General features: G+C 36.7%; 3 protein-coding genes and 1 pseudogene across 3 annotated transcripts; 2 read left to right on the top strand and 2 right to left on the bottom strand.

The window, feature by feature from the left end:
• The first annotated feature begins 27793 nt into the window (after positions 1-27793).
• LOC122359153 (leucine-rich repeat-containing protein 7-like) lies at positions 27794-79757 on the top strand. Its single transcript, XM_043259373.1, is given in 29 exon segments — positions 27794-28385; positions 49472-49674; positions 50724-50841; positions 50958-51036; positions 52085-52174; positions 52837-52893; positions 53690-53753; positions 56558-56632; positions 56947-57091; positions 57192-57264; positions 58388-58405; positions 60047-60176; positions 61146-61261; positions 61798-61867; positions 62374-62458; positions 62461-62472; positions 62559-62683; positions 62875-63063; positions 65144-65266; positions 66366-66452; positions 68288-68399; positions 68599-68779; positions 70344-71391; positions 71394-72053; positions 73180-73329; positions 74444-74568; positions 76445-76709; positions 78766-78858; positions 79720-79757. Coding segments are annotated over 29 exon segments (4530 nt in total). The 5' UTR covers positions 27794-28360; the 3' UTR covers positions 79732-79757.
• Positions 79758-83438: 3681 nt separating this feature from the next.
• LOC122359282 lies at positions 83439-100632 on the bottom strand (annotated as a pseudogene).
• Positions 94511-115149, top strand: LOC122358932 (transcription regulator protein BACH2-like). Its single transcript, XM_043258917.1, is given in 6 exon segments — positions 94511-94773; positions 105968-106224; positions 108923-109466; positions 109469-110394; positions 113988-114194; positions 114292-115149. Coding segments are annotated over 5 exon segments (2367 nt in total). The 5' UTR covers positions 94511-94773; positions 105968-105981; the 3' UTR covers positions 114739-115149.
• Positions 115150-116973: 1824 nt separating this feature from the next.
• Positions 116974-118981, bottom strand: LOC122358933 (gap junction alpha-10 protein-like). Its single transcript, XM_043258918.1, is given in 3 exon segments — positions 116974-117390; positions 117585-118891; positions 118894-118981. Coding segments are annotated over 3 exon segments (1434 nt in total). The 3' UTR covers positions 116974-117351.
• Between the last annotated feature and the right edge of the window lie 270 nt (positions 118982-119251).

Below are 119251 nucleotides of genomic sequence, written 5' to 3'. Positions count from 1 at the left end.
AGTTGCTCAGTTTAGCCAGGAGGGTAGATCTAGGTTGTCCAGGTTGTTTCAAACTTCTTTATTAAGGTTAACGGAGACTACATGCTTCTGTGACCTTTCAGTGAAGTAGATTTTTTTAAACTCTTCCACAGATGTGTGGCTTGGGGCAAACCTGTTTCTCACCTCTTCAGTTTGTTTTGACCTCAATGCATGGATTTTGCTCTGATATGCATTATTAGCTGTTTATTTTGTGCCTCTCCCATTCAATTGAATTTGCCACAGGTTCACTTCACCGAGTGTAGTAACATCTAGCAAATCGAATGCTAAATTTCAACTGTCTCAGAAAAGGGTATGAATACTTATGCAATGGAATTAATTTAGATTTTTTAATCAATTTGCAAAGATGTTAAAAACATGTTTTTCTTCTGTTTAAATTTAAATCAGTTTAAAATAAGGCAGCAGTATAACAAAATGTTAAAAAAAAGGGGTATGAATACTTAAGCAAGACACTGTATATGCAAATGTTTTTTAGCAAAAGAAATCAGATTTTCAATCTTCAACCTTATTTTCCCAACAGTGCATTTTATTGGCAGCATATTTTCAAAGCTGTGACCAGTTACAAAGCCTATCAGTAACATTAATACATCCAGCAGCAGAAACATCAAGCAATCAACCGTAGCAATAAAACTGCTGTCAACGTGAACGAGACTTAAGCATATTGTAATAGCCATCTGGCATATAAGACGTTTTTGTGACCATGCTGAAAATAGGTTGATCTATTATGGTCCCATAAGGCAGACACACATCCTGTGTTGGCTCAACTCTCAGAGAAGCTAAATAAACTGGGCCACAATCTCTGACACTTTAGTGCTGGTCATGCAGTGTCACAAGTTTAGCCTCTGCCCAGGTGGTGGAAATGTGCAATCATTTACAGTTGGGTTTCTTTGTATGTTTGGAAAGACATTTAGACATATTTTGTGCTTATTTCCCTGTATGTGAATCCAAACTATTTGACTGCATGCTCCATCAGGTGATATTACAGGTAATGGCTATCCTCTGTGTTGAGGTATTCATCTGAGCTATCTGGTACAGTGTAAAATATGTTTAATTATGTTAAAATGTTACAGTAAAATAATGCTGAAAGGTTAACGTATCTTTATATATTTTGAAAAATTGTAAATCATAAGTCATAAGTCAATTTTTCTAAATTTGGAGGTTGAATAAAGCTTTCCACTGATGTATGTTTTGTTAAGATAGGACAGTATTTTGGCCGAGATACAGCTTTTGAAAAATGAAAATACTATGAAAATCATCTTTAATGTTGTCCAAATTAAGTTATTAGGCATGCACATTACTATATAAATATATTTTAATATACTTATGATAGGACATTAAAAACATTTTAATTTCTTAATGGTACATGATCTTTACTTAATATCCTAATGATTTTTGGAATAAAAGAAAAATCGATAGTTTTGACCCATACAATGAATTTTTGGCTATTGCTACAAATATACCCCAGTGACTGCTTTGTGGTCTGGTTTTGGTCACAAATGGTTTAACACATATTGTATGTAATTTCACCGTAAAATACAAACATACCTATGGCTTTTGGCGCAGACAAACTATAAAGTTTTAAACATTCTGGTATCATGTGTCGCGGTAATGCTAGCAACATTTTTACCATGTTTACTTTTTTTTATAATTTTGCCATTTTGCAACCGCTGTAAAATGACTGGATATTGTTTACTGTATAGAAAAGGAAAGTAAAAAGCGGGTTGAAAGGCCATGAGAGTGGGTGTAAGAGAGGTTTTGGCAAACTATCACTTTAAATAATGAGAGATGGGTGTTTGGCAGAGAACTGAATGAGATTGATGGTACTCTGCCCTCGGATGAGCATATAAATTGTATTTTGTGTCCTTGTGCAGTTTTGTTTTTTCTCCTGTTTCCTACCTGAGTTGTCTGGAAAGAAAGAGAGTGCTTTTACACGGTACTACTCTTTGCAATTAATGCACAAATAGAAAAAATGTGAAACTTGGGAATAATGTGGTATGGAAAGGATTTGTGATGCTTTTGGATTTGGCTTACAATAACAAGATTTTATAATATGCTGCTAAAAAACAGGAGACAATAAAAAAATTACAGCCACATTATTTTATTTTTTTATCATAAACATATTTTTATCTTTTCTTTCTTTGTTCTAGGAGCTCTAAGAACTTGAGGATCTTCTAAATTGGTATTTTTTTCATGATTGGTCCTTATTCTGCTACAGGGCAAATAAGGAATTACTTTCTGCTGAACCTAAAAACTGTTCAAATAAGCTGAACTTCAGGCGAATGAGAATGAAACTGGGCAAAACATAATGTACTGGACCCATATACTAAGTGATCTCTTGCTACAGTATCTATTTTGAGCAGATTTGCTTTGGTTTAATTACACATTACATGGCAAACATTTCTGAAATAATTTTCTATTCATTCTCTGTTTTAATAAGACAGGCCTGGAGTGAAGTGTATCAATCTGTCTCTGACCAGCAGATGGAGCCATGGTTGCATTTTGAAGCGTTTCAATCAGATATGAGATAATGCTATTTAGAAAGCTAAGCAAGCTATTTATATAATCTCAATTAAAAGACATGTCGCTCCAAAGCTGTATGACTTTTTAATCTGTGGAAGACAAAGGATATTTTAAAATGAGAAAATGTCTCAATGGACAACATTGTTTTGGATGTCATCGCTTAGCATTATATGGACAGATATCTTCTTTATGCTACTCAGAAGAAGAAAAAAAAAAAGCCATACAGGTTTGTATTATTGACATGAAGGTGATTAAATATACAAGAATTAAAATTTTCGGTAGAATTGCTGATATTTTTATGAATAGTCATGTCAAGTAATAATAATAATAATATTATAGCTATATATGCTTCATTACATTCCATTTGATACAGGCTCTGGTTTATAGGGTAGTGAGTATCCCATAATCTTAAAAATAGAAAGTGCTTGATGCTTTGAAGTGTATGATATTGTTGACAGTGGCTAGCTGAAGTACAGTCGAAATAGCAAGTCTTATCTAGAAGATTAGCAAGCACTAAGTATGTTTGCTTTAGTATCTCGTTACCATTTCTATGACGCACATTATCTGTAGTCAACAGTAGATGATAAAATGACAGAACTTAATTCATATCCTCTGTCTTGCACTTTCTCCTCCGTAGCCTGCAGTTTCCATGGCAACTCTAACTGTAGCATGAGCGCTTGTCAGCCCACTCAGGCAGGCTTCGCTGTGTGAAGTCACAAATAAAACATTCTTCTGTTCATCTCACCATCCCCACTGCAGTACAAACTCCAAGCGCTTCCTCCTGACTTTACCAGTTCTAGCGATTCACACAGGAATCATACCAGTCCACTCAATTTGTCCTCCTTTGTGGAACGGAGGAAGAGTTAAAAATCGCTTCTGTGATAATGTCAAGCCTTGCAGGGCTTTAATCTGCCATCATGTACAGTAGGTTTATGTGTATATGCAGAAGTAAACAGAAGTTTTCAGTCACTGGCAAGGTACGATTTATGTCAGGCATGTCTACTTTTATTTAATGAAGTCTAGGGGCTGTCATGCTGTCTTATATTTAATACTAAGAACTTCATAGTCAAGAAATGAAACAAGATTAAAACAAGATTGCTCCATTATTTGATCAAACTCTTTTAAAGATAACAGATTATTGTGCTGTTGCCTTGATATCTGCATAGCTATTCTGTGCCTTAGTAGCTAAAGCATCTTAGTAGTTATTTATATTAAGGCTTTCAGAAAATAGGCAACACAGTGTGTATATCTGGTTGTGCTGTGGTGGAGCTCTTGCAAGGATTCTTTAAGTATTAATTTTAAATATCTTAATACATTTAATCTTGCAATTTAAATACATTATAGATATGTGCTTTGTGCACAGATAACTTAATTTTAATTGTATATCAGTAAGCCTCTGAGTGAAATATTTTAATAGATTCAGTCATAAGGGTATTTTTTTTTTTTAAATTGAGATTTCTACATCATCTGAAAGCTAAATAAGTATCTATGGTTTGTTATAGGACAACTGTTTCAAAATCTAAATTTTAGGTATAAAAAGAAAATCAAACATTTTGACCCATACAATGTTTTGCTGGCTATTGCTACAAATATACCTACGCTACTTAAGGTTTTGTGGTCCAGGGTCACATATATTATTTTTTACTTGGGAAATTATATGAAGAACAAACCAAATTTAGGTCACAGCTGATTCATAATCTTTTCCTCCATTGAGGTGATGGCTTGAAAACTATTACAAAAAGGATTCTTAATTCAGTCATTTGAAAACCTGTTCTATAGCTTCATTGAAAAGATTCAGCTCAGAATTTACAGATTCACTGATCTGTCCAGTTCATACAATAAAAATAAGTTAATGGGTGTAAAACACAGTTTTTTACAATATGGACAATAGACAGAATTTTCATTTTTGGATTATCGCTTAAACAGGTGAAAGTCATTTAAGGACAAATATTATATTGTCTGGCTCACTGGGTTTGCAGCATTTTGTGTGAATGACTACACCTGACGGTGTCTGACAGTACCTGCTGGGTCATTTCCTAACCCTGGAGGATGTGATTTGTAGTTATAGTGTTTCATTCTGGCTGACGTTCATTTTGTCCTCTGCAACTGGACCTGAGGGAGAAACACAAATAAAAAACACAAGAAACACAAATGTCTATCAGTAAAAAGAATTTGCTTTGTGTTTTTTCATTATCTAGTGTTATGGGCTGAAAGCTTGAATGTTTAAACAGGTCTTTCCTTAATTCAGAGTATAATTTTTCACCATGTGCTGACAAAATGCAGGGGCACCAGAAATAACAAAGTAGGCCAGAGCAAGGCATTCTGGGATGCCTAGACACCCTTTGGGTGCCATCAAGAGACTTTTGTCTAATATTACTCTCTTGCATGGCTGGCTGTTTCAGAGTTTTGTGACATTGAGGGTTTTGCAGCATCTTATAATCTTCGATCCCTCTGGTTAATATCTAACGAGGAGTTTTTGAACTAATGATCTGTTTATTTAGTGTTGAGTTGGTAATAACTGTCAGTCTATGTACATGTGGAGTATTAAAGATAGGAAACTTTAAAAGCTCATATCACTGTAGTCAATGAGTAGAAAAACATGAAATAATTTTTGGGAAAATTGGCACATTTTCCAACTCCCTGGAGATGAACAGTTGGGTTTTACAGTTTTTGAATCCATCTCCGGGTCTGAGGTAGCATTAGCTGTTAGCATAGATCATTGAACCTTATTAGACCATTAGCATCACAGACTGAGAGTATAGTTTCTATTTATATAAACCTAGAAAATCACAACTTTTCATTTTCACTACAGGGTGTAACTATAGAAGAGTCAAGTTATAAATACGAAAAATACGAAACTCTTTGGTCTTTTTGAGCGTGATGCTAACGGTCTAATCAGATTCAATGATCTATGCTAAGCTAAAAGTGCTATGGCCAGACTCGAGTTTGGCTGAATGGATGCAAATATGGTAATACTCGACTCTATAAAAGTTGAGGGAAAAAAAAACCTGTCATGTTCCTTTATTGTTGCAGAGGATGCACTGAAAATCACTTGTTATGCATTATAGACGGTAAAAAGCATAGCATATTGGTTCCGTTTAATATACAGCTCTTCTTAAAACACAAAAATGCTACAGGCAGGTGCAGGGGATGAAACTCTTTGCTCTGGCGAGAGGCCATATGGGCTGTGTTAGTGCCTGGAGGTGCTCTCCTTCAAGTGACTCAGTGATCTCGTCTCCCTCACGTGGCAACTCCACTTATCCTCAACTCTCTCGCCATGGCCGTCAGCATTAGAGGCAGGAATGATTGTGTGCGCGCTCTGCTGTGCTTTATAATAAACATTCATGATGTGTTTTAGCGCTTGTACTATCTCGCTAATGTGAAGCAATGTTGATGGTACGTCCCAGAAAAGAGAGGACCTTGGGGACGATTGCTCCATTTTTCCCTTCCTTCTGTTTATTAATTTATCTGTTTTATTTGTGCCATGCCTGACCTGAGGACAGCTTAGCTGTCTTTAAATGAGCGCAAAGGTGCTTCGTGAACATTTGCTTTTGAAGGACGTATTTGCATTTAAAAATTTCACACTTTTCCCAGTCTGTTCAAATCATGTCAGGTGGTTTTTCTTCAACTTTTGACCCTTAAAGTCGCTTAACAATCGGTAGTTTATTTTATTTGTCTGCTAACAGTAAACTATAAAACATCAACCATACATACATTACAGGAGTATTCTGGAGTTTTGTTCTCCTGAACTGAGGCGAAGAAATGTCATTTTACTCCTATTGTTGTAAAAATTAAAAACTAAAACCATAACAATGGTTTACTTGAAATAAAAGAGTAACTGTATAGTAATTATAGTAAATTCATATTTTCACATTTTTAAAATAATTTGACAAAAGGAAATGCATGTAAATAATTTAGAGTTTACTTATTTATTTTAGTTTTTTACATTTTTGATATATATATATATATATATATATATATATATATATATATATATATATATATATATATATATATATTTATTTATTTATTTTTCAAAATTGGTTCATAGATGCATGGACTTCTATTGCATAATTTTTTTCACCACTTTGTATTAACAAAGTAACTGTAATGACTGGATCTAAAATGAATTAAACGTCCATGTGGAGAATGGAGGTTGGATTTCACTTGGTATTCTGCTTCAGTCAGACGGTCCCGTGACGCTATACATCATCATTTACAGGATGAAGACTGGGCCCCATCTCCTCTGCCTCACTGGGACAATGACCTTAAACGTTTCGCTTCCATTAAACAGAGCGATTGAACCTGAGCTTGGCATGTTTAAATGCCGCTGTTTGCCATACTGTGCGAACTACAATTCTTTTCCCAACATTGATCGCTGGCTGTGGGCTCCCCTCAGGAGATGTGATTTAATTACACTCCGTCCTCTTGGTTAAGGCTTTTTATCAGAATGCTCCCGCGTGCGCCGTGGGAATCCGTATGCGTGAGGTCATTGGCTTTACTTCCTGCTGAGCAGATCTGGACCTCAGGTGTCAGAAGCTAGTTGGCATTCGCAAACGACACCAAGCGTACACCGAGCTGTGATTTGCTATCATGATGACCATGTGATTGCCATTCCCGTTCAACAAATTCCCATCCGTCTTAATTATTTATTTTGCCACTGAGTTCTTAAAGGAATAGTTTACCTACTAATTCTAGTTCAATATTCAAAAATGCGAAGATACATGGTCTATTGATGCATCAAGTCTCATTTTACAAATGTTATTTTAATTTTTGTAGTTTTGAGATCAAATCCTTAATTGATTTACCCAAAACAAAATAAAACACAAATTATTTATTGACCCACTCTCATGCTATTAATGCTATTTTCGTATTAAACACAAAAAATATAAACATTTTTGCAGATCCTTCACTGCACTCTTTTCCACATATCTTTTCATATTGATTGTTGAATTGCGAACACGGCATAAAAGAAAAAGAACCAATAAAAGTCATCTGTGTGATTCGTGCGCTATATTTCGAGCTTTTTGAAGCCTTAAGTCATGATACATATTGATGTTTTCTCCCTTCGCTGAGCTGTTAACTCAAGAAGTGCTGCAACTGAATCGTGAGAGTATCGAGAACCAAATAAGTGAATGAATAACTGTTATGAGCTGGATCAGGTTCTACAAATCATATACTGGATGATTCGTTCTCTACTCATTGCGCCAAACGCACCTCTTATGGATCACGCTCAACTCACAGACACAGTTGTCAATCGTCAGAAGAGTTGAAACTGGTAAAGTGTCAGTTTTGGAGCGGCGATCAGTACATAACGACTTAAAATTGGTTTCTTCATCATAAATATGAGCTTTAAAAGACATAGAATATAACGTAAGAGTCGCATGGACCACTTTCAAATTTTTGTTTCAGGAACCACACGAGTGCAAGTAAATAATAACTTTTCAATTTTGGGCGAACTGGTCTTTTAAACGATAAGCCAAATATTGCTACAATCATTCTACGACAGTACTACATGCTTCTAAATTTAACATCTACTCACTTTTTTTTTCCCACCAAACATAAATAGTAGACTCTTTTGTGTTTGTTTTTATTTTTGAGGGCATCTTTATAAATAGTTTCACCACCATGGCAGGGTGTTGCTGGCATCACTCACATAATCCCCTTTATCTTTGTGCTGAGGTTGGCAAACCATTTTCCTAACTCCATCTCTAATGCCTATGAGTCATGCTCCCTCATTTTGAAGGTATGTTTAGCTCCATTGACTAGTTTATATTGAGAAATGCTCTTGAGCCGTCTTTTTCCTGTTATATCTATAGTTGTTGTTTTTAGCTGTGCTCCCAAGGACCAAAGGCACACGGCTGGAGGAATGATATTGTTGGAGTTCTAGAGGGATTTTGTGATGTCCCTGAGTTGTGAAATTTGACTAGTGTTAACAATTACATGTACTTCAAAAAGAACACGAAGCGTTGAGGAGAATTGAGATCGGTTTGTTCTCTGGCACCCAGTGAGTCATATCTGTTTAACACAACACCCCCTCTGCTTTCTGCTTCATGATTGTATGGACAGTACTTTGATTGGCTGCAGTTGAAATCATGTGTATCGAAGAGGCAGAAATGCATTGTAAAACTCATGCAAGCGCGCATATTGCGAAGCACGGTTATATCTGTGATTACAAATGAAAGGGACACATCCCTAAATTCTGTAAACTTGCTTTAGATTAAACATTATGTTTTTATTTAATTAAGGATATAGGGATATATTTTTATCTTTTTAATTAAGGATATATTTTTATCAAAACCTCAAAAGTCAGATTTATAGCTTTAGCACATTGCAGGGAAAAACATGGTTCATTCAGGAAAGAGCAGCCTAAATATATTTAACACGTTCAGCAAGTAGTACAGTAAATTACAGACAATAAATAAGTACAATAAACATTACATGTGTTCGAAGAAATGCACTGTTCAACGCATGTAGCCCCTCTGTTTTTATAGCGTTAGCGTTAGTATCTTTTTTGTAAGCTCCAGATATTAAATGTTTTAGGTGCACTCGCTCATGCAGTTCCTTAGATGTGATTTACTGCTCATCATCTTGTATCTCCGAGAGCAGTCTTGCCCTGCAGCCATAAATCTGTTTACTTTAATAGTGAGCTGTTTTCACATGCTGATCTTAAAAGCTGTGCTGTTTGCCACCAAAAGTATGTTTGCAGCAGTGCCAGATCACACGGAAATGATATATTGTGCTTTATCTCCTAAACTTATTTAGAAAATAAATGCGCTGGGATTATTTCTTGGATCTCGACCCATATTATCCTCACACCCAGTACCTTTCAGTCAACATGACTCAAAATGACTTCAAAATGGAATCTGGTGTGCAATCTTGAAGGCATGCTTCACCCCAAAATGAAAATTCTGTCATCATTTACTTGGCCTCAGGCTTTCCTGTACGAATTACTTTTCTCTGCTGAGCACAAAAGAAGATATTTTGAAAAATGCGTATAACCCAAATGACTACCATAGTATGGAAAAAAAATACAATGGAAGTCAGTCGCTGCTGTTTGGTGGCCAACATTTTTTTAAAGTCTTGTTTCTCCTTCAGCAGAAGAAATAAACGTGTGCAGGAACAACTTGAGGTTGAGTCATTTTTCAACTCTATAAAAACACTTCTGTTGATGCAGCTGTGCCATTTCAATGTCCTTTTACACAGATTTGAACTGTTTTGTTAAAAACCTAGTTTCAACAACGAGTTCCTTGCCTCTCAAGTATGTCTCTGTACTCCGTGAGCTACTGAACAAACCATGAAACAGTCTATGAAAACCCATAGATATGAAGCTGGATATGTGTGATGCTAACGTTCAAAAGCGTCAGTTATATATTAAGCATAATTTTTTTTTGAAGTCATAACATGATATTCTTCAAGTAATTGCGTGGAAATGATGCTTTATTAATCAAAACTCTGTAAGTTTGTGTGAAAAGTTCTAAAAGGTATCAGAGCTTTCCTAGCATTCATTTCATTTGGAAACTGCAGTGAAAATTAGAAATTGGTACATATTTCATGTCTCGCTTAAAAATGCAGCAAGGTATGCCATGAGACCAGGTGACAAAAATCATATGTAATTTGTATGAATTAGCCACCTCATAAAATATGTAAGAATTTCCATGAGATCGGGTTGTATTTTTTTTGGGTAACATATCCATTAATATATATTTTTCAGTCCAATTGTGCACAATTCATCAACTTAATCAGAAATAAATAAATTGCTCCACTCTTAAATGTCTGTGACTGAAATTGTGATGGTTAAAATATTAAAAGCATTAAATCTGACCTTCGGGTTTGCCAAGTTCCTATTAGATCAAATGTTTCCCTCTTTATTTTTTTTTTCTTTAATATCCTGTTATTACAATAAATGTAAAATGGGTTACTTAAAAACCCTAAATTTTAAAAGAGACAAGTATTATGTAATAATAATTTACAAGTTATACAGAATGTGTTTATTAGGGGTGTTTTCTACTTGCAGCGTAAATGACTTTATTTTGACAGAAAGGGTGTAAAGAAGACAAAAAGACACTCTCCTGACTCTTTTTTGCATGTTAAGGTTAAAGTTATTTGCCAAGACGAATAACAAAGCCTTTTTTTTTTATCTGTTTTGCAGGTGTATCTGGAATACAAGAGGCAGCATCTTTCGGTCAGTGCATCAGTACTGAGAGTGTAGCATGGGCAATATAACAGGATATGCCATCAGAGTCTATTGGCTGGCAGGATTTGGAAAGGAGGCTGAAGATGAGGAAAACATGAGTGTTTGCACACAAATGAACTGGGTGGCTGTCTATTCCCACCAGTGATAATCTACACAAGTCCTGCCTGCTCTGGGAGTCTCTGCAGAGAGTGGCCAATACAATCTACAAAAGGTCATCCCATTTCTACTTTGGTAAGTGTGTGAAAACGGCGGAATAAAAAAGCAATATATCGATAAAGGCCCCGCCGCGCTTTTCCTTTTTTATAAATATAATGTTCTTTGTTCAGTGTTTGGGTTTGTATGCTTGAAAAAAAAAAAAAGGAATATGAGGTTTGAAGGAAATAGTACATTAAAAGTGCTGTTGCAGAGCTGGCCTTTGTTCTGTGTTCATCTTTGTTCTCTGTTCCTGTACAAGTTAGGGCTTCTGTCATGACAATCCAAATGGCTCCATAATTTCCTGTGGTCATAGAGGTCTATTGAAAGGTTGAGTGGACTTTTGTAATGGGTTCACTGAGCTTTATTGCAGTCTGGATGGGAGACAAATAATGTCATCATTTAACTTCTGGCCTTGCCCTGCGATCGAGATTAGGAACAGCTGGACACAATTGTCCCGTGCTTTCGATTTGGGGGCTATAGACTGTTGAGTTTTGTAGCTGGACTCCACTGAATACAACAGATGGATGAGGATAGGAATGATCACATTGGAAAATTGCGGATTTTTTTATTTCTTTTTTAAAATTTATTTCTTTTTTATTTATATTGTTAAAGCTGCTCTTATTGAAAAAGTGTGTGATTTTGTAGTAAAGATTTTGATCCAAGAGGAGGATCAAACCGAACAAGTTATGTAATATTGCTAATGTTGTGAGGCCATAATTCTTTTAGGTTGATCATTTAACTATATCAAGTATCTATAATTAAAAAAATTAACCTTTTTTACTAAAAATAAAAATAAAAATTGTATACTAAAAATAAATAACTCGCTTCACTGATTGTTCTAAAATGATATCAGAGACACCAGGACACAATGCATATTGTTTAATATTTAGTAATATCAGATGAAAATTACTACCAATCAGTGTTAATGTAGAAAAAATATGGCAATAACAGCAAATAACAATGACAGCAAATTATAATAATATTTAAAAATTAAATTAACTCTAACTTAAAAATTTATATCAGGATGTTTTTGGTGGCAAACTTGATTAAGGTTAATCAATTCCTGGTGGATAGACTATTGTACTCTCTAGAATAACTTACAAATGGCTAATATTCTTTAATAAAAATATTTTGTATCATACAATTATATAAAAATATATGTAATAAAAATCTGTATTGGTTTTTTTTTCCAAAATAAAAATAATAATATCAACTATTTAAAATGCTGCAGGGAATTTTATGATGTAAAGTAAAGCATATAATGCAATGGATTATATTTAACAGTGTTATTAAAGTCTTAATAAATAAAATACATTTTTTTCTTAATTATTAACTTGAAGTAAGCTGTAAATGATGGCAGAGTCATCTACATGTAAGAATAGGGGAAATTATTATATACAGTAAAATATCCTTCAGCTAAGAATACAGAACAGACATTACCATGACCTTGTGCATCCCTAATCTTTTGCCATTCCCATTAGTTTGGGCCATGCTATCCATCAAACCCTGACTGCTTGGTAAAAATTCCTCAATGTATTTTTGTGGGTGAGTCTCAGTCTACTCATATGGACCAAATTGGGTCTGAGTGATTTACACGGGTACGTGTCACTGTGAGAGACCTAATGAATGGCTTCAGGAACACTTCTCGCTCTCAGCTATTCAGCCAGGTGTTCTCATTAGCACCTTCTCTTCTGTTGGCTTTGGTGAAGAGAAGAGAGATGTCAGGTTAGAATGAAATCAGGCTGAATTCACCATGCTTTCATTTTTGACACACATTCTCCTAAATCCTTCCGAGACTATACTCTTAATGTTTTGTTGAGTCATGCACGCTCTGACAGACTATTCATTTTGCATTTGCACGCGCGGTCATGCATCAATTATGCCTTTTTAAAGATAATAATGGTCTAAAATGCATTTTTTTTCACTGACTTTGTTTTGCTTATAAACACCATCGTCCTGCCTTTTTTCAGAGTGTTTTGCACGTATTTGCACTCACGTGTGTTATGTTACATGTTGCTAATGCGATATTTGGCGCAAGTGCAAATTTGTATCTATTTATTCCTCACAGCGGGTGTCCGGGGCAAATTGGTTTCATTTCTAATTATTAAGGTGGATAACACAGAACATTTGTATTTCATTTTATTGTTTTTTTATTTCAGATATTGACTGTTTCCCCGGGGGAAAAACAAACAGGAGTGTAGAAGGTTTATCCCTACCAGATGGGGATTTCCTGGCTCTTGTCCTATTGGCTATTGTACTGATGGGAAACTACATTATAGGAGATCCAGAGTGTAGATTAATGGCAGGGTAACTGGGTGAAAGTAGTGAGTTTTAGAAGGAACAGCTCTCTGGAGATTGAAATCTGAAGAAAAAATGTAATGCAATCGGTCAAACTCCCACCCACTCTGAATCTTCGTTATAATCCAGTGGATTTTCACAGCATAAGGTTAGGAGCTGTGTCACTATTAGCTGCACAATCATCCTACGGTAGTTACATCTTGCGTTAATAGTGATGCTGAAATGAATGTGATGTACTTTACGTAATATTTTTGCACAGATTTGCCATTTGGTAGAAGCTGGCCAAATCAAGTAGATGCCAACAAAGACACTCTCTCAGTCTCATCATTTAAAAAATATAAATATTATTTAACCTACAATACATACGGTTTCCTTTGTAAGAACTATGAACGGTTTACCCCACTGCAGTGAGTTTTATATGATGAATTGTTGGCTGCTCAAAACATAAAACCTGTGGTAACATTTTATTTTACTGTTACACCTATTAGTTGCTTATTAGCATGCATATTTATTAATGCTAATTAAGCACATGTTAATGCTTTATTCTACGTGACTGTTCTACATCCCTAATCCTACCCAATATGTAAACTTAACAACTACCTTACTAACTGTTAAGCAGCAAATGAAGAATTTATACAGGGAAAATCGTAGTTAAAAGTTAACTAGTGTTACCATAATAAACCTATTGTACTATTTTCCTTTTCAGTCTAGTTCATGCTGTTCAATTTATATGGTGTAGTGGTTCTTTAAAAAATAATTGCACCCAAAAATTCTGAAAATGTGCTTATACTCTCAGGCCGTCCAAGATGTAGATTAGTTTGTTTGTTCATCGCATCAATTAGCGTCTTGTGAAGTGAAAAATTGACTGTTTTGTAATAAACTAATCCATCAAGACGTATTTAACTTCAAATTGTTGCTTCCAGCAAGCACAGTTTACAAGCCAACTAACAAAGTCCAAGAAAGTTTTGAATCAATATGCAAATAAGTTGGTGGATTTTGATTTGAGAGGACAAACAAGGCATGGACTTTTTAATTTGAAGAACTGTTATTATGGTATTTTGGTCAGAAGTCATGGTTTAAAGTTAAAATGTCTTAATGTCTTTAGTTAGATCATTTTGGACCAGAACAAAACAATTAGCTTCAAATTTCAGAAATAAAGTATTATGCAGTATTTATACAAAAATTCCAAGATTTCAAGATATATTCCAAGATATATCATGCAGCTGTTACATTGTTTCTTTTCTGTAGCCAATTCAGAAATAACAGTTGATCTAGTTAAATCGTTTGAGGTCTGCATGTACTTGTACTGGAGATCAGAGAGTGTTGTAACCGTAACGGGGCAGACGAGCCGAGAGACGTTAGAAAACCAGAGAGCGGGCAGAAAAAACAAGCAAGGGTCAGTTCATGGCAAACTTAATCCAAGAGGGCAAAGACAAAGAGAGGCAATCCAGGTACAAGAGCGATAATCCAAACAGAGGCAAGCAGGGTCTAAAATGACAACATGGGAAATCAAAGAAGAAAAACTAGGGAACTAGTAGCTATCGCCTAAACAGTGATAAGTGCTATATAATACTCGACATGGAACTGCTATTTATCAATACTTGGCGTGAAACTGCGATTTAAGATGTGTGAGCGATTTAATGCAGGTGAGCAATGAGTGCAGTCAGTGTGTGTGTGTGTGTGTGTGTGAGTCGTCAGTGCAGTGGTGTGGTGCAAGAGTCAATGTGGACAGATTTGTGACAGCAGCACATTTTATTTTCAGTGTCAATTGTTCATAGTTTGTGTGCTGTGGGTCTCAAACTTTGATATCATTTTTTTGTTTTATTAATAAGCAGGAAATGAAGGGTTTGAGACAAAACTCATAGTTAACGGTTTGCTAAAAATGTGAATTTTTGTATAAAATGTAATTTTTTTGTATAAAATATATCATTTGTTATGTTTTATATTTGTTAATATATTTGTTCAAATTTGTTATATTTTATACAAAATTGTACCGTGGCGGTCAGGATCATCCTCTCTAGCTCTTTTCTAATTATTTTTATACTTACATTGTTACACTAAACTTCTACATGCTACAGTTATAGACAATACATTAAGATTTCAGGTTTGTAGTGAGAAAATTTTAAAACTATTATTAATCAAACCTATTTCTTTGCAAAAATTACACAGAGCCGTGGCTAAATATGCTTTAGGTTTTATTTTTAGACTCCTTATGTGTGGGCCTAATTCTATTGCCTGGAGTATTGCAATGTGCTATGTATCAAATTATGCAATTATAATGATTCTATATACTTATTTTATACACTACTTATGAGAATGGCAGCACCCTGCAAGTAGTTAGCCTGCAACTTATGTGCAATTTGTTACAGATATGTTTTAACACTGTCACATTTTGAAGAACTCCGAGAATAGTTCCCATAAATAAAAATTCCCATTTTAATGGCATATCAGTTATGAAAAAGACAATTTGATTTAGATGTAATGAAATAATCAACCTGTAGCAAGTATATGCAGTTGGGTGAGTATGGTTTAATAATCTTAATATATTTTCAATCTTTCAATTTCAATTAAAACCAGAACTCAACCACTGTAATATGCATTTAAAAAGCCAGAATAATTATATATATATAAATGTGTATATATATAAATATATATATATATATATATATATATATATATATATATATATATATATATATATATATATTTGGATAATTATACAACTTTTTTTACTTTTTACAATTTTAAAATGTTTTACATATATTTTACATATACCATTATAATAACTTAAACAGAACCAACCTTTTTCTAATCGTTTTTACAGTCTTCTACTGTTAGCATTTATCATCTAGTTCTTGACTGCTGTTAGAAACTGTGACTTCATTCGAAAACTGCTTCACAACATACTTGACCGAAACCTTCGCTTGAGCACCATGACTCTGAACAACACATTTCAGTTAAAGAAAGCGAAAAACTTGATTGTATATTGAAAGAAAATGCTGTTCTACTTTCACGCCGAGGTCAGCCTAATTACATTCAGTCATATTTCCAAAATGACTGGCTTGAGGGCTGGCAAAGATGAAGATGCCGTTGAGTCATGCTAATAGATCAGACGAACAGATCTCCCTCCGTGGTCTTATGTAGATCAGTGGGACTTGTTGCCATGGCAACTGCGGCAGATGGAGCATAGCTACACCTCAGCATCAGCGTGGATAGGAGAGAAAGCCTGGAGTCCCTGAAGAGGCAGTGTGGTAGGTGGTGTAACACTAGTTCCTGCAGTCAGCCCCCCTTCTTCCTCTCAGACACCCACTCTCAAGACTTACCAGTCTCTGCGTCCGTTAGTAAGGTCTCACGATCGCTCTTCTGCTATTGAATGACACATTATTCTGATGTCGGCATTTAGATTCAAGTCTAAAGAGATTCATAAATAAAGGAAGAATACATAAAGCTTACATTCCATGCATGTTGTGAATCGAGCTGCTCACTGTATCTCAGCGTAATCTCTATTTGTTGCAGGCATGTATTTTCTTATCATGGCAAAAAAAAATTGGAGGGCCGTGCAATGCAATCGCAGTAGGGTAATAAAAACAATATTGGGGCCGTGCAATAAAATATTCTGTGCAGAACTCAAGCTTTTGGAACGGCATAGATAAAAGAAAATGCGTTTTCAACATTGCATAATACTCATATCTACGGCTAGATGAGATTTGTATGGTTCAATCCTGTTCTCCTTCATAATGTTTCCATGACATTTCACTTGGATTGTCTCCATGACATCCCACAATGTTTCCATGGCACCATGAATACCTAAACCTGTCTGCCAGGTTCAGATATGTAAACCAGATTCATAAATAATCATAAAGTGCACAAGATAAAAAAACACAAAACAAAACATTTAATGTACTTAAGCATTTTACAAGGGGTTGCTTTTTTAAATTAGATTTGTATTTATTTTAGATAAACTAATTTAGTAAACAATTTCAGCAGTCACACACTGGGTTTCCATTCAATTTGTATTGTATTTAAACGGAAAAATTTGAATATTAATGCATAAAGCATTTGTGAATAAACACAATTTCCATCCAACGAGTTGAAGAGAACAAAAATGTTACGTCTTGATGAACTGGCACTAAATATCACTATGAAAATAGGAAAAATTACTAAATAGATATTTTTTTAAATGCATTTTTTCCCTCTTGAAATTTGGTGTATCCATCTCGTTTCAATTTATTTTTTTTACCACGTGTGCAAGTTATGTGTGCAAGTTACGACTGACCCTCAATAGTGTAATTTTGCCTCTAGAAAGGCTTTATCAAAAGTAAATATAAAATATTAAAGCCTGATAAAAAAACAAAAAACATTGATGACTTTTTTCCTCACAAATCAAATATTTTTTAAAGCCAATTTTATTAACTTATCTCACAAAACATCTCACAATTTTTCTCAGAATTGCCAGTTAAAAATATAAAGTGAAATTTGTGAGAATTTGTGAGAAGCTCGCGCAGTTTCGGTCTCAGCAAAAGTCTCTCTGTTTGATTGTCTCTTCATCTGTATGATTACGTGAGAGTTAATTGAGAGTTTTCCTGGCTGAGGTGTCTCGCTTCCCTCTCTCTCTCTCTCTCGCTGAGGCTGGCACAATCTCAGGTCTGCTGGTGAGGCCTGTGGCTCGCTTGTCGTCAAACCTTCATTATACCAGCATGGCAGCACATATCCAGTCTGTCACAACGAGGCGATCCCCTGTGCTTATCTGAGTGGATATAACATCAAGTTGAGGATGTCAGGACCTGAGCGGTGTTGATATTTCAGTGTGTGTTTACAAGCATTTCATTTAGTCAGCTGACATCTCTGTAGGTTTTTACGTTTTACAGAAAGAAAAATCATTCAAATATATCATATAAATACATTCAAAGCTTGTTCATTATTAAACCTATGAATTTGAAAGAGATTTCATCAACAAAGGACTATGCTTCTGTTTGGAAAAGATAACGCTCCCGTAGCGCCCCGTGTTCTGTTGAATATGGCTTGAGAGCCGATCCAAAGAAATATCTTAAATGATTTATTGCTTCTTGGTGCAATGGTCTTTGTAAAGCTCTAGATACTCTCTGTTGCTTATCATAACACTAAGCATATTACTATTTCATGACACCAAATGTGCTTCTGCTGAGTGTGGTAGGGATAGCGAGTCAACACGTGACTTGTGATGTATGAAAGAAAGCAAGGGGTGTTCTATATTGGTTTTTCACACGGTGTTTTGCCTGTATTTGGAATGACACATTAAATCGTGTTTTAGGGTTTAAGGAGTTGTCTGTAAATGTGACAGATAATGTCCTAATGGCAGAAACTTTCTTGGCTTGTAAAAGTGTCATTTTATATCAAATGTTTTGAATTAAAATTTTATTTTTTCCCTGCTAAGCTAATAGCAGATGCGCCATGGCCATTATTGAGCTATATGGATTTCTAATGCAACACAATTTATAAAAATGTCATTTTGTCACAAGTGGTGTTTGTCTAAAACGCAGTGGTAGAACTCAGGTAAAGCTTCCTATGTGGTTGACTTTTAACTTTCAATATTTTTTCAACTTTTTCAATAGATTTAATGTCTAAAAATGTGTTTTTACTTAGCTTTAAAATATATATATTTTTTTAGCAAATACGCCTTGTAACATGTTCCCGTCATTGTTAAAGCCAATGTAATCTATGCTAATGAAATGCTGCTTAAAGTGCCTCTATTATGGATTTTTAAAAAGTACCTTTCATGCATGTAACACAGTTCCAAGCGAATGAAAACATTCAACAAAATGTTAAATCTGAAAGTGCCTCCTTGTATAAAGGTATTGTCTCTAATAAAAGAGTCAACTCTGAATTATTGAAACTGCTCATTGAGTCAAATTGTTGAAGTCAAAATGAAATATTAGCATATTGCCGCCCACTTGTTGTTGTTTTTTAGCGTCTGAATGAAAATGCTAATTCAAATAGGGTAAAAAATACCTTGCATACATGTCAACCTTTTGTTTGGGAATCCCAAAACCAGAATATGAACTTTTTATAACCCATTATAGGGGCAACTCTGTGATGCTTTGTGCCACAATTCTGTAAGTGACTTGAATCATTAATTTGGCCAGTTTTTAAAAATAGTCTTAATTGAGTCGTTCATGACTGAAACAGGTTTTAATACTTAAAAGCCTAGACAAAATCTTCTAAGACACTCAAGAAAGATGATTAGGTTTGAGCCACATAAGCATATTATTGAATATTATATCTTGCTTAAAAGATTTAAAAGATTATTATCTAAAAAGTGTAAAAATAATAAAAATCATGATTTGATTTACTGTCATACTTTTCGGGCACCATTAAAGTACATTGCAATGGGGCCCACCAATTTAAACGTATTATTTAAATATTTACAGAGTTTATTATTGCTTTATTCTCGTGCTTAAAAAAGAGTCTGATTTTCTTCTATTCCGGAAAATGTTCCTTTATTTTTATATCATTATTCATGCCTTTCAAAAGGCTTCTGTTACATCCTTAACTCTCATCCGAACAAATCAGATCAGATGTTTAGTTTGACAGGCAGTGGGTTTGAAAGGCTAATCCTATTGCCTGACTGGAATGAATTCTGCCTAATAATTAAACAATAACAAAGGAGAAGGGAAGACAGTGACTTGGAGCACCCCAGAGACGGTTCTTGGAATACTTTAAGCATAGATTTGCCAAATAGAATTGCCCTGCCAGGCAGACGAGTGATTAACCAGTCTGCTTCAGACAGCTGAGATTAGCAGAGATATGTGGTGTGCACAAAACGTTTGTTTGCATTCAAATCCGTTTGGCCCGTGCAGTTGTCCAAATCAGTTCTGTAAAGGTGAATTCTATCACTGTGTAACTCTTGCTTTGGGCCTCAGGATTCCATGTTATATTCATGCCATCTGTTACACAAGCTGATCTGACATAAATATGCATCTGTTCAACTAGTATGTTAACATTATGCCAGAAACTAGCCCCACCTGGAGGGACAAATCACAATGTTAGCTTCAAAGTGCGTCTGCGTAATATAGGGATGTCCCTGAAATGGGATATAATATTAAGATGTGACAGATGATGATATCTTGGGTGAACTTTACAGTTAATGTGACACTTACACACTCTATGTGTAATATTAGGCATTAATCCAGGAATACAACAACTAATATACATACATTGTGGGTCAAACATTTGGAATAATTCACATTTGTAATTTTTCTCAACAAGGACACATTTATTTGATAAACATAAATACTGCAAAAAATTATATTGTGAAATATTATTACAATATACATTTTTTTTCATTGAATACTTTATATATTTTAAATATAATTTACTCCTGTTTTGGCTGAGCTCCAGTCTTCAGCGCCACACGATCTTCGAAAAATTATGATTTGGTGCTCAATATTTCATATCATTCATTATCAATGTTAAAAACATTGGAAGCATCCCTTTCAGCATTGGAGAACTGCTACATATTTCTGCCCATCTGTCATGTTTAATCAGTTAATGCATTTTTTTTTTTTTTTTTTAAATCTTACTCTAAACGTTTGAATGGTAGTGTTATCTAGCAGCGCAATAATGTTTTCATTCATTTCTAATAAAAATGAATGTTTCTTGAGCACTAAATCGGCATCTTAGAATGATTTCTGAAGGATGATGTAACGCTGGAATAATGGCCGCTAATATTCACATTTACCATTACAAGAATAAATCATATTTTTAAATGCATACAAAAAGTGATTTTAAATTGCAATAATGTTCCACAATCTTTCTATTTTGTGTTTTGCTGAAATAAATGATATTTACAACCATGTTACACTGCGTACTGTAATATTGGTCAGTAGGCGCCTTTGTCCCTGTGGAAAATGTGCTTAGCTGACAAAAGTTGGCGCCCTTTTTTATCATTGTTTTGCTCTCTTTGAAGAATCTGGACCTAGTTCCTAATCCTGTTGTCCTACACTTCCTCTTCAGGCACTTTATCCATCTCCTCAGCTCTCACCCAGAAAGAATGGAGAGAAGGAGGTTGCTATGGCAACAGAGAGCCCACAGGGAAGCTAAGTACAAATAGTGTTGCAGGGATGAGATTCCTGCTTCAGATGAGGCACAGAATTGCGCTTCAGAAGCTTTATATAGACAGTATAAATATAATCTTTCTTTTCAATTAAATGAGATATATATTTGGCCGTTGATGTGTGACGCCATGCTGTCATCAAGCCTAAGTAATGGAGCATTAGATAGCGAGTGTATTTTGGAAAGACTGAGTCTGCACATTCACACCTGCATATAGGATGAATCGGCATGTCATCACAATGTATTCTCAGGTGTTGGCTAAAGGATCTATTTTAGGCACGAGACGCCCTTTCATCGTTAGACGCGCACACGTCTGCCACATGTTTATGTGAATAGAAAATATTGCTTTCAGTCAGAAAAATATTTTCCTTTTGAAATGCCCCGCTATCGAGCTAGTAGGCTAGCACTTCTTCCTTAGCAAAAAACAGCAGTCAAAAACATTTTCTTTGCAGAAATAAAGGCGAATTCCTATGGCAGATAAACAGCGATGCACCCTTGGCACAAAGACAGCAGATCAGTTTAGGCGAAATGACACTGCTGTTCCTACTGCTGGAATATTGCAAGAGGAAAAGTACAGCTCTGTTCCTAAAGCAGAATGAAAGCTTTGCGGCTTGAGTAGAACAACATTGTCTCACGGGCAGAAATACAGGACTCTACTGGTGTGGACGATTCATTACTAATTTGTAATCCGAATAAAGAGAAAGACTGACTACCAAAAGTTAGATGAGCTTTTTTCATTCAAATCAAAGCATGCATTACCTACATGTATTTGTGTTTTGAATTAAAACAGCACACCTCGTGTCGTGGATGTGTTTTTACTTGGCAGTCAATGGCAATCTAAATCCTCCCGATTTCATACAAAACTCATATAAAAACTTAAAACTACCTTGCTAACTATTAATAAGCGGCAGTTTGAGGCAAAAGTCGTTTTTGCCATCTGGTGTGATCAGGCTGAGGAATAAGCATAGAAAGCATGGCATAGAAAGTGTATTTGAATGAGCTGAAAAGTTTGGAAAATAAAAAAAATAAAGGATCATTTTAGTTTCACACTGAGTGCTGAGTGCATTTCTCCTACCTTCTATATTTTTCCTTTTTTTGTTCTGTATTGTGATGTTATGAGACAGCGAGGAAAGGTGAAATTGAGTTGTTATGACTGTAATGTCTCTTCACAAGCAATCTGTTTTATCTGATATTTTCGGAAAGGAAATGGTGGGCCATGAAGACAGCCATTTTGGAGTAGCAGTAAACAGCCTCAGGGGTCCTTTATTTTTGAACAAAAGTATGCTCACCTTAGTGAGTGGAAGAAGGAAGTAGTGCCCAGACACACCTGAAGGTCCAGAAAGTGCTGTAAAAGATATAGTGTGTGTGTGTGTGTGCAGGGAGAGAAGAAATGTGCTTTGTGCGCCGCAACAAGTTTCCGTCTTTTTTTCAGCCAAAAAGAAAGTAAAAATTATAGTCTTGTTTTAAGAAAAAGCAAGTAAAAATTAAGTAGGTTTTTGCTCGAAACAAGCTAAATAATGGGGTAAACAAAATAATCTTATTTTCAAACAGAATTATTATTTTTTTTGCTTGTTCTAAGCAAAAACGGACTCAATTTTGACTTTTTCTGAAGACAAGACAATACTTCTTCTTGATTCAAGAATTTTTAGATACGTTGGCTGGAAACAAGACAAAAATCTAATCTACAAAAGCATTTTTTCAGCAATGTGGTCATCATTAATGAAAAAAATGCTCATGTTTTACTGTTGAATTGATGTAGTTTAAGGGTCATGACCCCTACAATGTGTGTGCTCGTGTCTTTATTGAGGGAATAAGTCCTCTAACACACAAAGCAACTGACTGATATGTGTTTATGTTCATCAAACATTTGACTATACAATAAGGTCTCAGCTAAAATATTACTGAAATTAGATAGTAATCCTTTTCACCCACGTGTGTAGGTCTTTAACCTGACTAAGAACGAAAAAAGAGTGACTAGCAGAAGTTATTATGGTTTGAGTAGAAAGCTTTACGTAAGAAACTCTATTTTGACCCTAATTTCGGTTGGCTTTTTTCTGTACCTTCACACAAAAACATGATCATTCATGTCATTTCAACACCGTATTTTGTGTTTCCTTTAAGAAGCGAGGTCTTACGCTGTCTAATGCTAGACAAAGAGCAAAACACACCACAAAAATATTCTGAATTAAAACATTTTTACCTATATTTAATATGTTTTACCCATCAACCCCAATAGCAGGGTATTTTCCCACACTACATAGAGTATCGTAAAATCCGCCATGGACTTTTCAACGTAATTTTAATCAATAATGAAACAATAATGAATGATTATCCTCAAACATTGTCATGAGAACGCAAAACATCTTTTTGTTTTCTACACTGAATGTACAGTTTGCGTTATTTTACTTGTTTACTTAACATGAATGACATATAGGTGCATCCTCTCCCTCTACATCCCAATCTATTTCAGCAGTTAATCATAATCTTAATAAACACTAAATACTTTATTATGCAAAGAGCAGGAGGCTGGGCGTTTGAATGCAAAGTGAAGAGCATAGTGATAATAGCCATGTTGGGATTAATTATGATCAAATCCCTTAGAATCAATATATTATCATGGGTCTGAATTCTTTTAATCGCTTCTCTGAAAGAATTTCCCTTTCTTTTTCACCCCTGACAACCTGCTTGCTCGTAATTGAAGATTATTGGACATTACTGGAGGTGTATTCTGAGCGGGTTAACAAATAGCTTTGATAAAAGTACATACCACTGCTTTGGTTTTAATGAGTCTTCATGGAAATATTGTTCAAGATCAATATCACCAAAAGACACATTTAGTGCTTCATATATATATAGGAATTCCTAATATGAGGGATTTAGTTTATTTTAAATTATTCGATCAGTTAAATACTGGCAAAAATCACTTTTTTTTTTTGTTCAATTTTACAACCATTAGAACATTTCTGAACCTTGGAAGTCAGCAGGTATTTCAGCGACATACACTTTTTAGCCTTGATTCTGCTTTGATGAATTGAAAGTAATATAAATGAAATAATACGAATATGAAAGAAGATAAAAAAAGATCATTATCCCCTCTCCTGGTGGATAAATGAATACATTTATATTTCATGATTTCTCTTGTGTTTGACTAAACTTGAATATTTGGGGGCATTTTATTGATGTGGTGTGTTCTGCTGCATTCAGAGGAATGTCTGTCGGGTAAAATAAGGCGAAAGAATGAAGAGACAAATCTCTGGGTGTGTAATGTGTTTCAGTAGCAGGTACATTTCACTGTCACTTCAGAGCGTTCACTTCAGTTAGCTGATCTGACAGCCTTGTGAAACTGAGAAGACTCTGCGAGCAGCGTATTTAAAACACATAAAGCTTCTCGCTGAGGTGCTATGCCAAGATCCTGATCTAAGCACTAAAGGGCCCCAGTAGATAGAGATGGGCTGTTCAGATCTTTAATGAAGTAGTCACTACTTGAGTATCCTTGTGGGAATTTTTATGAAACCAAAAAATGCAAATGAGCCGTGTTGCTGCAGTGGTTGTCAGCATTGTACAATTTAAGCCTGGCTTACACAGACATATAAAGTTATTCACATCCGAGCGTTAGAAAGGTGTATGTAAGGTGCTTCATTTGCATAGTGGACGCCTAAAGCGTCTTCAAGACTTCGTTTGGAAGCTACATTTTCTTTCGATTTAAGATTTTCTTTTTATTTAGAAGCTACATTTTCTTTTTGTTTGAGTATTAAAGCATATTTTTCAATTCTTAGTGTAGTGAGATCAAAAAGAAAAAGAAAAGTTCTGTCATAATTTACACTCATATTGTTCCAAAAACTGTATGATTTACTGCATTCATTGTTCTGTGGAACATAAAAAAGTCAATGTATTCTGTGTATGTTCCACAGAACATATGGGTTAATGATGACAGAAATTATATTTATTTCCTTTTTGGGACCTGTACTCACTTTGAAATGGAAAGATGTTGATTCTGCAAACAAAAAAGACAGTCCAGCCGATGTTATGCTTCAAGTAAGTTAAGAAAAACTATTTATACGGTATACTTGAGCAATTCCCTGAACAGTCTTAGCAATGTCTTGACCTAGAACATGGAGGAAATAAAGGAACTTGCATTCCTAGTATGCATATATGAATTGCACTTTGCTACTTTTTTTACACAGAACATGTATATATAAAGCTACAAAGCAGTTGTCCATGTAATCCAAGAGTTGAACCTGCCTTTATGTACTGTATGTTGGAAATGTAACGGAAGTCCTTGAAATCATGAAGAGCAAACCAAATGAAAAGTCATCTTCGAAAAAAAAAAAATCCTTTTCTGGGAATCTTGCTATCGAAATCAGGCAGGCAACTCTCAAAAGCACTTTCTCATGTTCATAGTTGAAGACTCAAGGTACTGTACTATCAGGGTGTTTTTATCCAGTGAGATATTACATGGACAAATGTATAAAATATGTACACTTTTATATAGATTTTATGTCTGGAAGCTCAAAAACGAATTATCTGCTGAACATAATATATTATAATGTTGATTAATGGCATTATTGAAAGTTATCATTTGGGAAATCTTGGCTCCTTCTAAACATGTTTCAAGACCATAATTGATATGTTGCCCAAGACGGAAGGATTCATATGTTCAATGTCTCTACTTTCAAAGGTTTAGCAGAGTAAGAATAATAAAAAAAAATACAGACCTTTAAAAGTACATTTTTTAAAAAAATAATTTCTTTCCCTGTAGATAGTTTGGTGTTAGGTGTTCTCTAGGTATAACTGGGTGTTTTCACATTTTCTGCTAATTTCTCTCATTTTGTCTATTCATTTGTTCTTAGAGAGTGATATGCTGTTATTAGGCCGCTCTACTTTATTGCTCTAGTGTAGTATTGTGGTATCATTGATTTCAGCTTTGCCCAGCCCTAAACATCGCATTAAAACAATGGGTTTGTTGTTTTACAAGTTGGTAGATAGCCTCTCTGGTTTAAGTGGATGTTTCTGGGTTTAAATAAAGATGAAGAGTGGATTAGACTTTATGGTAATAGCCAAAATAGTCGTTTGCTGGTGGACTGGAAAGGAAGTAATGATCCTGAGGAAATTTGTTTCTTGGTTTTACCAGTTAATGACTGAAGTTGGTTGTAGTCAAACTCTAATCATCACAATGACAAGAAATGAGCTTTTTTCTTTGGATTAACGGATGTTATTGTCATTCTTAGAAATTAAAAGGATGTAAAATAATCCTATAACGTAACAAGGGAGAAGGTCATAACATTTTCAGCTAATAATAGTAGAAGAACTTTGTGTCAAACATACAATAATCTAAACAGCATAAAAATAAATACAATACAGATGGAAAAACAGTACTGTCTGTGCATGGGGACAGATACAGTGCAAGTTAGAAATACATTAACAGCTTTCCATCCTAAAGGTGAATTCAGTGTAACATAAATAAAATCATTTAGTTTTCTGAATTGAGGACTGGGGTGTCAGTCATAGTTTTATTTAGAGAGTCAGTGTATGGTGTGTATGGTTGTAAATAGATCTGATTATGATACATGGCTGTTGGCCTTAAAAACCAATTCATTCACACCTGGGCATGTTCGAAGTTAATGCTGGGTGATATTACAAACACGCAATTCACCATGAAATTCCAATCTGTAAAATTTCCAAAAAAAAAAAAAAAAAAAAAAAAAAAAAAAAAAAAACTGAATGAATGGACAAATAAATAAAAAATAAATAAATAAAAATGTACAAAAAAATAGTTTCACTTTGGTATGTCACAGTGTGGAAAACAAGACGATCACAACTTCTATTTCATGACTTTAAAATGGTCAGCATTTTGAAATGTGCCAGTCTGTGAACATAGGTATACTGTAAAGGAGTTGCTTACTTTGCTGTCCAAAATTGAGAAATTGCATATTGCTATGAGAATGGGTAAGTTGGGCAGTTTTTTTAATGGAAACGATCTTTCAAGTTCTCTGAAATAAGATATCACGCCAATCCTGAGTAAAATAAAAGTTGCAATGTTCTTTTCTTTACCACAACATGCAGTCCATCCCCTATACGGGCAGCTAGAAGCTGATCGACTTGAACAGGCAGCAAAACAGGTGCAAAGCGAACTAAAGAACAACTAGCACCACTTGCACTTCGTAGGCGCGCGTAAAAGCACATTTCAATGGCTTATTTAGTTTGTTATATATTTAGGCTTATTTAGTTTTCGTGGTAAAGTTTTGTAATAGCAGTACAGTAAGAGACACGTTCCTCCATCTTTAAAAGAGAAAACAAACAATGATCAGATGGGCGGGATAGTGTCGTTCCCGAGTACCGGAGTCACGTCATACCGGTTTTCCTCTCTCTCTCTCTCTCTCTCTCTCTCTCTCTCTCTCTCTCTCTCTCTCTCTCTCTCTCTCTCTCTCTCTCCGTCAGACCACTCCTCTCTCTTCTCCTCTCCTCTCCTCCGATCACCCCCACTGATGATCCTGCTCTCCGGTTCCGGGGACAGAGTCTCGCGCTGCGCTCGTGCGAGCCCGAGGAACTGGATCCGCTATTTCGCCGCGCGCCGGATTTTTAATCCATTCAGCAGAAATAAGGGACAAGATGGATAGAATGCAAGAAGACGCGCGCGGGCCGTAGCTACAGACTCCCGTCACGACATGTCACTTGTCATGACAGAGACGTCTATGGGCTTCATCGAATATGCGTAACGAGAGAAGCAGACACGATTTAATCGTTGGCAATGAACTTGAATTTCCATTCCTCCACATTAACGGGAGGGAATGGCTCAATACACAGATTCCTAAATGCTTTGGAACATAATTCTTTTTTCGCTTGATCTCAGTAAGACATCAGTAGAGCAGTCTGTCAGTGCTCAGCGCATTATGTCCGTTCAGTGCTGCATTGATGTAAGGGAAACGCTGGAGCGGAGGACAGACCGAAGCGTCGTGTGATGTGACTCGTGTCTCTGGGATTAGCCTACTGCTGGAGTACCAAACAATCTGTAGAAATAGTCTAATGGACAATTACTCAACGCTTCAGTGTAAGTAACCTGACCGAGTCTTTTTGATTCTAACGGGCTATTGCAAAGGTGGTTATCTGGTAATATTGAGATGCACGCGATGAAACATTTAGGGTGACGCTTTAAAGGCCCCCATATGCTCTGCTGCTTTCTGCTTAGGAAGATCGAAAATGTATTTTTATTTAATTTCGTCTTTTAAATTGATTACTAACAGAGCAACACAGTTAGTTTCTGTGCTGGTTATTATCGTTTATGTCCCTCAGCACTCTTTTTTAAATATGTAAATGAAATACGTAGAATTTAAAATATCTAAAATAATTGCAATGAATTAATTGGTTACTTTAAAACAGGTGGTGAGGCTCGGAGAGGCTGAAACTGTGTACTTTTGAGATAGCAAGATGCTTTCCCCCGAGGAACCTCGTAAACTGTACAACAAACGTCCTTTGTAACAAAGCTATTTTGCATTTTGCCAAATTGAGAGTTTTGCCATTGTATGCAGTGACCTCAGAAAGATATCAAACAGGTGTTTAAGAAAGTGCTGTGATGCCTGTTGGTTTTTAGCATTTTGAGAGAGAGCAAATTCAAAACTGCCTCTTACTTTGACTTTTCGATCAATATGCTCTTACAGTATAACCGCTTTAAAATGTTTTACAGATTCACTTTAGCTTTATTTGAACCGGTTAAGTTAGCCTTTTAAATATGATACATAACATTTAGTCAAGTGATTCAGAGCTTGACATTTAGTTAAGGGTTTTTCTTTTGTCTATTTTGGGATTTGTCTTTACATTTTATTACAGAAAAGTGCTGTGGAAACATGTGGCTATGACATTCTGCCATCGTTTTCTATATTGCACCTTCTGACACGGTACATAAAAATGTGAGGTCACATGCCAGAATTGCAAAATCACCTCTTCTTCACATATTACAGCATTAAATCATTATGCCGGGACCTCATTAAACCACCCAGTTCATCTGTAGTTTAAACAGGTACTAAAGGTTAACCCAACAAGTCCATTCATATTCATCAAATATCATTAATAGAATAGAATATGTACCATTTTGCATGTAATTTCCATTATTGCCATAATTTACACTCTGGATGAGACTTTCTGAGAATATCTTAGAGGCCAAGTGTTAAAAATGCTGTGAGTTTTGTCAAAATATCTTTTGAAAAGCTCCAGAAGTTTTAAAGTAAATGTTCTTAAGGTACACTGCTGCCCAATTTTGACATATTTATTTGCAATACATCACAACACTCGATTATTTGATTAGTTACCCATGGCAATAATGCTACAGTATGTCCGTCATCCTGCAGTTCCTGAAACATTTAAGAAGATATTTCCTAACGTAGCTGCTGCTGTGTTACTTTCTCGGTCTGCTCAGAAAGACAACGCTATTACCCTTACATGCAAAGCTGCCATATTCTGAGAAGGTATGCGTGCCGCAGATAAGTTGCTGGACAGGTGTAAGCAGATTAGGGGTGGCAGTGCCTCATTCTGCCAGAGAAATAGGACCGTAGCCGATGTGACGGCTGAACAAAAGCTGAGTGGCATGGCCGGTGGAGAGATGTTTGTATGATGGGCCTTGTGGCTGTCAGGAGATAAATAGCCCTCCGCTGGAAGGGGAGGGAGTTGGAAGGCCTGCTGGATCTGTTCCAGGAGCTTGGAGAGAGCAGGGGGGAACGGAGGCTGTCACCAAGGGCGCTGATATGGACTGTCCTGCTGCCAAATGCCAACCACTGTCCGCGTATTTGTATAAAAAAGATTATTTCTAGGTTTTTCAGGCCTTCAGTGCAGCTATCTTCTAAAGACAAATAGTCCAATCAGCAGAGTAGGACCGGCTCGCGCTGCAGCTGGGTTTACGTGTCTGGATTGGGCCTTGTACCTGCTGAGCGCGGTCTGTCTCGTGAATAGATCTCATCAGTTGCTACTGTGACAGGAATTTGCAAAAAGAAGGCGATTTCACACATTCTCTTAGTTGTTGTAAAGATTCTGCCAAGCTGTGTTGTCATTAAAAAAACAATCAAGCAGTAACTTTTATTTGACATGTCCAAGTCACGTTTTAGATGAACTCAAATTTGGATTCAGAATCCATGAAATTAGAATTTTAAGTGCTAATAACTTACAAAATTGAGGCTGGGGGGGAATACTCACGAGCCCCTGTGCTTGAATCATTTAATTATGTATGCTTGATCAAAGCATGGCAGCTTATGGGGACATGCAGAAGTTGTTATTAAAAATTAAAATAGGTTTTAGCTCTTCTGAGTATTGTTGGTGGTTCACTTGGGCCATGTTGAATTCAGTCCATTTCTCTCGTGCATATTTTTTTATAAAGGTGCAGTTGTATAAAGGTGCATTAAAATGTATTTGGGCACAATCAAGTTTTTAAAAAAATAGGAAAAAAAACTAAACTTTTAATGAAATGATAAACTAAACGTTTAGAGTAACCTAAATGTTGTGAGTAAATTGTACTCATTAAGAGTTCGCAGCAGAGTTATATAAGTATCTTTAAGACACTAAATATGATGGTTTGCAGTGAGTGTATAACCTTTTTTCTGTCTCAAGCAGCATGATTCTGTCTGTATTTCTGGAAGATGTCATGATAACTGAAGTGTGATGTCTGATTTTGAAAGAATGCCAGTCTCAAAATGTTATGTAATGTTACTAACCTTAGAAGTTTTTCTCTTTGTGTGTTAGTGCAACACAAGCAAGACTAATGCTTTCCTTCATGTTGCCCAGAGTTTTGCCCAGTGGTCTGCGGCTCACTGCTTCCATTTGCTATTAAGGTACATTACAGTACATTGGTCTGTACGCAGTTGTGTCCTGTTCTGTTTTCTGAAGGTTTCTTACAATGAAGACTATTTTCCCAGCCTTAGGCTGCCATTACATCAAGCATAGAAGTGGCTTTATAAGATAAATTCAGTCCATGCAGGTCCATTTTTTTTAATGCAGTGTCCATGTACGCAAGAGCTAGATGACCTTAGAAAACTCAAATTGTAATTTCCTTTTATTATATTCCTCAAATTGACCCTGTCACTTCTTCCATAATAGTAAATCTTTATGGTAATAGACTTAATTAGCTAAATGAGCTTTATATTTGCCCCTATTGAGTCAGTTCTTTGAATCTTTTATGTTTTGTTTGAGGTTTCATGCAACATTGTCAGAAGCCATTCATGGGCCTGTAGGCATTGACAATAAAGAAACAGTTCACTCCATTACCAGTATGTCTAAGGACATGACGCAACTCTTTTCCCCCTCACATTTTAATTATACAAGTCTGCTGAGGTTTAGATTAAAGACTGCGTTTGGTGTTTAATATAATTTGTATTTAGGCATGTTTGACCCCCCAGAGCCACACACAGTATTTTTTATGATGGATGGATGCACTTCTTTGGGCTTCAGAATCTCAACACCTATTCACTGCCATTTACAATTTGTCTGATTGTATTCGTCCGAAATAAGAAAGTCATACATGGCTTGAGGATGAGTTTATTCAACCAAAAAACGTAAAAGTAGAAGAGCACAGCTGCAAACTCAAACCGAGGTAATGTTTTACCCCTGCACTCTTCTGAAAGCTGATTTGTACGGTTACGCGTTTAAAAACAGTTCATGTAAAACCATCGGATAGCTGTTCAAGCTGTATTGCATTGCAGAGCATATATGTGTAAATGTTGTCATTTATTAGCTGTTTCCATTAGCAGCAGTAAGGTGAAATCAGGTAAATGTAACAAATGTTTTAAAAAAAAGCTGTATATCAGCAGTGTTAATTATTTAAGAGTCACAATATAATACAGAGGTTTAGTTATGTACACTTTGCCATGCAGCATGTGCTGAATTTGCAGTTTGACATTCTTACAGCGTAACATTCTCTGAGATTAGAGAAACCCGGCAGTCTCTCATACAGAAAAGAAAGCCCATAGGGCCTCATCAGAATCATAATGTCATGTTAGGTACAGAGTAAACAGTGTGCTGATACACATAAAAAAAGCATTATTTAAGCGCATAAAGATATGTGAATTTATTACTTTTGCCTGAAACCTCTTTGGATTGGAAGGATGTCGTAACTCAATTGTAATAATCAAATTTGACTTGTATAAAGATGATTGATTCCCTCTGCTTTGATCAGTGCATTAGCTTTTGCAACTTGACAGAGCTCTTATAAAAGAAGCATTCAAAGATGGCTTCTGTTAGTTTTTAAGTATGAATGGATGGTGCTGAGCTATCTCTGTGCTGAATTCAGGCTGCACCTGAGGGCTTTTATTCAATTTCTGTTAGGAGATGTGGATATTGCTGCAAGCACTCTTTTTATTCATTTTTACTCATTCCATTATGACTTCTCTAGATCAGCTTCTCTTTAAATTAAAACTGTTCAAATGTTATTTTTTTTCTGATAATCACAAACAACATTGCTCTGAAACACATTTGCATTGACTCCACGTCACAATTTCAGCAGTTGCAATTGAATGCATTGCATGCTTTATTTCTGTTTTAAGTTTTTCGTTGTACTGGAAAACTATTAGAACTGAATTTTTTTTTTTTTACGTGAATTCGGTGTTTTGGATTTTTATGCATGCTGTTCTACTCATGGATCCCTTTTTAATAAGCTTGCTGTGAAAATGTGCTTTCCTGCTTAGTATTTTCATCTTCATTCTTTACTGCAAGCATTAAAGTTAGATATTTTGGTAACGCACAGCTTGAGTGAAGTGGGCCTTTGCTTCAGTAGCGTTGTAAAGCATTTTATCTCTTTGCAGGTGTGTGTGTAGCTTGTTAAATGAAGCTCCACTTGAAGCAGCCTTGTACTTTTTCTCTTCTCTAATACTGAAGCAATCAGAAATAAGTAGGTCAGTGTTAAATGTGCCTAAGAAATAATATATGATGTGATAAATCCATGCATGGGCTGCTGCCGCCTGTGGACTTTAATGATATAATGCATTTAATTTGAACACCTTTTAATTCAACCATTTAAACTTTCAGATGAAGTACCTGGTCTTCATGTGGCAGGATGTGGTTATGCTTAAGATTATCTCCATCTGTGCTAGCTGGTTGAATTCTTGCTGACACATATGTTCATGCTCACACAGCAGTGCTGATAGCTGATATAATCTGTTCAATTTGTATTTACTTTTTATGAGCATTATTTTATGTTTCCAAACCAACCAAATTTTAATTTAATTTAATTTAATTTAATTTATTTTATTTTTAATATTATATATATAATATTTATTTATTTATTATTATTATTTTATATATTAGAAATTCGACTTAACTTCCTGAAAAGGATATTTGATATTTTCTAAAAGTTCAGAACCTATTACCATCAAACTTTTGAAAAGTAATTAGTCTTATTATGTCTTATTAGATTATATCATATATTATAATACTTATATTTGTCCTCTATGTGGTGTTTTTGGCTGTGTACTGCTGCATTTACACGGAAGCTTTCATTTTCTTTTCTGCTACCTTAAGATGAGAGGTTCTCCTTTGGCATTGCCCTCTTGTATCAGCCTCCCATGTGTAGGCCTGTGACCACATGAATCTGTACTGTCTAAGTCAGTTTAATGCGGAGAGTCAGAAGGGATTACTCTTTCTTGTATAAGACCCTACAAATGGAGATTTCACATGCAGTGCATCGTTCTTTAATCCGTTACTTGGGTCGTAGTCTTATGGCTCACTGTGTCACACGTGGGATCCTAATTAGACTGTCTTTGATTGCTGGCCAGTACTTCGCTTACTGTAAGGTTTGATGTTCAGCTTGGTGTACATTTTTATTTTTTTTGTGTTATGGAGAAAGTATTTCAGAAGTGAAAAAACAAACAAACATTAGAAATATGGCATACATTTTAGATTCCAGATTTATTTTAGAATCTTGGTTGCTTCACTACATAATTATAAGCCATATTTTTTAGTCTAAACCTTAAAAGAATGCAGAAAAATGCTGAATTGCGGAGATGATCTTAAAGGGATAGTTTACCCAAAAATGAAAATTCTGTCATTAATTATTCACCCTCATGTTTTTCAAAACCTGCTTCAGAACACAAATTAAGATGAAATGCAGTGTCTTTCTGACCCTGCATAGGCAGCAACACAACTGACACATTTATGGCCAAGAAACTTAGAAAGAAATGAGTCCATGTGACATTAGTGGTTCAACCATATTAAGCTACAAGAATAGATTTTTTTTGCATCAAGGTACTATTGTGAACGCAGGTTGAAGACTGAAAGGGAAGAGAAAAAAATGTTAATTAAAATCTTTGTGCACAAAAAGCATTCTGGTAGTAGATTTAATTAAAAAAAAATCTTAATTTGTGTTCTGAAGATGCATTTTTATTTTTGGTTGAGCTATCCCTTTAAGGGGATGAGACAGACCATACGGATATATTTGAATGAGGATAAGTGTAACTAAATAAAAAAAAAAAACATTAAATTTATCACTATGAGACAATCTCACACTATTATTTTATGAGCATCACTAAGAGACAAAATATTATACTAACAGTGCAGCATTAGATAACATTAACATCATAACAAGCTGAAGCGGCAAACACTCGATTGCATTACGCCATGAAGTAACATAGTACCTTGCACAGACAGCTAGAATAAATGTAATAATAAATGAGAGTTGACATAATATCGGCAGCTAGAGAGGAATTCATGAATTGTGATGAACAAATTTCTAGCTTGAAATGCAAGACATATTTGCTGATAGTTCTTATTCAATCTAATGTATCAACTAGAATTTTATGTTATTTTAATTTTAATCATGACACGATTGAGAAAATGAACAGTATCAGGTTTGATTTCATGTTGCCCTTAAGATCCACGTTCTACCTCAAAATAATCTTAAGAAAACGTTTGAGGTTATCTTTATGTTATTTTTCAGATTGTAATTTTACAAATGGTGGGAGGTGCTGCCTGTTGGATGTTTTCCAGCTGAAGCATTTTAAAATTTGACTGCTTTCCATTATCTCCAGCGTGTGCTTGCACAGAGGGCTCATGGAATCTCTCAATTCACTGCCAGAGCACATGGTCCATTAACTCGGCACAAGAAAGTCATTGCAATCAGCTTACCATTTAATTAGTTTTTACTGGGGTGTTTAGGAACTTGTTTTTCTTTTGAATTTCATGAATACTGCACAAAGTGGGAAATTAATAGTTGTCACCCTCTATCAGCTTGCGAACGACTTCCAATATCACTGGTAGGCCCAGTCGCAGTGTTTTATAATGCTAGTGAGATTACTGTACTTGTAAACAGACTTACAGTGCTGGGTTGATGGCTTATAAGCCACCAGCGTGGATGTTGTTTGCTTATCAGGTCTGAGCCTGTGGCACTCTGATTCTTTCCCGTATCAAGGCCATTGTAGTTTAACATGGATGCTGCTGCCTGAATGAGATTATGCTATTTCTGCTTCTGTCTCTGCATCCACACAATGGCATGTCACACTGCATTTCCCTCTCATTGTATTAGAGGGAGCAGTTATTATAAAAATAACTTTGTCTTAAAGGAATAGTTTCTCAGAATAAAGATTCTAGTATTATTTACTCGCCATCACTCCATTCCAAACGTCTTGTTTTTCAATGAAGCATGAAAGACGCCATCCTCAGACTCTTGAGGAAAGTGAAAAGTTGCAGGATTCCAAGGGTGAGCTACCTGTTCTATTTCCTTTCTGTCTTGTCTAAAAAAAGCTCCTTCTCTTCTGCCTTGTGTCCTGGATCTGTCTCCATTAGCGCAACTGTCCCCGGGCCCCAAGATCCACATAGGCAGCTAGGACTCCCTTCCATCAAGGTGACCTAAAATACCCATATCTACAATGCTTAGCCTAAACTTTGAGTTTTGAGCATATTCTCTTGGTGTTTGGCAGAAAGATTGGCTTCTTTGTCATTGTCATTGTGTCTAATGCATCTTTAGGAAAGTTACGCAAGACGTTAACTTTATGGGACAAAGCTTCTCTGTTTTGGGTCCAAAAATTTTACTTTGGACTGTTGAAGGAACTATATTCTTGTGACAGTTCATCACCTTGCCATGTCGTTTCTGCTTCTTCCCAACGTTCACAGACATTTAAAGTGATAGTTCAACCCCAAAATGAAATTTTACAGCAAAAAATGCCTTCTGCTTGGTATGCAACGTGTTAGGCTTGGCATCATGACATGAATGCACTTTTTGTCGTTGGTTGCCAGGTATATTTGTGTATATTGATTATGTTTATATAAATACACACATGCACGTATATGTTTCAGAAAAATGTTATGTTTATATATGAAATATATTTAATTATAATATAAATTATATGAATATATAGACATGTAAATACATGTAAATATTTTAAAAATATACATACTGTATGTATGTGCATTTATATATACATGAAGACACAGAACATACACATATATTATGCAAACAAAAACTTGTCACGAATGAACGGTCTGAGGCGTATGGATCCATGTGCAGACTTTTATTAAACGAAGGCATGGTCATAACAGGCAGGCGTCGAACAGGGCTAACAGATATATAGGAGGCGAGGCAATTACAAAATCCAGAGACAGGCGGAGGTCAGGTCAGGCGGCAAACGATCAGAGAATCAGAATACAGACAGGGTCAAAACCAGAAACAATAATCCACGAACGATATAACTACAATACAACAGGCGAAACAATGCAACCTGCAGATGAGTGGCTTGCTGCAGTATTTATAGTCCTGGGACAGGAAGTTGTCGCAGAGGGAGTGGATGCAGATCACCCAGAGGTCAGGGCTCCCTCTGCTGGCTTGGTGACATAGCCCCCCTCCTAGGAGCGACTCCTGGCGCTCCACAACACAAAACATAACTGTGAGCTTGGGAGGGGGTTCGGGAGGAGTCAGCACACTGAGACCAGGGAGGAAGAGGCGGTGGGAGGAGCCAGGGTGAAGGCGGAGGAGTCCGGGCGGAGGCGATCCAGAGCCCAGCCATGATGGTCAGTGGTGGAGCCGACGGAGGGAGGAGCCATGGGAGAGGTAACGGTCATCAACACCATGGAGCTGACCGGCGGCGGCGGAGCAGGTGGTCGGGGAGACTGAGGCGGAGGCGGAGAGCCAAGAGCCAGGGCGACACAGCGGCGCTGGAGGTCTAGGCGATACCGCAGACTTCGGCGACTGATGCGGAGACGGGGGGACGAAGGGCGCTGCGGAGCCAGAGCGACAGAGGACTGAGGTGGAGCGGGGAAGGAGGAGCCTGACAGAGCCGGAGGATGGAGGGACGAGGCGGCTGGAGGAGTGGAATCCTGAGGCGACGGATGGTCGACGACCGGCCAAGGCGTAGCCGAGAGGCGATGGAGCCTGGTGAAGCTGGTGGATTGACGGAGCACGGTAGAGAGGAGGGAGCTAGGAGCCTAAGGAAGCCGGCGGGTCTACAAGCCGAGGTGGAGTCTGGGACTCGGAGGCGGGACGGTGAAGCGAGGATCCTTCACCCACGGCGGCGATGGAGACTGGCAGACCCGTGGCGAGCTCCAGGTGGAGGGTGGAGGATGAGTGCAGGGGCTGCTGGGATCCTTTGACGACGTGTAGTTAGGGTGGGAGGGTGGGTTAACTTGAGGCTTTGCACGAGGCGCGGGCACTGGAGGCTTTGCGCGAGGCGCGGGCACTGGAGGCTTTGCACGCAGGCGCGGGCACTGGAGGCTTTTTACGCAGGCGCGGGCACTGGAGGCTTTGCACGAGGCGCGGGCACTGGAGGCTTGCACGGAGGCGGGCACTGGAGGCTTTGCAGGCGCGGGCACTGGAGGCTTTGCACGCAGGCGCGGGCACTGGAGGCTTTGCACGAGGCGCGGGCACTGGAGGCTTTGCACGCAGGCGGCATCCATCTTGGGAAGCGGCTCTGGGCAGGCGGCATCCATCTTGGGAAGCGGCTCTGGGCAGGCGGCATCCATCTTGGGAAGCGGCTCTGGGCAGGCGGCATCCATCTTGGGAAGCGGCTCTGGGCAGGCGGCATCCATCTTGGGAAGCGGCTCTGGGCAGGCGGCATCCATCTTGGGAAGCGGCTCTGGGCAGGCGGCATCCATCTTGGGAAGCGGCTCTGGGCAGGCGGCCATCTTGGGAAGCGGCTCTGGGCAGGCGGCATCCATCTTGGGAAGCGGCTCTGGGCAGGCGGCATCCATCTTGGGAAGCGGCTCTGGGCAGGCGGCATCCATCTTGGGAAGCGGCTCTGGGCAGGCGGCATCCATCTTGGGAAGCGGCTCTGGGCAGGCGGCATCCATCTTGGGAAGCGGCTCTGGGCAGGCGGCATCCATCTTGGGAAGCGGCTCGGGAAGGCGGCCATCTTGGGCAGCGGCTCGGGAAGGCGGCCATCTTGGGCAGCGGCTCGGGAAGGCGGCCATCTTGGGCAGCGGCTCGGGAAGGCGGCCATCTTGGGCAGCGGCTCGGGAAGGCGGCCATCTTGGGCAGCGGCTCGGGAAGGCGGCCATCTTGGGCAGCTTCGGGGAAGGCGGCGGCCATCTTGGGCAGCGGCTCTGGGAAGGCGGCGGCCATCTTGGGCAGCGGCTCGGGGAAGGCGGCGGCCATCTTGGGCAGCGGCTCGGGAAGGCGGCGCCATCTTGGGCAGCGGCTCGGGAAGGCGGCGGCCATCTTGGGCAGCGGCTCGGGAAGGCGGCCATCTTGGGCAGCGGCTCGGGAAGGCGGCCATCTTGGGCAGCGGCTCGGGAAAGCGGCCATTACTGGAGTCGATGTGTTGTCCTTCTCCTCCTCAACACCCAACGTAAAAGCTGACCCCACAGTCACTAAACCAAACTCAATAAACTGAGCAAGCGACTCACGTGGACCCTCGCGAACAAGTTTAGATTTGAGCGGCTGATGTACTCCCTCATGATACAACTCAATCAATAAACAGTCCGGTATGTCAGAGAGGTAAGCCATGTCCAAAAACTCTTGAGTATAATCCTCAATCGATCGGGTACCTTGCTTGAGGGCCAATAAACGTCTAGCGAGGGTCCTACCTGGCCATGGATCAGGTGAAAAGCCGCTGGATCCTGGTGTGAGGTTGCATTCTGTCACGAATGAACGGTCTGAGGCGTGCGGATCCATGTGCAGACTTTTATTAAACGAAGGCATGGTCATAACAGGCAGGCGTCGAACAGGGCTAACAGATATATAGGAGGCGAGGCAATTACAAAATCCAGAGACAGGCGGAGGTCAGGTCAGGCGGCAAACGATCAGAGAATCAGAATACAGACAGGGTCAAAACCAGAAACAATAATCCACGAACGATATAACTACAATACAACAGGCGAAACAATGCAACCTGCAGATGAGTGGCTTGCTGCAGTATTTATAGTCCTGGGACAGGAAGTTGTCGCAGAGGGAGTGGATGCAGATCACCCAGAGGTCAGGGCTCCCTCTGCTGGCTTGGTGACAAAACTATGCGATTAATGTTAGTGTTAATTTCATTTTTGTGTATTTTAAAATGTCCTCCAAATAGATGTTCTTTTGAAATTAATAAAAATCTGATGTATTACATTTACCTGATGTATAACTGTTTCCTCAAAAATATTAAGTAGCATAATTGTTTTTAACATGCATACTAATAATAACAGTTTCTAAGTACCAAATCATCATATTTTGGTTTCTGAAAGATTAAGTGAATCTTAAATTACATTTAGTACATTTATCACATTATATAATTACATAAATTATATATATATATATATATATATATATATATATATATATATATATATATATATATATATATATATATATATATTTGGATTTAATAATTATGCCCTTGCTGAGCATAAGAGATTTTTTTTTTCAAAAACATAATACCCACCTTCTCATGTATTGGAAAAGTGCAGTATTTTCTTCATTATTTCCCTTTTTGTGTTCCACAAAAGTCATATGGGTTTGGACCAGCATGAGGTTGAGTAAATAATGACAGTAAAAATTGCTCATGTCTGAAATGGCAACTGTGCCACGGATTATTGACTGAGGTTTCAAAAAGTGAACATTCAGAGATCTCATGATCTCAAAAAGAGCAAGCACGTATTGGTAAATACAAGAACGCTGTTAACCAACTCATTCACGGTAAAAGCCCCGGAGATGTACGGTATGCGTACATTTACGCTGTTTGAAATGTAGCCCTGTAGAAGTACATTCAGTTCAAAAGAGTTTGCTTTACCGTTATCGATTTCGCTTTGTAGTGAAAAAAGAAAATCCAAGAAAATGATGCCTTGCCAGCGGATCATTAATTGATCCTGAATTTAAAGCCGTGGCTCTCTATTTGCTCTGCCTAGGAAAGGATAGCTTTGAAAATCCCAGGGGCATATTTGTTTTCCTGCATGTCTTCTGCCTCTGATTATTGGAGAAAGCTGCAGTGTCTGCCAAATAACCGTGCCTCATGCTGAGGCAGCAGTGAGGCTGCTCTTGAGCAGTCATGGTCATTGAGAAGGAGAAATGGGGCAGAGCCAAATGGACGGAAAGCAGGTTGCCTGGTCATCACAGCAGTTATGTCCAAACAGACGACTCCTTTTTTGGAGCGGTTCAACAATTGTTCAGTGAACCTTACAGAATGTCTGTGACAGCGCACGGAGAGGTTATAAGCATTTGAGGCGTCCTTTTGCTTGACTAATAATGTCTTCCATCAGACACAGAAGATTCCCGTTTCGTCAGTCGTGAGCGTTTCTGACAGATGTCTCTACAGGATACTGTTTTTAAAATCAATCCGTTTTCCGTGATTTGCTTTGCTGTGCTTTGTTAAAGCCTTTGATTGACCTTCAGCTTTTCAAAAACAGCCGAGTGTTTTCGCAGCAAGCCTCTCCAGGACAAATCCGAATCCGGTTCTGTTACCTGCTGTTCCACTGAAAACTGACCCTTTGTCTCATCATTTTAATGCAAGTCATGAGACAGTGACACTTTGTGTGCATTGCTGGCGAATGATCATTTTAACGCTAACATTGTGTGCCCTCTTAAATTCCACAGTCCACCGATCATCAGTCAAATCTGAATGGCAAAATTCTTTAATAGACATAATCTGTCAAAAAAATATATTCGTTTTTTGTGCTGTTGTTTTGTTAGACATCTATGCCAGACATTTCTTACACATGAATGCTATTGCTCTGTAATTTCATCACAATGTTATATGAAGATCAATAAAAATAGAAGTATCCTGTTATAATGTGCAGATGAAATTGCAGCAGTATAGGACAATATAACATTCTTGCCGTGCTTTTATTAAAACAATAAAACCTAATTCCTAATACCTTGACATACTGAAGATCTACATTAGTGGAGATCTTGTGGAGTAGTTATCCTGTGCTGATGTGCAGATGTGCTCATATAATCCTCTGTTTCCCCCTTGAGCTTAGCTGACCCGAGGCAGGACTCCCAGGAGATCAATGTCAGACTCACCTACGATAACAGAACCCACAGACTCACACACACAGCACTGGAAGAGAGCAGAAGATCGGCTTTTTAATTCGAAATAATGATCGCTTTAAGAAGTACACTGTAAAAATAAATCCAGCATTGTACTTTGTTTTAAAATGTACATTTTTAGATTTTCAGATTGTGAAATCCGTGCATTAAATAGTTTGATTTCAAAAATAACAAGTGTTTTAATAGTGTTTGTAAATTGTGTTTTTAGTCACTATTTATTTTAAGCTCAAATGTAAAACACATAAAATACGGAACATTTAGGTCAAGCAAAATTCTTGTCTTGTAATAAATATAAACTGATACAGTATCACGGATAACAAAAGTGTTAATTTTTCAAATTAAAATGTATATCGTTATCTGAAATCTGTATAAATAAGCTTTCGGACAATATTTGGCAGAGATACAACTTTCTGGAATCTAGTTCTTAGCAATGGAAATTAATAATAAAATATAAAGTTTTTATATATTTATGGTAGGAAATTTATTGAATATCTTCATGGAACATGGTCTTTACCTAATATGATTTCTGGCAAAAAAGAAAAATCTATCGTTTTGCTACAAATAAACCCTAGTGAAGATTCCTCTCTCTATATATACAAACAAACACACACACACACAACCATCATATTTTTTTTATATATTGAAAGCGATAACTTTGACCTTTTTGTGTGGTTCACATTACCGACAGTGAGATGAATGTTTAAAATTATCGTAAAGAAATACATTTCAGCATCAAGAAATGGTTTCCTAGGAAACAGTTTTCAGCTATTATGAACAATATGTGTCAGGCTGGCTGCATGTGGCCCTGAGATTGCAGTTGTTAGATATACATGCATTTTTAATGGCCATATACGATATTCTGCTTTTATTCCCTTTTAGAGCGTCTTTACTTCTTGCTTCAGTCAAATGAATAACCTTTATGAAACAGAAGAGATGTTGAAGTCTGTTTTGCAGAATAAATATAACCTCATTCACCAGCTAAAGAGCTCCACTGATAGCATTTCATCTTGTGGCGCCTCCACTCTCTGTAGATCTCGTATAATGCGGCCTGGCTTCGCCAAAGTCATTAGAGCTATCCTCTACGGGAATGGCAGTGAATTATTGGAGATGTCTTTATGTGAGGTGACTGAAAGACAGAAATTAAGCCATTTTTGCTCGAGCGGAGCTGGGAACTTGTGAATGTGTCCTCTCGCCTTTGCAGAAGCAGCTCTTGCGTCATGCAGTTTCCATAGCACCCTGGGCAGATCTGGCTACTCCGTGTAATCGCTCAAGACTTTGCTTGTGTGTGTGTACTCTGCTGCTGGTTTTCTTATTGGATACTAATGTTGCTCTGCGTTGGATTTAAAGTCATTAAATGGTTCTGAACGCTGACTGGTCAGTACAGCGAAGCAGCTGTATTATATTTCACAATTCAACAGCTTAGGCCTGTTTACCAGATCACCGCGCAGCTCTCATGGTGGATCATTATTTTATCTTGCATAGCAATGCGCCGCTATGTCAGAGACTGTTTCTTGTGTAACAATAGCAGGTAAAAAAAATTGCATTTATATGAATGTTCGTGTCCTTGATATTGTTATCAGCTGGCAACTGTTGTGTAAAAGCAACAAGGCCTTGGTGCCATATTTTGAATATAATCACAATATAGCTCGGCCTCTTTACAGCTTATTGCCGTAATGTTAGGTTTATGTGAATTTATTATTTGACTGTGCAGAGGTTATCTCGTTTTATTTATTCTGTATTTTTTATGAGGTTATGTTGTTGAGTAATGGATAGTTGATACGAAATTATTTTGGAAAGTTGCCATTTCCTGTTAACAAAACCAAAACCTAGACATTTTAGGCAATCCTGACCTGACCGAATTCATACAAACTGTGCAACTCGTAAAATGCATAAGATTTAGCACGAGATTACAAAGCGTATGAATTTATATGACGTCGTAACAATTAGCCACCTCTTAAATTTTAACAAAATTGCCGTGAGGTTGGGCTGGATATCCTGCATGGTCAATCAAATACAATAACGATAGTCAGAATCTCTCATGTAACATCCTGGTCTTTATGTCTCCCTTGAACCAGAGCCTAGGTCGCTTTCATTACCCGACGTGTGGCATGTGTGTACCCACAGCAAACTGGCAAACACATGAAACAGTGGATGATTACAGTAATTAATTTGTCTAATGTAGCAATCAACCAAACATTTCCTCCTGAGGAAGAATAATCCCAATAATGAGAAGAAGGTGCAAGAAAATGAAAAAAATCTAAACCGACTGTAGACATTCAAATAGACAGATGATGTAAAGTATTAGGTGTTTACATTCGTGACCCTGGTCTTAATGACGTTGCTAAAAAGAACATTATTTTGTGTATTTGGTGTAATGTAATGTTTGTGCAAATCGAAATGGGTGGATTGTTCTAAAAAAGCAAGGTGTGCTCTGATTGGCCAGCTATCTAGTGCGTTGTGAATGGTTGAATACCTCAAGCATTTGGAGAAAATGTCACACCCTTTACGCTAAAGTGAAGGCTATGACGTCCCGGTGCTATGCCTCAAAAACAATAAAAGCCATTACAATGAGGCATTTGTTGCATCCACATTCCAGTGGGGACATGATTACTGATTATAATAACTTAGTACTGTTTTTTTACACTTAGCGTGCACTCAAGATCGGAGAGATGACAAACAACAAGCACTACGCGCCACTGTTAAAAAGTCACGTTTGAATAGTATATAGCAGATCCTTTTAATAATAGTCATAACTTTTATAAAAAATATCTCCTTGGTTTTTATACTTTAATCTTTTCAACTCTAGGAATCTTATCTATGCATTAACAGCTTGTAACACCCCAAAGAGAAAGGAACACTTGAAATCGCATCATGTGACCCCTGTAGCTATAGCCAAAAATACATTGTATGGGTCAAAATGATAGATTTTTCTTTTAATCATTAGGACATTAGGCAAAGATAATGTTCTGTGAAGATATTTTGTAAATTTCCTACCGTAAATATATCAAAACCCAATTTTTGATTAGTAGTATGCCTTGCAAACTTCATTTGGACCACAGGATTTTCTCAGTAATTCGATTTGATCAGATTCCAGTTTTTCAAATAGCTGCATCTCGGCCAAATACTGTCCTATCATAACACATATCAACGAAAAGCTTATTTATTCAGCTTTCAGGTGACATATAAATCTCAATTTTTTTTTAATTTGACCCTCCAGGGTCACATAATGTCTTTCAAAGACATTGCACTTTATTTCATTTCATTTTGTTAAAGAACAGTACTCCTGAAGTTATACACAATCAGTGCACAAAGAATTTGGTGCGGCTTATCAGCGAGTTGTACTTTTTGCATACTTGAATAATGAATCTAAATGAATGAATAATTTATCATGTTGCTGAAAACATGTGCATTAGTATTTTACATTCTGGAAGTCCATGCATAATGAAGGTTTGCTTTGACCAGCCAGTTATTCAAATGACCAACTTATACATTTTTGTGGTGAAACGTGAGGCGGCAAGAATAAATATCTTCGCTTTGAATTCAGGTAAATACTGTGTGCTACCATTCAAAATAGCTTAAAAATACTTTAAAATAGAATTTAGAATAATTTTGTGACAGTCATCACAGTGCTGCCTAAATTTTTGTGGAAACTGTGATACATTTTTTCCAGGATCCATTGTCTTTATTGTAACTTTTTTATCAGATGCATCCATGCTGAATAAAAGTATTCATTTATTTAAAAAATGGAACTTTTGAACGATACGACAGCGTGCTATTTTGTGAGATTCATTAGTTCTCTTTAGTACGTCGTGTTAACTTCGCCCTTGTCATAAAGTTTCCTGCACAGAGCATTTAATATGCATGTTTTGAGTGTATTATATAATAAGAAATTTAGTTTCCAATTCAATTCAGGCATACGTTATGTAAACTCATTTTTATTCAGCTGCAGTGAGGCTGTAATGGCACCTTGGCATTATCTTTTCTCAGGATCCAAAATGAGGACACAGAAGAAGGACCCACAGGAGCCGTACAAATAGTTAGAGTTCAAAGTAATGAGTGAATCAGATGAGAAAAAGCTTATCTGAGACATTTTTATTTTCTTGTGGCTGAACATGACTTTATCTTATCAGTACCGATCATCTCGCTCCCGAACACATCTCCTAAAAGAAAACCTGTTATCGCTTGAAGCCATTGTTTAGCTATCTCACGATCCCTACGGAAACATTGTTGTTTTCCTGTCAGACGGTGGCTGACAGCTCTCTGCATGAGGCGGTCATTCAGATGGATGGATGTTAGATCTTAAGCCTGTAAAGAGGTCAGATAAAGCAGATACAGCGGTCTAAAGTGATATTGCATGTTTTGGAGTTGTCTTGTGAAATAATTATGCCCCCTCCAGACATTTAGTCTATTTCCATCCGACTCGTTAAACATAGTATTATCTGTCGTGTAACTCTTCCTTCTTTTTGCATCACTCTCGCTTGGTTTAGTTACTATGCAGCTCCTCTCAAGAGGACGTCATCAGTGAGAAGAAGGGACATCTTTAAGCATTCGTATAGAAGACAGGTTGTATTTCTTACATGAGAAGTTTCATACTCTAAAGTAGCCATTTCCATTAAGGTCGCATTATTTAATGTTAAGATTAAAAAGCAATGCATTTGTTACAGCATTTATTATTCATTGTTAGCTCAGGTGCATTAAATAATATTAACTATAATATTAATAATAATAATATTATATTTTTGATTGTAATAATGTATTAGTAAACGCTGAAATTAACATTAATATGAATAAATTCTTCAAGCTTTTTATTGTTAGTTTATGTTCGATAATGTTAACAAATGGAGCCTCTTTTTAAAGTTTTACCAAAAAATGTTTAGGCATAAATTTGAAATGTATTTATTGAATTTATAATATAAACATTTAAAACATTTAACATATAACCATTTCATTCATTTGGATTAACTCTAAGTCATACATAAATGAAAGATAATTTCTCTACTTAAAAATCATGGCATAGTTTAGTGTTAAATTAAAAATATTCGTATCTTTTCGATTTCATTTCAAGCCTATTTTCAAAATGCATTTATTCAAAGTGCTTAGAATCAGCGTAAAGCTGTGTATCGTGAAAACAATTCAGTTTAGTTAGAATACATGAAATTGACTTAAGCTATATTTATTGATGATAAATGTATCAATCTGATTATTCAGTATTTAAAACACATGCATTTTTTCTTGTAAAATGTCGAGTACAGTATTTTTGCAATTTAAAATACATAAATGTAGAATTCAGGCCTAAATATGGCAGAATGATATTTGATCGCAGTGTTCAAGCAATAGCAGCCTCGAATTTCCGCTCTCTTACACTAACTCTTCCTGAAATTTTAATCTCCAGAATCCTCCGTGTAGTCATTCATCCAGAGCTGCCGCTTTTCTTTGTCGAGGATGTTTTAATTATCAGTGATACATTTGCATTTGCAAGAGACAAAAGCACTCTGCATTAGCACAGCTTGTCTTTCATTTCAGACATTATTCCCTAATGCCCTCTCAGACATTGTTTTAGCAGCACGTTTCCATCCCTGAAGAACATTACGATGCCCGTTGTGTCTCTTCTCTCTCTTTGGCTTCTTGTCAGGACAGAGGCAGTAGAGACATATCTCGTCACAGTTGATTGATATAAGCAATTTTGCGTTATACTGCTTCCTTTTTCGCTGACTGATATTTGCGATTGGCTCCCCGACGGGTTTTCCTCATGGGTGTTGAATGAGCTTTCGTGATAAACTAAATCAGATAAACTGCTTTGATTTATGACACAGGTTATGGCGCACTAACACCTCTGAAGTACAGCATTAAGCCTTCATGTCAGATTGTCTTTGTCTTATAGGACAGATTTTATGTTATCAGTCACCTTATGATGTTATGTTATGGTTCAAATTAAGGGGATGTGGTGCATTTTATAAGAGATCTAGTTATTTAAAGGTACCCGTCCAGCAGGATGAGACTTCTCTCAGTTAATATATGAGGTTAATTTTCTTTATGGAAATCGAATTTATGGTTTGTAGTGAAACATTTGTGTTTTAGAAATCAGTGGCTGTCTACGGATACTGTCTTAAATGTTGTAGCTTTGATGGAGTAGGGATACGGGTTTGAGTCTGGCCTTTTTTTATTTGCTCTAAATTTAATGGAAAAAAAGCATGACATAGCCCAGTTGGATTTTACGAAAGAAAAATCAGTTTTGCTTAGTGTGCAGTAATTGCAATATCATGATTGGGGAAAATTTAATTTCTACAAAATAAAGCAAATTGGTTTTGTATCAACTTGACTGAAAGTTGAAAGTAGTCCTTACACACTACTTATTGACATATATATATATATATATATATATATATATATATATATATATATATATATATAATGAAAAATATGTTATATTTATATATTAAATATAGTTATATATGGTATAATTTATATGAATATAAATATATATACTATATGTGTGTATTTATAAATACATATAATAAAACACAATAAAAATCCATAACACTCCATAAATATAAACAAAAATCACAATCAATTGACATAACTAATTTATATCTTCTAATTTCATAAATTTCTTTTTAATTAACTAGTTATCTAACATAGTTAACTACAATTCTAATAACATGTTTATTTTCAGTTTCAACATGTTTTAGGTGCTCTCTCATCCACATTTTTCTGTCTGTTATCTTTTTTGGCTGTTGTTCTTCAAGTTTTTCTATTAATCCTTTAACTATAGACTCCTGAATTTCTAATCACTTATCAAATGGTTTAAAATCTCAGGGGCAACTTTTACAGCTTGAGATGAAGTTGAAAAATGGCACCAATTATCTATATAAATTTACACTGATAGAAAAAGAAAGTGTGAGGAAGAGTCAGAAACAGTCAGGAAAAGAGTTAGATCGTCAGTAAAAAACTACAAGAAGCAGACAAGTCCTCTGCTCAATCTGACTTGTGTTGCAGCCTGGAATTAAACCACACCATACCAGTTTCATCTAGCCCTTTTTAAATTTCTGTCCACAAAGGAGTTTTGGTTCCTTGCCACTGTCGACTTTCGGCTTGTCTAGTTTGGGACACTTTATTTTTGCCAATACTGTCGACTTGATAACCCATAAACTATGTGAAAAGAAGTGAACAGGACGATGACTGACTTTAACTGAAAATTTGATTCTCTTGCATTATTAACACACTGTTTTACTGTTTAACTCCGTAAAGCTGCTTTGGCACAACCTGTATTGTATTAAGCTCTATATAAATAAAGATGACTTGACTCGATGTGAAAGCAACACTGGTCTGTTTCTATGACCACTTCTCAAACATAGAATTTAACAGTCGTTACACACAAATATTTGACTGTTCAGAGCCACGATTGACCAATGAGACGCAAGTATTCCAGAGAGCTATGTAATAAGTGAAGATAATGATAGCCTATCGTAAGGTTCGATAGTGGATAATAAAAAAGATCAATCTCAGCACGAATAAAACACAAAGCTCCAGACAATTTCCTTTTGGTACCAATTATAGAGACACAGTGCTACTCGGCAATTTGTTGTACAATGCTTAGCATTTAAACTATTCCAACTTCACCAGTGTAGAAAGTTATCTGCGTGAATATGCGTGTGATTCAGTGAATCAGCTGTATGCTTATTTCCTGAATATTCTTTTCTTTTCTCTCCTCACAGTGCAGTGTCTGGAGATGACTACTAAGAGGAAGATCATCGGCCGCCTGGTGCCCTGTCGATGCTTCCGGGGGGAGGAGGAGGTCATCTCAGTGCTGGATTATTCCCACTGTAGCCTGCAGCAGGTCCCTAAGGAGATCTTCAGCTTCGAGCGCACGCTAGAGGAGCTCTACCTTGACGCCAACCAGATTGAGGAGCTGCCTAAGGTAAGTTGTCAAGTGTCAGCTTAAACATGCATAATATCTGCCTAACAGTGGCTACGTCGACTCCTGAACCTCATCTTATACAGCAGTGTAACAGTACAGAAATATAGTGCATTAAATGTGATTAAAAGTGTCCCGTAATTGAAGTTTATTAATATCATTGTTATCTCCACTTGGTATTTTACATTGGTTAAGGTAAATCAGCCTTTTCTGAATGTGTCTTGTAGCAAGAATATAACAGGACCATGGACAGCTCCCATGCTGCGTACAAAGCTGTGTCTGAATTTGGTCTATAGAATTTGTTCTGATATAAGCATTTGCAACTCTTGAGGTGCCAATTTATTATATCATGTATATGTAATATAATCATATCATGGTTAATCTATTTTATATATATATATATATATATATATATATATATATATATATATATATATATATATATATATATATATATATATATATATATATATATATTCAGCAGCCTTTACTATAGTCTTCAGTGCCATAAGATTTAGTGCTCAAGTGTTGAAAATAGTTTTGATGCTTAATATTTTTGTAAAAAACATGACAGGCACATGTTTTAGGGTACCGAATAAAAGCTGAATAAAAGTATTCATTTCTTTTTTTAAGAAAGTCAAGCCAAGGTTCTGGTTCCTGAGTACTAGGACAAAACAGGCTATAGAACTGAAATAAGTTATTTATCAATGAAGTATTTTGGATTAATCTTTTAAACATGGTTTCAAATCTAGTTTTCACTTCAGTGAATTTATTCATTGAGACTACAAGATGGTTTCAGACTGATTGGCAGCCCAAAACACTATAAACAGATTGTGTGACTGAGTTGATGTTTGAGTTTTGTGTATTTATTAAAGAACATTAACTCAAATGGCACTGAATCAAATGTTAAATGTTATCTTTTTATGTTATTATCAACAAGAGAGGATAAAACCACGGCATATGATTGGGTTCATCACTTCAATTCATAGCGCCTGGGAAGTTCAGCAAAAAGATTCTTTAAATAAACCTCTTTATTTCTCTGTCTTTCTCAGCAACTCTTCAACTGTCAAGCACTCAAGAAGCTGAGCATGCCTGACAATGACCTCTCCAACCTGCCAACCACCATCGCCAGCCTTGTGAATCTAAAGGAATTAGATATTAGTAAAAATGGTATATCCTTAATTCCATTTATTGTATATTTGCTTTTTTTTGTGTTGACCATATTGGTATGATTGTACTTTCAAATTTTCCCCCGTATAAATATGGTGAAAACGCCTTTATCTCAGGTATTCAAGAGTTTCCAGACAACATCAAATGCTGTAAATGTCTATCAGTTGTGGAGGCCAGTGTAAATCCTATAGCCAAGTAAGTAGAGCTGCTCACATTTCTTCAATTTATTAAGTTTATTAACTGCATTATGTACATATAGGTTATGAATATACTACATATAGCTGACTAATCCATGTATATTTGTTTAACATTTTATCTGGATTTTATATGCCAGTAGATTTTTAGTTTTTATGGCAACTCTTTTCTTTAATTTTTTAAAAATAATTGTATTTTCTTTTTCCTTCAGTAGTGTAGTTTGTTGTTGAGTTAAAGTATGAACAGCTTACATCACTTAAATGTGGGTTAATAAAAGTTCTGTATTAAATAATCATAAAAAGAATAAAATAAAAAAACATGTTTAGCTTCTTCACCTCCACTAATTTTGCTAATTTTTTACTGTTTCAAATTTATGTTCGGCTTTCTTCACTTGCATTGGCTTAAAATGTAAAGAGATACAGCTGCTATAGCAGCTAAGAAAGTAAACCAATAGTGATATTTTAAACTGACATCACTAAAAATAATTGCATTAATATGTAAATCTCTTCTCAATCTTTCCTAAAAGGGATTTCATGTCTACAGTAACTCAGTATGAAATTGTTTCTTATCATACAGTACATGGATTTGCTCAAATGAAAGCAATTATTTACCTCCCTTTAAACATAGTTTGGAGTTCTATGTTTTAAGCGCATTTGTGCATTAAAAATACACATTGTAAGTAGACACCATGCCTTAAAACTGAACCAAAAACTCAAGGAGAGATAAGACATGCATTTCTTTTTTATCTTGGTGTATTTGTTTGGCCTTCAGTCTGAAGCTGCGCTTCAAGTCTTTGATTCGGAAGTTTATGATAGAGGATCAAACATTCAGGATCCAGTGCATGGTCTCTGCAGAGAACCCTTTTCTTCATATTATGATTAAATCAGCCCTCAAGTGACTCCATTTACTGGGATGCTAACAGAGCCCATAGAAGGGGAAGCGTAGAGGGATTACAGATGGCTCTCACTGCTCCTGAAGTACTTAACGCTTATCAAATCTTAAGGGCACTGGCCTTTGAGAGGGTCTGATCACCTCTCTGTTCCTGCAGGCTCCCAGACGGCTTCACCCAGCTCCTCAACTTGACACAGCTCTTCTTAAATGACGCCTTCCTTGAATACCTGCCTGCCAATTTTGGGAGGTAAGAGCTTGGGCCTCTCTGTTCCTGCTCTTCTGGGGATTGTGAAACAACTCTAGCACGCCCGTCTGAGTTTGTCTCATTCTTGTAGTTGTCATCGTAGCGTTTTTATTTTTAGATGTCATTTTGTATCCGAGGAGCAGCATGGTGCTGATTCTGGCAGTGATTTGCCTAAAGCTTTCATGAATAAATGGGTTCTTGCAGCTCATATCGGGTTTAATGATAAATAGTTATTTCATTTGCATCGGGGAAAAGGGGATTTATTATGGCAGCTGACATTGGTCAAGGGCTGATGCATTTAGTTTTGATAAAAGAATCTGGGGAATTCGCTAAAAATTAATTGCCCTGACAACGTTGTGCTTGCACAGGCCGTGTTGTTAGAGACTAGAGCTTTATTCATTCTCTGCAAGCTCTTTCAGAAGGTGGTAATAACACAATGCAAATTGCACAATGTCCGGAAAATAGCCCTAAGTCTGGACATTTATAGCAGGAAGGGCACATTCATGATGAAATGATTGACGTTAATTTAAATACTCATGGTGCTGTGCTATTTCGGTACAAATAGCGTCTGGATAAACTGGCAAAACTGTTTACGGAATTCACTCTTGTTTTTGCTTTTAAAAAATTAGATGGTGAATGATTTGCACATTTTATTTTTTCTTTAGATTATCTAAATTACGGATCCTGGAACTTCGTGAGAATCATCTGAAAACTATGCCAAAGTAAGTTTCCTAATTTCTTATGAATAATTTGTTTGCTACTGCCGACATGGGGTTATTAAATAAAAACATGCCATGAAAAGGCATGAAAAAATTGGTGTTGAAATATTTTTTTTATTTATTAACAATTAATTTTTTTGCATTCACTAATATTTTATTTAGTTTTATTTTATTCCATTTTTTTGTTGTTGTTGTTGTTGTAAGGGTGTACTTTAGCTTTGCATTTAGTCTTTACTTCACAACAAGTATTTGTTTCCGCCGCAAGGCATTTTGATTAAACCCAATTGGAATTTATTCATTTACACTGCCTTAAAATGTAAATAGATGGAGCTTTTGTTTCCTTACTAGAGCATTTGCAAAGAAGCCAATATTGATATCTGAATCTAACACCACTTCAAATAACTGCATTAGTATATAAAACTCTTCTCCTGCCTGAAGAGAAATTTCATTTAGTTTTTTATTCATCCCTCAATAATGTGATTTAGACACAAGTTTATGTAACAAACTCAGAGCAGCAGAGTCTACAGTGTCATTTGTCACAGTGGGGAAGACCTCTAGACCCCTCTAGAGAGGGACACATATTGCACACGATGGTTTATGCTTGCTGACTTGTTCGGATGTACTGGTTGAAGACTATTTTTATCTGCCAGCGATAATACCGCCAATTTTTCCTTCAAAAGCAGACTGCATGAGGTAATGTTTTCCGATCTGGGAGAGCCACGTTTGCCCCGGATTGAACGAGGGCCATGTTGTAAATACAGATATTAGAAATGATTTTTGATTTCTTGTCATGTTGCAGGTCAATTCATAGGCTGTCGCAGCTGGAGCGGTTAGACTTGGGAAGCAATGAATTCTCTGAACTGGTAAGAAAGATGTTCTCCTCTCGAACGCTTTTATCAATGGGGCAGCTGTTACCTCACTCGGTCTTTATCCGGCGTTGGATTTTAGCTAAGGGGGGATATAGGAGGGGGGTAGGGGAAGCTGTTGCCTCTTGTCAGATCTCTAGTGCTGCACTGCGTTTTGGTTGCATCATGCGCTGATCCATTATTCATGAGTTGATTCAAACATGCAGCACTTGCCATGACAGAACGTTCACCATTGAGCTGCATTTAATTGGCTCACCCAAGCTGGAGTAAACAATGGCAAGGAATTTATCATGTGTACCCATGTAGCCCCATTCAAACCATGCCTATTGCTGTTTCCTTCAGTGATTAATGCTGGCGGTGTTGCATTTATTTATTATATAGAAATCAATGAAGAGGTCCGTGAGCAGACAAGTTACTGTGTCTAGAGGAACGGTGGCAGTTAAACACCAAAGTAGCTATTAATAGCGTTTTTTTTTTTCAAGGTAATTGACTTTGCTCTGTGATAACTTGACTAGGAGCCTTAGGTTGATTTAAAAACTGATCCAACGACTGTGGAACATGTTGTAAGAACGGCTGGAAAAATATTTTAAGCTAGGGCTGGGTGATAAATTGGTACTGATACTTAGAAGAAAAAAAATTCACTATATCAATAGTAAAAGCAATTTCACAGTTTCAGTTAATAAAAGCTATTGGCAAATTCACACTGAATCTCAGATGTCTTAAGGATAAATTGGCGATTTATCTTATGACAAAAATATATTACAAAGTACATTGTATGGTAAAATATAGTACCTTTTTATTATTGTTGGTTTTGTTGCACAAGATGTGGTTGTGCAGCACTTTATTTGCCAAAGAGAGTTTGACAAAAAAAAAAAAATTATTTGTTACATTTTCATATGATTGCATTTTTTATTAATTAATTTCTTAAGTTCACAAACCATTTTTAATGATCAATTTGTCTTTCATTGTTTCATTGTTGAGTCCACACTGGAAATGGCAAATGCATTTTAATGGAATATCATGGTAAATCATGGGAAGAATAAAATTAATCAAAAATGAACACTTTATTTCATTTATGTTTTTTAATTGGCATTCCAAATAATCTCTGCATAAAGTGCAGTTGGGTTATTTTGATTAGGGTAAAACTAACAAAAAAATACAGCTAATTAACACAATAAACGTATAAAACGTAAAACTGCAAATAAACTTAAAATATTGAATATTTGACCATGTCAGTAGGCCCAATTTTAAGCTTCCAGGTACCAAGTCTTAGTCTGTAGAGTTGTGAAATTACTTTTAAACCTTGTATCAGTGTCATACACACATTTGGAATATCCAGGGCACTTTGTCCTTGGGTGATGAAAAAATGCATGCACACACCAATGCTTCCAAAGGGAACAGATGGTTTGGCATTGCAGTAAGCGTACTTTACTGCTCAAAGCCCCCAAGTAATAAGAGAACACCCATCAACACTTTCTGGTTCTGCTGTCTGGACTTTCAATCTCACTGTCCCACTTCAGCATGACTTTTCAAATAACTTTTGACCTTTCCTGTTGGCAGCCCCATCAGTGCTCTTTTAATTTCAGCTCAGCTCCTTATCAGATTATTTAAATGTCTCTAATAATGTTGATTTCCGCTAAGAATTGTTGTCCTTTTCAACTGTGTCCAGGAATATTACACGCACTTAATATGCAATCTAAAGCTCATACAGCTCATATAAAATATTATTTAACCTTCTCTAGTTGATGATCAACATTATTGGACCTTTTCAGGTTATATTTTATACTCTATTCATAAAAGTCCCATCTCTTTATTGAGAAAACCAGCAGCACATTAACAAGCAATAATCTGAAATGTTACTCAGCAGTTTCCTCGAGCATTTTTGGATCCATTGCATCATGTCAGGTAATCATGGCATAGCAGTTGCATAGCCTGAAAACAATCATTAGTTTAATTTATTATAGCTCTGTTGGTGTCATGTTCTTTTAGGCAGATATTTCTCTGTAGCAGCACACATTCCCCAAACAATGAGTGTTGAGAATGGAGCACTGAAGGCAGGAGGTATTTTTCAGGATATCTGACTCTTGCTGTGATGTTGGCAGATGTTGGCTGGTGTGATGCCCTGAGTTGCGGATAGTTTCTTAATTGAAGCCTTTGCTGAGGGGATCATGAAGGGACAGATGCTGGCGCTCAAAAGGAGAGAAAACAGGAGAGCAGCCATTAAGAACTGACTGAGTCTGCGGCGCATAGGGGATTTGGTTCCGTTGAAACTCAATTTAAAACATTAATTTGTTTTTGAAGCCTCTGTAATGTTGTCAAGATTGTGCTTTTATTATATAAAAATAGGCTATTGGTTTCATCACCTTATAACGCTTGTGCTGACTTTAAATGATGTGCAGTAAAGTGCTTTGATTTAATATTTGATACCCACTCTAAGGTGTTTTTGCGAGAGGAAAATAGGCTCCAATATTTCCCTTTTTACAGTAATGTTCTTTTAAATATCTTGAATGATGCAGAAAAGCAAACCAAGCTTCTCTGAGAATTTAGCAGACGATTTACAATACTGTCTCTCTGTTTAGTAGATGTAGTATGAAAATCTCAGCTTTGAGTTCGGGGCCTTTATTTCAAATACGTTGAATGCATTAAAATATATGTGCATGTATTTATTTTTTTTACCATCTGAGATGCTACTGTATGATGCACCTTGAGAAGAAGCTATCATAATGATTGAATATACATTCATAAATTGCCATTCGTTTGAGATGCTAAACGAATTTCGTTTGTTTTTATTAATGTTACAGCCAGAAGTATTGGAGCAGATCCATAGTTTAAAAGAGCTGTGGTTGGACAACAATTCATTACAAACCATACCAGGGGTAAGCGATTTCAAAAGTATTTCTACTGAGAATTCCAGAGTTAGCATCTTTAGCATGTATGATATGATACATTGTCAGCCCTGTACATAAAAAATACAAGTAAAGCTTTAAAGTATAAAACATTTTGTCATTTTTTACTTACTCTCGTGTAATTCTGTCATATAATATGGTGTTAGAAGAACTTGAACGCGAGTAATAATGAAAAAAACTTTAGGGGAACTATTGGAATTGAGCTCTCCGGTACTATAATATAATACATGTATAAAGAATAATATATGATTTCTTTCATTTATCTCTCCTGTCATGTGCTGAAGTCTGTTGGGAAACTGAGGCAGCTGCGATATCTAGACTTGGCTAAGAACAGGATTGAGAGTCTAGATGCAGATATCTCTGGCTGTGAGTCCTTAGAGGATCTCCTCCTCTCCTCCAACATGCTGCAACAGTTACCTGATACAATAGGTGAAGTTCCACTGCTTACTTTTTTTTTTTTTTTTTTTTTTTAAATATTTATGTTTTTAGGTTTCGCTGTGTATTTACAATGTTAAAACATCTTTCACAGGAAAGTTGAAAAAGTTGACAACATTAAAAGTTGATGACAACCAGCTCACCTCACTGCCTAACACCATTGGAAGGTTAGTAACTCACCCGCGACTCATCCAGCTGTGTAAAGGAAAAATGACAAAGGCAGAAAATACCTTTGAGATGTGTCAGATCATAATCCCTGAACATTGCTTTAATGCACGTGTTTTGTTATGGAAGTTTATGGAATTTCTGTGGTTTATAGCCATGTAATAAACCCGACGCTCAGGGTGGTCTGTACTGTCTTTAATGACCCGAACCTTTGAAACCATACAGTTTTTTATGGTGATATTCGATGACATTGTACTGTAACTTGTTCTCTCAGTATTGGATTTTTCACTATATTGCCATCTGGGGCACGATATAACAATTCTGCTGTCATTCTGGCAGTTTTTCTCACCCCAGCATGAGAAAACGCTGACTGTTAATGTCAATGTGACTCTCAACAATGTTAAGCAATGTTTTAACGTCTTTATCACCTGTATTTGTGGGAAACAATGTATGCAGCTAATACGAAAAAACATGAGCTTCTGGAATTAAAGTGTACAGTTAATTAAAAATAATCCTAAAATGTTGATATACTTTTAACTAATTTGACCTAAATTAATAGTTTTTTCTATTTATCAGTCATTCTACAAAATGAGCGCCATTCGTGTCTCTCATATACTAGCGCTCAAACTTTTTCTTTTAAAGAAATAGCACTATTATTCAGCAAAGAGGCATTGAATTCAATAAAGTTAAAATCAAATGAAACTAAAAAATTGTCAATCTCGTAACCTCTCTGATGGCACAATTATATATTAAAATGAGTTAAATTAGTTTGAGATGGCTCAGCGTTATTAATTAACACTGAAAATATTACCTTATATTGTTGTGATAAAATCTTCCACAAATTAATTTTACAAAGTGCTAATCAAGCTGGATAATCAGTCTGACTTTGGATTTTTAATGCAGAATTAAAGAGGAAATTCAGGGAGGAGGTGCATATGCCATATTTCATAGCATCTGTTAATTAAGATGTCATATTTTCTGCAGACTGCCTTTTTCATTTGTCATAGCTGTCACCACTACCTCATTCCTGTGATACTATACTCCATGCATCTCTCTTCTTGGTTTGTCATTGCTCGGTTCTGTGTGTTGTGTTAATCAAACATGCATCTTAAATGGGCACCTCAGTGCACGTGGCAAAACCGGGTAAGTAGACCAGCGAGTGTTTGTATTCCCCACACGTCTGCCACAGCATGTTTATTTAGGCAAGGGCATACCTTTGCATCCATATCTCGCTTAAAGAGACACAATGAAAGCCCTGCATATGGAAGGCCAGCTGGAGCGGTCTGCTAGAACAAATGTTAGACTAATGACCTTACTTAGCTTAACAAATATACATTGACCTCTTTCAAATTCATCCAATTAAAATAAGGTAAAAAAGGGGGGAAAAAACTACGGAAAACAAAATACAGGAGGGTTGGAAGGGAGGGAAAAAAAGGTTTTAAATGACTGATGTGAGATCCGTTACTAAAAGTACCGAAACTCATTTGACTCAATAAACACTGTGGCATATACCAGATCATTGTAAATGTTATAAACTAACATAAGGTTTGTTTTAAGAGCCCAGTATTTCATAGGACTAGTGCTTTTTACAACCACCAGAATTGTATTGCAGCGTAGCATATTTAGTAAATTCATCATCAGTCCCTTTAACATGTCTTTTGTTAATTCATGTCTTTCTTTACGTGGAGACAATGGTTCCACATAACTCATAAGTCTCATTTCCATTAACAAAACTCATTTATTCCGTCTGAAAATGATATGATTCATAGACACTGATACTATTTAAATTGAACGTACTTAAGCTTTGATATTTTGTTTGCACATTGTAAACATTTGAATGGGATGTTAGTATTGCATATTAAAGGAATAGTTTACTTTTCATCGTTTACTTACCTTCATTTTCTTCCAAACCCTTATGACTTTATATTCTTCCTTGGAACACAAATTATAAATGTTGATGAATGTACTGGTTGCTCTTTTTTTTGCAATGAAAACAGGGGCTGGCAAGCTTCAAATGGGCAAAATAGCAAAATAAGCACCATTAACTGGTGTCTGTATTGCATGGTACAAGACATACACTAAGAAAAGGCTGTAAAAATAGAGTCCAATGTACTGTGTTAATATGAGGAATTTTTCTGCATAGATTTTTTTTTTTTACAGTTTTACATTTTTTACCTATACTTTATAATATGATGCACCTAATTGTGTAGTGTTTTAGGTAATGATCAGTATCTTTTCTGCGTTTCTATAGATTGTTTTTCATCACAAGGTATGATTCATTCTGAAAACCTGTTTACCTTTTATCATTAAGGCTGAATGATCTATACATATAGCAAGATTTTCTGTATATAATCAGTTTAGGTCTGTCAGTTTAGATTTTTTTTAGGGCTTTAGAAGAAAAATAGTGCACATGTTGTTATCAAATATATTTATGATGCTTTTTTTGGAGCTTGACAGCCTGTATCCTCATTCACTTGCATTACATAAAAAGTCTGTGCAAAAAGAAGATCATACGGGTTTGGAATGACATGAGAGTGAGCAAAAAATAAGAGAACTATTCCTTTAAGACTTTGGTCAACCCTGCTATTTAACCTTAAATCTAATATATTTTGAAGAATGGTTATTCACTATAGTAGAGGCAATTATTTCTTTATCTCCTGACCTTTAAAGAGACATCACGTGATGTATGCATTTATCTTATCATCTCATGAAGTGTTTTCAATAGGGATTAAGGGAACCTGCATAACTGCACACTCCTCACCTGCTTTCTCTTACATCTGCCAGTTTATCACTTTTAGAGGAGTTTGACTGTAGCTGTAATGAACTGGAATCCCTGCCTCCCACCATTGGCTACCTGCACAGTCTTCGGACATTTGCGGCCGATGAGAACTTCCTGTCTGAGCTGCCCAGGGAGGTGAGTATTAGTGTTATGCACTTTCTACAGCATTAATAATGAGGGAAATCAAAAGCACGTTCTCTATTTATTTAAACTCTCTTTGTGATGAAAATACAACCTAGACGAACAAAGACGGTTTAGATGGTTGTCGGTTTAAATAACCAGCTTAAAACCATTAAAACGGCCAAAACAAGTTTAAGAACATCTATATGTCCAACATAACTCATCCAGCTTAACACGCATTTCAGTTAACTAAGATTAACATTTTGGAATTTTTGATTTGTTTTTTTAACAAGGCTTAAAAATGACAAAGCCGATTTTTAGCTCGCATTCAAAACTTAAAATAAATCAGGGGTCTTATAGATTTTACATAAACAAGTAATACCGTCATATTTAAAATTTTAAATAAAAGTGAATTGCTCAGCAGCCATTGCTTGTTTTTAGTGTCACATGATTCAAATATACTCTAATATAGTTCTAAAATCATTCTGATATACTGATAAACATTTATTAGAATGTGTGCTATTTAATTGTTTTGTGGGAACCATTATGTCTACTTTCAGAGTTCTGTAATAAAAAAAAAAACAGCATTTATCTGAAGTATGTTTTGATAAATTGTACATATATATGCTGGAAAACAAAGTATTACTTTGTAAAAAAAACAACAACAACAACGACAAAAAACCCACTTTCAAACAGTAGTATAATTGCTGACCAAAATCCTGAAGCAAAAACGCTTGCTATGCAACAAACAAAGCTATATTAAACTTGAAAATAAATATAAAATAAATGTAATACACATTTTGAAATGTAGCCTAAACCTGTTAAACCAAATGCATGATAATGTCCTGCTGACCTTCACTCGCTGTATTGACAGAGCACAAGAGTCATTTTACCTGAGAGAAAGACAGAATGCTGATATTCAACAAAAAAAAGCTGACAAAATTGCACTTCACCAGACCTATCATATCCTGTCCTGTGTTGCAGATTGGAAACTGCAGGAATGTTACGGTCATGTCCTTGCGCTCCAATAAACTAGAGTTTCTGCCTGATGAAATTGGACAGATGACAAAGCTACGTGTTCTCAATCTAAGTGACAATAGGTAACACCTGATGTTCCTATAGTTTTTGTTTTTCATTTTACACCTTGTGCACACATTTGTCAACAAATCACGGCAACACACGATCAAAATTGTTCAATGAAAAAAGGTGCCATGCGTTATTTGCTTAAAGTGTAGAAAGTGCTTTTTCAAACGGGTTTGATGGATGGTCTTGATTGGCTCACGTAAAGCCGTGACGATGGTGTTGATTATTTTCCATAATGGCACAATAATGGGGCATGACTTCAGAAAAGTGCTTAGCCTTCCTACAGGTTAATTAAGAAAGCTCTTTATGAGCTGTGCGGACAGTTTAGATGCTCTGACTGCGATTATTTGGAAGCAGAGTAATTAAACTTAACCAAGACTAAACGTGGCATAGCCATTACAGAAGAGTTAATGGGCTTTCTGCAGTCTCCACAGGTCTTCTTAACATTTCCACTACACCGAATAACTCTCTCCAATAGTCTCATTTGTTTTTTGTCGTCCATGTTTTGCCTTTTTTGAATTCTCATGAACTTATTCTTCATTTTCTGTTATAGGTTAAAGAATCTTCCCTTCACTTTCACTAAATTGAAAGATCTTGCTGCACTCTGGTTATCTGACAATCAGGTTGTTATCTGGTCCTCCTTTTTTTAATTGTGCTCAAAGTATATAACTATATAGTATTAGGAGCACTTTTTAACCACATTGCATGTAAAAGAACTTTTTACTTCAAAACACGGTCTATTTTACTGACTGATATATAATATGATAATAAGATGAATTTCCACTTTTAACTTCCAAAACATAGTATTATATTCACTTTGACAGTAAAATCCCAGCAAATGAAATGCCCTATTAGATATATTATAGTTTCACTTTACCATTATTATTTTTTTTATAATGTAGTTTTTAAAAATCTAGATTTAGCCATTTCTTTACAATTACTGTACTTTTAACCAAATGCCACTTTTATTTTTATGATTCAATTCCGTTTTTAATGTATCCAAATACTTTAAGGGGGCTACTGTATTTAATTACTTGAGAAATGTGGTTCAAAGTGGTCAAAATACATACCGCATTTTAATACATTTGATTTGTTAGTTGCGTTTTACAGCAATTCTTTTGTTATTCAGTCCAAGGCCCTTATCCCCCTTCAAACAGAGGCTCACCCTGAGACCAAACAGAGAGTCCTTACTAACTACATGTTTCCTCAGCAGCCCTGCACGATGAGGGTAAGAATAAACCAGCCGTTTCTCTTTTCTTTGATTTTACATTTTACTGGATTTCAACTTGTGGATGGATGCGTGTTGCCCTGCAGATTACCAGTCTGACAGTGACAGCTTTAATCCCACTCTCTGGGAAGAACAGAGACAGCAGAGGATGACTGTGGCATTTGAGTTTGAGGACAAGAAGGAAGAAGAGGACAACTCAGGAAAAGTGAAGGTCCCTTTAAGAATGGAAAATGTGAATCTATTTGGCCTGGTATTTACCTGGTATTAACATCCATCTCTGGTGAACTGATCACAGATGTTAATTTCAGATGTAACCAGGGTGACTTTCGTATATCTGGTTAGCTGGGATTTAAAGGTCATATCTTTGCCGTATGGGCTAAATCCTCCCTGCTCTATCTGCAGGTTGAGATTAATCTGAAGCGCTACCCCACCCCTTACCCAGAAGACCTAAAGAACATGGTGAAGTCAGTGCAGAATCTGGTGGGTAAAACCACTCACCCCCTCAACACTGAAAAATGCTCTTCTGGGACCAATATGGAGCTCCACAGCCAAGACAAGTATGAGCCCAAGTGGCCCATTGCTCCGAAAGAGGTAATGCTTCTTTATCACAGGGCCTACCTGGGCTCATAGATCAATGTGTCAAAGTTTTATACATATAAAAAAAGCTAGATCAGACTGGGCAAGCCACATTTGGAGCCGTTTAGGTCTGGGTATCCTATGATTGTTTATGGATGCCACAGGTACACTATACTACTTTGTGAGATTCTGGTGGTTAATAACAATCGCATGCCGCCAGTGCTGTTTCTCTCTTTTTATGTATATGACAAGTCACAAAATAATATAGAGTAAACACATATTACAGTTATACCATAATGATTCAGGATAAGAAGAAAAAAAACATGTTTTAAAAAAAGATTGACTCATGATGTACTCATACAGGTGCATCTAAAAAAAAATAATATAGAAGTCAGTAGTCTTCCCCATAAATGTGGTTGCATTTTCTAAACTAGCTCAGGAGGTACCCAGTATTTAAACTCAAAATGAATCAAGATCAATATTAATTTAAAAAAATTTTTTTGAGATACTGAATTTGTTATTTTCCTAAGCTGTAAGTTATAACAATCAGATTAAAAAATAACAAAAACAAAAAACGCTTCTTTATATATATTATTCAGACATTTCAGTAGGGTGGCTGAAATAGCCTCAAAATTATATCACGTTATTTCAAGAATATTTGGGACAATGATATTTATTAGGATATACAAGAACGTTATATTAGTGACTGCTTTTCTCTTGAGTAACTGAGCTACATCATTATAAAAGGAACCAGTTACAAGGGAACGTAACGATTGTGGTACTTAAAAGAAAAAAAATTCAAATGTCAAATAACTTGAATGCCTTAGTAATAGTAAATGTTAAATGAATTAATTTTTAAACATTGTACAATAATACAAAACATCAATTTAAAAATATGTATTAAACACTGATTTTTGTTTTACATTCTAGCAGACGTTTTACCAACAAATTTAACTTAAAATGAATCTTTTGTGGCCATTTTTGAGACCCCCTTATTGAATCAGCCATGCAAATAAATGGAGCAGAAGGGAATTGTTTTAAAACATTACAAAAATCTCAGTTTAAACATTTTGTGAACATTATAATAAATGTATTAATAGAGCTGTTGTAATTTTTATTATTGTCTTCTTCATTTTATTTGACAGAACAACATTTTTGAATGTTGATGGAGCTTTTATTTTAACGGAAACCTACAGGAAGTCCCTATTTCTGTTTTTGTTGACAGCAGCAGATTTATAAATCATTCTTACTATTTTGGGAAGGTGCATGTATCACACTGCCTAGCAAAATTCAGAAAAATCTAAATTTATCATACAGTTTTAAATGTTTCCACACTGCTATCATTATTAAAAAGAGTTTTGTTTTTTTTCGACCAAACATCGGTGCATCCCTAGGTCAACCCGCTATATCACTAATATTGTGATACGACACTTTTTTAATCATGTAAAAATATACCGGTATTGCTGTGGACAGTACGATATGGCACACCCCTACATTCCAGTTTGTGCACAATTGATGAGGAATATAAGAAAGTTAGCTTTTTTTTTTATTAAATGACAAAAAATAAAGAACTTTTCCATATAAAACTTTTTTAGATGTACTTGTTGATTTTAAATAAAAAAATATAAATTTTAGTGTACTGCAATAATTGTAAGTAATAATAATTTTATAATAATGATGATGATAATAATAATAGTACATCGATTTCATTATAATTATTATTATATATTCTACATAGAGCTAGTCATAATTTTTGAACATTTACATTCAAATAATTTAGTTTATATATAAATAAATTTAACAAACATTTTTCTTATATATATATATATATATATATATATATATATATATATATATATATATATATATATATATATGCATGCATAATAAATATATATGCATGCATAATGTATAATGTGTATAATAAATACACCAAAAAAGTTTCTTTTAGGTGCGATGAACATATATATTCAGTATTATACACATGGTAAAATGAAGAATGAGTGTAATGCACAGCCTCCCTTGGATATGGAGTCACAGTTCATTTTGTCACTGAAGCATGAGACACTTGTAGATTAGTGTGTGTTCTTTGTAGGTGACAGAACGAGAGGTCAAAGACTTCTCAAAACCACCAATGTCCGATCAAGGCGTCATCCTCAACTCAGCCATTGACATCCCAAAACGCAAAGACAAAGAGGATCTGACTGAGAGCTCGGAAGTATGACAAGTTTTCTCTTTTAATTGTCTCTAATTGTCTTTTAAATGCTCGATGCCTTTATCCTTTTACGATATTTATGCACACTAACGTATCAGGGTTGCAGCTTATCCTAAGCTCCCCTTAACATTTCATAGCGGTTTAAATGGAAAATTATGGTAGATACAAAACACATGAGGGATTTCCAAAGTCAGTAAGTTTAAAACAGAAGGATGAGAGTGTGTAATGAAATTCAGGCAGTAGTTTCTTTTGTTTTTGAAGGCCTGGTATTTGCATCCTCGGTGTCTGAGTCAGTTCGGTTGCGTGTATGGAGAGTGATGAGTACAGTGCGGAGAGCGTTTGTTAAAGGTTAGCTGAACCTGCGGAGATAAAATACACAAAGATCACGTTTCATCTCTCGCAGCCAGCAACCGCCAGAGCCGCGGTGTTGTTCAGGACACAGAATAACAACCGAGTCATTAACTTTGCCTATGAATATTAGAGAGAGCTGTTGCAATTAGCAGAGAATGTCACAGTAACCTTGTAGTACGCTTCGTGTTTTTAGTAACTCGCTTTTAAAATATCATACAATTATTTATTTACTAGAAATCTAGACCCGCTGTGTTTTATATCCTGTAGCACCGCTAAGAATACAGCTGGAAATCTTTTAGCGAACGCAAATAAAGGTCAGCGTGAAATGTCAAGAAGGAGCCATTAAAGGATCCTGTGTGAAAATATGAACTGAGTTCAGGAATGCTAAGATGATTCGAGTAAACCACAATGAATCTCAAGGAATTATGCAAACGCAGCTACATTCATAATTCATTCATCGACGCCAGGCTTTTTTCTATGCTTGCAGTAGCTCTTTGTTTAGAATAGCGTACAAGTGCATGGTGTACTGTGTTCATGGCGGCTTAGCCTCACACTGTTTCCCCCCATGGTCTCAGAGACCAGGCCAAACTGCGGAGCTACAAATATTCTTATTAATATCAGGGTTATCGGGACCTTGGGAGTACCAGTGCCATAAACCTCATGAATCTTACACATTCTTTTCTTTCTGGACCACGAGAATCCATTTTTGTTTGTTTGTTTGTATATATGTATGTATGTTTGTTTTGCTTAGATTTCTTTACATCGCGTCGTTCCCAAGCCGCAACAGCCAGAGAATACGAGCCTGGCCGTTACTTCCTCTTCCTGTTTCTGCCTCATAGTAAGTGGCTGAGAGACAAGACAGCAGAAAATCAGCTGAACATATGGGGTGGCTCATTTCAACTGCCTTCAAAGCAAATTCGATTCATTTTTCCAGACACCCCCATTGTGGTTGAAACATTTCTTAAATACTTGCATGGGTTTGTTTCCCATAATGAAGTAATGAAGTCGGTGTTCGAAATACAGGGGGGCTAGATGGTCCCGGGACTCTGGGTAAGAGGAGACTGTCAGCAGCCTTTAAGTATCATTTAAATTTGTTGTTATGGCAAGAGAATTAAAATATATTAATAAATATTAAATATATTTCTTATATATTACTATATTCATTTGTAGTAATAAATACATATTATAGCTAACTACTACAAAGCTTTGTCAGCAGCATATACTATGAGGGTAATAGCACTAGTTACCATAGATAGCACTTTATTTCTGTGATTCGACACAATTTGAATACAAACAACATTTTTTGTCTCTTACCAGCAAACGCACTAAGGCTGCATTCGTATAATCTAAAATTCAGTGAGGCAGTACCTTTTTGAAACATTTAAAAGAATATAAAATAAAAATTTAATTTTTTTTTTTTTTGTGATGGCAAAGCTACATTTCCAGCAGCTTCATTGTCACACGGTCCTTCGGAAATCATTCTAATATGCTGATTTTTTTATTATTATTATTTTACTATTGAAAACGGCTTTGCTGCTTACTTAGATTTTTTTTTCAGAATTCTTTCATGAATATTGCCGTTCAAAACAACACCATCTAAAATATTAATTATAAATATTTTTATTTTAAATAAACATTACACATTTACTTTTATTAAAGCTGTATAATAATATGTATTTTTATTTTTAGAAAAAAAAAAATCTAGAAGAAATTTAGCTGCATTCCGGTCGAAATGAAGTATCGTTTCTCAAGAAAAATATGAATAAATAATAATAAACAAATCCAAATATGCAACGGTAGTATATAAGTGCTGTTTTGTTTCAAATATTGGGCTCCCCAGAATCTTTAGTATCATTCGAACACTGCGCAACATGCATCAAATGGCCCCCATGCTGAATTTTGTTCACAATTCATTTAATCCAAGTATGAAAGCATTAGCCTGCCGCATCAATTTAAACAGTCGTATTTATTTTGACCCGTCGTGAGGGAGCTACGCAGATGAAAGGCAGAGAAGGGGAGAGGCGTCTGTTCTGAGAGAATCTTCTGCTATGTGACTTTCCTCTTGCTCTGCTGCCGGTTGTGTGAGCCAGCCTGCTGATGTACAGTCAGGTCTGAGAGGTGTGAGTTTTGTCATAGACAGCTGTGAGAGAGCTGGAAGCTACTGATTTGCTCCTGGGGGATTTGACCAGACAAGCCAGGACAAGGCCTGTGAATCATAACAGTCTATATATTACTAATGATGAATCTCAACTTGATGTTGAGGTGTGAGATCACGCTCTGTTACTTCTAATATATTTCTCAGCTTCAGCTTTGTTTAACTTTGAGGTCATTTTGGGCCAGTGTTTGCATTTTAGAACCATGAAACCGTCACTGTAATATAAGAAAGGAATTAAGCATATTCAAATTAATCTCCATCTACAGTAAAATCTTTATAGAATCTAAACAGCTCGCAGAGGTATTTTATGTTTTCTTTAGCGGTTTTCAATACAGCTGGATGTTGATTTACATTCATTGCGACCTTAAAATAAACTATGCATTGCTCGATCTTGGTGTTTTTAAATGAAAGATTGTAATTTGTTTGCAGGGAAACCACAACTCACTTCCCTTGTGGGTTTTTTTTTTTCATTCCTTTATATTATTAGTTCACTGCAAATTTGACACTTGTGTTTCCAGGACTCCATGGGAGGCTCCCCTAATGATATCCGAATTTCTGACATGCGGCCGACTTTGGTAGAGCCACCAATGTACAAACCAAAGGTTGTGTTACTGGGCAAGGAAAAAAAAGGTTGGTAAGATGAAGAAGCCTGTGTAAGTCAGTTGCTTATCGATAAAGTTTTTTTATTTAAAAAATCCTTAATGCGATTGAACTGGAAAACGCTGGAAGTCAGCTGTTGTGAGAAGCATAATAATACGGAAATGCAGTCGCATTTAAACTGCTTTACGTTGTATATCTTAATATCTTCTTTTTTTTGTAATGCATTCAGAGTCCACCGATGAGTCTGAGCCGGACAAAATGCATTGTTTGAACAACAGCGGATCATCTGCCACTTATTCAGACTACTCACCCTCCCAGGGATCGTCTGGCTCCTCCAACCCACCTGGAAATGTCAGTAATCTGCAAACATCTGGGAAAGAGGGGCCAGCACAGACTCACTGGACCAACAGGTTGGCGAGAATTTAATCACTGCCACTATTCATTTATATGAACCAACAGACCATCTGTGCGCTCATATGACATGACAGTTGATCAAACTTTTAGGTGCCCAAAAACTGACATTGTCTCACTGGAATAGTCTTGCATTAATCATCTCTGGAAATAATCCCAATTTATTCAAGCCATTTGTAACCTGCATATTGTTTTCGTTACCTGTAAATATTAATGAACATTACATTTATTATTTGGTGTTCAGTGATATATTTGGTTGCAAATCTGCACCTTTTTTATTAGACTGGAGATTTTCATTTGAAATTTCATATTTTTATCCATTTTAATTACCAGTAAAATTGAAGACAGTTAAGTGAGCCTTATATGGACGTTTCTGTCTTTTATTTTGTATTTGGGTGATGCTGCGCACCTCACAATTTCTTTATGTCAAACTCACACAGCAGCTGAAATTTTACCTCTGTTGCTCACAATAAAAGCTTTATATAAAATTAGCACTGCTGAAAAACTGCAAATGATCACTCCTTCCACTGCCTGTTTTTCATAAGAGCTCTTTGAGAGATTTCTGTTTTGATAGCCTTGCAGAAGTGTTACATAGGCAAAATTTGATAAACATTGAAAATCTATCTGATGATGACGGCAGTCAACCACAGCAATATTTTTCTAGCCCTTTTCAGTTTAAACATAAATTAGACTATATTAAGAGAGTTGTAGGCCCATTTAAATTTAACGTTCAATATTTCATCTCCAACATTACATAAAGACATCAAGTAAAAAGATTTTGTAAGCATCAGCTAAAAATAAAGCAAAATTTACAGAGCAATGAGGTTCTGTCAGCGTGGTGATAAGCGAATAAATGTGGGCTGTTCTTAAATGTTGCAGATTCAGTTGCAAGAAGGAATGAACAAGGAATTAGGGAATTTTAAGTGTATTTTTTATATTATTAAATTTATATTATAAGAGGCTTAATTGACCTTGACATGAGGGTCTAGAGAGGCTTAATATTACAATTTAAAAAAACGGGTTTCTATTTTAACATTAAGAGATTGTGATACTGTGGTAACTGATACTTTTTTTTAGGATTCTTTGATGAATAAAAAGTTAAATAAATGCTGGTCTGCTGGAAAATATTAAATATTTTCTAGCTATATAAATCTTTGCTATCATTTATCAATTTAACACATCCTTGCTGAATAAAAGTAATTTTTTTATCAAAAATAAAAATACTGACCCCAAATGGTAGTGTAAACTCCTTTTAAAAAAAAACCATTTAAATTGTTCTGGTCCCAAATTTGTCACTGGTAGTATATATATATATATATATATATATATATATATATATATATATATATATATATATATATATATATAATATTCAAATCATTACATTTAATGGATTACATTTTTTACATCAATTCATATATTTAGACAAAAATGAACACCACATCATTGTCTTTGTTAGAATTTTATGATATTGAATATTCTTGCCATATCAGTTTTCACTTGCCAAATCCTTTTCATATTCACTGATAAAATCTCAAGTATTTTGTCTGAATGCTTCAACAGGCTGGCTCAGTCTTTTCCAAAGCCCATTGAAAGCAAGCCCCTTCTGAGCCAGAGGGAAACACCTCCATCCAGCACGCTGCAGCAGCGAGGTGAGAGGCGGCCACTGAGCGACACCTTTGACAGCTGGAACGACGCCCCCCACTACGATAACACAGGGTTTGTCGCAGAGGAGACGCCTCTTGACACTCCGAGCAGCAGCGCTGGAAACCCCATGCTAGGCTCAAAGCCCCGGAGTGCCTCGATGGCGCATGGCCGACGGCCTCTCATGAGACAAGAGCGCATTGTGGGAGTCCCTCTAGAGCTCGATCAGTCGCAGCTCACGTTCCACACTGTTCGCACCACCCCTGAAACTGAAGTGCCTGCTCCCTCTAACCCCTGGCAGAACTGGACGAGGACTCCCAGTCCCTTCGAGGACAGGACAGCTTTCCCTTCAAAGTTGGAAATTACTCCAGCCAACAGCCCCAATCCTGATCGCAAGGACTTTGAACAGGAGATGGGGGAACTACCCGGCACTTTTCCCTCAACTAGAGCCTGGGGGTTTCTGGACTCTACGGACTCAGGGACGGGACGAGGTCATCCCAACATTTCTGCGCATATCCAGGGCGTAAAAGAACCAAACAAAGTAGGCACTATGGTCATCAGCAAGAGTTCTGAAAGACTTTCCCCAATGATGAAGGAGGTAAAAGCGAAATTCAAGAAATCACAGAGCATAGATGAAATCGATATGGGGTCGTATAAGGTTTACAGCATTCCCTTGGACAGCTACAGTTCTAGCATAGAAAACCAGGGAAGTGTTGATAGAGCGGACCTACCTGTACCTCTAGAACAGAGCATGTCCAGGAGCCAATCTGCTCCAATGCTGGACGACGATCTGGATGGCTTTGGTTCGAAAATCTCTCAGCAACAGAAGCCAGCCATCCCAAAAAAAGTTTACCATTTTGACCAAAGCTTCAACCCACAAGGAGCCATGGATGTTATGAAAGCGGAGAGGAGAGTTCCTCCACCGTTCCCTAATGCCCCTGAATACGTGAACCAACCTGGGAAGACGCGTTGCCAAAGGAACTTGTGAGCCCGAGAGGCTACCGAGGCTATCCACCAATGGAACAGATGTTTTCATTTGCTCAGACTGCAGTCACCGATGACGCCATCAATCAACAGCTCTCGGTCCAGCCCCAGCGCTCCAGGCCGGGCTTTCTGAGGCGCGCTGACTCTCTGGTAAGTTCGACTGAGATGGCGCTGTTCCGCAGAGTAGCTGAAAGCCAAGAACTGCAGCTGGCGGAGCACTACAACAGGTCTCAACAGAGCATGCTCGATCAACAGAACAGCTTGGCTACCATCACTGACGCCCAATTCCATAAGAGGAACGGTAGGTATGACGAAGACTACTCGTCTTATCAAGAACCCAAAAAGCCCATCATGGGTTACCCCACCAAGAGTCTGACGCAACGTCGCCCCCTGTCTGCACGGAGCTACAGCACAGAGACATATGGGGCATCTCAGGCAAGGCCAGTGTCTGCCCGACCCACCATGGCTGCGCTGCTGGAGAAATTGCCTTCAGATTACAATCTTAGTACGTGCACTGAGAAGAGCCCTGAAACTGACATGAAGATGAGACCTATCCCTCAGAAACAAGAGGACCCCACCTCCAAAATGCCAGTAGATTGGAGACAGCAGCTGCTTAGACATATTGAAGCAAAGAGGCTAGACCGGGTGAGTAAGCTAGCTTTGCTTTTTGTTCTTCAACGTGTTTGTTACCTGTAAACTCTTGAAATCATTATTTGGTTCTTTTATTCCGTCTTTATTTAGTCTTGTATAATTGTTGATATCTCAATAACCAATGTTCTCAATATTTTATAGAATTATATGTTTGGAGTACACACAGTTTACATGAAGGCTTTTTAGACACATGAATAGTGGGGTGAATCTCATGTGACCTATCAAGAAATGTCAGGGACATAATTTACCCCAAATCAAAAGAAAATAAAAGAGAATTATATTCTGCCTGAAGAATTTTTTTTCTTAGGACCAATAAAATGTTTTGCTTTTTAATTATATATTCCCATTTTTAAAATCAATGTGATTAATAAAAGTATAAAGGTTTTTGTTTACATAATATATGCGTGTGTACCATGTATATTGATTATGTATATATAAATACACACCCATGCATTTCAGAAAAATCTGTAAAAATATTTATATATAAATTATATTAATATAAACATAGACATGTGAATATTTTCTAAATATAGTGTGTATTATATATACATAATAAATATATAAACAGTAAACACACGAACAAAAACTTTTAATCGTTTGACAGCACTGATTTTTTATTTTTTTTTTACATTAAAGTAATTTTTACTTTATTACACTAATTTAAATTGCTTTTACGGTACCAAATAATGATGGAGGAAAACTCACTGACCTGAAAAGTAACAGTCACATTGCCAGAAATCCTTCGATTCTTTTGTGCAAAATATAACCGATTTCTTTTCTCTTTTTTTGGGGTGGAATCTGACCCTGCCATTTCTTTCCTGAGATTCACCCAGTTACATGCCTTTGTTTCTGTGTAAGTGGATTACAGTACTACAGCATACTTCATTGTTCACGTAATTTAGTCCTACACTGCTGCTATTAATATTCTGTAAGTGTAACCGCTGTGTATCACTAATGTGTCACGTGGGCAGTAATGACGTTCTGTTGTTGTTCTGTTTGTCAAGCTTACTCACTCTGTTACAGCAATGTGCAGTCCAGTGTATCCCCAGCCACAGCCTTTTGACCTTTCTGTGTGGCACACCCATTCACTCATGTCATGTGGTTGTTTCCCTCCAATCAGAGCGCTGTCCTTAAGCACAACACAGTAAACTTCGGCATGCTGTACTCTGGAGGCTATGCTGCACCGCATGCCAGCAGAAGCATGACAATAAACTTTTACAATAACACAAAGCATGAAAACCAAACAACTCAGTGGCTACCTCTACCAAATGTGAGTATGAAGCAACTTCAGCCCCAGTTTCAGCATGAGGAAGTAAAACGTACTTGAACATAACGTCTCCTACCAAGACTTTCTTTTTAGACCTCTCTCTTTCGAGCAGCTCCTGCTTTAACTTCTAAAACAGTGGTAATATAAATAATTCTGGAACATTTTTGTGTACACTACAATAGACCATCTAACACATTTCACAGTTTAACACTAATCTAACACTTCCAGGCAAGACACTGTCTCTCACTGTGATGTTAAACATATATAGGTGTTTTCTGTTGCATGTGCTCAGTCTTTGTGTTTGGTCTTCTGTCTTTAACTCACAGAACAAAGCAATCTGTGACCGATAGCAGAAATATGTTTATGAAAGGCCTTCTTGGTGCTTATTAAATGACACCAAATATCAAACTTTATCAGTCACTTTGAATTCACTAAAAATTATTAATATCTGTGTGCACTGTTCACTAACCTCTATTTACTTGCATACTTGAATATTGTAAGAGAATAAAGCACAGTGCGCTACACAAACTCGAGTCCAACCAGGTGTTGAACACCATGATTATTTATTCCTTTTATTGCAAACATGCCTTTTCGTAAATTAGTTTTTAGCTGTTTTTAATAAGCTCAATATTTATTTGATGCAATTAACAGCAATAGATATTCTGCAGAATTGTTATTACAAGAGCATCTGTCTTCACCAAATAATGATCATATATTGGAAGGTCTTTTAACTAGACGTACATGCAGATGTTAAAATATTTTAATATCAATGGAAGTTAATCAGCTACATTAATACTATAAAACGAAAGAAAACACACAAGCTTAGTCATTTTAAAAGCATTATTCATTCTTGAATATTGTGAAATTGTACTAAATTAATTTTCGAAATCTAATTGTTTAGAATAATGCATTAAGGATATAATTTATAATATAATAACTATAATAATAATAATTTGCTGTGATGCAATGAATTGCAATGAACAATGCTAAAAGCCAGTTCACAAAAAAGAGTCAAGGTATTTGGGAAATTTACCATGCCAAATTCATTTTGTAAAAGCAGTGTCTTTCTAGAGCAGTGTCTTGAATTCTGCTTGCTGACAGCACTATATCCTTTCAGACACCTTCACAACAGAGCAATATTTTAGATAATGGACAAGAGGTGGTTTCCCCAAGTAGCCAGTGGGCCCCGTATTCACTGGGAAGAAGAGACGTGCCACCAGAGAACATGAATGTCATCAAAAGGTATTGATCACAATTTTTTTTTTTCGATACAGGATGTTCTAAGGCTGGCCAGTAAACTCAATATATTCATTATAAGTGTATTTAATATGTTATTTTTGGTCATTAAGTTTCCTAAAGACCACATCTTTTTTTGTTTCAGTGAATTCATGAATCATTTATTCAGTGATTGGCAGAAAAGTTATCACTGAAGTGTTTGATGTATTATATATGTTGTTCTAGTAAAATAAATAATAATAAAAAAATGGGGCATGTAAAATATTTTTAAAAGGTAATATATATATATATATATATATATATATATATATATATATATATATATATATTTTTTTTTTTTTTTAAATGTAGTTTTTGTTGTTGTTTTTTGAGAGAAAATAATGGGTCCTCTTAACCATAACTCCTAAAAGCCCTGGAGACACCAAGGCAGAACACTGTATAACAATAGTTATCTCTCTTTCAGTTAGTTGGGAACGCTCAAAATAAATGATGGCATTCTGCTTTTGCTTAGCCACACGTCAGTATAAAGTTACTGTGCCAGCTTGGAGTTATAATGTGCTCCGCTTTTGTTTTACTGTCTATTAAAATCTTAAAGTACAAGGTAACTTGTCTACTTTTATACATAAAGCTGTCGCTTCTAGTTGGACACGTGTGGACGGACTGCCTGTCAGAATGCTGTGACATGATTAATCATAAAATCAGTACTAACAGTTCACAATTAAATCCATATCCTACCTTTTCTTGTAACCCGATAAATACAAAGCATAGTGATGAACATCACCATCAGTGTTTAATCCACAAGCACTCAGAGCATCATTTCTGCTTGCTATTCTTTTTTACGTTACTGAGCATAGCAAATAAAATGTTTGCGAAACTGTATCCATTCATGTTTAACTTTTAGTCTGCTTGTTATGGTCAAATTGTTGTTATTTTTTTATTAATAGGCTACAGTCACATTTCTGTATACAATGGCCTAGATGAGACAGCCCGTATGATTTTATACAGGTGTTTCTTTAACAAATTTGTAAATGGTGATCAGCAACAGATACTGATAATAACTGACCTATAAATAATTTGGCTGGAGAAATAAAAAAACATTAAGCGAATTAAGGTCTTTTGCCTTTATAGGGCAGAACACTTCCGTTCCGCAAGGATGCATTAACTTAATCAGATCAGTTATTTACATTTTTTGTAACCTTTTCTATAAAATATTAAGCAGCAAAACCATTTTCAACAACTATAAAAAGAAATGATTCAGTAAAATTGTATTTAAGGAATAATAATCCTGCAAAATCTCTCTACCTGGTCTCAAATAATAAGATGAATTATCAGCAATAATGCTAAAACTTTCTCCCTAAAATGATCCTGTTTTTTTGTTTCATTTTTTTTCCCCTCCATAAGCGGTGCCTGGACTAAAATGATTCATTGCATTAGTCTGGATCTCATTATAGTTTTATTATTTCCACAATGCGTTTTCTAGAGAGACACCCACGTGTCTCTAAGTATTAAATCCCTGTCATGTTCTACTCTTTAGTTTCCTCTGGCTTAACCTGTTCTCTGTGAGATAGACATCTCTGTTATATCGTGATTGCCATGTTAATTTTTTCAAATGCCAGGGTTAATTACTACCTGCTGTCGTGATTCATTTCACACAACGCATGTTCTCGCTCGGTCTCCTTAGCAACCTCAGTCTATCGGTGAATGTCTTTAGGTTGTCGCCAATATTGTGGAACATTTTGCTTCTGCTGACACATTTAAGTGTTATGAAGAAAAGCCTAATTAAATTAATACATCAAATAGGGAAATCAAAATGTCTGCCTGTGCAGCTCATACTGCCTCTGCGCCTGTGATATGAAGGAGCTTGCCGCTTATACGAAGTCAGCGCCATTAAAGTTTTGCCTAATGTTTGCCCACAGCCTGGCGTTCACAATCCCCATCAACAACAGACTATGATGATAACCTCAGCCAACCCTCCCCACCGGACGGCCCGCGACCAGCAGTATGAGGGGGCCATCAACAAGGTGTCCATCCAGCAGTACCAGTCGCCTCTGCCCATGCCCATCACCACCACCAGCCCCCGGCCTCAGAGCGCCCGCTGCTTCATCCAGACTAAAGGCCAGAAGAGTATGGACGGCTTTCCAGAGCAGGTACAGGTCATCTCTCAGAATAAATTCAAATCAAATGCCAAGAAATGGACAGTTGCAAATGGATTCAATAAAAGACCAACTGAGGGTCTTCAACAAAGACCCGACACCCTTAGTCATGTCCGATACGTCACACGTCACGTTCTTGCGCAGTGAAAAATACATTTTGGAGCAAAGAGAAAACAGACGGCAATATCTTGGTTATTTCTGGTATGAAACAAAGTTTTAGTTTAAAAATGAGGTAATTTGTGACAATATAAAATACCATTTGTGTGGCTCTTTAATGTGTCATGACAGATCGTGACCGTAGCGCCTCAGTTCAAGCTGCATATGAACCGATAATCTTTTTATATTTACGAAAATAAACATAAATGAACATTAGAAGCATAGGTGGAGCGTTTAAGGCTGGGCAAGGCTGAAAGCAACTGGGGATTGAGGCAAAAATGCCTCCAATTTGGAAAAATATGCCCCTTTACAATTCAACTAAATCTATTACAGATGTCACGTATAAAGTGAAAATTAAATGAAGAGAGTCAGTTGTGGCATTAAATGAAGATCTGCTAATGATGCATCAAATTTAGCTTCTTTTTTTACAGTGCATTATAAACACACATGATTCCATTTAGTTTATGAATGCAGTGGCCAATCAGAGGCAGAGATGAGTTACGTTAACGAGTTTTGTTAAGTGCACGCACTGACTGATTTCTGAGCTCCCACAAAGTATGCTATTACAAGCAACAAAGTGGAAATGTACGTACGAATAAGATCCATTTGACATTGTAGGCAGCTTTATTTAAACTTTTTTTTAAACTCAGGCTAGGCTGAAGTCAGTCATGTTCTTGGATCATGTAAATACTCTTTGCTTTTTATGTGCCGTTTAAATAAATATGGAAATGAAAGCTATTTCGAATGAGCAACTTACAATGTTTTTATTAAATGACAGTCACATTATATACAAATTCAATCGTATTAAAAATATTTTGTGACATGGCATCCATATCTGGTACGTATAAAAGCCTTTATGATGTTTAACACTAAATGTTAGCCTTACCCTGGAGTCGGTTCACCCTCCACCTATGATCAGAAGTGTTTTTTTCAGCTTTGGAAAGACACCAATAAGCACAATTTTCAAGTTTAAATCCACCAAAATTAATCTCTGTCTGGTTTGTTTGATGGACATAATGGCAGACTGAGCATTATGATTGGTCGGCTCGCCTGTCAGTCAGGCTCCTGTGAAAGGTGAATTAAGATTTATGTTGCAATCATGAAATGTGAATTCAATGTCTCCTTGTTCTTCAAATATTTAGAGGGTTGGTAACTCTGAATCTCTCTAAGGCTGTATCTACTGTCATCTGGGTTTTTCGTTTCAAAATATCGTGTCCACACTAGCGTTTCCCAAAAAATCCAGTGTGTTGCTTGTACACACTGGAACATCAGAAAGATCATCTCACTGTGCACATGTAAATCATAAAAAAAAAAAAACTCACTAAAATGATACAGGCAGTTCTCACACTGTTGTTCTGACAAAATCAGGTCAAACTCAAAATCGCAATATTAACTATATATGATAAAATCTTAAAATCTAATTTGTGGAAGCCCTTTTCTGCCACAGGATTAATAAAATGGTAATTGTATCTTAAAATTCTAAGTTGATATCTCAATTCTGTTTTGTTTCTATTTGTCATGAAATAAAAAAAGGTAACTGGCTTTTTATCTCAATTCTTACGATTTGCTGACTTTTTTTTTCAGAATTGTGAGTTAATATTATTGGCTGTTTATTAGTATTTTTCAAGCACATACTGTGTAACAAGCAGCAAATTAATGTATTGATGCAAAAGTGATCATTAGTGGTTTGTTAATGATGAGACTCAGACCTTAAAAAAAAGCGTGCCCTAATTCAGAGATAAAAATTTGCAATTACCTTTTGTAGCAATGCTTATATAACCATCGATATCTACGAGTACAGTATGTGCCGATAAGATACAAAACGCAGATAAAGAGATGCGTCCATGAGAAAATGTAGCCTTAAATCTGAAATTCTGTTTTATGTTGTTGACAGCTCTGTGTGAGAATAGAGAAGAACCCTGGCCTTGGTTTCAGCATCTCAGGGGGAATCAGTGGACAGGGGAACCCCTTCAAGCCCTCGGACATGGTAAGACCATTTCACTCGCGTTTTAAAGGACAGAGCGTAATGTAATATGTTAATTTCAGCATTTAATTCTCAGAAATCATTAAAACGATGCTTTATATAGAACAAAATCAAAGCCATCTCTCTTCAGTTAGTAAAGTGTGTCTCTCAGTAGTGTTACCATGGAAACATGCGCTTACTGCAATGCACAACCTTTGCACACCAGCTGACTGCATTACCTTTTAACCTTTTCATGTCTTGGCAACATTTGGCGATAGTTAAAACAAAAGTATTTCGTGACTGAAGCACATGAATAAGCCCAAGTTTCCAATTCTCGTGTAGCTGTGTGTTAGCAATGTGTATTCATATCATACTGTGTTTAGATTTGCATGAAAAAATGTCATTCTTTTTTCAGCATAGCATTAGGGACCGCTATGCGTTGTGTATTGTTGCTTTGGGGTTCTTCTCTAACAAGCCGAATCCTGTGAGCCCTGAAGAAATGATGTAATGTTTGGTGGACTCTCAACATGTGGCGCAAATAATAAGACTTGATATGTGTTGACATGGCGCATACTGATGGGTCCCACATGTAATTTTAATCTTTATGCTTTATAATCTCTGCCTTGATTCCAGCACAAAAACAATGTCACCAGCAAATGCTCTAAAATAAACATTTGTCTTTCAGTTTACATTGTAAAAGCTAATACTTTCATATATTAAAAAGGTAATTCTTTTGTACATCGCCTCTGAATTAATTAGAAAAAAAAGAGAGAGGAACAAGAAAATCTAAATCCAGATTAAAAGGCAAAGATTCTAAACCATAGTCACCATGTGGTTCCTAACCTCATATCACTTTTGACTTATAGGGTATCTCTTTGTTACTAGGGTACAGCCTGATGGACCTGCCTCCAACGTTCTTCGACTAGGACAAAATTCTGAAGGTAACACTGTTCTCCATCACATTGTCCCACAAGTTGCGACATAATGCATCTTCCGCCACACTGCCAGTGGAGGGCTTTGCATGTGGCATTAAATGTCCAGTGTGTATGTGTGTATGTGTGTGTGCTTGTGTTTCGCCAAGTGAGCATGGACTCTTGTTGTTATGTCTGACTAACTTTGACTTTTGATATTACCATTATTATTAAATGCATTATTACTAAAATCATAACATGCTGACTTGGTTCTTAGGGTATTTTCTTGCACACTTCTTTACAGTAAGTTTCTGTCTTCTAACATTATTAATGTTGAATCACATTAGATAAACTTGCATTTAGCCAATACATGTTTAAATTCAGATTTACTTATTAGTAGCAAGGAATTAATGCACTGAACTAGCATGAGAATAATGAACAGTATTTTACCATTTAACAAATGATTACGCAGTAGCTACACAGCCTAATATTATTAATGCACAAGTGTTAATACAATTTCATAATTAGCGTTGAGAAAATAGAATGTTGTTAGTATTTGTATAAATTAGAAAGTTCTATATTTTATAGAAAGTTCAAAAGAATAGCTTTAAAACATTTAAATATCTCATTGAATTCATTTGAATTTATATACAAATCTTATTGAATTTAGTAATCTTTGAATCTGATAATATAAATATACTTATATATAAAATGTAGTATCTATTTCTATGTAGAATATTACAAATGCAACTAATCATCATCCAAACTTCTAAAAATTGCTGTTCAGATAGTTCCATTTACATATTTACTACAAAAGCTGTGTCTGTATTAGTTGCCTTCTCATATGCAGAGGCATCCAGCCTCTAGCCTCCAAACAATCTCAAGAGGGGAAGTTCAGTTGTCTCTGGTTTTGTGTGTTATTGCTGCAATTCGCGATTGTGAATGTCTGTAAGAAAGGAAGTTCCTTCCTCTTCTTATTGTGATCCAGAGCAATCTAAAGACTAGTCTCTTTCCACCTTCTCTCTACAGCATGACTCTGCACTCTCTCTCTCTCTCTCTTTCTCACAGTGTATATATATATATGGTACTTTATCCCCTCTCTGAGTCTACTGTTCCCAGCCTCCTGGTGGTAGTTGCCCACGTGCCTGGCTCCTGCCTCCTCCTCCTCCCTCCATCCCCTCTCCCTCCTCTTCCCTCCTTCCCATCCCTCCCTCCTCTTTCCAGACCCAATTCATTTTGTTTCATTTTTATGTACTTCATTCTTTGCATTGGTACAACGGACATAGTTTCTTACATGGAGCATGAAATCATAGTGTCTCTTCTAAGAATCCCCCAGAATCAGGACTTGTAATCTTAAGGGAGAGCATAACACAAACATTTTTATAGTTGAAAGACTTCTTACCTGGGGATGGAACACAGGAACTTGTACATCTTCTTTTTATCTAGGAACAATTTGCCAATTGCTGGACAATGGCAACTGTTAAATGTGGCACTAGAGGACATATATAATAATTACATATGGCTTGGCACATTCGCTAATGCAATACAGTTACTATTGAATCTTGGTTGATGTTACATATTCTTCTTATCTCAGCTCTGTGGACAAAGTGGGTGCATTTTTCCTGCTTATTTATATGGTTGTGATTATTTGTAATTTATTTTTCCTAGTGAGCTTTCGTTTAATCTCGGAGCATGAAAGGCATCTGTTTTTAGTGACATTTACCTACCTGGCACACTGAATGCCCCAACTTTAAAATGCCTCTGTGTAAATATATACATTTACAACTCAATGTGATAAGAGCGAGAATGGAATGAGTGATTACATTGATGACTTAACACATCAATGAGTTTTTGTAATAACTTAGGAAGTGAGACATCTTTCTCAAAAACCACAACTTAGGGAATCAAAGTGTCCCTTTAATCTTAGATAGATCTCGACCTTCAGAGTTTAGTCAACCAAATGACAGAAATGAATCCTTTATTAATATTTCTTTCCATTTGTATTTCTGCAGCACTCTCTATTATATCATGGATTTTCCCTAGCCCTGACTCAGGTGGGTTTTGTGGTCTAAAGGCGGGCAATGCGAATGTATATTTCATGTTTTTTCTTTTTTGTTTTTTTCGCTTCCGCTTTTAACCCACTGCATCTTTGTTGGCTGCCAGGAAAATCTATATACAATGCGCAAAGTTTATTGGCAACGCTGGCTTATAAACATGTACTTTGGCACGCGTACTACGTTTATGAGGAAAAGGCGTGCTTTAATTCGTTGCTTTATTGTTGTTATTACCGTTTTTAAGGTTTTTAAATATTTTTTAATAAAATAAAGGTTGGAATTCTGTCATAATAAAAACGGACTAGATAATATGTACATGTATATTTACTGATTAGATATATCATTTGACTTAAATTTGTTTTATTATGGATGCTTATTAGGGTCATGTGTTTTGGACAAAGCATTTACAACCATTGTTTTACATCTCTTTGGCCTTTTATTTTCTTTTTTATTTATTTATTAATTTATTTTTAAACTGGCTATTGTGACACAGTGCTATAATATCCCTAAAAACGACAACAACCTCTGGCATGTTTCTAAATACATAAAATGAGATTTAGAAGGAGCGTGAGCCAAATGATTCAGAAAGACTCTCACACAAATACCCACTGCATTTAGCTTCAGAGAAATATCAGTGATTATTAAATAAAGATTATTATGGATGATGCACTAATTGTTCAAATACTATTGTGAAAGAATATTTGATAAATGATTATTTTTACTTAAATGTTTTCTAAATAATGGTTTAATATATTGATATACTCACTGAGGGCCTGAAATTCAATTTTATAAAAGAACAAAACCAATGTATGGACAGAGAGTTAGATTACAGGGAATAGAAACACTAGAAACAAATATGTACAATTCTTTCTGCATTTGTGAATTTGTGTCTATAAATATATATATGTATATGATATACAAATGGTCATTTTTATATATAAAAAGATGTTTGATAATTCCTAAAAAGTTCAATTCCTGATACTTATGGGGATTCTTTGTTTTATTACTTTAGTAGTTTATTTTTCTGCCATAGAAATGAAAAAAAAAAATAAAGGTAATGACTCAAAATTAGTTTGGCAATATGATATCTATAGTTCTGAACTTTTCTTTTCAACTCTTCAGATGAGTGCTGTATGCAGAAACGTGAATACCCGCTGTTAAAAAAATAGTTGAGAACACCTTCTTGTCCTCGACACTTAAATGCAATGATTTTTTTCCCTTTCCAAATATCTTTTGTGTTCTACAGATTTGGCATGTAAAGGAAATGACAAGAAGGTAGAGTAGGATGATACTAAACTTAAATTTTGGGTGAACTGTCCTTTAAATGAATTTGCATCAATAAAATCAGCTTCCAAATGTTACGTGATTATTAAACTGCATAATTTGGAAGATCCAGATTAATAAACGTTGAAAACCTAACACGAAACAAAATGTACACTACTTTGGGATATTTTATAAAAATAAAAGTGTCACAAGGCCAGACCCTCATTGAAATTAAGTTATATGAAGCTCTTTGGTCATCGGCCACTTGCTAATCTGGTCCAGCTGCTCAGCTGTGAATTAACCTCACACCATTTTGGGTTTGGTGATTTCGTTAAATTCTTCGCTTTTTTTGGTACTCTTGGCAGCTCTCTCTGACTTAACAATCGCGCTTCGAGCGGCCCGGCCCAGAGCTACCTTTCACCTTAAAGTGTTTACGCCAGTCAAAGTATCAGGTAAAGTTCCTGCTTGCCGGTGAACAGGAGATAATTCAGCCATACTCTTCCGGAGACGGAAACTGCCCAGTGAATGAGCGCTTCGCAATAGCCCTGATAGTTCTCCTTGCAACCTGGAGCACAACGCGCACAGTGCCGACAGAAAGCCGGTTGTACAATTTCAGTGATAGGCCTTTGTGAATCAGTTCTCGGTACGCCAAAACAGAATTTGATACTTGCAATCGAGGAAATAGTCCTGTTTGAAATTGTACCACCAATGCCTGTCCGCATTTACGAATCCCCGCATGGCCAGAGTTCGCTGTAGCATTTCACCTCGACGATCTGGTTCCAGTTGCTGACTTATCCAATAAAATCAGCTTGTTCCCTGCTCATGCACAAAAGTCCTCTCTCCTTTGGGCCGCATAATCGATCCGTATAATTTCTACTCAGCATCCCGCTTATATTTAGAGTTAAATTAAATAAGTTTTCAATCCCAGGTAACTGATGAAATGCGACAGGATTCGTGGGTTCATCCAAATCCATCTCTGCAGCCGTGGGCCGAGCACGAAGTGCATGTTGACAGGCCGCTGGTGATGTCCCCGTGATGATGACCACGGCGCCGGATTTGTTGGGGCAGGTTTCGTCGGTCAGGATGAGCGCACGCTTCATCGATGCTGAACAAAAGAGCCGCAGACGTCAGGTCGTGAGGTAGTTTCACTGTAAATGGCCAAAAGCCAGACCAGGATGGTGGTCTGGTCGCTTACCGTGGCGCGATACGCCTTCACCGGGCTGTGGATGCTTTCTGACTCGACCGCCTGGAGCAACCAGCTCTGTGGATGGTTTGATGCATTAAAACAAAGTCACAAAGCATCCTAATAAAAAGATACCACAGAGGGTCAGAGGATTCGTGTTGGTGCAGATGTGGCATACCTGCCTTTGAAAGGAAATAGAGGAAGGCTACAAACAAAAGGTCATGGACATTATATAAAAAGCTGTTTATTAGGTAGAGCTATATTTAATTTTGATTAATTAAAATGAGGCTGAAGGAAAGAATTATAGTGCGATCATGATAATGAACGACTGTCTAGTTGGTAATTGTCTTTACAAAAGACAAATTTACAAACTAGTTTCGAAAGATGAGTCACAAAACATATCTAGTTTAAAGAAGTAAAATGTGTTTAAGATTCTGAAATCTTTGGAGTTTTGATAGACAACTACTAGCATCCAAAAAGCTAAATTGTGGAAATGCTGGGCTCATCTGATAGACATTTCCCTTGACTCAAATGACTTTGCTGTGTACATATATATATATATATATATATATATATATATATATATATATGTATATAGGCCCTATTTCTGTAGAATTAATTGTTACTGTATGTAAGGTGTAAGCCATGTGTCTCTCTAATACAGAGGTGAATGACAACACAAAATATAGCCCTGCTTCCCTGTATGTACAATCATGGAAGATATATATTAATATTAATATAATAAAATAAAATTCGCTGTTCATAATATGTATACCTTGCTCAGAATGTGGTACAATGCTTGGAATGCAATAGCTCAGTATTATTCCACTGAAAATGTAAGGCATGTCTTTATATATGCATTATATTATATTATATTATAGCTGATATTTTACTTCAGCAAATCATTTAAAGTACAGAACTAACTGTTGTTGTTGTTGTTATAAGATTTCTGTTAATGCTCAAAATAAAATAAAGAGCAAATCGTAGCAAATTATAGTTATAGCTGTTTGTACAGACTCAAATAAGCGTATGAATCTTTGACTGATTTCAGAATGAGCACTTTGACTTGTGAATACGTGTTTTGAGGTGAATTTATCCACTGCTTCATTATATGTATGCTACTGTAATGGTGCCATAAATCTTAAGACTCTGTATAACAGATGTCCAGGATGTCGATCAAAAGCAAATCATCTTAATGCTCCTACCTGACGGAATTGCTGATGAACTAGAGCAAATGGATTGTATGTTCCAGATTCTTCTTTTACTCGTAAAGAATGTCGCCTTAGAAAACTGCCTCTGTTTATGTGGAAAGACAGAAAATAGATTACGCTACCGTATAAATATCAGCTGGCAGATGCTACATTTTACGAACAAAAGCTAGAGGACTACCTATAAACACACACTTCAAGAATTAGCTGGTTTCAACATTTTAGAAATACAAAACATTTTAACCAAAGCAAACAGGCAGGTTTAATATTCATACACTGAAAATACATTATTTTTTTACTGTCTCAGAATATTGGCAAGAGATAATCTTCCTCACAGTGTTTTGGTAGTCCTGTGGAAGGATTTGTTCCTGAAAATAATTCTGGGATCACACAGAATGTTCAGACAATCAGTTTTGTATACATGTAACACTACATTCTAGTGATGTCACAGATACAGAACTAAAAAAGGCCTGTTTCACTATATGATGTGTTAAATGGATGCTAAGCTTTAGCCTAGAAGTACCTTAGACTGTGTTTTCTGTAAGCTGCATCTGAATCTATATTCTCTCTTCTCAAGCTTATTTTTCTTTGTTTCCATTGGTAATGATGCTATTGTTTCCCCATTTTCCTACATTTATATAAAGGATCTCGCCAATGCTGCTTTCCAATGCTCATTCCATGCAAAATTATTCAGCGCAGACCAATGACTTCATAAGGTTAAAAACTATTAGTATCAAAATACAATTGAAGGAATAATAAAATGAACTTATTCAACAAAACCTAATACACAGCCTGCTTAACTGTGCAGTTTCACAGACATCTGCCAACGAAATAATCTTCACTGGCTTCCCACTAATAATATCCTGCTCTGTTTAACCCATCTGACACATAAAGAAAATTCATAAATTGAAGAACCAACAGCTGAATCCAATGAGTCACATATCCAGAATGCCTATTAATCTCTTACAATAATACTTCTGCAGGAGCCCATTGTTGATAGCGTAACCAACCAATGAAAGACATCACACATCAAAACGCACTGCCATCGTTATCGTGGCCTGAACTTTAAATGAACCAACACGAACAGCTGCGCCAGCGGCGCTGACTAACGGATACTGATTACTTAGGTTAAAGCACAGTCGCGATTATTAATTCAACGTGACCTTTAAGTTCATCTGCTGCATATACGTGCAGGTATGCAGAGTAAAAAGTGTGAAGCGCTGTAAAATGTATAGCAAAAATGGTACTTATATCTAATGCATTGGGATTATGCACATGTTATACCACAACACCCGTGGTTGAGAAAAGAGCTTCTGCAATGTCCATCGAAGTACAACTTATTATTGAAAGAGCTATTTAAAAGGTTTATCTGCATTTGAGATCTAATCATCTCATACTGCATAAAAGCTCTGTAAAGAGCAGGATGATGCATGAGGCCCTGGGAAAGATTATACCTGTTAAAGCAACATCTCTACACTACTAGCAGCAATTGATTATACAGTTCATGATCTTGTTCTGCTTTACATGTCCCGAGGGGAGGCCCTTAATTAGCAAAGTGTCAGTATCATCATGTTTCTGTTTTGGTCAGCAATGGCACGCTGATGAACGATTTTATTAAAGTAAATAAAGGTAGACGAGCGTCGTGCGCTTTGCGTCTCTCTGGAGTCTTCTGAAAGACGCTTTTGTTTTAAAATGTACATTGTGATGTATTTGGGACATTGAGCAAGGTACGCTGGTAGCTGGTTTCGGTGTTCACGTTCAATAATATAAAGATGGATGAAGGAAGATGAAAAGAAAAGCATTAAATATGAAGTGTCGCGTAGTTTATTTAGCAGTATTTATTGATTCGTGTCTGTCCCATCAGCGACATAACGGTAATGTATTTAATGAAAGTACGCGTGTAAAATCGTTCATAATGGCACAACGAACGTGCAAGGTGATGCGTTTTCGCCAGTGATGCTGAAGGTCATCTTAAAACGGGCTGTCAGCACGCATCTGGACATATTACTACGCGAACATGGCTATTCCAAACGACACGCCTGGCTCTCTCTTAACATCCAGATAGCCTTTGTCTATTTTGCCAAAACTGCACTGCATCCAAAAGGTCGATGAAGCATCCTACGAGAACGACCGTCCCCGCGCCTGGAAGGCGTTTAATTATTATAACCCAAAATCCCCAAGAGATGAATGAAAATGATAGGGCGCGCGCGCGTGATATTTAAAGCCTTATCTCGCGTCGCAATATAAAAGTGCCGTACAGGTAACCTTCACATCAGCAAATCGTTCGTCCACCTGTCCATCAGCAAACATCCTCGAGGGAGTTTCTGGGCATCATGCGCTTGTTTTATTTAGAAACCTGGCCACACCTCGCACATCGGAATGGTGCCGAAAATTTTGAGATGGCAATACTCGGATAGGGATGCAATTTGAACCCATAGCTTTCGCGTCAGAGCACATCACCGGGCATGTTGTAACGTGTCTGCAACGATGACAGACTCGAATCTGCGCTCGCGAGTCGAAACATGTAAGATCCTGGCTGGTCGGAAACGGAGAACGCGAGCGAGTGCGTCGCTGGAAGCGACGCCATGTAACGCCGTGATGTGATGTAGAATAATGTCCTCCCCACACGCGCTCGGATACCTTTCCAGTGTCTGCGCTGTTCGTATGCATGGATGCGATTGGTAGATTTATAGAGCCTGACGCGCGCGCGCGCGGAGCGTGCAGAGGTTACACGCAAGAAATGCGTGGAGTGTGAAATGAAATATACTGTATGTTGGATTGAGTGTTTACTGGATGGATTATTCTCTTTGTCTATCATTACGTTTGAATTCATCTAACGGGTCTGTTACAGCGTGCATATAGTTTGATGCGTATTATTTAAATGCATGGGGTGTAATGATGAAAAACTATTTATTTTTAGCTGCTTAATAAACTAATTAGCTGAAAGAAGTTATTAATTTGATTTAAGTGTGAGCTAAAATAAATTGAATGCAATTCACTTACTCTAATATTTAGTATATTTATTAAAATTAAATAAAAAAACGTGTTCCACAATACATTTAATTTCTTCAAAACTGTTTTATTCATAATATTCTGTAGTTTATAGGTAATTACATTATCAATGATTTAAGTGATTACTATGCAATTTATTTAGCGCTCCAGTCGAATATTCTGAATGCCTTTTTTTATCTATTGCCGGGTTTTAGTAAAGCGCATGCTAGTAAAAAAATCACCTAGTTCCTCTGGCGAAACTTTAGATGGCGCTGGTGGTATTAATGTTTAGCTGACTGGTTCTTGCTGGTTGCTTGAGGTCAATCAGGCTTGTTGCTTTTTACATTTAAAAGGCTGGCTAGCATTACTCCAGCACTTCCCACGCTTAAACTCACCTCCCCAGCCCCACCTACATACAAAGAATCTAATGCAGAATACAATGCTTTCGCCTAGCTAATTTATTAATTTAATGACTCATTAATGATGCCACAATCTATCAATTAATGGCTTGAATCAAAAGAGGCAACTTTGTTGTTCAACATTGTATTAGGTGTCTGGCCGTCATGCTTTAAAATTTTGTAATGTGTACATGTGTAGCAGCACAAGATTAAAGTTGTTCTGATTAAGCACAGATCATATCTGAATCTTGTACACACAAAACTGTAATTTAAAAGCACATTTGTAAAAATGTCCATATTTTATATAATATTTGTAATTATTTTGGTTGGATTCACTTGTAATTCTTTTGCAATACTGCTTCAACCATTTTTCAGTGAAAACACTTAGTATAAAGTTCTATACAGCCTGACAGAATATTTCCTGATTGCAGTTCAGCACCACATTTCATAAGTTTAATTTAGCTGAGTCTTGCATTACAGTGGTAAAAGGCATGTAAAACAAACTGCACACAACTCAAACAGAATCAAACAGCAATCATGGTCTCGTAACCACTACTTAGGCAGTATTGTTTTTCAAATTAACAAAAAAAAAAAAAAAAAAAAAGATCTTCCTTTGAATCCAGCCATCTCTGTGACTCAATTAAATCTCAGAACATCTTTTGTATGTTATCTCTAAATATACGGTATTTATGGAGGGAAGGTAGCTGATGGTACACAGTTTACTCCTACGTCTTTGAATGGCTTTTTCGATTTGAGTTCCTTTCATGCCATTCATTGAATGACGTTATAGAAATGATCTGTGGTCTTGCTCTCCACAGCCGCATTACAAAGAGGTCTCGTACTTGCCATTAATGTGTTCCTTGTATTGTGAGTTCGTTCAATGCTAGTGTCGAGTATAACTAGGCCATACTTGAAACAAATATCAAGTCATTATAGCCACAGAAGGTTTAATGGATCTCCAGTTGTGATGCGGTATTTCATATGTGTCTGCCAGTAGTGTAATATGTGTAGAGTCCATCAACCCAGCACCTGTATTTCCTTCTTATGCCTTTCTACAAGAAGAGCAACAAGATGCCATCGCACGTGTCTCCTTGATTGTCGATATACTGCTTGGCTTTTAGTGTTGCGCCAAACATCTGGAGTTTGCAAGTAGGAGCTGGTGCATACACACATAACGGGAAGAAATTTTATGTTTCAGTGCTGGTTTTCGTATCTATAAAAAAGTATGATGGTTTATATCTGTAAATACAATGGAGTACAAGTACTGTGGATTGATTTTATTCATTTATTATTGCATTGAATGGGATAAGAATTATATAAAATGGGTGCCATTAGAATGAGAGCTAAAGTTTATTGATAAAACTTAGTAGAAGACTGTGTTAACATCCTGTGAAGCTGAAAATACTGCTCAGTAAGAAATGAAACTTTAGTAGTGAAATCCTAATGCTTCTGGCCAAAATACGAGCGCACACATGCACAACTATACAAAACAGTTAGTTAAACAGTTAATGCACTTATCCATTGAAATCAATATGATTATGGAGTCATATTTAGCCTCTAGGGTCAGGCCAAAAGCTTAACACCTTTATAGATTTCTTTCATGCCAAGCAGCTTTTAATTAAATACAACTAATGAATAGGAGTGGATTTCATGATTATTGGGATGTTTTTATTAGCCAGTTTATGCCTTCGCTTCACACTCATCTTACACAGAGGAATCCAATGGGGAGTGTTGGCGTGTAATGCTGAATCTGGTTTCTCAGAAAAGAAACAAAGGGTAAGTACAATAATACAAATAAATTATTTTTGGGTGAAATATTCCTAAAATTAACTTAGATTTACAAATGTTAGAAAATACGCCATTGAATAAAACATAATACTTTTAATTCAATAAACTGTTACTTTCTTTGGCTATATTATAAAAAAAGTATACAATTAGATAAGAATGAAATGCATCAAACATACTGCTTTCCACAATATATTTAATAAGCTTTCACGTGATATTTACTATCTCTTCTTTGTATGGTTTTAATAGAGAAAGCACCTGCCAGAGACAAAAATAAAAATGTATGAGACAAAATGCAAAAGATCAAAATTTCTAACCTATCTTTATCTACACCACCTTCAATTGATATTTGCCAGCGCACCAGAATCAAAGGCAAATTATCACTTCTTCACCGTTGTCGCTATTCATACTATTGCAGGATACCAATAAACGGCGCAGAACACCTGAAACAGGCAACAGTTTCTGTACGTGGAGAAACCATTATAAATAAAAATAATACGCCAAAGAGGTTTACCACAGCGGCGCCTTCTAGCCGGTCGTGACGTTCCTCTTAAAATCCAGTGGATCTCTGGAGCTGTGCGGATCTAGTGTGTAGGGTAGAAATTATTCCGGCGTCATCAGGAGGCTGTGTCGCTCCTGATGGATAACCTGAGGCCACTTTGGGGTCCTAGTTGTGGTAGGCGGATGATCCCGGTGAACATATTTTCCATTAAACTGCGGGTTCCCGTACCACATAGTAGAAAGCGTGCACATTGCTAATTTGGCTCCAGGAAAATCTAGCATTTAGTTCTCCATTCTATCAGCTTTTTCTCAACTGGCATCATCTACTTGAGTTTAGCGGATAAATAACATTGCTATCTAGCTCCATTTTGTTTTGAAAGGTGGAATAAGTCTTAATGCAAACTGGCTGACAAAATGATTATCCTCAGGGCTCAGAGACTTTAGGAAGATCATGTTATAATAAACGCGAAGTAAGGCTAAAGCAATAAGTACACAAATATGATTTCCGCCTGAACCGTGCCATTACTCCTGGGAGGTTGGTTGAAGTCCATTCCACCAAAGATGTTCAGTTCATTCAGACCCTCAGGGTTCATTCTTCATCACCAAACCTTCAATTTCAGCTGCAAAAATAAATAAATACCACACTTAAACAAATAGGTTGTATATTAATTGATATTAATATCTTTTTTAGAATCTGTTTAAACATTCACCATGGCTGGAACATAAATGGAACCTATTAAAACAAAAGAATCAACCAATTTCCATTAAAAATATATAAATTGTTGTAATAAATAACATTTGTAGAAGCTAAAACAACAACCATTTAACACTTAGCATAAAACCTTATACAAAAGAGGTCCACATGGTACAATTATTTATCTGCCAGCCACGTGTAACTAAAGCTGAAATTAAGGGTCGACATCATTGTAAAAAATTGCATTTAAAAAAAAAAAAATGCAGCGCCATACCTCTGTTATCAGACACCAAGTGACACATCTTTTCTCTGTTGGAAAAAATCCCCAGAATATATCTGACACTTTAACGTAACGCGGAAGTATCGGTGACCAGTATTTTCTTCTGTGCTGTTTATTCGGCAATTGTAGACATGAGCGAGTTTTACTGCGATCTACAGGAATATTAATGAGGTAGAGTTCACGCTACTCGGCGAAACGCCAATCACGAAGCCTGATTAATATTCAGGAGCTTGGCGTTCTCCATAGTAGCGTTCGTAAGTGAGATAGATCGGAGAGCTGCGAAAGCCGACCCTGCCTGACAGTTGTCAGACGGCGGTTGATAGCAATCTATCGCTTCTTTCGTTCATCGTCTGTTACAGTTTGTGTCAGCTAAGTTCAAATTTCATTTCCTCTGCGGTGTTTCACGTTGAACAAAATAAATAAGCGCGATATACGTTTGTTTGCAGCTTATATATTGTCACGTGCAAAATAATGTGCCCGCAGAAATGCCTATAGCAATGTACTTTTTTTTGTTTTGCACCTACGCACGAGATTTTCGAGTTTGACATTTTTATCCGTTAAAATGTGCCAAAATTTGAGGTTTGACGTTTTCAATAGTCGCATTTTCATTTGCAGCCATGAGGGGGCACTGTTTGCATTTAAATGAATGAGCTGGGAGGGAAGAGCGTGAAAGACTCCCAAGTCTGCATCATCGCACAATATGTGTTTATGTAGTTTTCATACTTGAAGGCATACTTGAAAATTGATGCGTACATATTGAGCACATACATTAGCCCAACCTCTCTCGTAAATTTCCACAAGATGGCATCAATAACTTGGAATAAAACTTTTTTTTAATAAAAAGTGATGAGGTTTGGGGTCCGTGCATCTCAAAAATGAAATGAACAATACATTCTAGACAACCCCCCTTTTAAATCTAGCGTATTGAAAGCGGTTTAGCCTACGTATATACACTCCACTGTCAACACCGAGCTGCTTTATAACTGACAATCAAACCCTGGTGTTTGAAATGACTTCGGTGACTCAAACAAAGCTGGAAAGCAATCATTTCTAAAGTGCACCATGCACACACACTGTGACAGGTTGCACTGATGCTTTGTGAAGACGGATGCAGAGCTGAGGCATTTTTTCGCATCTTAAGGTCTCCATTTTCTGCGATAAAGAAGACTTTGATGTCAGTGCCACTCTGTGCCTTTGAGAATCTGTCACAGTTATTTTTGAACCTAACAGTGAAATTATGGCTCGTTTGGATCAGAATCAAAGGAGAAGCAAGAGCCGCTCATGCGACAACCCGATAATTCATATAATTGCTTGCCAGCTCCTTTGGGGTACAGTGAGATTAAGTGCTGTTATGCTTACTCTGGCCTAGCTCTAATCTAAATATACATACAACCTCTATAAAATTGGATCTGTTTTTTCCTGATTTATCCAGTTTTAAAGTATGAATAACCTGAACTGTGGTGAGCAATGCAGCTTTCACAATTTTGGTACCATATAGGCTACAATTATACTGTTTCACTTGAATATATATATATATATATATATATATATATATATATATATATATATATATATATATATATATATATATATATATTATGAAATGTCCTTTATGTTTATTTAAAACATAAATAACTTACAATACAGCAATAAAGGTTACTGCTACAGTTTTACTTTTTAATAAAATTCATTTTAATTTATTTATTTTATTCAAATTTAATCCAGTAATGAAAATGATCATGACCAATTTAATAAACAAACCAATCAAACTGATTATTTACTTGAATAACTTACTATGTTGTACTGCTACAGTTTTGCTTTCTTGCAAAATTTGGAAAGGGATTTAATAAATGTCGTCATAAATTTGACAAAAAATAATACAGTTGTAGTAATATATACACGAATGATTAAAATAAGAACAATAAATACATTAAAATTAGAGTGAATAATAAAAATCACTGCACATAAATATTTGCAATACCTCCGCATTTTTTTCGTGCAAAAATGGGAATTAAATACATGACCATTTGTATTACAGCTAATTAAATAAAAATAATTTATTAAATTAAATTAAAAAGAACCAGATTAACGCTTGTAATTTAATCTAAACAAAACATAACTTCAATACATCATTTGATACCAATAAAGTGCAATTGATATTATTTATCGTTTTATGAACGATACATTTATATTATACATTTACTTTATTTAAGTCAATGCTGCATGAGGTGTCAAAACCCCATTCTCTGTGAAATCATTAGCACGCCGAATGCGTTATTCCCCCATGCACTTCAGAGCGTGACTAATTTACAGGCGTGAAGATGTTAGATCGTCAGATTCTCTGTTTGTAAAAGCACTGAATGGTTCGTGCTATTTTTCCCCCCCCACTTTACTATGGGCGCATCGCCATGACGTCATCGCCCCAATGTCAACAATGTAGCAATTTAGAGGAGGCGCGTGCTGGAAATGCCACAATCAGCAAAGAGCAAAGCAAAAGCACGCGGTCTCGAATGTAACTCAACGCAGACGCGCACCGAACACGCCGTTCCTCCGGCTTCAGACAAAAACAATAACCCCGCGCGCTCCTCCAGCTGCCAGAGAAGAGCGAAGAGAGAGACCATGTGAAGGCGCCTCGCGGAACATCTTCGCGCGGGAACGACTGAAAGTTTAGGTGAGTGACCGAGCCGACCTGAGGTGCCGCTCGTTATAGTTCATGCGTGTTTTGGTTTGAGAGTATTGCTGTTTGCCTAAGTTCGTTTGCGGTTTACGTCTCGAGCAGGAGAGCAGTGTCTCAGCAGAGACAGAAAGCTTACGTCAACGATTTTGGATGTCAGTGCAGCTCCTCTGACTGACTGTACGTTTTTAGGTCTGCAGGTTAGTGCTGCGTTTAGTCTCTGGTACTGTAGATGTCAGGTACAATTATGGGTTGGACCGGATGCGCTATGACTGAGACAATAGGAAACAATTGTTTATTGTCTTCGTGTGCAATATTCCAGTACTGGGTATCTATTTATCTGATATTTATATATCTGATAATCAGTGCTGCCATGCAAAGGCAAAATGGGTAAAAAAAAAAAATCACAGGATTCAAATAAAATTGACATTAACTAAAGTAAGAAAAAATTAAATTTTACATATATTTTACATATATAAGAGAAGAAAAAAAGTATGTATATATATATATATATATATATATATATATATATATATATATATATATATATATATATATATATATATATATATATATACACACACACACACACATTTATTTTAAATAATAAAAATTACTTTTGAAAATGTAATATATTAATAGGCTTGGCTATATATCTAGGTTTGAACTTACACAATAGACTGTATAAATCAATAGAAAACAAATTTAAAAGTAATATTTTTCAGCGTTGATGTTCTTACTCTGTTTTGACTTTGCTGGAGTTCTGACCAAGAACGTATGATATTTAAAAGTGGGCTAATGCTGATGTTATAAAACCATGAATTATCTAGAAATGCTCGTGTCTTTAAATAGAGGTGTGATGACTTCGGAGGAAGTGAAGCTGGTGAAGATCAACTGACAGCCAAGCGTTTGGTACGATTAAAAATTAAATAAATAGACTTGATTGTCCCTAATGTTTCTTATGTTTGGAATTTGTTTCAGAGTAGGAATGCTGGGGGTCAGTAGAGCAATCGCAGCACTATGTTGTAATGAAAGAAGAAGAAGCGCGAGGGCATTGGTTGGTGGCTTTGTGAATCTTTACAGTCACCTTGCCAAGTTTAGATTGTGTTTGTTGCTTTCTTGTTACTATACTAACTGGAACGGTATAAAAACGCTTATGCTACAAAATCACTTCTTTTATTGCTGTTCATGAAACCAGTTGCACCACAGACCCAGATTTGATGTGTTATAGATTAAGCAGGGAAGGTATAGAGTCATTTAATGGGTGGATGAGGTGTTTGTGGTTTACATCCTGTAAGAGGATATGTTCACAGGTCTTTATGGTGCAGCGTATAGAGTAGTTAATTTCCTTTGCTCATTGTAGAAATATTGAGATTTGATTATGGATATAAAATAAACCATCACCATTTAGTTCAAATTTGCTCTTTCTTCAACATCTTACCTGCATCTTTTTTTAGAGCTGTGACCTTAGTGTGGTAAAATCAAGAAACCGTGGTCTGAATGTGATAATGAGGTTCAACTCCACCGCGGGACCGATTGCAGATGTTCAATGCTCTCAGGATCTTTCTAACCAGCAAAGATTAGGCTTGGTACTTGAATCTGCTTTGGTGTTTGTCCTGGTTTTATCTCTAAAAAGTGTTTAGCGGGTCAAATCAATTGCCCGTGACTAATCAATGGCCCGTCTTGACTATGGACTGTGCAGAAACATCTCCTTAGTCATGTAACGGTGGTTTATTCTTCTGATGAAAGCACCTGTTTTGTCAGCAGTTGTGGGTTTGTCGCTTATCGCTGGTTGAGAAACAGATGTTTGTCTTCTGCTTGCGTTTGCAACACAACAGATGTTTCTTCATTGGCTGTAAACTGCTTCTGTCATACAGTTGTTTGATAAAGCAAACTGAATTCTGGTTCTGTCGTGAAGTGCTTGAGTCACCATTTGTGTGACCTTAATGTTCAGCAGTGAAAGCTGAATTATTTGTCAATGTAAGAGCTGCACTAAAGCGTACATGAGCATCAGCATATTTTAGAAACAGAATTATTGCTTTAACGGTGTCTAATGTATTCTCTCTTTGTATACAGTATATGTGGTTGCTAGATTTGGTTATCAGAAACACCGTCCTTCAATGTCAATTTTGTTCAGCTGCAGAAACCTCAACCCCTTAGTATGAGTATTCATGACAGCGCTGCTTGCAGCAAACCCTAATAAGCCCAAACGCTGCAATAGCGTATGTGCTTGTCAATTTTATTTAATCTCTGCACCATCAAATCACTGCCTGATGTGTTCAGAGTTTTGTTTTTGCTCATTTAGTTTCAGTTCGGATGACTGCGGCTATGAATTTTTTACCACAACAGTGAAAAGTCATTTCTACATCACCTTTGTACCCAAACATTTTGCGTTTAAATGTAATAATGAAGTGCCAGGTTATGATATGATGACACAAATGCCTCTAATGCCCACAGATGGGCCAAAGGGAGAGAGAAACGGGGCTGGAATGCACTTGGCCACAGCTGTCATTTATTAACTCTGTGGACTTGATGAACCCGGTGAGTACTGGTTCACTTCCTGTTGGACAGCTAGAATAGAGTTTGTGTGAGACAGTGACACAATCCAAGAGAATACAAACACAGCTAATGGGGCCATTAAAAGATATCTTCAGTGGTTACTGACATTTTTTTTGTCTGAAAATGGAAATTTTGCTCTAATGACTGAAACCACCTGAACTACGTCTCACACAAAAAAAATGAAATATTTATTCATTCATTTTTTATTCAATCTTTCAATTAGTCATTCATTCATTCATTTATTCATTCATATATATATATATATATATATATATATATATATATATATATATATATATATATATATATATATATATATATATATATATATATATATATATAAATAAAATGTGTAAATATAAATAAAATGTGTAAAATATGGTATTTATAAATATTCATATATATTAATTAATGTATGCATATACTACGGGTTACATGAAGCAAAAAAATCACGTTTCAAAGACTGTGCATTTTTGCACATTTAACAAAAAAGCAAGACATTTTTATGTTACCATGCATTTTCTGAAATTATGCATATCTCAGCCATTCAGTCTGCAAATCCAAATGTATAGCCTCAAGATGCATTCACGCCGAAGTAGCTTGCAAAAATTCCAGCTACACCCCCATCTCATCTCTATTATTTCTTTGAATATAAGTGTCATGATGCTTACCGCTGCGGTTTTTGTATTTTACCGGAATCTTCTGCATTGACGGACAGATGAAAGAGGAGCTGTGACTCTTATCCTCTGTTTGAAGTAGGTCATCAGCTGACTTAGGTGAAAGTAACCCAGCTGAATATGAATGCAGGAAACCAGCTGCGTAGTAAGCAGTAAATGCGTAGGGTTTCAGTAAGACATTTGGGTTACATTTAACCCCGATAAACTCTTTGGTTTCGCTCTCGATGACACATGTAGTTCACGTAGAAGGTACAGTAGTGCGAATGTAATCACTGCTAAAGACATTATAAAAGGAATAGTTTACCTTAAAATCAAAGTTTGTTGAAATTGTACTCGCCCTCAGGCCATCCAAAATGTAGAAGTATTTATTTCTATATTGTAACAGATTTGTAGACATTTAACATCACATCACTTTCTCGCAAATGGATCCTGTGCAGTGAATGGGTGCCGTCAGAATGACGGTACAAACAGCTGATTAAAAACATCACAACAATACAGAAATAAGCCACATAACTCCAGATCGTCCATTAACATTTTGGAAAATGAAAACCTGCATCTTTATTATGTCTAGAATTAAGGCTTTTTAATTTTAAAGGGTTACTCCACCCCAAAATGTGTTATTAATCACTTACCCCATGTCGTTCCAAACCTGTGAGAGCATTGTTTGTCTTCTGAACACAATTTGAGATGTTTTAGATGAAAACCAGGAGGCTTTTGACTGTTCCATTGTCTCATTGACTGCAAAGTAATGAAATGTCAGCCTCCAGAAACATAAGACATTGTCAGAATACTTCATCTACCATCAGTGGTTCAATATGAATGTTATGAAGTGATAAGATAAGATAAATAAATAAAAATAAGATGAATAAAAATACCTCGGCTGACACAGAACAGCATATGTAGTGTCTTTAGTGAATATACTCTCGAAATGGTGCTACAGTGATGACACAGAGGAGACAAATTATTGAATAAAGTAATTATTTTAAATCCTGGTTTTCATCCACAATATTTTTAACTGTGTTCCAAGGATAAACCGAGCTTTTATGGGTTTGAAACAACATGGGGGTAAGTGATTTGGGGGTGGAGTAACCCTGCAAACCATTGCATTTGGTCAGAGGATGAATCCATAATAGCACCTTCAAAAAGTCCATCCCCTGTTGTCCTCTTACATCAAAATCCACCAACATATTTGTATTTAAACCGTTTTTGCTTGTAAGTATTGCTTGGTCCTTGCATATTCCTCTCCTGTTCCAGACTAGATGACTTTTAAAGCAGCATAATGGATAAACACTTGCGTTGTAGCCAGAAACAACCACTTGAATTAGTTTATTTCCTAACACGCGCATTTTCTTCATTTGAAGGACTAAAGAGGTGTGGATTACTGTAATGTTTTTATCAGCTGTTTGGACAGAAGTAATCCTAAATTGATCTAAATCTGTTCTGAACAAGAAACAAACTCTTGTACATCTTGGATAGCCTAAGCAGGGAATCATTTTTCAGCAGATTTTCATTTTAAGAACTATTCTTTTAACGTATCGAACAATCAACAAGAAGAACTGGAGCTATCCTTTTCATAACGTGTAATTTGACCACAAATATCCTAGATTTCACTGAATTCCGTTACCTCTTTTGTTGCTATATTTTGCTTTGACTTCAAGTGAGTGGTCCAGTTATAGTCTCACTGCAGACCGAGGAAACATACCTCAGGCGAGATGTGATGTCAGTGGATGAGCTGAAATAAGAGAGGTGTAGACGTCGTCCTAGAAAACAGAGTGACAGGAAAGAAAGGTCATTCCCAGTGGATTGAAATACCTGTGCTTATTTTAGGAAAGATCTATTGAAATGGCAACAGTGAACTTCAGCTCAGCTTCAGGGCGGTGATTCTAAATGCAATTGTTATGTTGCTTTCCGCAGTTTAAGGAGAATAATTGAGTGTGTCAGGAATTGAGACTGCAGCCAGGAATATGTCATTAATCACAGACAAATAGTTTTGCCTAATTAGTCAATAGAATCGGAATACATTTTTAGGACATTACCTAACATGGTCTGGGGTATCATTTTTGCAAACATTTCTATCTTGTCACATGCCATTTATTAGTACAGAAAGAGTTCTTGCCACCAAAATATAGATGCTTTTAGCGTTTCTCAACAATTTGTTGTCCTGACGTGCCTTCGTTCATGTCTTCGCTTGTCTTACACGGATAAAAAGTAATAAACTGTCTTCAAATGTGTATTTATGTCCTTCATCAAATTTGTAGAGCATGATGAAATTTTAATAAGCGCTCAAACCTTTCAGCATTCCTTTTTTTTTTTTTTTTTTTCATTTTTTTCTTTTTGATGTTTTGCAATCGGTTTGTGAGATCACAGCAGAATGAAATCTTCAAAGCATTTCAATGTTTCCTAGTTGATTATGTTAATCATGTCTTCCAAGCTATTTGAGCCCACAGTACTTGTGCGATATTCATTTGAAATTCATGATATTTTACTGTAGGGAGAAAATCAGGTGCAACCTGCTGGCTGAACCATCAGTCACCCTCAGACGGTTACTGCCTCCCATGCTGGCCTCAATTACCATCTGTTTGGAAAGGATGTCCAGGCCTTGGTCATGCTGACATCCCATCTACTCTACACGCGAGCGACATGACATGACAAAACTAGCGTGCTCCAGTTTTAATCAAGCAAGCTGCATAGACCGCAACAGTATAAGGTTCAGTTGCAATGCACACACAATGTAGGCAGCTTTGTTGATTTATATCGGGAGCGCTCTAGTTTTGTTGTGTTGTCAGGCATTACTCAAGTGTAGATAAGTCATAAGGCAATGCGGAAAAAAAGTTTCAGCATTTAATCTCTTCTTCACTTCAAAAATTCTTCTACGCTGATTGCAAAAAAAAAGAGGCAACCGTGTCAATATTGCAAAGTGTTTCATGTCTTTTTATGTATTTTGCTAGTTTCTTAAAGGGCCATATCATTATAATATTTTGGCAATGTCTCACAATTTGTGAGTATGAGACCTGCTGAGACATGCTGGTATAGGACCGTTTATTGGTATCTTTAGTTTAAACTTCAGTAGTAAAGCAAATTAATTTAATTTAATTAAATCTGCATAAAATGCTTCCGTTATTAATTTTGTATCATCAGATTTCCCATGACAGTTTTCTTTCTAGAAATTATTTATTTTTATTCAGCAACTTTTTTTTTTAGCATTAAATGGATCAAAATTATGGTAGAGACATTTGGAGTGTCACAATATATTTTTTATTAATCCTAAAAAAAACCACACTTAACACAGTTTCAACAAAAATATTAAGCATATTAAAATTTTAACATATATTATGATAACCATAAGACATGCTTATTATATTGTTACAGTAAAATGCGTTTAGTATTTTAAATAAATTTTTTAAAGGATTGTGTGACAGACTGAAAATTCAGCTTTACGTCACAGGAATAAAAAACATATTCAAATAGAAAACAATTATTTTATATTGTAATATATGTAATAAGATTTCCGTTTTACTGTTTATCAAATAAATGCAGCTTTGGTGAGCAAAATACTTTTTTTATTATTTTATTTAAATTTTTTCTTAATGAAAACATTTTTTTCAAAAAGTTTATCTAGTGTACCTACGAACACCCCTTATTTGTGGCAAATGAATGCACAGTCTCTTGTGAATTTAGTCTAAAATATGTATGATCTATGTTTTTAATGCCTCGCCATGTGCTGATTGTATTATCAACTGCTTGTGCTGAAGTATGTTTATCCAGCTCACTGTGAGCTTCTGTGTATATTTATAGCTTGCTCGCTGTGTTTTTGTGTCACGGTTGCCTCTGCCCATATTAAAGACAGTTATGAGTCACTTCTCACTTCAGTCTCTGGGAAACCATGATTCATTCAAGCTCTGTTTCAGCAACCAGTGCCCAAAATACTCTGGCATGGAGTCACCCCCTATCTTTACATTAGAAAGCCTGCTTAGGAATGCCCTGATTGACTTGAGGAGTGATATTTCAGCTGTTTAGCCAACACCTGATTGCCTTTAAATAAACAACACTAATTTGTAGAACTGTAATTCTTATAAATAAGTGAACGTGCACGATTTACATTTTGGCATTTTGTGTCCAGCCTGAATCGTGAATGCACTGTGGGACATTTCCCACGGAGTACCAAAAAATAGCTCGCATTTTTCAAAGGGATCCATTCTTTCAAACGCCGTTTGTTCGCATCCTTTATACTGGCTTGCGAATGTGACAGTGACCCTCTGAAAGAGAGACAGCTAACCTTATTTTGAGCACAATAGTTCATTGTCGAAACTAATGATGTCATTGTCAAGTTTCCTACTGGAAAATCCCCCCAAGATGAGCTCTTATCTAAGGTGTGTTGTGTTGTTCTGTTTGGCTGCGTGCGGTTTTCTCTCCTGACCCGCAGGCTTAAAGCACCAGGCGGCCCTGGATCGCCGCTCCAGCAGCCTGCCACATCCCGCAAACGCGAACCATGAGCTCATGGGATATGCAGATAGCTGTTAGCCTATATATTTTACGAGGATATGCTCATTAACTGTTCTCACGATCAGAGCATCAGACAGCCGTAGAGAGTTCATGCGTAGGTCAATGACGGTTACAGTGGTTAACAAATCTATTTTAAGATTATTATATGAAATGGATATCTATTGATTAGCAGTCTTTATGAAAATCATGGAAATTCATTGGTCAAGTCGTGTTTGGATATGTTGCTTTGGATAAAGGTTTCTGAAACGTAGGTGGAATTTATTGATTAATAGTCTCTCTATATTAGCATGTTAAGTCATCTCACTTGAGCTTCTTTTAAAAAAACAGCATACTATTACTCTCAGAAAGCTCTTGAGTGGTTGGAAGTGAAAGAAGAGCTGCTGTAATCAGGTCAGTATGAAATTAGGCCAGGCTTCTCTTGGTGGTCATAACGGCCATATTACCCCTGAAGTGGGAGGCCTTCAAATTATATGTACTTTTTAATTAATGTCTTGGTGATTGTGTTAAAAATTGGGTCACCGCATTTGTGCTGTGTAATCAATTATTTAATGTTTGTCCATGTGGGATTCAACGGACTTCTTCTTTTCTTGATCATTTTGCTCAGCTTAAACAAACTTTTAACGGGACGGTTAACCCAAAAATTGAAACGTTGCCATCATTTGCTCGATCTCAAGTTTTTCTAAACCTGTACAATTTGTTTTTCTTCCGCTGAGCAGTAAAGAAAAATGTTTGAAGACTGTGGGTAACCAAACAGTTTCTGGCCACTGATGAAATCCATAGAATGTTAGGACTAACAACTATTTGTGGCCCTGGACTACAATACAAGTCATAAGGGTAAACTCTGCCAAATTTAAATGAGCTTTCCATTAATAAGTGGTTTAAGACAGGATAAGCTTACAAATAGATGAGGATCGACATTTAACCTTAAAAAAGTTAAATTAAGTTCTTAGCAATGCATATTACTAATTACTATTTATGTTTTGATTATATTTACAGTAGAAAATTTACTAAATATCTTTATGGAACCTGATCTTTATTTAATGTCCTAATGATTTTTGGCATAAAAAAAAAAAGTCAAGAATGTTTGACCCATACAATGTATTTTTAGCTGTTGTTACAAATATACCCCAGCGACTTGGGTTTTTTTTAGTCCGGGGTCACATTTATGTAGTTGGCAACATTCTTCAAAATATCTTCTTTAATAGTCAACAGAAGGAAGAAATTCATACAGGTTGGGAAGGTATGTAAATGATAACAGGTTTTAATATTTTGTATCATTTTTTTTTCACTCACATATTCTTTAGTTAATGTAAAAATGTCAAAAATAACAATTGTGCTAAAAATATTGTATGATATCTGTTTATGCTAAATGAAGCTTAATTATGCTGAATTGTACATTTTATGTATGTTCAATGTAATTAATCTCATTACAGTTCAAGTGTGTACATACATGCACATTACAGTTTCTTTTACATAAACAGGAATAATTACTCCTCCATATAAAGCCGTTTTCTTGTTGGCAATGGATTTAGGTCGGGGAATTAGAGGCTTCATAAATTAGCGAGACTGCAGGGTTGGTCAGCATCGTGGACATTTTAACAAATGCTTTCTAATTATATTTCCATTCAGTCCTGGAGGAGCAGATACAGAATAGGCTCGCTCTGTAGTAGGTCTGTTTCCACAGCGACCGAACGGTTAAGCCTAGTTTTGCACTTGAATGAGTTTTCAGTGGATCACTTTTCTCAGAGTAATTTGTCTTTTGATAACCTAGTTCATTGTACTGCATGTGCAACACTCACGATACGCGATACTTCAGACACCATTGTAAAGACGCTCATCTGCATTATGGTCATGGCTGTCTGACATAGTCATGCATCAGTGTTGGTGATGAAACATGCTGTAATTCCCTCTGTTTATTTGCATGCTATTTTTCCTTTTCAGAGCAGCATCTCTGAATGAATTGACATGCTGGTGATATCTCATTAGTGTGGGTAGAGCAAGCGAGTGGCAGCTGCTATCAGACATTTCTCCGTCAGTGTGAGTGGCTCTCTGTATGTGCTTTATTGGGAGATGTGTTAATGATTCACGAGCTGATGCTGAGATTACCAAAGCCGAGATGCAGAAATGCTGTGTGTTAGAGTGAGCAATTGCTATTCAACAGCTCATCTTCACTAGACTGGTTCAAAATAATTGGAATATCCCCCTACTAGTTCCTCCTTTCAGCTTTTCACTGCCTCTAGTAATGAACATAGTGTGATAATAGAGCAGAAAACACGTCTTGTGTTGTAGAAGTATATGTAAGGGATGATGCACGCTCAACCGATTATTACAGAAATATGAATCTGAATCAGGTCTTCTTTCATCCTCAAGGAGTTTTATTATAGTCATCACCGACTCACTGTAAATATTTCCACTTATCAAATAAATATGGACATTGGTGTTGCTGCATTATCTTACTTGTTGATTTACTTATGGTGCAATCTTATTTGTAAAAATCGTCTATTCCAATATCACAATTTAAATAATATTTGTATAATTTGCAGTCTATGGGTTATTCTATGGATTCTATGGATTTGTATTTTTTTTATCATTACAACATTTTGTTTAAATATTTGTGTCATTTATTATTTATTTACTTCTAAAAGTTTTTGGTTTCTGACCATAATCAATTATTAATACTGAAAATTATGTTCAGTATTATGTATACGCTTACTGTTATTTGTTTTATTTGTTTTAACAAATACGCTTTCAACAAAGATGCATTCAATTTATCAATGCTAGACTTTTATATTATTTCTTAATTTCTACATTTCAAAATTTTCCATGAATCAGTTTTTTTAAGCATTGGGGATATTATTATCATCTCGAAAATGGGAACGGCAGGAATAGTGCAACAGAGGCCACTATTGCAACCTGGTCTTGCAAAATAGGCTCATATTCTTTTGCTATTATATGCTCATGCAGAGCCATCATTAGACTCCTTGAGATGACTACCCATACTATTATAGACTCACATTTTTTTACAACTGCCCAGTATAGTAATCCTCTGTCAGTGCTGAAAATGAGCTTTAGTGTGCTTGTTTGATATAATTTTTTTTTTAGGCCATTACCCATGATACTGCATGCAAAAACTTTTGCTGTTTTTGTGCGACTACAGCCTCTTGGAAACTCTGTTGGTGTTGCTTTGAAAATTCACATATCAAAGTCCTAATTATCAGGCCACTTTTAAAACTGACACATGCCGCTAATTGGCCATCAGCTCAATTTGAGACATCTGTGCGACTGCATCAGCAATTGTCCAATTGTCCATTATCGGTTTTGAAGAGCTGCCATTGAAATTAAGGGCACATTTTTTTCCCCCTTTAAACTAGCTTTCCATTATGCATACGCAATAAATATTTTCGAAACCTGAATAATGTGGAGCAGTCATGTCATGTCACTTTTGTCCACAGGCTCCGAGCAAGGAATGTCTATGGAGGAGAAGCCTGAAGCTCCCATGTATGTCTATGAGTCGACAGTGCATTGTGCCAACATCCTCCTGTGCCTGAATGAACAGCGGAAGCAGGACGTCCTGTGTGATGTGACAGTGCTGGTGGAGGGGAGGGAGATCCGTGCCCACAGGGCAGTGCTGGCAGCTTGTAGCCAGTATTTCTCCCTGCTGCTCAGGGGCCAGACGGAACACGAGCCGGTCATCAACCTGCCACAGAAGGTGAGTGTCCTCTTTTGGCAGGGGTACAGATTCAGCCTACATTAACAGCCTGCAAGGATGCACCTGAATGACCTGCGCTGAAAACATCACAAAAATCCCAGCTGTGTCAGAAATGGGGAGAAGTGAGATATAAACAAGCTAATTTTTGTTTCTTTTATTCATTTTATTTGTCACTTTTGGACCATTATTTCATTTTTAGTAAGTCAATTAATCAAAATGATTTGTAGCAGATAACCATTCTTGTCTATAAAATGAAAAAAAATTTTTTTCAAAATACAATGATTTGAAATATTTATTCTTTTCAACTATTAAAAAATGTTTTCCAGTGACCACGAAATATTAACCAGTTTATCATAAATATTTTTAACATTAGTAATAATAATACATGTTATAAAGATAATAAATAATACATTTTATTTAGCAAGTACACATTCAGTTGATCAAAAGTAATGATAAGCACATCAAAAATGTTAATGCAAATAAATGTTGCATCAAATCAGCATATTATGTTTTCTTCAGAATCACGTAACACTAAAGACTGGAGTAATGCCCGATTCATTTTAACAATTAAATAATATCTGTTATGTGTGGTGGTGTGTGTGGTCTGACCAAAAATCTTTCTTTATCACCAACTGGGCCTTTATGAAGCAGAATACATGAAACCGTTGCAGAACCAATGCATTTTAATCAAAATCCAAACAAATATGCTGCATGAGCACTTTTCGATTTAAATTAGATCATATAATAATTTCACAATTTAAAGCGAAAGCAGAACAGTCTGACTGACGCTCTGTGAAACTACTACATAAAACATATCTGCATGAAACAAAAACAGCAGACCGGCTGATTGAGACTTGTGGACATGCTGTGAATGTGAAACAAAAATGATTTGTCGCCATTGGCGATCTTTGCAGATCAAACCAGTTTACCGTTTGAACCGGTATATCACCCAGCACTTGTTATGTGCTGTAATCTATTGCGGTTCTACTATATTTTTGATCAAAATATTTTCCTTTTAGGAATACTGTGTTCTAACAAGCAGTGTGCTCCTTTGTGTACACATAGATGGAAAAGTCCGACAGGAATGTGTCAGTGAAGAAAACATGTTCATCGTCTGCAGCTTTGAGTTGGCATAATTGCTTATGTTGTTTACCAGGAGTGTTAGCAGAGTTCCCTCTCAGAACTTCACTGTGCTTGAGGAAGTATGATTTATTCATGGCTGATTCTGTGTGTTGTAATACTTTAGGTGCTTTGCGACCTCAAAGCTCAAAGTTATATTACAATATCCCAGATATGTCAGAAGGCCCCCCATTTGCCTCTGCTTATATATTAATTATCGTTCATCTTCAAAACACTTAATGTCAAATTGTATTCTGTAATGACCGGGAAATTGGCTTCATATCTCATTCTGTCCTCAGAGCCGTGCTGAGCTTCTTCCCTCTTGCTTTATAGTGTGGAGTCTCTGCTTTCTGCTTTGTGTGTGTACATGCGTCCCTGCCTGCTGCCCTCATTAGGATTGCTGGTTATAACATTAAAGGAGTCTCATATGGCGCTTGGCTTCCATAAAGACATGCTTCTGCAGGCGGCAGCTGCTGATGCCAGCTGAAAATAGATCCACAGAATGCTCAGCATTTTCCCCCCCTAGCTTTTCTATTTATTAGCAGCTCTGGGAGGACTGACTGAATGTCTGGGGGAGCTGTATTTTCAGCAGGATGACTTTCTATTTTAAAGATGATGTTCTTGATGTGGTTGCACTGCCCCGAGCATTCATGGATACCTGCGAGAGCGATAGAGTGATTGAAAGTGATGAGAAGGGTGGTTTATTTTTGTTCCTGACGCTATGCAGTGCACTTCATTTTATTGACGTGAAGCTTGCGAGACATTGAATAGGAAGCTCAGATACTTTGCAGCATACATGTAGTTTTTTTTATAGCATGATTTGTAAAATGTGATTTGAGGATAAGCTGATTATTCTCAGTCACGGTTTTTACAAAAATATTAAGTTTTGCTATCACTCGAATGAATCGCATTTAATCAAATTTTTCTATTTTAATATATATATATTTTTAATCAAATAAATGCAGCCTTGTTTAGCATAAAGCCTGGAGTATACTATGTGATTTTTAATTTCAGTATTTTTTTCTTTTTTTACTTTTTAAATTACCTTTGTCATCATTTAAAACTCACTTAATCTTTAAAGATGTTAATAATTTACTAACACTGTTAAATGTTGTTATTATTGGCAGATATATATTATAAAATTTATATTTATTTTAAAATAAGATATATTTTTATGCAGTTTATTTGGACAGGACAGCATAGAGTAGACAAGATAACATTGGGTAGAGAGAGAGGGGAACGGCTTCAGCAAAGGACCACAAAAAGGTTTTTCATACTTGGGTTACTGTACTAACCACAAGGCTACTGGCACTGACATTAGTATCAGATTTTAACATCCACCATTATTAAGAAATATCAGTGCATCACTATTACCTAAGTCTTAAAGAAACGGTAGTAAAACAGCCTTTTGTAATTCTCATGAAGGAGATGGAACATGTATGGAAAAGAAGGCCAGAAACCTTGAGTGGACAATGGGGTTTTTTGGGGAATAAAATGGCACAATAGTGCCCCTTTATTTTTATTTCAAAATACCACTGATGACCCTGAAATATCAGCTTGTTTTGTTTTCTTTTTATAGATCACGGAGAAAGGCTTTACCCCACTGTTGCAGTTTGCTTACACAGCCAAGCTGCTGCTTAACAGGGACAACATTCAGGATGTCATGCGTTGTGCCGAATTCCTGGGAATGCACAACCTCGAAGACTCCTGCTTCCGCTTCCTACAGGCCCAGATGAAAAGTGAGGCCGATGGCTTGCAGAAGAGCCAAAATCCACCATCACCTCATGCTCTGCTTCAGAACCATCGTGATAATGGATTAGAGGATGCAAATGTGCAGCCAAATGACTCCAAACCGCCACTGTCCGGATCGAGGCTGCACCCTGAAACTGAGCAATTAAAAGTCAACAACAACCTGCATCAATCAGACCAATCTCCAACTTTCGACCTTCCTCGTTATCCCAAATATAGAAAGTACCATCAGGTTCTTGCTAAGCACAACGCAACCACCTCCTCACACAGCAGTACCTCAAGCTTACACGGCTCTCTGCAGGATACCGTCACCAGCAGTGAAGCCCAGGGCCTTGATCTTTCCAAGGTTAAAGCTGAACCAGCAAGCGGGAAGACTGTGTGCTGCTAGACTTGTCCGAGTTGGAGCAGGACGGTCTGGACGGGGGTAAAGAGAGTGACATGGAAATGGAAATGGAGTTTGAAGAAAGACCGCTTAGTTCAACACCCAACGAATTGCCTGTGAGCAAGCGTTCACCAGTGTGCCTGCGCTCCCTTGTTAAAAAGGAAGTCATGTCTTTGGATCATTGTCTTACCGCTGATCTGCAACTCACCAGCAGAACCTCTCCCCTTCAAGAACAGCAAGTTGCTCCAAATGACTTCCAAAAAGACTATCAGGCCTTCATTGGGGGACTTGGAGTGGCATCTTCAAAGAAAGCTGAGAAATTAACCGATGGTATGTCGCTCAAGTCGCTTTCCTTTGAGAGGATCTGTTCGCAAGAATCTGAACGGGAGAGCGACAGAAGAAGTGTCATCTTCTCCTCTCGAGCCCCTTACCATCTGGCGGCACCTGCACACTCTTATCCGGGTGAGAGCTGTTTGGCTCAGGACACCCCGGATGACTTATGGGCAGGTTCCAGCCAGTCGTTCCCCTGCTCCCAAGCACTGTCCCCAACTTCTGTCTCTCAAGAGCCCGCATTGACCTACCGCCGCCGGCCAAAGAGCAGCTGTCCAGTGCCCATTAAAATGTGTCCCCGTTCAGCTCGTGCCGAGAGCCACGTTAGAACCTCAAGCTCTTGCTCTTCCTACTCCTACGCTGAGGATGGCAGTGGCGGATCTCCTTCCAGTCTGCCCCAGTTTGAGCTCTCTACCTCTCCTTGTTCCACCATGGCACGATGTCTGGCCTTTGAACACCAGGAGCATAGCATGTCGGGGCCATCAAAGATCAAGTGCGAGAAGTCGTACGACACTAATTCCAGTGACGAATCTGGATCTTTTTCCGACGGAGATAGCGAATCGTTTCCTACCAAAGAGCACACTCAAGAGGTTGGTATATGTTTGGAATATATTAGTTGTGGCCCGAGTTTGGTAGTATTAGTTTCACTAATATTTGGGATACAGAAAGTTGCACATTCTGTATTCCAAATAAATAACAAAGTTGATATTAAAACTTGCAATGTAGCACTGCATGATTCATTAAAGTAAAGGGGGTTATTTACAGTACCATTAGTGACATATCGGCATAATTCATATCGGCACCGCTTGTAGTAAACCACTGTTAAACGCTCCTGTGTGTGTTTTTTTTTTTTTTTGCATGCTCTGGTTTAGAATTACAAAACCACAAGTTTATTTACTTGTTTTTGCAGCGTTGCATATTGTAACATCTCTGTTGAAAACAATGAGCAGTCAGAGGTGTTTTCAGTAGGTTAATCAGAATAATTCCTCTGAACTCACTTTTGTTTTCATAAGTTTACAGTTGCAGTTCATCAGAGAGAGAAAAGCACATACACATACAACACTGTAAACAAGAGATTGTGTATTTAGTCATTGATTTATCAGTTTCTGGTCAGTTCCTTGGTCACTTGCATTTTAAGAGCTTTGCTTTGTTTCTCTAGAATCTTTACATCTTGAAGAAAGTGTTTTTTTGACTATTGGTACTGAACATCCACGTATACTGTGTTAAGAGTGACAAGTGTAAAATTACATTGAGTGAATTACATGATTAAATAGTTCCGTCAGTCATAGCTTGTACTTGATATACTAATTCAGTACAGAACAGTAATAAAAATTTGTTAAAATTATAATTTTATTATAAAAAATTAAAAAACAAAACTTAGAAACTTAGCTATTGAGTGATTCTCTGCTGCAACGCCATGAATAAAAAATTATTTTTAAAGTGAGTATTACTGCACAACTGTAAAGACTTTTAAATACAAGCACAGCAAACCTGAAATCTTTTCAAAGAAATGCTAAGTTTCTATCGCAATCACAGTTTTTTTTGTTTTTTTTTATCAGAAAAATCACTGTTTTGTTTTGAGATTTGATTGGTATTATTTTTGCTTTCCCCCCGACCAGTCCATCCCTGCACAGTGGTTGGCACACTTTGTCAACATTTAAGCTTTTGATGGGCACAGGTTCAAATCCAGTTCTTGATCCCATTAAAAAGCTAAATCCCCATAAATAATGATGAAAAAATTTATCATTACAAAACATTCCCACATTTGATTCCTGAGCATGTGAGATTGAGAATCAAGCTGCAGTAACTTGGCAAACGCTGGAGGGTTGCCATGGCAATAAGCTCTGAGCCGTTCTTGTTCCTAAGGCCCCAATGACATAATTGTTCCTCCTCCTGACAACACTGACACATTGCCAGTTCAAGAATCTGTGTATGATAATTTGCTGTCTCATTTAGTTGTTTGATTTTTGATGACCCAATTGAGTTGTTGTTGTCAGTATACAAATGACTGCAATGATGTTTTTGTGGGACTCTCAGAATGTTTCGAAAGCGGATCTATAAAATGCCAGATATTATGAAACCGATAGCTTCAGATTTTATAATGTGATTGGCTAAGTTTCCTTCTGTTGTAAAATAGCTGATATACGCACACCTGTGACCGAACATTAGTTCTGTGTTTGATGCATCAAGTTGCTGCATTGCAGCAATTTCTGCCTTTTTTATTTATGTCTCTTTTTGTTAAGATTTCTAAAAATACATAAAACAAGATAAGCTTGCTTAATATATTGTATACATATACTCTGTCTTACTGCAGTGGAAAAATATTTTACATTTGTTTTTAACTGTACTTTTAAAAAGAAAAAGAAAAAACATCTACAAGTAGGACTATATATTCTTATTAAAGATCCATTCTCTGAAAATAACTTTTAATATCTTATAGATTATTGCTTCTTAAAGTGATAGTTCAGCCAAATATGAAAATTCTGTCACCTCATATTGTTGCAAACCTCTACGGATTTCTTTCTCACAAAACATTTCTGTTTTCCGTTGACTTCCATAGAATGGAAAGCTCCATATGAGGCACTGTAGTATTTTTAGGGAACTTCTGATACTATGGAAACTTAACACAAAACTAACACGCGGATAAGTAAATCATGTCAGTTTTAATTTTGGGGTGGACTATCCCTTTAAGTACATTCATCTAGTTTCAGGTACTTTAGATATTAACTGGCACACAGTATTTAAACTGTATTACTTGGCGGAGAAATTGTTTAAGAATGTCAGTAACAATAAATGTTAACTATTTCATGATCATGTGATGATGGAAAAAAGGAATGGAGTCTTTTAAGAGTGCAACAGCACATGTCCAAAAAATACAGTAATACCATGTTATTTTTTTTGTTAAATATTTAGGGGAAATAGGTTATGAAAAAAAAGCTACATTTGAACCCAATACAGTGTAGAAATGTCTTCAGAAACAATCTTTCTATAGCCGTCTTCATTTTGCCCTTCACTCTGCCTGGGTTTAAAGCTCCCAGCTGCAGGTCCCCAGACAGAAGTGGGGCAGCGGCCCCCAGGCTCCCATCTGATGATGGGCCGCTTCACCTCACTGGCTAACAGATGAGCCCTACTTCACAGTATGAGTGCCTTCTCCCAGAAACGACCTGACTTCAGAGAGAAGGAGAGGAGAAAACGTGCCTGTGCTGCTGGAAGCCTAATCTGTCATTCTAGCCTTATTACAGAGCTCTCTGTAGTAGAGCGGTTAAATATAGACCTCCATTTTACACAGACTGAGCAGTGGCACAAGGTCACAGCAGAGAGAGGGAGTATTCGTCATGGTGATCACTATGACCAACTCCCACGGCAGAGTTTTAAGTCAGGTTTCATCTTTGTCATTGCATGGAAATGAGAATACAGTGACTCTGTTCTCAGAATTTGTAATTGAACCGTAATGTGTCCTGTGCTCGTCTTCATTTGCATGACATTGTCAGAGCTGTGCTGTGATTTAGATGGATAATATAAAGAAGGTAAACTGAAGCTTGTTTAGTAGCTTAGTAAATGCATATATTACCAACCCACCTAAAATCCTTCATTCTTCAGTTTGAAGAATAAAATGTATACCCATGTGTATGAACATTTCAATTTACAGTGGTTTTAAATAAAAGTACCATATAGAATATTATGCTGATGTATTTGATCAAAATATAGTAAAAGCAGTAATACGTTGAAACATATTTAAAATGTTTTTTGATATCTTTTAAAATATTATTATTCCAGTGATGGCAAGGGTGAATATTTAGCAGTTATTTATCCAATCTGTACCGCATTAATCGATCAGTATCTATCTATCTATCTATCTATCTATCTATCTATCTATCTATCTATCTATCTATCTATCTCTATTCTCTGTGTCTATATAGATACATTTATAAAGTCTCTTACTGAAAATTAGGTTGTTTATTTATCGTTTTATATTTCACGAGTTTCCAAAGTTTATTTTTCTAGTTTAAGTCTGAATGCAAATAAATAAAACATTTCATACAAGTTAGATGGCAGTGTCATCTAGTGGTGAAGTTCCATATTTTCTGTGAAGGTTGAGTGAAATTTGCTGAAGTCACATTCACATTTGAAGTTACATGCTGCAGGAATTACATCTTAACTCTAATATGCTGTACACTCGCAGGTGAAACTGCCTTTCTCAATAGACCAGATCACAGAGCTTCCACGCAACGACTTTCAGCTGATGATAAAGATGCACACGCTGACCTCAGATCAGCTAGACTTCATCCACAACATGAGACGCCGCAGTAAAAACCGCATCGCAGCTCAGCGCTGCAGAAAAAGAAAGCTGGACTGCATCCAGAACCTGGAGCTTGAGATTCACAAACTGGTAGGCTGCGCCAACAACCTTAGAGGGCTTGCTTGCACACTTCACAAGAAGTTTTTCGATATCGCTTTCATTAATGCATGCGTTTCTCCTCTGCTAGGTCTGTGAGAGACAAAAGCTCCTAACCGAACGCAGCCAGCTGAAGATCTGCATGGGGGAGCTGTGGGAAAACTTCTCCTTTTTGTCTCAGGAGGTCTGTAGGGAAGAGCAGCGGAGCCCAGGACAGTCTCAGTCTCTGTATAATCTACACCCAGACCCGGTTTCATCCGGTCCAGACCTTAGAATCTCTCCCAATCCCACCAGTATAGACGTAACTCTCACATCACAGAACAGTGTGCTGTCGTCCCCAGGCTTAAATGACTGCCAGGCCGTAATCGAACCGCCGCACTCGCACAAAAGAGTGGACAGAGAGGCTGTGCCGCCCCAAGACACTGTCACCTCTGAGAGGTCAGAACCTTCCCACACGGGCAGCTCGAGCGTGACCACTGATTTCTGCCAGGAAATGACCGAGAAGTGTACCACAGAAGAGCCGCCCGAGAGAAACTGAGTCCGGTAAACTGCATTCATATCCTCTATCATGACAGTTGTTTCTGTGTGTTCAAACGTTACGCTTTTGCCAGTGTTAAGTTTTGTTCGGCGCTATTTTAGGAGACCGTTCTGTCGTTACACTCACGGTGCGTCAGCTGATGTGTTTTTGTTTGTGCGTATGGGTTGTTCTCATACATGCTGTATAGGATGCTAAAATCATTTCATTTTGAACATTACCTTCCTTTTTTCTTATTCATTATATGGTATCTGGTTCTCAGTAGTGCTGGGCTACGATAAATCACGATAAATTAAAGTTTTGTTTATGTAATATATGTGCATGTACTGTGTATATTTAATATGTGTATATATACAGACACACACATACAGTATGTATTTTGCATTTATTTAAATGTGTATTTTATATTCATATAATTATATTTAATATATAAACAACAATTTGTCTTAAATGTATACATGCAGGTGTGTGTATGTAAATAAAATATAAATATACACAGTACACACACACATATATTATGAACACAAAAACTTTTATTTTGGATGCGATTTAACCGCAATTAATCATTGCTCAGCACTAGTTCTCAGATTTATCTCAGGAATTGCTGATCTTTTTGGTAACTTTAAATCAAGCAGCATATGCAAATGTGATATTGAGTGTTTGAAAGTGTTTTGTATCTATTGTGCATTTAAGCATTCCTTACGAAATTGAATAACGTAGAAACTTTACAGCTGCTCACCTGAATTTGCAAGACGACAAACAATCTGAAAAATGACCATCTGATCCCTTTCTGTACAACGGAGAGCTCTTCTACAAAATAGACGATAAAGCAATGACAATTTGACGATTCCATCATTTTGTGATGAAGCATCATTTGATATGGAAGCAATTTTCTGCAGATTTTTTTTTTTTCCCAAAGCATAGTTTTCTAGACTGTTAAAATGATTGATCAGGGATGTCTGTTGTGTATATAAAACTCTCCGAGCAAACTTTAGTAAATTAATTTATTCTGACTTGGTTCGTTTTGGCAGCTCGTACTTGGATCTCTTCGATCTGATTTGATTACGCACATGATTAATGAGGGCAGATTTGTTTATTTTAATTTTTTTGGTGGGTGTTGCTTAATAATTTAATGTTAAAAGGTTTTTATACTTGCCACTCTTTACACAGTCTTTACACGCTGGTCCTAGTATTTTCACTTTTAAAAGTTCTCACTTCACTCCCTCAATTCGGTGTAATTTTTACTAGTCTTATAACACATTGATGTGTTTGATTTAATAACACGAGGTGAAAATTCAAGCCTTAAGGTTAACACAGTTATAAAAGCTTAGAGCTGCATTTCTATTTTTGTTTCTAGGAGCCACTCATATCCGTTAAGTTCAAAGGTGAGAAGGGGTATATGTTTTAATGTTTTAATTACTTTAGTCTGTTTACTCCAACTATTGTGGACTGCATGACTTTAATAAAATGTAAGACTTGATTAAACGTCATGTTTAATATTTTGTTTTACCATTCCCAGTTTTGGGAATCTGATTGAACATGTTGGCATAAGTTCACATTGTGTAAAATCAATCAAAATCTCATATAGTCGTGTAGGTTCATTTGTGCACCGTAAAAGATGACTCTCAAATTGACTGTCAAGACTTCAGATATGTCCTCGTAATGTTTACAGATTATTCTCATGACCTTCAAGTATGGATTTGGATAAATCAGGCATCATGCCTTTTGTTATATGATGCACCACAGTTGTGATATGAATTTTGTGATAAGGGCAAATATAAATATGATATTAGTTTACATGCAGTAGGGAGAGTTTTGACATTCACAGATCTACCTGTAAAATCGATATACCTCTCGTCTCGGACAAGGTCTGTAGCAGAACCGGTTTACAACCTTTTTAAAAGACGTTTTACAATCGTTTCTTTTATGTAGATTTTGTATTTATTGTACATATTCTGTTTATAGGTATTTGTGGGATTCTTCGAAAACGATTGTTTTGCTTTCTTTTGTTAATCAAATCTTGAAAAGTTGTGACCTCATTGTTCATGATCTGTATTTGTTACATTCTTGAATGTGTCCACATTGAATTTGTCTACTAGGATATTAAATAAATTGCCAAGCATGTTTTATGCAGATTGAATGTGTTTTGCATCATTTGCTCCAAGGAGTATAAAATTTGCATGATCCGTATTCACCTGAATTCAAACACAAACACTGTTGGAAATAAGAAAACTTTTATTTTCCTCAGAATTTGATGTAAGAGTCCATCAGCTTGCATCACATTTTATGGATGTAAGCTAAATGATTTAAAAATGTTCTTTTTTTTGCCAGCTGTCTGAAGGTCTGAAGCTTTTATAAATATGCACAGATGTCTTTTGGCTTCCATTATTAGACATGGAAAAAATGTATACCGTGCTTTACTGGTAAATTAAGGTGCTTACAATAAAAAAATGAACAGTACAAAACAGCACTACTTATACCACATTGAAGCTGCGTTAGACCAGTGCTTTCCAAGCAGAGCAGATCAGAGTGAAACATTTTGTCACTGATATCTCCATTCATTTCTGCTCATGAACGGCCTGTTACATTCCTGTTGTCCTTCTGTCCTTCTTACTTTCACTTTTTCATGATGGAAGAGATATCCAAGAATACGCTCTGTAAATAAAACGGTAAACAAATTAGGCACACATATGAAATATAACAATATTATCAACATCCCTCAATATTTATGTATATTATTAACATGTGTAATGTGTATTTTTTTTTTGATACACAATAAAATTCTCCAAATAATTTTAAGTATCTTTTTTTACCAGTTTAAAATTTAGATGTTATTTGCATCTACTTGCCATTGACATCCGTCGTCCTCCCCCTGGTGGTGGGTTCATGGGAAGATCATTGAGGGAGCCTAGTTCGGACTCTGAACTCCTTGTTGAGGGACATGACGGACTGCCAGAAATGCTGTCTGAGGGCATACGGACCATGAAACTGGCTTTCCTGTTGGGCGGACAGAAGTCGCTCTCGGAGGACTCCACAGTGTCATCCCCCAAGTCTGGCACACGGCTGGGCCTGTGCAGAGCGTTGCGAAGGCAAGCTGGTATTTCCGTATGACCCTCAGGACCCAGATGACCCGAGTTAAAAGGCCTAACATCCCTCTCTGAGCCATTACTGCTCTCTAGATGCTGGTCGCGGTTTTCCCGGTCCTCTAGTAACTCCATGGACCCTTGGGAGTGCAGTTCATGAATCATTCCCTGGCTAGGCTGGCGCATTTGCCGAGGCTGCTGGGTAATGCAGGACACCGGGAGGGTGGCCGCGGCAAAACTGTTGTGCCGCAGCATGTCGCTGCTCGAGCCGAGGTAAGCACTGGTTAAGAACAGTGGAGGGTCCATTTGCCCCTGCGGAATAAAAGTCTTCAACTGCGGGTTTTTGTGGGGCGACATATTCGTCATCACGCACAGCTGCTGAATGGTCGAGTGCTTGGTTTTGCAAAGACTGTCATCCTCGACGAGCTGGAGACCACTTAGAGTCTGTTTAATTTTTTTAACCCCCAGGTGGGATATTTCCAAGAGGTTCAGGAACAACGAAACCCCTCCGATGACGATCATAAAAACCATGAAGATGGTCTTCTCCGTCGGCCTGGAGACGTAACAGTCCACGCTGTTTGGGCAAGGCACCCTTTCGCACTTGTACAAAGGATCCAGTCCAATCCCAAATAAGATATACTGCCCTACAATGAACGCCACTTCCACCACTGATCTGGTAAGGATATGAATTATATATGTGCGCAGCAAGGAACCCCTCAAAGGAGCCTTCCTAATTTTCTTCTGCTCTTCTAGCTTCCTCAATTCCTTCTCTAACTTCTTGTGCTCCTCCAAGAGGCCTTCTGTCTCTTCCAGCTCGGCTTTTAGCTGGATTTTCCTCCTGTGCCGTTCTTTCTCCAAAGCCCTCAGTCGGTACAGAGCATGTCCCATGTACACCAGTGAGGGCGAGGAAACGAAAATGATCTGCAGTACCCAAAAACGAATGAGCGATATTGGGAACGCTTGGTCGTAGCAAACGTTTTTGCATCCCGGCTGGTCCGTGTTGCAGACGAACTCACTTTGCTCATCCACCCAAACGTCCTCGGCTGCCACGCCGAGAACCAGCATCCGAAAATGAACAGGATGGTCAGCCAGATTTTACCCACGATTGTGGAGTGAATATGAACCTCCTCTAAAATGCTCCCCAACAAGTTCCAGTCCCCCATCTTCACCGCCACATGTCCGTGCTTAGTTTAAGACAAAAGAAATAGGAGTTTATCCTTCCGTTCAAGTAGGTTTATTCTTTAGATTTATGTACTCATGCATCAGCCATCATGCATTAAGATTTTTGCATGCATTCACAAACAAAAAAAAGCCATAAAATTAGAAAGTCGTGTGCATGGAACAACAAACTTGATTCTGTTGTTCAAGTTGGAATATTCTTTATTTTTCTGCATTCATGCATTAGCTAACATGCATGAGGCTTTTTGCATGCA

Source organism: Puntigrus tetrazona, chromosome 15 (assembly GCF_018831695.1).
Source record: "Puntigrus tetrazona isolate hp1 chromosome 15, ASM1883169v1, whole genome shotgun sequence".
Classification (NCBI taxonomy): Eukaryota; Metazoa; Chordata; class Actinopteri; order Cypriniformes; family Cyprinidae; genus Puntigrus; species Puntigrus tetrazona.
The sequence above is the reverse complement of the archived record's forward strand: the minus strand, read 5'-3'. Positions and strand labels throughout refer to the sequence as shown.